Source organism: Balaenoptera ricei, chromosome 18 (assembly GCF_028023285.1).
Source record: "Balaenoptera ricei isolate mBalRic1 chromosome 18, mBalRic1.hap2, whole genome shotgun sequence".
In the NCBI taxonomy this organism is placed as follows: domain Eukaryota; kingdom Metazoa; phylum Chordata; class Mammalia; order Artiodactyla; family Balaenopteridae; genus Balaenoptera; species Balaenoptera ricei.
This window is the reverse complement of record NC_082656.1, coordinates 59,379,821-59,523,999: the sequence shown is the minus strand read 5'-3', so window position 1 is coordinate 59,523,999 and position 144,179 is coordinate 59,379,821. Positions and strand designations below refer to the sequence as shown.

At 34.0% G+C, this 144,179-nt stretch overlaps 1 pseudogene; it reads right to left on the bottom strand.

The window, feature by feature from the left end:
• Window positions 1-42,689: 42,689 nt before the first annotated feature.
• Window positions 42,690-130,225, bottom strand: LOC132352440 (protein enabled homolog; annotated as a pseudogene).
• Between the last annotated feature and the right edge of the window lie 13,954 nt (window positions 130,226-144,179).

The window sequence follows — 144,179 nt, the reverse complement described above, 5'->3', positions numbered from 1 at the left end:
CTGGTAAATTTAAGAAAATTGAAATTGTATCAAGTATCTTTTCCGACCACAATGCTATGATATGAGACTAGATATGAATTTCAGGAAAAAAATATGTAAAAAATACAAACACGTTGAGGCTAAACAATACACTACTTAATAACCAAGAGATCACTGAAAAAATCGAAGAGGAAAACAAAAAATACCTAGAAACATATGACAATGAAAACATGACGACCCAAAACCTATGGGATGCAGCAAAAGCAGTTCCAAGAGGGAAGTTTATAGCAACACAATCCTACCTCAAGAAGCAAGAAACATCTCAAATAAACAAACTAACCTTACACCTAAAGCAATTAGAGAAAGAAAAAAAAAAACATCCCAAAGTTAGCAGAAGGAAAGATATCATAAAGATCAGATGAGAAATAAATGAAAAAGAAATGAAGGAGATCAGCTCTGTGCTTTGCGACCACCTAGAGGGGTGGGATAGGGAGGGTGGGAGGGAGGGAGATGCAAGAGGGAAGAGATATGGGAACATATGTATATGTATAACTGATTCACTTTGTTATAAAGCAGAAACTAACACACCATTGTAAAGCAATTATACTCCAATAAAGATGTTAAAAATATATATATATATATTTCCTCATTTAAATATTTAATAAATATAATTAATTGGACTAAATAGAATTTGGTGTTAAATGTATTAAAGTCATGGCATACTTAAAATATTCTATCTTTAAAAAGATAATTTAATAAATCAGTCTGTATTTCTCTTAAAAAAAAAAAGAAATGAAGGAAAGAATAGCAAAGATCAATAAAATTAAAAGCTGGTTCTTTGAGAAGAAAAACAAAATTGATAAACCAGTAGCCAGACTCATCAAGAAAAAAAGTGAGAAGACTCAAATCAATAGAATTAGAAATGAAAAAGGAAAAGTAACAACTGACACTGCAGAAATACAAAGGATCATGACAGATTACTACAAGCAACTATATGCCAATAAAATGGACAACCTGGAAGAAACGGACAATTCTTAGAAAAGCACAACCTTCCGAGACTGAATCAGGAAGAAATAGAAAATATAAACAGACCAATCACAAGCACTGAAATTGAAACTGTGATTAAAAATCTTCCAACAGAAGCCCAGGACCAGATGGCTTCACAGGGGAATTCTATCAAACATTTAGAGAACAGCTAACACCTATCCTTCTCCAACTCTTCCAAAATATAGCACAGGGAGGAACACTCCCAAACTCATTCTATGAGGACACCATCACTCCGATACCAAAACCAGACAAAGATGTCACAAAGAAAGAAAACTATAGGCCAATATCACTGATGAACATAGATGCAAAAATCCTCAACAAAATACTAGCAAACAGAATCCAACTGCACATTAAAAGGATCATACATCATGATCAAGTGCGGTTTATCCCAGGAATGCAAGGATTCTTCAATATACGCAAATCAATCAATGTGATAAACCATATTAACTAGTTGAAGGATAAAACCCATATGATCATCTCAGTAGATGCAGAAAAAGCTTTCAACAAAATTCAACACCCATTTATGATAAAAACCCTCCAGAAAGTAGGCATAGAGGGAACTTGCCTCAACATAATAAAGGCCATATATGACAAACCCACAGCCAACATCATTCTCAATGGTGAAAACCTGAAACCATTTCCACTAAGATCAGGAACAAGACAAGGTTGCCCACTCTCACCACTATTATTCAACATAGTTTTGGAAGTTTTAGCCACAGCAGTCAGAGAAGAAAAAGAAATAAAAGCAATCCAAATCGGAAAAGAAGTAAAACTGTCACTGTTTGCAGATGACATGATACTATACATAAGAGAATTCTAAAGATGCCACCAGTAAACTACTAGAGCTAATCAATGAATTTGGTAAAGTTTCAGAATACAAAATTAATGCACAGAAATCTCTAGCATTCCTATACACTCATGATGAAAAATCTGAAAGAGAAATTAAGGAAACACTCCCATTTACCATGGCAACAAAAATAATAAAATACCAAGGAATAAACCTACCTAAGGAGACAAAAGACCTGTATGCAGAAAACTATAAGACATTATGAAAGAAATTAAAGATGATGCAAACAGATGGAGAGATATACCATGTTCTTGGACTGGAAGAATCAACATTGTGAAAATGAGTATACTATTCAAAGCAATCTACAGATTCAATGCAATCCCTATCAAACTACCAATGGCATTTTTCACAGAACTAGAACAAAAAATTTCACAATTTTTATGGAAACACAAAAGACCCCGAATAGCCAAAGAAATCTTGAGAAAGAAAAACGGAGCTGGAGGAATCAGGCTCCTGGACGACAGACTATACTACAAAGCTACTGTAATCAAGACAGTACTGTAGTGGCATAAAAAAAGAGATATAGATCAATGGAACAAGACAGCAAACCCAGAGATAAATCCACGTACATATGGTCACCTTATGTTTGATAAAGGAGGCAAGAATCTACAGTGGAGAAACGATAGCCTTTTAAATAAGTGGTGCTGGGAAAATTGGAGAGTTACATGTAAAAGAATGAAATTAGAACACTCTCTAACACCATACACAAAAATAAACTCAAAATGCATTAAAGACTTAAATGTAAGGCCCGACACTATAAAACTCTTAGCGGAAAACATAGGCAGAACACTCTATGACATAAATCACAGCAAGATCCTTTTTGGCTCACCTCCTAGAGAAATGGAAATAAAACCAAAAATAAACAAATGGGACCTAATGAAACTTAAAAGCTTTTGCACAGCAAAGGAAACCATAAACAAGATGAAAAGACAACCCTCAGAATGGGAGAAAATGTTTGCAGATGAAGCAACTGACAAAGGATTAATCTCCAAAATTTACAAGCAGCTCATGTGACTCAATATAAAAAAAACAAAGAACCTAATCCAAAAATGGGCAGAAGACCTAAACAGACACTTCTCCAAAGAAGACATACAGATTGCCAACAAACACATGAAAGGATGCTCAACATCACTAATCATTAGAGAAATGCAAATCAAAACTACAATGAGGTATCTCCTCACACCAGTCAGAATGGCCATCATCAAAAAACCTACAAACAATAAATGCTGGAGAGGGTGTGGAGAAAAGGGAACCCTCTTGCACTGTTGGTGGGAATGTAAATTGATACAGCCACAATGGAGAATAGTATGGAGGTTCCTTAAAAAACTAAAAACAGAACTACCATATGACCCAGCAATCCCACCAATTGGCATATAACCCGAGAAAACCATAATTCAAAAAGAGTCATGTACCACAATGTTCACTGCAGCTCTATTTGCAATAGCCAGGGCATGGAAGCAACCTAAGTGTCCATCGACAGATGAATGGATAAAAAAGATGTGGCACATATATACAATGGAATATTACTCAGCCATAAAAAGAAACGAAATTAAGTTATTTTGTAGTGAGCTTGATGGACCTAGAGACTGTCATACAGTGTGAAGTAAGTCAGAAAGAGAAAAATAAATACTTCATTCTAACACATATATATGGATACTTAAAAAAAAAAAAAAAAGGTTCTGAAGAACCTAAGGGCAGGACAGGAAAAAAGATGCAGACGTAGAGAATGGACTTGAGGACACAGGGATGGGGAGGGATAAGCTGGGATGAAGTGAGAGAATGGCATGGACTTATATATACTACCAAATATAAAATAGATAGCTACTGGGAAGCAGCTGCATAGCACAGGGAGATCAGCTTGGTGCTTTGTGACCTCCTAGAGGGGTGGGATAGGGAGGGTGGGAGGGAGATGCAAGAGGGAGGAGATATGGGGATCAATGTATATGTACAGCTGATTCACTTTGTTATAAAGCAGAAACTAACACATCATTGTAAAGCAGTTCTACTCCAATAAAGATGTTAAAAAATAAAATAAAATAAATGAAAAGAAAAAAAATAAGAGACACAACAAAGTATGACTATTATGATGGAGATCTGAATAAACAAGTAAGGCATTTGATACCCCATCTAACAGGTCTATAGTGCATTTCCAAGGAAGTCATTCACTTGTAATGGAAACTACAGAAGAGGAATAAGTTGATGAACCAAGTGTGGAGAAAGTGCAGTGGAAACACTGCCCAAAGTTTACAGAAGCTTTTAGTGGTTTAAATTATCTCCAGGGACACTGGAAATTGACAAGGGAGTAAGAATTCTTTCAGCACCACTAATAAATGGAAGAGTTCTTTATATAGTTAGATTTTGTGTTCACAGGGAGACAGGAGAGCATGATTTCTAGTACCTGAAAATTTGTTGTTAGATAAAACAGTCAGACATGTCATAAAATATTGACAAATATTAGCCTATTTACATGTGAATATCACAGAATTTCTCATAGAACACAGATATCATATTATAGCACATGTAATTATTTTCTAGTTAGGAATGTTAAAAATATCATATCCCATAAAATGTACACATAATTATCTAGGATTTAGCAGTGCATTCTCTAAAAAAGTGTGTGTTCACGCCTTCTATATGTATATGGCTTTAACTGTTCATCTTCAGGGCTTACTACTTCCCTGATGTCCATAATTACATCTATATTTATATATCTGCATCTATATATAAATTTATCTTTAGAAGTTTACTCAAAACTATCTATTGATGGCCTAAAAAATTTTCAAACTTCATGTAAATAAATATTTGTTGATTACTTCCCCCCCATCTCTTGTCCAAATGGTACCCTCCTCAGTAAACGTCACTTAAATCCACATTGCACCAATAAAATTGTGTTGTGATTTTTGACCTTGATATTTATCCGTCTTTTACACACCACATGTGGTACATAAGCAAAACTTCTTGTCTTCTTTTTTTTTTTTATTAATTAATTTATTTATTTATGGCTGTGTTGGGTCTTCGTTTCTGTGCAAGGGCTTTCTCTAGTTGTGGCAAGCGGGGGCCACTCTTCATTGCAGTGCGCGGGTCTCTCACTATCGCGGCCTCTCTTGTTGCGGAGCACAGGCTCCAGATGCGCAGGCTCAGTAGCTGTGCCTCACGGGCCCAGTTGCTCCACGGCATGTGGGATCCTCCCAGACCAGGGCTCGAACCCGCGTCCCCTGCATTGGCAGGCAGCTTCCCAAGCACTGCGCCACCAGGGAAGCCCCCTTGTCTTCTTAATGTATCCGAAATGATCTCACCTGGACTATGATAATAATATCCAGAATGGTTGTCAGCATTCTCTATCTCTGTCTGTTTTCCACATATCTTTGGTAGTATTAGAGTCATACTTCTATGACCATAAATCAAAACCCATCATTACCATGCAAACTTTTTGATCACATCAAAACAAAATCCAAATTCTTGCTCTCATTTAAAAAAACAAAACAAAGAAATAACTATAAGTCTATATATATTAACTTGCCGAAGGCTATTCCGTTAAGTCATTTGCAACCGTATTTTTTACTCTCAGCTCACTACACTTCAGGAAGACATATCTTTGCTCTTTGTTATTAATAACAAATTAATTACTATAGCAGTAAATTTGTTATTGCTGTTCTCTATGCCAGAAATAAGCTGCTGCCTAACTTGCTTCCCACTTAATTCACTGTCTGCTCAAATGCCACTGTCTCCCTGGATTACTCATAAAAATAGCCACATCATCTATCATTCTTTATCTTCTTATCCTGTCATATCATTCTTTGAAATATTATGGGTTTTTTTTTTGTTGTTGTTAGTTTATTGACTATCTCTGCCAACTAGAATGTTAGCTCCACTTCAGCAAAGGTTTTTATCAACGTTCCTATCTGCTATATTCCCAAAAAACTGTGCTTGGGACCCAGAAGATTTTTTTTTTAATTTTGTTAAATGAATGAATGCAGAGTTAAGTGTATTCTTCTCTGGAGGGTTTATGATCAGTTTTATCCAAAAGCTTACAGGGGATATTGGCGTACTAATGATTGAAAAGAAAGTTTGAGTTGAAATAAATAATAATTGTAACATTTAAAATTTGGAAAGAAAAAAGTTCACTTTTAATTGTCCTACCATCTTCATATTTTTCTCTCAGTAGGCAGCTTTAGGACAATCATAGTGCTTAATATTTATAATTAGTTTTTTGTTGTTTTACAAATAAATGTTTTAATGTAATCTAAAAGGTGGAGTGAACCAAAACCTATCCATCCCATCAGTTTACCAAAACTATTTTTCTGGTATTAGCAAATTCTGATTTGCTGTTGGTCCTGTATATAGACAGAAAGAAAAAAAGTAGAACTGTCTGCCTTGTAATGGGATACTGAATAATACTTTGTGCTTTGTAAAATACATGGTAAAAGGAAGTTTTATTAAAAGTATTATGAAATACATAGGCCAGGAGTTTAGACTACCAAAAAGCTGATAAAACAGGAAAGACATATAATTAGAAATATCCAGAGAATAAAGATATGTTCAGGAAACTTATGAAGGAAACAGTGCATTTCCTGTAATTAAGATAATTTTCTCATAATTTCATTCATAGTAGTCCATTTTGAATGACACTCATGATGCACTGTTTGTTGAAAGAAGCAGGCAACAGAACAGCATGGACATTTTGATTTTAACCTTGTTACATTAAACATGGCACACTGTCCTTTTCAACCTTATCAATTACTCTATTTAAATTGATTTATTACATTAGTTTGCAACTGTACCTTGGGAATGTGTGCTGACAACTTTTCATTCAATTCATCAGTTCTTTCTTTCGAAAGATCAATTACCTTATTATATTTTCTAGACCATTACCTGGGATTGAAGTAAGTCTCACAAGATAATTACTTAGGTTGTCCTTCTAGTATGTTAAAGTCTGAGTTTATTAACCTTTCTTAAGCCAAGAGAGAATTTATAAGATATCTAGAGAATTATTGATAACTATTAGTCTAAATGACTTTAGTAAGACTTTTATATCTTATCAACTATCTCATTATACATATTTTTAGCATGCATTACTATTTTATCTGAAACTTAGCAAATTAAATACATTTTAACATACTTAATCTATAAACATAAAAGTTTTGTTAAAGAAAGATGGAATAGCTCTATAAGTATAGTCTGGAAGCAGAGTACAAATTAGTCCATCATGCTCAACACTCTCTAATAATAGTAAACGTGATGAGAAGTTATTCTGATGACAAGGATATTCTCTCCCTTCTTTCTTTGCAAGATTCCTGTTTATACTGTTTGTAGTACACCAATCCGGTGTTATCTTAAAATGCTAGCCTGTTGACCATACTATATACTAGTATCCAATTTTTCTTTAATGACTTCTGACTAAAGAGTTCTGAAACTCAGATGAGAATTTGATTGCTTTGAGGCCAAAAACATGAATAATTTATGTCCTAATATATAAGAAAAGAAACAAATGCAAAAAGTAAGCCTTTTCTTGTAAGATTAATTAAAGTGTTAGAGTTTATTTTATAAGAAGGACTATAGAGATAATAAATAGAAGTTTGGTATTTAACACATTATTCTCAGAGAGCTAGGCAGTGCAAATAAGCTGAATCAAATGCATATACATACTGAAAAAGAAGGAAGAAAAGACAAAATTATGATTGCCTGAAAATAAAATTTTATATCTGAAGGCCATGGTCAAAAATTAAAATATTTTTTAAATAATGAAAATGCCATACAAAGGCAAATGACATAATTAATACAAAATATGTTTTCTACAACAAAAATAACACAAATAGGAAATATATTTTAAAAACTGACAACAAAATATAAATTATATTAGAGCAAATAAAACAAGAGATATCCAAAATCTATGATAGAATAAAAAATTTACTAAAGGACAAAATTAAAGCTTTATGTAAAATGAGATGTTTTGCTTTTGGAAATGAAATCCATAGCCAGCAGAATCTCATTACTGTTGTTAGAGCACAGTTTTATGCAATTTTTTGGATGTTAGTTTCAATTATTATCAAATATAAAATATTTCTTATCTTTGATCAAGCAATTCTACTTTTAAGGATTTGCTGTACACATATAGCTGCAATGTGAAAAAATATTTATGTGAAAATAATTTCTCCGAATTTTTTATTATAATAGTAAAAATTTGAAGACATCTTATATAGCCAAAAAGAGAGGACTAGTTACGTAAATATATACAAACCATTACCTCAGTTAATAAATAACATGATTAGATAATCTTTAAAATGATTATTTATGCATATATAATACAAATATACACATATATACAGAAAACATTTATATTATCTCAGTGAAAATATCTGTAAAAGTGTATTATGTAAATATATGCATTTAGTGATATCTGGAATAAAGGTCATCAAAATATAAAACGTGATTTCTGAAGGTTGAATGTCACAGAATGATTATGTTCTTCCATGTCTTTTACTGTATGATTTAAATAGTGGATACTAAGCATCTCTCATTCTAAAAAATATCATTTCTTAATTAAAAGGTGAAAATTAAAGTAGAGCTAAGAAAGCATTTTTGTTTATATAACTATTATTTTTCAGTACAGAAATAATTATCAGAACAATATTGTGCTATATGGTTTTAACACTAATAATTAAAGTTATTATTAACTTTAAAAGTTTCTCTCCTGAAATTACATTGCATTAGATGCTATTTAGTGATTTATTACTATTTTATAGAATGTATACTTCTTTAAAAGATACACGCAAATGATATAGCTGTATGGGGAACTATCTCCAAATATATGGAAAAAATAAACACTATTGTGAAAAATACCTGAAAAGAGTTGGATGTTAACTCTATTTGTTTTATTAAAATATAGTTGATTTACAATATTGTGTTAAATATTACACACCAGTTTCTGCTCTACAGCAAAGTGATTCATTTATGTGTGTGTGTGTGAATATATATATATATATCCTTTTTCATATTCTTCTCCATTATAGTTTATTATAGAATATTGAATATAGTTCCCTGTGCTATACAGTAGGACTTTGTTTAATCTATTTTATGTATAGTAGTTTGTATCTGCTGACCCCAAACTCCTAATTTGTCCCTCCCCTACCCCTTTCCCTTTCGGTAACCATGTTTGTTTTCTATGTCTGACTCTATTTCTGTTTTACAAGTAAGTTCATTTGTATCATATTTTACATTCCACATATAAATGATATCATCTGGTATTTGTCTATATAACTCTATTTTCTTTACCTTTAACAAAAAGACTTGATTTGGAAGTGAGCATTATTAGACATGTTTAATTCTTAAAAAAATATAAAAACCTGTTTAATATGAAATTCTGTAGTAAGATGACATAACACATTTTTCTATTATTTCTGTACATGTTCTTTCCTGTAATTATAAACTAAGTTTTGTAGTTTTTATTTTAATGAGGGACTAATCATATTGATAACAGAAACAGAAGACTTCAATTACTCCTCTGGTTCCTTTGTTTGTTTTAGTTTTAGTTAAATCTGTGCTCTATAAAAATGACTTTCTCCCTCGCTTTAATATATAATAATTTTACTCTCTTAATTGATCAAATATTCATTCATTCAAACATTCAGTGAACATGTATTTTGTACCATCCATATGCCCAACACTAAACTAGGCACAGTGGCCTATTAAAAAAAAACATAAAAGAACTAAAAATTCTTAACTCTGAGACAAAACCATAATCCAATAGTTATAATAAAATCTAATAGATATATTAATACCATGAGTACCAAGTATTATTACAGTGTAAAGCTCATGATAGGGAGTTTCAAAAATATCTTGCCACGGTAGGAAATATAAATCTTCCTACAGAAAATATCTAAATATTGGTGCTACGATTTAAAGATACAGTATTTTCCCCTAATCACAGAAAGTATAAGGCGTAGTTATTATACTAATTTAGGTGGAATTAGTGATTAAGCATTTTGTGATTTAAGTGTTTTGGAAGGTAACTTATTTTGAGTTACAAACAGAAGCTTAGTGAAAAAGTTTTGTCTCTTTAAAGTTGTAGCTCTAAACCTGTGACAAAGACTTGAAAACCGCCCTCTGGTGACGTCTGAGGACTTCCTCTGCACCATCTGTGCTTTTGAAATGTCAGCACTATAAGTATCTGATACTGAGAACAAGCTGCAAGGAGCTCACAGAAATAGGACTACTAACTTTTATCAGATTCAGCCCACTACTTGCCATAGATGGCAACAGAAACAATCTGATGTCCTTTACTTGATGGAAATGGTCTTCAGCAGAAACTGTTAAAAATGTAGGGATTCCTAGGAATTTGCTGACACAATATTACAAATTTGGATAAAAATTCAATTTTATATGGTAAATTAAAATTTTATTATTACTTTTTTTGGCTGAGATGCTATAAGGAACTTAAGAAATCTGCATATATTCAATGCCCGTTAACCTTTGAAATGTTTGTTATTGACCAGAGAAAAGATGGTAATTTGCCTATATTCGAATCAAATAATATTTACAAATGGTTTAATCAACAAAATGATGTAATTATGTTCTGTATATTACTAAATAGCTAGTTGATAAGAAAGAAAATCCAACGAATATGCAATCATCTCATCTCAACATTAATTTTACCTGCAATAAAAATTTGAAAGAAACATAAATTTCTGTCTACCATCTTGTGGGATTTAAAAAAAATGATATTTATTCATATAAATATAAATGGGTTTTAAAATCTATCTTACAAATATCTTGAATTAAATTAATATAAGCTAATGTAAGAAGATCAGTGTGGTGGTATTTTATAACGAACCATGTAGAAGTAATTCAATTGTCAACTTAAAATGTTAAGGACTTAAAAACATACTTTTTTTCAGAGTAAAAAACTTTTCATATAACATACACAATGTTTTTCGTTAGATACATTATTATATCAAAAAGGAGAAGTTGCAGTTTTGTTTTTGTGTAGAGTTAATATGATGCCAACTATCAACTTGAAGAGTAGCTGTATAACATAACAATGGGTGCATAATCAAACCATGAGTTACACACCAGTTACAGTATAAAGAACAGCAGTGATTTCTGAAATAATAAGTTTAAGTGTTCTTTTTCCCTTTTAAAATTGTCAACCATGACTAATGTGCCTTTTTTGGTACATCATCCAATTTGAGAGTTTGTTGGTATATATATATATATTTTTAATTGGAGTGTAATTGCTTTACAATGTTGTGTTAGTTTCTGCTGCACAATAAAGTGAATCAGCTATATGTATAGGCATATCCCCTCCCTCTTGGACCTCCCTCCCCCCGTCCATCCCACACGTCTAGGTCACCACAGAGCACTGAGCTGAGCTCCCTGTGCTATACAGCAGGTTCCCACTAGCTATCTATTTTACACATGATAGTGTATTTATGTCAAACCTAATCTCCCAATTCATCCCACCCTCCCCTTCCTCCCTTGTGTCCACACGTCCGCTCTCTATGTCTGCGTCTCTATTCCTGCTCTGCAAATAGGTTCATCTGTACCATTTTTCTAGATTCCACATATATGTGTTATTTGTAGAGATGTGGATGGATCTAGAGTCTGTCATACAGAGTGAAGTAAGCCAGAAAGAGAAAAACAAATACTGTATATTAACGCATATTTGCTGGTATATTCTTGAACAGCTTTTGCTATTTGTATAGCCTTGGGATATGAATTAAAGTTGTATAGTGCATATGAATCCCCCACTGATGAGAATATTCTTTACTTGTTTCTACTCATGAGGACAATAATTATTTATTTTAAAATCAGGAAAATAAATAAAATATATAAATATAAATCTTTGTACTATAAAAATGAATCTAAAGCAAGGAAGAACCAATACTGATCATACATAAATGTAATATTATATTTATATTAACAAAATTTAATTTAGTTAAATGATAATTTTTTCATGTAGCCAACAATTTATTTCTCTAATTATATAGAAATGAAATGTCAATAAGTATTATTTCCTAGAGGACATGACACTGATTCATTGCAGATAACTTCTGTACAAGCAGTTATAAAACGTTCAGTAATTGTGACTTTAACTAATTTATATTGTTTATTAGTCAAAGTATGAAAAGCTTCATATTCCTAATATTTTGGTGCAAAGAAGAGTTGACCCCTGTGAATTGTTAGATTTAAGCATAAAGTCACATAAAATTAAGTAGGTACAGAATTACTTAATGAACTCAGACTGATCATAATTCAAAATCTGAAAGAAATTTAATTTTACATTGACTGTCTTCTAACTCTGTTTTATTTGTATTGCAGGAAGAGATATTTCTTATAATACCTTTAAGAATAGTATCAACTTTTTCTTTCAAAAGTAGGCTATAAATATAGATTTCTTACAGCTCTTATTGAAGTAATTTAAGCCACCACTTTTCAGATGCAGACTTATTTTTTCCTCCTGATTAGGTGACACCAAGCTAATCTACTCTTTTGTATTATAATCACTTTGCTGGCTTTTTTTTGCATACTGTTTGTCACAGGACAATGCAAAAAGAAATACATCAATTTTTACTATTGTACAATAGTATCTCAATGAAGAAGACAGTATATGGTATGGCAATGATGACAACAGTGTACAAATGTAACTGACATTTATCAATAAATGTAAAGACACTGAATTTTAACTATAAAACTATTTCCAAGTAGGCATGGACATTTTTTTGTAAATACCAGATTTTCAGTAAAAGGGGTTTCACTTCTTTCAACTGAGGTGCTAAGACAAGAATCTATCAGATTTCAGGGCAAAAACACAATGACAACTCATCAAGAAAATGAAGTAATAAATCTTGCACTGTCAATGACAATCATATTCAATATGATGGGGTATCACATTCAGTATGATGGACAAACCTCTTTTAGAAGAACAATGGTACACTCTTGACAAAATACTTAATACAAAATAAAATAAGAAATGAACTGCACAAAGGCAAGGCCACATTAAACAGGAGTTGAAACTTGGAAGAAGGCAAAGATTAATTTCTGAATTTGGGGGCTTTGGCCTGAGGGAATGGTGTAAGGCAGAGAGGTGCTTGGAGGCTGAAGATACAATAAAGACTCCACCATCATTCTGGCTTGAAAACTCAGATGACAGAGCAAGGGTTAACCCCTGCAGCAGAAATCTGAGAAACGAATTCCAGAAAGAGAGAGCTCTATTTTTTCTGTTTAAATTTTGCCAATTCACTGGCTAAACCCTGAACCTCATATTTATAGCATTCATGCTGCCAAGCTAAAGCTCAAAGAATTGAACTGAGATTTGAACTGCCATCCACCACAAATGAGAAAGAGTTTGCAGTTTTTACCTTTCCAATTTAATTTCCTACACAACAAAATTATTACCACTCTCTGGGAGAACACAACAAAATCCACAGTCTACACTATCTAACATCACAAAGTCCACGACACAATGTAAAACGATTTGACCCATGCAGAGCCAGGGGAAACACAACAGAGATAATCCAGGTGTTGGCAACATTAGGCAAGGACTTGAAAGCAGCTATTATATCTATGCACAATGAAGTAAAGAAAAATACCCTTAGAATGAATGAAAAGATAAGAATATTAGCAGAGAAAAAGAACCTATTTTTAAAAAGAGGTAAATATAGAATTTATAGTTGTAAAATATGATATTTATAATAAAACCTTCACTGAGGGCTGCTGGTTTCAGCTACAACACCAAAAGGGCTTGGAAGTCATACCCCCTGTCCTCACAAGAAGAAGCTGGACAAATTAAAAATCAACAATCTTTCTCAGACCCATTAGAGAAATGAAGTCACAGGACAAACTGCCATGCTGAAATCTGAAGAGAAAGGAGCACCCACAGTGTTAAAGCAGGCAACATCTGTTTACCTGGAATAGAGGCTCCTGGTGCCATAAACTAGCATGAACACTGAAATGTTTGATAAATTTCTGATACTGATAAATTCCTGGAGACTGAGTATGAACTGGTATGAAAGTGAAAAACTCCTGAAGGCTGCTTCTGTTGGAGGTCTCGCTCTTTTATGGGTATTCTTTCTAAGAATTTTACCACATTCTTATTATGAGAATCTGTGAAACATTTCCTCATGAATCTGGCAGAGGAAGGGGAGAAGTAACGATTGTAAAACATGCCCAGATCCTTCTCCATAACTAAGACCTACTTTCTTTGCAAGAATGGAATTCTGGAACAATGTATTGGGTGTGCATTAGTCAGTGTTCTCCAGAGACACAAAACCAACAGGAGAAGAATACATACTGTCTTCAATACCCCAAAAGTCCAAAACACTGTTAGATCTAATTTTGATTTTATGAGGCTGAAAACAGTTTTCCTATGCCAGTGGGATTGAATCTTGTGAATAGGCTCAAGAAACTTTATTTCATAAATACAACCCGGAATTTTGTTAGAATTTATCATCCACCCTCCTGGAAGAAATGTGGTAATGTCTCAGTCGGGGACTTTGAAACAGAGGATTTTGTTTGAAACAAAACAACCACCAAAGCTTTGAACATCAGAGGGTAAGAAGAGCAAGAGGATGGAGACAGTAGCTCCTAGCACAAGGCCTCACATATATTAAACAGTCCCTGTTCAACAACTATTATTATTGTTATGGTTTAGTCAGGATACAAAATGCTATGCTGTGTAATAAATAAAACGTTGCATTTTCAGTGATTTAATAAAATAAATGTATTTTCTCACCCATATAAGGTTGGTTGTCCTCCTTTGTTGAGCTACCAGCTGTTGGGAACTTGTAGATTTCAAAGCCACTGTGTCTGGGGAGGGAAAACGTAAGGTGACTGAAGGGCCAGGAAGGAAAGATGCTTACATTCTTCTGCCCAACTGGCACTGGCAGAGACCCAGTCACATGGCAAATCTAATTTTAAGGGAGGCTGGGAAATATAGATGAGCACAGGATCTTTTAAAATAACTTTTGGTTGCTCCTTTATTTTCATTATCACATTTATGAATAACCCTGTAAATTTAGTGAACCTTTCTAGATGTCTAAAGGTCTACTCCTTTTTCTAAATATTTATCAAGTACAGCAATAGGGAAAATAATATTTGCCTTATGAACTTGTTTTGAAGACAACATAGTGTATTATAAAGAAAATAACACACTTTTATGCATAGTAGCTACATGGTATCATTATTATTGTTGTTACTTAAAAAATAATTTAAAGATATGCACAGCTACGGTGTAAATATAAATACTTACCTGGCAAAGTATTGCAAAACTTCAGTGATTTTCATGAGTATAACAGATAACCCATATATTTTTATTCTTTTGTTTAGAATGTCTCAATATTGTCACCTAATGCAAATATCTGGATTTCACACTACAAGGTTATGATAGTTTTACCATATAATGGTTCACTTCTATGAAAAAAGTGGTATGGAGAAAGCTTAATATGAAAAGTAAAATGTCAGCATTTTCTTTCCAAACATGTCTCTCATAATAAAAAAAATATTCTTTTCTGAATCTTCACTCATAAGGGATGAAAACAATTCACTTTTATAAGCAATTAAAAAACAACACATTAGAAATGAAAATTAAAAGATTTTTTTAAGGAAAAAATTTTACTCTAAATAATGTAATGGTGTTTTTCCTTTTTAACAAGCAATTAAATTAAATGATATTAAATTACAATACATGAATTTTTTTTTGACCACACCATGTGGCATGCGGAATCTTAGTTCCCTGACCAGGTATTGAACCCATGCCCCATGCATTGGGAGTGCAGAGTCTTAACCACTGGACCGCCAGGGAAGTCCCATGCAATACATGAATTTATTAAACATTTAGCATTATTACATAATTATATTTTATATATTAACAAACACAACCATATGCTATGTACAATTAAATTATAATCTGTGTGTAATACAGATACATATTTCTGTAAATCACATTTGTATATTTTATTATATGTTATTAAATTTCACAAATATCATTAAGGAGAAAATCAAAATTTTGATCTTTAAAATAAAAAGACTTTCTTGTGGGGGGTAATTTAACTTCTAAAAAATCCCTAAATTCAGATATGTAAAGACATGAAGAAATATTAATGATATGGGATCTTCTAAAGAAGTACCCAGTAAGGTAAAGCAGCCTAAAGTCCTATTAATTTTTGAATAGGATTGGTTTGTGAAAGTGTTTTATAATATTTAAAGATTCTTTTGATGGTGGGAGACAAGACTATTACACTCACAGAGATGAAAGGGTTCTCTTTGTTGCTTACAGCTCTGAACAAGTGAAGGTTGCCGGAGCTGGCACCCAGGGGAGAAGGTAATAGCAAGCTGGAGCTGTATAGAGTAGCTTATGTATAGTAGTAGGTGGGGTTAACTAGGTCTTGTGGGTCTCCTATGGATTGGCTAATTTGAATAATCTAATGGGCTCCAGGACATAGGGCTTATCCTTTGTTCTGGCCCAGGGGGAATAAAACTGGTTCATAATGGCCCCATGTATGGGAACTCAATATGTGGATGGGTCAGGTGTGATCTTAATCAGCTAGCTACTCAAGATGCTGACTAGCTTTTAGCCAGGGCCTCAAAACTGAGTGAAGACAGCATTGCAAACAACAACAGCAAAACAAGACAAAACAAAAACAGTGTCACACAGAGTGAATATCAGGTTTACATAATACATGAAGAAGTTCAGTTTTGATTTCACTGTTCTTGGTGAAATGTCATCATGATCACTCTATAATCAGTAGAATTTGGCAATTCTTTGCTCCTATTTTTTTTTATGAAAAAGGTCACCAGATTTTAGTTATATATTCTTCACTAAGCTCTTGCTGGTCACTCACATGTCCGTGTTCCAAAGCAGAAATGATATGAATTCATTTCAGGGGTATTTTCATGAATTGCTGTTATAGTCCATCACTTCCTGTGTACACCATCTATTCCCTCTCCATTCCCAAATTTAATCTCTCCCGCTCCCTTGTTTTAGCATCTACCTTGTTACACATTTTCTAATTGATTGAAAAATATCATGAAAAATATATTAACTCTTACCACTTCAACTTTTCGATAATACTTTTAATTAAAATTTTTTTCTCAGGATTACAAATCTTTCCTTGAATATATTTCCCCTAGCTTGACAAATTCAATTGTTTTTTTTAATGATTATTCTTATATAGAATGAGTCATGTGTTTCAGTGAAAAATATAGCTCATGCATTTCAAAAAAAATTGTAACTATACAACAAGAAGTATGTCTCCAATCCATCTCAGATCCCAGGTTCCAGGGCATAGGGCTTCTCTACTCCAGGACAATGGAAAACCACTGTGGATAGTTTCTTGTTTCAACTTTTTAAAATGTAACTACATATATAAATGCATATATTCTTTTTAACCTATACTTTCTACAGAGATCGAAATGCTTCTTGCTTTTTATTTGTAATATAACATATTACCAAATGTAGATCAATTTTCTAAAAATTTCTAACTATTTAGAATTTCTCATCTCAGATGTGCCATAACGTAGAGATAGAACCAGATTTATTACCTATTGAAGAGAATTTAGATAGTTTCCAATCTTTTAAATATATCTATTTGGGGCTTCCCTGGTGGTGCAGTGGTTGAGAATCCACCTGCCAATGCAGGGGACACGGGTTCGAGCCCTGGTCTGGGAAGATCCCACATGCCGCGGAGCAACTAGGCCCGTGAGCCACAACTACTGAGCCTGCGCGTCTGGAGCCTGTGCTCCGCAACAAGAGAGGCCGCGATAGTGAGAGGCCCGCGCACCGCGATGAAGAGTGGCCCCCGCTCGCCGCAACTAGAGAAAGCCCTCGCACAGAAACGAAGACCCAACACAGCCAAAAATAAAATTATTTAATTAATTAATTTAAAAAATATATATATATTTATTTGCTTCTTTGTTTATATTGACTAATTTAATATATATAGAGAGAGAGAAAGAAAAAAACAGATAGAGGGGAAGACTTTGTAGTTATCTGGGTCATCCAACCCTGCCAATATATTAACTTTATTTTTCTTCTAGACCAAATGCCAAATGATATTCAGTTTCAAATTCAGTGTATCTCTTTCCTGTATTCAGTGTAAGCAGCCCTCCTCTTAGAAATCAGTACCTCTACCCAGCAAAGTTTAAGGACTGGAAATATAAATTCTGTGAGAAAAAGGAGACAATTTCCTTCCATCACTTGGGTCTTAGATCATATATGGTGCATCCTTAATAGGACCATAACACCTTACATCAATGATTCATTCAATATATATACTACTGCTGGAGGAAAGAGCTCTGACCACCATACAAGACATTATTCACTTGTTGATATCTGACTGATGCAGTATATGGTAGAAATATTTCTGTATTGATCCTATCATTCTGCTTTCTCTGTCACTTCTCCTCTGCTCTTTAATAGGCCTTTTTGTCTAATTTGATGATGGGAAGGACCATATTCCACAAAATAATGTAACCTATGAACCTTCAGCTGATGATTTTGTTGGAAGTTGAGTGAACAAGGAAGGCCTATCCATATTCAGAGAAGGTGTGAATTCCAGTAATGATAAATTACTGTCCTCTCACTGGTGGAAGGCGTTAGATGTAGACAATCTGCTACCAAGTAACTGGCTAGTATCCTTAAGGCATACCATACTGAGGGCTAAATATCACTTTCTGTTAAATGTCAGCCTCTGTTGCTAGAATGTAAGTCCTTCAGCAGCAGTAGCAGATGGAGCAGCCTTGGAAAATGGAGTTCTCTTCTTTCAAACAAATGTACAGGCTCTATCACTGTCACCATAACCGTTGTATGCATGAATTTATTGCAGCAGCCCAGAGTGGTCGAACTAAGACACTAGCTGGCAAACATAAAAGAAATATTCTTCCATTTGATTGTTTAGTGTCCCCACAGCACAAATTTTTTTGCTGTACCTTACCATTAGATCTACACATCTGTACCCTTTGTGTCTACTCCCATATGTTCATCTACATGCTTTGTCCCCAAACATTTGAATGTAAAATTATGATTTAGTTTCTTTTAGACCAATGACCAACAAACTCAACCATCTTCTATGTCCTAGAATCAAGATATATATAAAGCTTTGGCCACTTCTCCCTCCATACAGAACAAATGTCTAAGTTCACACTTTTATTTTTTTTTAACATTTTTATTGGAGCATAATTGCTTTACAATGGTGTGTTAGTTTCTGCTTTATAACAAAGTGAATCAGTTATACAAATACATATATCCCCGTATCTCTTCCCTCTTGCGTCTCTCTCGCTCCCACCCTCCCTATCCCACCCTTCTAGCTGGTCACAATGCACCGAGCTTATCTCCCTGGGCTATGCAACTGCTTCCCACTAGCTATCTATTTTACATTTGGTAGTGTATATATGTCCATATATACACTACCACTCTCTCACTTTGTCCCAGCTTACCCTTCCCCCTCTCCATGTCCTCAAGTCCATTCTCTAGTAGGTCTCCGTCTTTATTCCTGTCTTGCCCCTAGGTTCTTCATGACCTTTTTTTTTTTTTTGACAGTCCATATATAGGTGTTAGCATATGGTATTTGTTTTTCTCTTTCTGACTTACTTCACTCTGTATGACAGACTCTAGGTCCATCCACCTCACTACAAATAACTCAATTTCGTTTCTTTTTATGGCTCAGTAAGATTCCATTGTATATATGTGTCACATCTTCTTTATCCATTTATCTGTCGATGGACACTTAGGTTGCTTCCGTGTCCTGGCTATTGTAAATAGAGCTGCAATGAACATGGTGGTACATGGCTCTTTTTGAATTATGGTTTTCTCAGGGTATATGCCCAGTAGTGGGATTGCTCGGTCTTATGGTAGTTCTATTTTTAGTTTTTTAAGGAATCTCCATACTGTTCTCCATAGTGGCTGTATCAATTTACGTTCCCACCAACAGTGTATAAGGGTTCCCTTTTCTCCACACCCTCTCCAGCATTTATTGTTTGTAGATTTCTGGATGATGGCCATTCTGACCGGGGTGAGATGATATCGCATTGTAGTTTTGATTTGCATTTCTCTAATGATTAATGATGTTGAACATTCTTTCATGTGTTTGTTGGCAACCTGTGTATCTTCTTTGGAGAAATGTCTATGTAGGTCTTCTGCCCATTTTTGGATTGGGTTGTTTGTTTTTTTGATATTGAGCTGCATGAGTTTCTTGTAAATTTTGGAGATTAATCCTTTGTCAGTTGTTTCATTTGCAAATATTTTCTCCCATTCTGAGGGTTGTCTTTTCATCTTGTTTATGGTTTCCTTTGCTGTGCAAAAGCTTTTAAGTTTCATTAGGTCCCATTTGTTTATTTTTGGTTTTATTTCCATTTCTCTAGGAGGTGGGTCAAAAAGGATCTTGCTGTGATTTATGTCATAGAGTGTTCTGCCTATATTTTCCTCTAAGACTCTCAGAGTGTCTGGCCTTACATTTAGCTCTTTAATCCATTTTCAGTTTATTTTTGTGTATGGTGTTATGGAGTGTTCTAATTTCATTCTTTTACATGTAGCTGCCCAGTTTTCCCAGCACCACTTATTGAAGAGGCTGTCTTTTCTCCATTGTATATTCTTGCCTCCTTTATCAAAGATAAGGTGACCATATGTGCGTGGGTTTATCTCTGGGCTTTCTATCCTGTTCCATTAATCTATATTTCTGTTTTTGTGCCAGTACCAATACTGTCTTGATTAGTGTAGCTTTGTAGTATAGTCTGAAGTCCGGGAGCCTGATTCCTCCAGATCTGTTTTTCTTTCTCAAGATTTCTTTGGCTATTCGGGGTCTTTTGTGTTTCCATAAAAATTGTGAAATTTTTTGTTCTAGTTCTGTGAAAAATGCCAGTGGTAGTTTGATAGGGATTGCACTGAATCTGTAGATTGCTTTGGATAGTACAGTCATTTTCACAATGTTGATTCTTCCAATCCAAGAACATGGTATATCTCTCCACCTATTCGTATCATCTTTAATTTCTTTCATCAGTGTCTTATAATTTTCTGCATACAGATTTTTTGTCTCCTTAGGCAGGTTTATTCCTAGGTAGTTTACTCTTTTTGTTGCAGTGGTAAATGGGAGTGTTTTCTTAATTTCACTTTCAGATTTTTCATCATTAGGAATGCAAGAGATTTCTGTGCATTAATTTTGTATCCTACTACTTTACCAAGTTCATTGATTAGCTCTAGTAGTTTTCTGATAGCATCTTTAGGATTCTCTATGTATAGTATCATGTCATCTGCAAACAGTGACAGTTTTACTTCTTCTTTTCTGATTTGGATTCCTTTTATTTCTTTTTCTTCTCTGACTCCTGTGGCTAAAACTTCCAAAATTATGTTGAATAATTGTGGTCAGAGTGGGCCACCTTGTCTTGTTCCTGATGGTAGTGGAAATGGTTTCAGTTTTTCACCATTGAGAATGATGTTGGCTATGGGTTTGTCATATATGGCCTTTATTATGTTGAGGTAAGTTCCCTCTATACCTACCTTCTGGAGGGTTTTTATCATAAATGGGTGTTGACTTTTTTCAAAAGCTTTTTCTGCATGTATGGAGATGATCATATGGTTTTTGTCCTTCAACTTGTTAATATGGTGTATCATATTGACTGTTTTGCGTATATTACAGAATCCTTGCATCCCTGGAATAAACCCCACTTGATCATGATGTATGATCCTTTTAATGTGCTGCTGGATTCTGTTTGCTAGTATTTGTTTGTTTGTTTGTTTGCTAGTATTTTATTGAGGAGTTTTGCATCTATGTTCATCAGTGATATTGGTCTCTAATTTTTTTTTTTTTTGTATTCAAACAGAAAGTCACAAAAATTATAATCATCCTCATCAGTTCACTCAGTCCCATGTAATTATTTTTTTTTCATCTTGATCTTTTGTTAGCACTTTTATGAATTCATCAGTTTTCCATTAGAGTTCTGAAAATGCTTATTCATTCAGTTCAGCAGTATAGTCAGTTACCAGAAACCTGTACTTGTCAGAGTCTTTTCCATGAATTCCTTGAAGATGAAACCCTTTTATAGGAATATTTTTGCAAAAGCATCAGAGTACACCCAGAACTGTCTGTAAATGACAAAAGACTTAAAAATGACCACGGTTAAAGATTTGATGAAAGTTCATAATAATGCAATTGACAAGGAAATTTAGTTATTTCTGAGATATACATTTTAAAGTAATAAATAGAATTATGACTTATAACATTAAAGAAGAATATATAAGATTTTTAGAAATTTCATGTAATGTCTGAAACATTTATATTAACATATTTCCATACAAATAACCAAAAACAAAGCTTAGTATTAGTTGGGTCTTTTTGTTTGTTTGTTTGTTTGTTTCTTTATACTGCAGGTCCTTATTAGTCATCAATTTTATACACATCAGTGTATACATGTCAATCCCAATCGCCCAATTTAGCATACCACCATCCCCACCCCACCGCAGTTTTCCCCCCTTGGTGTCCATACATTTGTTCTCCACATCGGTGTCTCAACTTCTGCCCTGCAAACCCATTCATCTGTACCATTTTTCTAGGTTCCACATACATGAATTAATATACGATATTTGTTTTTCTACTTCTGACTTACTTCACTCTTTATGACAGTCTCTAGATCCATACACGTCTCAACAAATGACTCAATTTCTTTCTTTTTTATGGCTGAGTAATATCCCATTGTATATACGTACCACAACTTCTATATCCATTCGTCTGTCGATGGGCATTTAGGTTGCTTCCATGACCTGGCTATTGTAAATAGTGCTGCAATGAACATTGGGGTGCATGTGTCTTTTTGAATTATGGTTTTCTCTGGGTATATGCCCAGTAGTGGGATTCCTGGATCATATGGTAATTCTACTTTTAGTTTTTTAAGGAACCTCCATACTGTTCTCCATACTGGCTGCATCAATTTACATTCTCACCAACAGTGCAAGAGGGTTCCCTTTTCTCCACACCCTCTCCAGCATTTGTTGTTTGTAGATTTTCTGATGATGCCCATTCTAACTGGTGGGAGGTGAGACCTCACTGTAGTTTTGATTTGCATTTCTCTGATGATTAGTGATGTTGAGCAGCTTTTCATATGCTTCTTGGCCATCTGTATGTCTTCTTTGGAGAAATGTCTATTTAGGTCTTCTGCCCATTTTTTGATTGGGTTGTTTGTTTTTTTTAATATTGACCTGCATGAGCTGTTTATATATTTTGAAGATTAATCCTTTATCCAATGATTCATTTGTAAATATTTTCTCCCATTCTGAGGGTTGTCTCTTCATCTTGTTTATGGTTTCCCTTGCTGTGCAAAAGCTTTGAAGTATCATTAGGTCCCATTTGTTTATTTTTGTTTTTATTTCCATTACTCTAGGAGGTGGATCAAAAAAGATCTTGCTGTGACTTGTGTCAAAGAGTGTTCTTCCTGTGTTTTCCTCTAAGAGTTTTATAGTGTCCAGTCTTACATTTAGGTCTCTAATCCATTTTGAGTTTATTTTTGTATGGTGTTAGGGAGTGTTCTAATTTCATTCTTTTACATGTAGCTTTCCAGTTGTCCCAGCACCACTTATTGAAGAGGCTGTCTTTCCTCCATTGTATATTCTTGCCTCCTTTATCAAAAATAAGGTGACCATATGTGTGTGGGTTTATCTCTGGGCTTTCTATCTTGTTCCATTAATCTATATTTCTGTTTTTGTGCCAGTACCAATACTGTCTTGATTACTGTAGCTTTGTAGTATAGTCTGAAGTCAGGGACTCTGATTCCTCTAGCTCCGTTTTTTTCCCTCAAGACTGCTTTGGCTATTCAGGGTCTTTTGCGTCTCCATGCAAATTTTAAGATGATTTGTCTAGTTCCATAAAAAATGCCATTGGTAATTTGATAGGGCTTGCATTGAATCTGTAGATTTCTTTGGGTAGTATAGTCATTTTCACAATATTGATTCTTCCAATCCAAGAACATGGTATAATCTCTCCATCTGTTGGTATCATCTTTAATTTCTTTCATCAGCATCTTATACTTTTCTGCATACAGGTCTTTTGTTTCCCTAGGTAGGTTTATTCCTAGGTATTTTATTCTTTTTGTTGCAATGGTAAATTGGAGTGTTTCCATAATTTCTCTTTCAGATTTTTCATCATTAGTGTATAGGAATGCAAGAGATTTCTGTGCATTTTGTATCCTGCAACTTTACCAAATTCATTGATTAACTCTAGTAGTTTTCTGGTGGGATTTTTAGGATTCTCTATGTATAGTATCATGTCATCTGCAAACAGTGACAGTTTTACTTCTTCTTTTCCAATTTGTATTCCTTTTATTTCTTTTTCTTCTCTGATTGCCGTGGCTAGGACTTCCAAAACTATGTTGAATAATAGTGGTGAGAGTGGACATCCTTGTCTCGTTCCTGATCTTAGAGGAAATTCTTTCAGTTTTTCACCACCATTGAGAATGATGTTTGCTGTGAGTTTGTCGTATATGGCCTTTATTATTTTGAGGTAGGTTCCCTCTATGCCCACTTTCTGGAGAGTTTTTATCATAAATGGGTGTTGAATTTTTTCAAAAGCTTTTTCTGCATGTATTTAGATGATCATATGGTTTTTATTCTTCAATTTGTTAGTATGGTGTATCACATTGATTGATTTGTGTATATTGAAGAATCCTTGTATCTCTGGGATAAATCCCACTTGATCATAATGTATGATACGTTTAATGTGTTGTGGGATTCTGTTTGCTAGTATTTTGTTGAGTATTTTTTATCTATATTCATCAATGATATTGGTCTGTAATTTTCTTTTTTCGTAGTATCTTTGTCTGGTTTTGCTATCAGGGTGATGGTGGCCTCATGGAATGAGTTTGGGAGTGTTCCTTCCTCTGCAATTTTTTGGAAGAGTTTGAGAAGGATAGGTGTTAGCTCTTCTCTAAATGTTTGATAGAATTCACCTGTGAAGCCATCTGGTCCTAGACTTTTGTTTTTTGGAAGATTTTTAATGACAGTTTCAATTCATTACTTGTGATTGGTTTGTTCATATTTTCTGTTTCTTCCTGGTCCAGTCTTGGAAGGTTATACCTTTCTAAGAATGTGTCCATTTCTTCCAGGTTGTCCATTTTATTGGTATAGAGTTGCTTGTAGTAGTCTCTTAGGATGCTTTGTATTTCTGCGGTGTCTGTTGTAACTTCTCCTTTTTCATTTCTAATTTTATTGATTTGAGTCCTCTCCCTCTTTTCTTGATGAGTCTGGCTAATCGCTTATCAATTCTGCTTATGTTCTCAAAGAACCAGCTTTTAGTTTTATTGATCTTTGCTATTGTTTTCTTTGTTTCTATTTCATTTATTTCTGCTCTGATCTTTATGATTTCTTTCCTTCTGCTAACTTGGGGTTTTGTTTGTTCTTCTTTCTCTAGTTCTTTTAGGTGTAAGGTTAGATTGTTTGAGATTTTTCTTGTTTCTTGAGGTAGGCTTGTATAGCTATAAACTTCCCTCTTAGAACTGCTTTTGCTGCATCCCATAGGTTTTGGATCATCGTGTTTTCATTGTCATTTGTCTCTAGGTATTTTTTGATTTGCTCTTTGATTTCTTCAGTGATCGCTTGGTTATTTAGTAACGTATTGTTTAGCCTCCATGTGTTTGTGTTTTTTACGTTTTTTTCCCTGTAATTGATTTCTAATCTCATAGCACTGTGGTGAGAAAAGATGCTTGATATGATTTCAATTTTCTTAAATTTACTGAGGCTTGATTTGTGACCCAAGATGTGATCTATCCTGGAGAATGTTCTGTGCACACTTGAGAAGAAAGTGTCATCTGATGTTTTTGGATGGAATGTCCTATAAATATCAATTAAATCTTTCTGGTCTATTGTGTCATTTAAAGCTTCTCTTTCCTTATTTATTTTCATTTTGGATGATCTGTCCATTGGTGTAAGTGAGGTGCTAAAGTCCCCCACTATTAGCGTGTTACTGTCGATTTCCTCTTTTATAGCTGTTAGCCGTTGACTTATGTATTGAGGTGCTCCTATGTTGGGTGAATATATATTTATAATTGTTACATCTTCTTCTCGGATTGATCCCTTGATCATTAGGTAGTGTCCTTCCTTGTCTCTTGTAACATTCTTTATTTTAAAGTCTATTTTATCTGATATGAGTATTGCTACTGCAGCTTTCTTTTGATTTCCATTTGCATGGAATATCATTTTCCATCTCCTCACTTTCGGTCTGTATGTGTCCCTAGGTCTGAAGTGGGTCTCTTGTAGAAAGCACATAGATGGGTCTTGTTTTTGTATCCATTCAGCAAGCCTGTGTCTTTTGGTTGGAGCATTTAATCCATTCACGTTTAAGGTAATTATCGATATGTATGTTCTTATGACCATTTTCTTAATTGTTTTGGGTTTGTTTTTTAGGTCCTTTTCTTCTCTTGTGTTTCCCACTTAGAGAAGTTCCTTTAGCATTTGTTGTAGAGCTGGTTTGGTGGTGCTGAATTCTCTTAGCTTTTGCTTGTCTGTAAAGCTTTTGATTTCTCCATCGAATCTGAATGAGATCCTTGCTGGGTAATCTTGGTTGTAGGTTCTTCCCTTTCATCACTTTATCATGCCACTCCCTTCTGGCTTGTAGAGTTTCTGCTGAGAAAGCAGCTTTTAACCTTATGGGAGTTCCCTTGTATGTTATTTGTCATTTTTCCCTTGCTGCTTTCAATAATTTTTCTTTGTCTTTAATGTTTGCCAATTTGATTACTATGTGTCTCGGCGTGTTTCTCCTTGGGTTTATCCTGTATGGGATTCGCTGCACTTCCTGGACTTGGGTGGCTATTTCCTTTCCCATGTTAAGGAATTTTTCGACTATAATCTCTTCAAATATTTTCTCTGGTCCTTTCTCTCTCTCTTCTCCTTCTGGGATCTGTATAAAGCGAATGTTGTTGTGTTTAATGTTGTCTCAGAGGTCTCTTAGGTTGTCTTCATTTCTTTTCATTCTTTTTCTCTTTATTCTGTTCCGCAGCAGTGAATTCCACCATTCTGCCTTCCAGGTCACTTATCCGTTCTTCTCCCTTAGTTATTCTGCTACTGATTCCTTCTAGTGTAGTTTTCATTTCAGTTATTGTATTGTTCATCTCTGTTTGTTCTTTAATTCTTCTAGGTCTTTATTAAACATTTCTTGCATCTTCTCGATCTTTGCCTCCATTCTTTTTTTTTTTTTTTTAAACATGTTTTTCTTTTTTTTTTTTAAACATGTTTTTCTTTTTTTTTTTTTTCTTTAATTAATTAATTAATTTATGGCTGTGTCGGGTCTTTGTTTCTGTGTGAGGGCTTTCTCTAGTTGCGGCGAGCGGGGGCCACTCTTCATCGCGGTGCGCGGGCCTCTCATGATCGCAGCCTCTCTTGTTGCGGAGCACAGGCTCCAGACGCGCAGGCTCAGTAGTTGTGGCTCACGGGCTCAGTTGCTCCGCGGCATGTGGGATATTCCCAGACCAGGGCTCGAACCCGTGTCCCCTGCATTGGCAGGCAGATTCTCAACCACTGCACCACCAGGGAAGCCCCTGCCTCCATTCTTATTCCGAGGTCCTGGATCATCTTCACTATCATTATTCTGAATTCTTTTTCTGGAAGGTTGCCTATCTCCACTTCATTTAGTTGTTTTTCTGGGGTTTTATCTTGTTCCTTCATCTGGTACATAGCCCTCTGCCTTTTCATCTTGTCTATCTTTCTGTGAATGTGGTTTTTGTTCCACAGGATGCAGGATTGTAGTTCTTTTTGCTTCTCTGTAGTTTTCTTTTTCTGTGACATCTTTGTCTGGTTTTGGTATCAGGGTGATGGTGGCCTCGTAGAATGACTTTGGGAGTGTTCCTCCCTCTGTTATATTTTGGAAGAGTTTGAGAAGGATAGGTGTTAGCTCTTCTCTAAATGTTTGATAGAATTCGCCTGTGAAGCCATCTGGTCCTGGGCTTTTGTTTGTTGGAAGATTTTTAATCAGTTTCAATTTCAGTGCTTGTGATTGGTCTGTTCATATTTTCTATTTTTTCCTGGTTCAGTAAGTTCACTCTTGATATTGGAGAGATTTCCGTTCAGTATTCTCCTTCAAGGCATCCTTGAGTGGGATTGTTGCTAATGCCAAAATATTTTGCTAATGCAGTTGTGTAGCAGGCCTTAGTTTAGGTTTGCTCTTTTCTGCCAGTTGACTGTGGAAAATCCAGCATGAGTACATGTACATACAAGATAAGAGGCATGAGTTCAACAGAAGTAGGGGTTGGGGATTCTGGGCTACCTGTCCATGCAGTAGACGTCTTCTGGATCTGTGTTGGCTGATCTTGAATGTTACATTTTAGTTATGTGCTGGACTGCTGCTCAGCACACATGACCATTCAATTCATTGCTCTGTAACACTCATATCATGATGCTGTAGTTCTAGTCACAAAGTCCTCTGATGCTCTGTAGTCAACAGGCTTTCAGTTCCTTCTAGGTGTAATAGAACACCAAAAGATGCCTTTCAAACTATGAATAGTTCTCCATTGTGGAGGCATGACCTTCTATGCTATGATAACCTTATTGGACCTTGTCAGGCACTTTACCCAGCATGCTCGCGTTGTTCTGTCATTTCATCAGCTGTATCAGATGGCTCCAGTGGCCGGTAGCTTTAATCACAGTCTGGAGATTTTGAGGAGTCCTCTTGCTTTAGGACCCACTCAAAATTTGCAGACTTTTGAGTCACTCAACTGTTTTGAGTAATATATTCCATCCAATGTCCTTGGTGTTTCTTCCATCATTTCAAAAAAGTCTCAGAAAACTGTTTTTTTCTTTATGGTATGGGCTACAACATGCTCAAATGTATTAAGAAGATATCTTGTTCTGCCTCATATGATTAGATACTTTAAAAATTCATAAATGTGATAGGTCCCTCATTCTTCATGCCTTTTATCTCTTACCATGAGGCATACTTCTGTTTTACTTTTTCATTTAGAATACCTGCAACTCCCTGCTCACCAGATCCAATTAGCATCATCGATTATGTGAACTTATGTGTGCTTTTCTATGAATGGCAAGATGATCAATTTCCTTGGGCCACGTTATTACAGAAATCAGGACGGCTTATACAACCATAAGATAGTCAATGTGGACAGCTCTCCTTACCACATGAAAGTCAATTGTTTTTGGTCATACTTATTGTTGGAGACTGAAAAAAAAAAAAACCAAACCAAACCAAGCCAAACCAAAACAAGGAACACCTAATTTGGCAGATAATGGACTGAAATGCCAAGTGCCAGAGGCTCTGTTGAGTTCTGACAATCAAGATACCTCAAACATCACAGCATCTTGTGTCCTGGCTATCACTTGACTAAGTTTAAGATAGTCCACAGACAAATGCCATGATTCATTTTCCCCCCCAAGGATCAAGCAGGTAACTGAGTTAGAGAATAATAGGATCTACTGCCTGCCTTTAAATTTATTTATTTTCCGCAATCCCATTATTTTTTAAACTTTAAAAAAAATTCTATTGAAACATAGTTGATTTACAATGTTGCATTAGTTTCAGGTGTACAGCGAAGTGATCCAGATATATATATCTATCTTTCTATATATATACCAAGATATATACACACACACACACACAATACACAGATGGCCAACAGGCACATGAAAAGATGCTCAACATCACTAATTATTAGATAAACGCAAATGAAAACTACAATGAGGTATCACCTCCTGCCTTTTTAAAATTTTGAATATGGCATCAATCTTTGCAACTTCTACTTGTGATTCACTCTCTTGGCTGGGGCCTGGAACTTCAGGGAATTTCATTTGGCTCTTCCTCCTACTATGACTTTTAACCCCCAAACCACGTAACTCATGTGAGGGCTTTCTTAGATGTTAAATGTTTGTGTCCTAGTTACATACTGGAAGATTGGGAACATATTAAGTTGGGTCTCTGAATGCACTATAGGTAAACCCATTATATATATGGCTCCTCATCCTCCACCTATTGAATCAAATATGCTCTCTCTAGCACAACTAAATACTCTTAGTGAGTGCATTCTAAATCTGCATTACTAAAGATAAAGCTTTTCCTAAGCAGCAATATAATCGGCATGGCTTTGCCTGTTATAGATTATTGTGCAAAATGTGTTGTTTCCCCTTATTTTTCTCACTCAGGGCACTAGTTTAGAATAATCTATTTGATAATGCCCACCACTTGGCTATATAAAGATCTAACAGATGTTTGCTTTTTTAAATTGTATTTTTATCTATTCCCTAGTAATATCTGTATTATATTAATAATAGCTTAATAACAATAATGTATGATCATTAAGATCACTTAGAAAACATTAAAAATAATAAGAAGAATTCATAATTTTATCCCACAGAGATAGTTTGTTTAGCGTACTTCCTTCTAATTCTTTTTCAATGACTATGTTTAATGTGTTTCTATTTATGTATGCATGCGTGTGTGTGTGCGTGAGTATGGCCTCTTCCACCACAAATCTGTGTGTATAAATAGAAATAAAATTTTTATTTTAGAATAGTTTAGATTGACAGAAGAGTTGCAAAGATAGTACAGAGTTTCCATATTCCCTGCACCTAGTTCCTGCTATTGTTAATATCATATATTACTATGGTAATTTATCAGAACTACTGAATCAATATTGATACACTATTATTAACTTGCCTATTGTTAATATTTCCTAATTTTTTACATACTGAATTGTTTACTGTTCCAGTATCCCATCTAGGAATACTACACTACAGTTACTCATGTCTCTATAGGCTCTTCATCTCAGACCTTTCTCATTTTTAATTAGCTTGATCCTTTTCAAAAGTACTAGTCAGGTGTTTTGTAAACTGTTCCCAAATTTGAGTTTGATGGCAAGCAAAAAGGGGTGGTATTTTTGAAATAATTTTTATTTTATTTTTGTTATTTTAATTATAAATAATTTATACTTTTTTTTAACTCGAATTCTGCCATGATATTTTCTGTTCATGAACTTCATCTCGTTTTCTTTATATTGTGGTTTTTTCCTGTGAATTTTCTGTATATATTCTTTATCATTTTTAAATTTTCTTTTTAAAAATAAACTTAAAAGAATTTTAGAATAATTTAAGGTTTATTGAAAACTTACAAAAATAATACAGAGATTTTTGGTATCCTCTAAATCACTTCCCCATGCTGCTGACATCTACGTAACAGTGTACATTAATCAAAAGTAAGGAATGAGCATTAGAATATTCCTATTACCTAACTCTGGACTTTATTCAGATTCCACTGGATTTTCCATTAATGTTCTGTTTTGCTTCAAAGATCCACACTAGAATACCACATTGCATTTAGTCATCATATCTCCTTAGCCTTCTCTGGTCTATTACAGTTTCTTAGTTTTTCTCTTGTTTTTTACTTAATGTTATTTCCCGAGTTCTTTGGATCCAATAAATAATTAGGTAGGTTCCTTATACATGGTGTTTTACCTGAATCTCTATGAGGAAGTATGACATGATGAAACCATTTTTCTTATGTTTAATTAACTTCATATTGCATGTTTTTGCCTGTTTTAGCAGTTTCAACTAAATAAATTATGCATAGTAAAGTTTTTATTTATCTTTTATCACTGTTTCTATACATGTTATGCCGAATCTCCCTGTCCAGACCCCTACTAGTACCTTAATCAGATTTTGTATCTTGCCAGCCACTTTGTCTTTTTCAAGCTAAGTCCAGCCTAAATAAAGTTCAATTCCCATCTTCATTTGAAGCTCATATCCTTCTTTCATTCCGCTATGAAGACTTGACCTGGGATTCTTAATGTTGGAGTTGGGAACCACAGTGGTATTGTCTGGTTCCAAGTTACCTCCTTTTTACTCCTTCTCTAAAACTTAGATGTCTGAATGTAAAGAGCAAAATAATACGTGGGTCTTCACTAATCGGCCATTTAATGGTGTTCTTTCTTTTGCGTGTTGCTGATTCTCAGGCGAAGAGTGACTGATCCTCAAGGCACTTGGTGTGATTGATGCTCAAATCTTGATCCTTCATGGGGAAACCATGTGTTTTGTAGACAGCTCATTGGAGTTACTCTCTCTAGTTTCCTATACTTTCTGCTTGTCCTTTTACCCCCTTACTCACCTCCTTGATCTGAGGCTCTGACCCAAACACACTTCTTCTTTTGATCCCTTCAAATAGCAGGCAGCTCTTTCGAGTGAATCTGGGTAGGTTAACTCAAGTCCAGAAAATACTGATGGCATCTTCTTAGACATAACGAAACATGGGGATACGGACTGCTTATTTCTGACTCCTGTTTCAGTCTTGTCATTTCTCCCTATATTTTTGTAGGTGATGGTGGTGGTTGTTTATGATGTTAATGCAGGCACAGATAAATCTTGCCTAAGAAGATGTCCAACTGGGGAATAAGAGGGTATTGCTCCTGTCCTCCTCCTTGTGCCTTTCCTTCTCCTGCCACTCATCCTCTTTTGTTCTTCTCTTTCTGACGTACACTCTGATACCCACAAAAAAACAGCCCTGAGATAAATGTTAGGCTTTTCTAGGTTGGGCTGAATGCCATGCTGAAAAACATCAGTGTTCTCTTTGTAAAGAAAGAGATCACGATCACGGAACAAACAAATAGCAGTGTCTATCACAGACGTGAATCTGGCACATATTCATATCTGACTCTCTAGTCCATGATTAGGGGAAATTCAAGGTCACACAATACAGTAAATACAGCTAGAGGAAATTTGTGATGCTTAGTGAGATAATCTATAGTTAATAATTAGAATGCATTTAGAATTTACATAGTACAAAATGGTAAAACAAAATCATAGAGATCAGAAGCAGAAAAACTATGTTCTGGTCTAAGCCTTATGAATAATAAGCTGTTTCTTCTTAAGTCTACTTAAATTTTTCTTCTTCAAAAATCCCATTTCTTACCTGAAACTGCAATGAAGTAACAGTAATGGTAATAATCATTGACATCAATATCATTTATTGAACACTTACATTTGAGAAAGCTCCCATTAAAACAAGTAAATACTACATGTAAATAAATAACATACATAGTGTGCATATATGTATACATTATGAATATTTAGTCATATACTCACTTGTTTTCTAATAATAGCCTTTCTTCTATTTTCCCACTTGCTATAATATTTTGAAAAACATTGGTTTCTTTTGAATATTGGTATTGCAGAAAATTTAGATTATATTGGCATTATTACAACTCACATTGTAAGATAAGCACTTTAGACCTTCAGGCAGGAAGAAATAAACCAAGCATAATGGTCCTTGAGGCAGGCTCTAGATATTTATTACCACTCCCTTACAAAACCACAGTCCAAGATGACAAATAGGCCCCATGTAAAGAAAACAAATATTTAAAATAAACTTTTTAATTGAACTAGTTCATGGTTCCAAATAAACCATTGTATTTGAAATACGATCACAATTACCCTAGCACTTAGTTCCTAATATATCAGCAAAGAGTCAAGTAAGAGAGTAAGTAGCATGACACTGAAAGTATTTAATTATTTTCATTTAATGATACTTCTATAATGGGACTCTGTGGAATCTAACCCTGTTATCTCTGCCAATTTTTATATCGGTTCAATATGAATACACTGAGAGTGAGAGTATTTGATTTAATTTGCCAGAGGTAGTAGTGAGTCCAACAGCTAAAATTATGGAGATACCCTTTGACATATGTGATCTGAGGACAAGTTGGCTGTGACATCTATTACACAGCTTCAAATGATCTGGCTGGCTGAGTGCCTCTTCTGCAGTCATAACTCTATTTGCTTCTTTCATAAAATGAAGTATTTAATTTGACATGATCACTTCAGCTAGAAGAGGACCTATTTCTTCAGTTAGAATCTCCAAACAAAAGTACCCTTTCTGACCTCAGAGAATCTTTACTATGACCTTTAGGACATTCCTCAAGTCAAATTTGAAATGGAATTATCAGAGACGGCCATTTAATAATACGTAATTGGCACTCATTTCATTTTACTCTTCTTTGTGTAGTCAGGTGCCAAAGAAGCTTATATATTTCAAGCATAATGATGATGATAATAATAATATTGTTATTTTTAAATGCCTCCATTAGTATTTCTGTCCTCAGATACTATTTTGTGCTTTTCCACTTTAGCATAATTACGGATATATCCATTAGCCTTCAAAGCAAATGTGAGGAAACGTGTCTCTGTCTGGATTGAACGTTAAATTTGGTAAACTTATTGCTGCCATCAAAGTGCCAGAATTAAGCTGCATGCAGTTCAAAGGGCACTGCCTGTGTACCTGGAGTTCCCTATTTATGCTAGTCCCCTCTCACCCCAAGACATCCTTAACCTTAGTGTTTCTGATGCTATTAACAGAATCATATGAGCAGGAGTTTTCTTCAAAGCTCTTTGGTACAAGCTCTGACACAAGGCAGAGATAATTAGACCCTCAGGAATAATGGGCATAAGGTCTCTGCCTATTTCTAATTATTGGAAATTCCTCATCACTTGCAAGAAAAATGTTTCTCCTTTTAACTCTGTGTACTAGTTTAATTCCTCCTTTTAGAGTGTATGTGAACAAGCAGACTTAACATTCATTTTTTCACAAAATTCCTCAAATATTTGAGTGGAGCAAACTGTCAACATGTATTTTTTTTAAAAATTTGTCTACAAAATCACAGAAGCATTTATCTCTCATAGTTCCTCCTCTGTTGTTTCAAAATAGCACAGTGGAGACAAGTTACAATTCGACTTTCAAATACAGGAGTTATTTATCCAGAGACATGGAAATGTTTCCTCACTTCAAAACACATAAAGCCTAATTTAAAAAAAAATGGAATGAGATAATCTCAAGGTCTAAATTTATAGGACCTTTTATTTATAGGTTCCACAGGTTATTGTAAAAGCACACAGAGAAAAATATTTTTTCTATCATAATTACAATGTATTCAGTTTAAAAATATGAAATATTTGATTCTAGATAGTTCTATTTGTATCAATCACCTATCAAAAGAAATTACATTTGGGTATTTATTCATACATAAAATGTTAATTTGTGTTTAATTTGATGAAATGACTGAAGTAAATAGGTCATACTTATTTTAAAAGATATTGTCACTGATCACAAGTGATGATTGAGTTTTAGTAAGTGTAGACTAACTTATCACCAATGCAATTTTGTATAAAAAATTTATTAAACAAGATAAAATACAGAATTATTTATGTTCCACATCATATGTAGTTAGATAGATAAAAACTGATTAATAATCACTATGAAGATTTTCTAGAAGAAAGATGTAATAAAGGATAATATCTTCATTGTACTGATAGAAAATTATAAACTGATTTTACTCTTCAATTTTAAATGTGAATATTCTGAAATGTTACTGAAAAATGTAATTTTTTTGTAGTTAAGAAGTTACTGGTACTTCTACTAGTACTACCAGAAAGAGAAATTAAGAAAACAATCCCATTTACAATCACATTCAAAAAGAATAAAATACCTAGGAATAAATCTAACTAAAGAGGTAAAAGACCTGTACTCAGAAAACTGTAAGACACTGATGAAAGAAATTGGTAACCACACAAATAGATGGAAAGATATACCATGCTTTGGATTGAAAGAATTAATATTGTTAAAAGATCCATGCTACCCAAGATAATCTACAGATTCAACACAATCCCTATCAAAATACCAAAGGCATTTTTCACAGAACTAGAACAAATAATTCTAAATTTTATATGAAAATACAAAATACCCTGAATAAGTAAAACAATCTTGAGAAAGAAGAATGAAGCTGAATGTATCACGTGCCCTGATTTCAATCTATACTACAAAGCTACAGTAATCAAAACAGTATGTTACTGGCACAAAAACAGACACATCAATGGGTAAATGGATAAGAGAGATGTGAGATATATATATATATATATATATATATATATATATATATATACATACACATATATATGTATATATATAAAATATATAATGGAATATTACTCAGCCATAAAAAGAATGAAATATTCTCATTTGCAACAACATGGATGGACCTAAAGGGTATTATGCTAAGTGAAATAAATCAGACAGAGAAAGACAAAAACTGTGTGATTTCACTTACATGTGGAATCTAAAAACCAAAACAAATGAAAAAACATAACAAAACAGAAACAGAGTCATTTATACAGGGAAGAAACAGGTGGCTGCCAGAGGGGAGGAGTTAGAGGAAGGAGAGAAATAAGTAAGGGAAATTAAGAGGTACAAATTTCTAGTTGCAAAATAAACGAGTCAGGGATATGTACATTGTGGGGAATATGGTCAATAATTATGTAACATCTTTGTACGGTGACAGGTCAATTATACTTCAAAAACAAACAAACCAGCAAACTCATAGAAAAAGAAATCAGATTGGTGATTGCCAGAAGCAGGGAGTAGAGGGAGGGGGAATTCAATGAATGCAGTCAGAAAGTACAAACTTCCAGTTATAAGATAAATAAGTACTAGCAATGTAATGTACAACATGATAAACATAATTAACACTGCTGTATGCAATATATGAAAGTTGTTGAGAGTAAATCCTAGGAGTTCTCATCAGAAGGAAAAAAGTTTTGTATCTATATGAGATGACAGATATTCATTAAACTTATTGTGCTAATCATTTCATGATGTATGTAAGTAAAAATATTATGTTGTACACGTTAAACTTATACAGTGATGTATACCAATTAATTACATCTCAATAAAACTAGAAGAAAAAAGTTACTAGTAGACAATAACACAAAAATGTTCTCTTTATTTACAGTATACTGATATGAGAAGGTAAATTACTGAACTCAAAGGAAGAGACTGTCTTCTTTTGAGTATGGAGGTTCCTTTAAAAACTAAAAATAGAGCTATGATATGATCCAGCAATCCCACTCCTGAACATATATTCAGAAAAGATGAAAACTCTAATTTGAAAAGACACATGTACCCCAATGTTCATAGCAGCACTAATTATTTTTTTTAATTTACTTTATTCAGGTATAGTTGATTTACAATGTTGTGTTAACTACTGCTGTACAGCAAAGTGATTCAGTTATACATATATATACATTCTTTTTCATATCCTTTTCCATTATGGTTTATTACAGGACACAGAACAGCAAACCTTGTTGTTTACCCATTCTATATATAATAGTTTGCATCTGCTAATCCCAAACTCCCAATCCATCCCTCCCCCACCCTCTTCCCCCTTGGCAACCACAAGTCTGTTGTCTATGTCATAGCAGCACTATTTATAATAGACAAGACATGGAAACAATCCAAGTGTCCATCAATAGATGATTGGTCTAAGAAGATGTGGTGTGTGTGTATATATATATATATACACACACACACACACACAATGAAATATACTCAGCCCTAAAAAAGAATGAAATATTGCCATTTGCAGCAACATGGATGGATCTAGAGAATGTCATACTAAGTCAGTCAGACAGAGAAAGACAAATACTATATGATATCTCTTATATGTAGAATCTTAATGAATCTATATACAACAGAAACAGATCCACAGATATAGAAAACAAACTTATGGTTACCAAAGAGGAAAGGGAGGGGGGAGGGACAAATTAGGAGTATGGGACTAACAGAGATAAACTACTATACATAAAATAGATAAGCATTGAGGATTTACTGTATAACACAGGGAGCTATATTCAATATCTTGTAATAACCTATGACAGAAAACAATCTGAACAAATATATATATGTAATTGAAATACTTTATCAATTTGCTAAACCTGTGAAAATGTACAGCAACTAGAGTCTGTACATTTTCACAGGTTTAACAAGTTGATAAAATTACAGTCTCTGCCTTTTTAAAATATAGTTGATTTACTGTATCATGTTAGTTTCAGGTATACAACAGACTAGTTTCTGATCACATTTCTTGTATTTCTAGTAATATGTGTCAATTTGGAAAGTATGCTGTGTTGTCTCAATAACTTTTTGATTAAGTCAATTTAAAAGAAAGGCAATTGCAAAAGCATGATGTATATGTGTATATATATGTGCATGTATGTGTGTGTGCATATAGACAGCAAAATACGTATATACGTGTGTGTTTATGTATGTGCGTTTGTGTGTGTCGATATAGGCACAGAGATATAGAAGTCTAGTTGACCTTTGAATAACTCCATGGTCAGGGGTGCTGACCCTCCCAGCAGTCAAAAATGCGGGCTTAACTTCACAGTTGGCCCTCTGTATCTATGGTTCAGCATCTGCAAGTTCAACACGTAGTACTGTAGCATGTATTTAGTGAAAAAAATCCACCTATAAGTGGACCTGTGCAGGTCAAACTTGTGCTGTTCAAAGGTCAATTGTAAATACAGATATAAGTATGCTCATTCAAGTTTCCTAAACATTAGCATAATCCTAGTCTAAATACTAAATAACTAAATGAATAATGCTCATCATATGAAATGTACCAACAGGTTTCCTTGGTAGAATAATCACACTTAGATATTTCATTTTTGTAATAAAACTTGCATATCTACCTTTTTAGAAAATTTTCTAACATGTGTAATATTACAATTGTAATTATTCTCCAGTGTAAATGAATATTAATTAATCAAATACATTAAAATGTATCTGAAGACATAATATGCTTCTCCAGAGTGTAATTATTGAATTGGTGATCTTCAAACATTGGTAGTGTCTTAATTTCTGTAATATATTTGGAGAAAATAAATTAAAAGTATCCATAACCTTCATTTTGTTGGGTGACTTTAGTTATATTTTACCCCTTAAATTATTTTTAAAGGCATATGGCTTTATTCTCTTTTTTCTTTTTCATTTTATGGGTATCAAGAGAACAGTTATTTTTGCTGCCATAATGAGAATAAAATTTTTTCCAAAATTTGACCACATGCTTGGCATATAAAAAGAAAATAAGCCTTAGTGGAAATATACTATAATTATACATATAAATACAGAAAAAATAGTATGTCCAACTATACCCATTTATGAAAATAATATGTATAATGATACAAATATCAATCTAAATTGTTGAATATGAGGAAACTATTCCTGATATGAAACATGAAAGTCACCAAGTTACACATTAAAATAAATGTGAACTTACTGACTAACAGGCTACATAATACTTTATGTTGCAAGCGAGGTTGTAAGTGCTAACTTTTGAAATTTCACAATATGAAAAATAGTATTTGATCTGTTTTGAGAACAGGAAACTGAGGCTCAGAAATGTTATTTAACTTGTCCAATAACTCACAATTAGCAAATGATGGAGGCAAGATTTGCACCTGGGTTCTTTGCTGATGAAGTGTACACAAAGCATTTTCCAAGATGAAGAGTGTTGTGAAGGTCTTTTGAGAAGCCAATAAGTTTTTGAGGTACTACTGAGACTACTCAAGGCTATCAGAGAATATAAACAAGAGGCAGGGTATGGTGTGAAAGGACTGTTATTTTTATTTTTGAATTTTTTTACAATTCATAATTTTTTTAATATACTGCAATTGTATTTCAGTCGCACAAAGTTAGCGTGTAGGAAATGTAAATGAAACAGTATGGTAAAAATAGCAGAGAACCAAAAAAATCTAAAAAGGACAGGAATAAAGACAAAGACACAGATGTAGAGAATGGACTTGAGGACATGGGGAGTGGGAAGGGTAAGCTGGGACGAAGTAAGAGAGTGGCATGGACATATATACACTACCAAATGTAAAACAGCTAGTGGGAAGCAGCCGCATAGCACAGGGAGATCAGCTCAGTGCTTTGTGACCACCTAGAGGGGTGGGATAGGGAGGGTGGAAGGGAGACACAAGAGGGAGGAGATATGGGGATATATGTATACGTATAGCTGATTCACTTTGTTATACAGCAGCAACTAACACAACAATGTAAAGCAATTATATTCCAATAAAGATGTTAAAACAAATTAAAAAATAAAAAGCTAAATATGTAAAAAAGAAAATAAAATAAAAAAAGAAGGAAATACAATTAAAGCCTGAGAATTCAACATTCATTAGTATTTCATCTTCAGTTTTTTCAGACTGACACTTGATACTTGCAAATTTTGAAACAACCTTGAGATCATGATGACTATCCTGAAGAGATTTCAGCACCAGAACTAAGATTTGTACATTCAGTTGTTTTGCAATTGACTTGTTAGCCATTTGCATAGCGTATAGTACAGATTTGTCAATGGTCAGATCACAGTGTTGAAGGAAAGAAGTACCTTCCTGTAATTAGAAAGGATCCCCTAACCTGCACTCACCTTAAGACATCCAATGTGCAAGAGCACAAAAACCATCACAATAATGTGTCTCCAAGGAACACAGTTTTGATAAGGAAAATAACTTAAGCTTCTGTTTCCAATTTTAATTACTGAAATCTCTAACAATGACAAAACTGTCACATAGGACAGTAAATGTATACAGTAATTCAATCAAACTTCTTGGAAAGAACACATTTAGCAATCTGGGATAATGCAGAATGAGAGGAAATATAACGTGTTTCAACACTGGTTCTTATAGTCTTTTTACACAGACATCATGTTAATATTAGACCAAGGCACAAAACATTTAGTGCATAAACCAGTTTCTTTTTTAAGATCTATCATTTTTATCTTGGTCTTTTATCTTACTTTGGACCACCTGTACCCAGTACTCTATCCTACTGCTTAACTTAATCAACAAAATCAAAAGTGATTTCTGACCAGATTTATGGGGGACATATACATTTATATCATCAAAGTGTTTCCATGACCGAAAGTACAATAATAAAGATGAAAATGCCTCCTATTTCTTTTAGAAAATAGTACTTTATAAGCTTGCTGCATCTTTAATGTCTTTACTATTGGATGACAATGAATAGATGATAGAAAAGAAACTGTATACTTAATTATGATAGCTCATCCATCACAGATTAATCTAAAAATGAAGTTTCTACAGAAACAGGAACTATTTTAACAAGGAAAAAAAATTCCCTCATTCAAACCTCTTTGAAGTGGTAATGGCTGCAAACCTGCAGCATTTAGAAAAGAATGCTATCAACAAGCTCTGTCTTATGAACTTAGATTAAGAAATCTAGAAAGCAGATGGTGGATTATTCCTTCACAATTTTAGTAAAATTACTGATAATCAAAGACTTCAAAGCAAATGTGGCACATAACAACCCAAGCATAAATCAAGATGGAGAGCCTGGAGAATTTTTGATTTCTTAAATTTTCAAAAAATTCTATCATTGCAACATACAGGATTTCTCCCCTATTTTAATCTTAGAAGTTTCAAAGGAAAGGGAGTGGATTACATACTCACACATGAGTGCCCGCACACACGCACGCTCACACACACACACTTGGTGGTAAGTAGAGTATCTAGCTCCTTCTTCCCACCACCTAAGTCTCACTTTATTTATTAAAAGAAAATTATGCAGGACCCCTCATTGTTTTCCTTTTGTCTAATGATTTCTATGACCTTAATTTCTGCCATCATGGTTACTTTTCTAGTATTTCAACATAAGATTCAAAAGCAGCTTTATAGTCAGGAATGTGTACCTGAACAACTGTATAACTGCAGGGCACCTAGGTAATAATAACTGCCAAATTCAGGGATCAAACTTTTGAGTTCCACAGTAAGATATAATTCATGTGAATTACAAATGGTCTGAATCATGTTTCAGACCATTGAACTTACTGAAGTTAAAATACAAATAGCCAAAGACATGATGTAAAAGATTAAATACTTGGTTCTGTTAACATATTTACCAAGTAAAGTCACAAAATATTCCTCATTATTATTCATGCAGATAATTGAGAAAAAGATCGTGCAGAAATTAAGTTTAAATTAAACATTATTCCTTCCCTTCCTCCCACTTCCCTATACTCTACAAAATGTTTTCCCTGGGACTAGGCCTTGAAAAGGCCACTACATATTAGTTTGACATGCATTACTGTCTGCAATTAAAAAAGCTAATTTTGTGGTGGTTGTAATTATATTATAAAAATGTCCACATTCATCAATCTAAAAAAGGTTGAAAACCTACAGTGAATCTACAATATATTGTTTTACATTTGACCACTGGTTTGTGTTATGTAGGAATCATAGACGTGGTAAATCACTAATAATCTAGGAAGGCATCTAAACCTTTAAATTCTGGATGAATTTATGTTCAAATCTACAAAATTGCTTGAAGGCTATACTCGAGAGACTTCCTATCATTCTAAAATTCCTCACTCTGGGCAAATCATTTTTTAGGACACTTTCTTATAAATATCACCCTTTGAAAGCACATACAATTCCATCTGTTCCACATTTTATGATCTTAACCTACATAGGGCTGATCTCAATTATTCATGGGATATCAAATGTGATAGGAAGACAAACCTGAGAGAAACATTTACAATACAATAGCATAAGTTGCTAAATTCTTCATCAGCATTCTCTGAAAAACACTTCTCAAAGCCTTTCTCCTCTTTATTTTAGCAATGGATTGTGGAAAATGTGTGATTTTCTCTTGACATGAAAATATTTCAAGGCACGGTGTTCTTGCCTGACTGGTTTAGTATTTTCTGTATAACTGATACAGGAACTCCTATACAACTCTCTTCCATCCTGTTGTAAAGGTCAGAAAAAAGCATCAAACTGGGAGGGTACTAGCTTATTGCCAGAGTAGTAATGTCTGAAGGCTTTCAAAGTATGTTGTCTTTTCCCTCCTTCTGACTGTTTGTCTCCATTTTCTTTTTACAGCTCACAGAATGTAGGGGTTTTGTTGTTGTTAACAGTTGTTCTTTGCAGGGTTTTTTTTTTTTTTTTTTTCTTTCTCCAGATTAAAGTCCTATCTCTTCTTAGTTTGTTTCTCTATGTGGCATTTCACTTGCTCAGTTCCTGCCTGATTGCATCGATGAGCTCTTCTTTTAGCTTAGTTAATTCTTTTCTCATTTCATCTAAAATGTTTGGCTTCAGCCTGTCAGAGTCCAGTCCTTCTGTCTGCACTCCTCTGGTACTAGGCTGTGATGAGGGCACAGATTTTGGTCTGTAAATAACAGGTGACTTGCTGCCATTCATTGTATTTGTTCTTTCCCAAGGTTTTCTTGTTGGTTCAGGTGTACTTGTTGAAGAGGCCTTAGAAGTTACAGGCTCTGAATCTTCATTTTTGTCTTCTTTTTGTTCTGTTCCTATTGTTGATCCCTTTTCAGCAATTCTCTTCCTCCTGGCCAGCAGGGTGCTCATTTCTTCCATTAACCCACCACCCCTAATGGAAGGGGTCCTTTTCCACTACCCGTAGTTTTAGATGAGGCCAAATTCACACCAGTGATCTTCCCTCCGCTTGGGAAACAGGGATCCTCCATCCGTGACACTTTCCTACGTTTTGATCCAGAAATTGCAGCTGCAAGTCCAGTTAAAGGGTGACTGTCTTCAGACATGGATCCCAAAACAATCCAGATGCAGGGAGGGGAGAAGCAGGAGGTGGTGGAGGAGGAGGGGGTACTTGATTAGGAAGAGGTGGTAGAGGAGGTGGAGGCCCTGAGGATGGAAGTGGATGGGATGGAGGGAGTCCTGGGGGAGGAGGGAGTGTGACTGATGCCTGGGCAGGACCTGGTGGGAGTGGAGGAGGGGGTGGAGGTGCAGGTGGTCCCAAGACAATGTAAGCCTGGCTCAGCAGCAGAGGAGACTCCCAGCACAGAGCTTAGAGGAGTCTCCGAAGAGGCAGGGGCAGCACAGTTGACATTCTTCGCTCTCGCTCCCATTCCAGCGGCTCCCTTTCTAGCTGCTCTTGCCGCTCTCTTTCTTGCCTTTCTCGGTCCAGTCTCTCCAGTCTCTCCCGTTCTTGTCTCTCCCGCTCCAGGCAATCCTGACTTTCTTGTCTCTCTCTCTCCAGCTGCTCCTGTTCCAGTCACTCCCTCTCCAGCCTTTCCCTTTCTAACCTCTCCCCCTCCAATCTCTCCCTTTTCATTCTTTCGCCCTCCAGCCTTTCCCGCTCCAGCTCCTGTTGTCTTTGCTGTTCTTGTAGTTGCCTTTGAATTTCCGATTCTTCTTGTGATGGGCCATTCTGAACTTGGGCAGGTAGCTGTGAATTTTGTCTAGGCAATGTTGGCCCTGTTTCCTGTGAATTCAACACGTGGAAGGCATGCATCACAGCACTTGCGAAGACACTGGCATCTTCTTTACTGCCAAAGTTGAAACCATACACCTGTCTAGCGTTCCACCTTGGTGGAAGGTCTGTGTAGCTTGATTGTACTTCAACCCTTTATTTTTTTAATGAAGTACGATTGACATACAATGTTACATTAGTTTCAGGTGAATAACATAGTGATCTGACTTTTATATACATTACATACATTATAAGATGATCACCATGATAAATCCAGCTACCATCTGTCACAGTTTAATATTACTACAATATTATTGACTACATTCCCTATTTTATATATTACAGCACCATAACATTTATATTTGTAAGTTTGTGCTCTTTAATCTGCTTTGCTGATAAAATACATCCCTCCACCCTCTTACCTCCTATCTGACAATCATCAATTTGTTCTAGGTATCTATAAATCAATTTCTGCTTTTTTTGTTGTTGTTCACTTCGTTTTTTAGATTCCACATATAAGTGAAATCGTATTATATTTGTCTTTCTCTGACTTATTTCATTTAGCATAATACCCTCTAGGTCCATCCATGTTGTTGCAACATCTTCACTATCCATTTAACTATCTTCCCTATCCATTTACTCATCGAAGACATTTAGGTTGCTTCCATCTCTTGGCTATTATAAATAATGCTACTATGAAAATAGGGGTGCATATACCTTCTCAAATTCTATTATTTTACTTTTCAGGTTAACACTTGAAATACCCAAAGTACTATCAGAGATAACCTGAAGAAGCAAGCAGCATGGATTTCATCTGTATAAAATGTTAAGGAAAGATTTGAAAAAAAAAATATTTCACTATAGTAAAGAACATCTCAACAGATGGAAAAGCTAATCTTGCATTTGTGATGAACATCAGAAATTCCTTTCAGAAATATTATTAGCAAAATTTAGCTCACCGGATATCTGGTAAAAGTCATATTTTGCTAAAAGCTATGCAATCAAGGAATTACTTGACTTTGGTTCAACATTCCAAAATTATAAATAAATTAACAGACGAAACTGCCAAAAATCTTTCCAGCCAGTAGGAGTTCAGGTTAAGGTGGTAATATCTTTTGGGCAAAGAGATCTATTTGATTAGAATACAGAGGTAGGGCAAGAATAGATGTCCAAAATTATGTGTTCTCCTAACTTAGCCCTGGATTTTCTTCAAAGGACAAATCCAGTGAAGTTCTGACCATAATGTCCAAATCCTTATTTCTAAGTTTAAAAAATCTATGTTGCATAGAGACCAATTTATGTTTTGTTTCATTCAAAATTTCTCTTCATTTTTTATACATTTAGTTATACAGAAATTCTGAGATTTTTTTTATGCTATATTTAAGTAAGTTATTTCCTTATATCTAAGGTTAAATTTATTTTGTTATTTCTTTTTACATGATTTCTCAGTGTCCTCCTTATGTACATTCTTTTCTACTGGTGTTTTGGGAGAACTGTCTAACCAAATGTTATTTTTAGGATACATCAGATAAGTTTCTGGGTACTATAGCATTTAAGAACATAGGCCTGAACGTAGACTCTGGGATTGTAAGTCTGTCCTGGCCCTTACTAAATGAGTTACCTTGGTACCCACAGAAAACCATAATTCAAAAAGACACATGCACCCCAATGTTCACTGCAGCACTATTTACAATAGGCAGGTCATGGAAGCAACCTAAATGCCCATTGACAGATGAATGGATAATGAAGATGTGGTACATATATAGAATGGAATATTACTCAGACATGAAAAGGAATGAAATTGGGTCATTTGTAGAGACGTGGATGGACCTAGAGACTGTCATGCAGAGTGAAGTAAGTCAGAAAGAGAAAAACAAATATGGTATATATGGTATATTAACGCATGTATGTGGAATCTAGAAAAATGGTACAGATGAACTGGTTTGCAAGGCAGAAATAGAGGCACAAATGTAGAGAACAAACGTATGGACAACAAAGGGGGAAGTGGGGGTGGGAGGGGTGGTGGTAGGATGAATTGGGAGATTGGGATTGACATATATACACTAATATGTATAAAATAGATAACTAATAAGAACCTGCTGTATAAAAAATAAAATAAAATAAAATTCAAAAAAAAAAAGATAAATAAATGAGTTACCTTGGGTAAAGTACTGATTGAACCTCTCTGCTTAGAGACTCCATCTGTAAATGGGGCTGTAGGATAATGATTAAATAAACCAACCCATGAAAATACTAAGATGAGCAGAGAGCATGTGTCAATAAATTATCAATAAATAATAGGTATTATTTTTATATTTGTACATTCTTATGTCTGTCTTTAAGTACAGTTGGTTGCCTGTCTAACCTATATTTTACAGTCTGTCACTGTGCCAGGCCTCCTGCTTATTTCTCATAAAATGAGAATAACCCTCAAAAAATCTTCCTGGATTATTGCAGTAACCTCCCAATTATTGCCTGGTGTCTGATCAATCAGTTGTCCAGTGATGTCAGATTACCGTGTAAAAGAATATTTTCCAAAACATATTCCATTAAATCTTCGTCTTTTTTGGTGTATCATGTGAGAAAAGTAATATGTAGTTTATGTTCAGAAAGCCCACTGTTTTACATGGTCATTTTGGAGCTCCATAGGAATTTTAGCAAAATACAGCTCCTGGGGAGTACTGCAGTTAAATTTTGTTTAACTCATAAATTTGACAAGTTTATTTCAGCAACTTTGTTCCAACTAAGAAATAGTATTACTATTATTAACTACTGTTCTGAGGAGCATGTTATAAAAACACTACAGTTGTTCTATCTTGAATTAATAATTTTTTCTCAGAGTGTAAGGCAAGGAATTCTAAGATATTCATGTGATTTTGGGGCAATGGAGTTACTGCAGATGAGCATCAAATATTGTCTGTGTGATGGAACAGATAATAGCTGGAATATATGAACTAATTTTCAAATATATATACCTGCTTTTATTACTAATAATATACTCATAATAACATGCTATTTAATATATAGCAATTTAGTATTACATAAATGTTAAAATACAATTAAAATCATGTAAGACTACCTATTACACTTCATTGTTATAAAAAGGGTAAGAACTATATATGAGGAGAAAAGACCTAATTTTAAAAATCAGCTAAACATGGACTGAATGTCTGTTCCCTCATTAAACCACAACAGAATCCACTATTTATATGAAACCTCACTTATAAGGCTATTATGAGCAAAGTCTGTCAACATTGGTAAAAATTTCTTCAGAGTCCATAGCATCAAGTACATAATAAAATGTTACTTCTTTCATTCTTTCCTTTTGCTTCTCAAGTGTAATGTTATCAGGGTATAGACTTGTCTTTTTCATTTCTATATTCATAGCATATATAGCTCACTATATACATTATAATATATATAGTAGCTCTCCAAACAATATTTGCTAAAGTGATTGATTGTAAAATGGGGGTGGCAGAGAGTTAAAAAAATTATTAATATAGAAATAAAATATGGAGCCAATAATCACATTACTAAAATGCATGTTTATGGAATTTTAATTTTTATTCATTAAATAAAGATGAATATTTGTTCTGTTTGTTTTATACAAGTTATAACTATTTTTCTACTTCATTTGCATACTCACTTATAAATCTACAGTTGCTTATGGAGTCCCAGCTGGCAAGAAATGCAATTTTCACAGCGTTTGTCATAGATATTAGGAACAGATGCAAACCTCACCTGAGCACTCACACTATTTAAAACCCCAGATTGACTCAGAGCATTAACATTACTTCTTCATACTCTTAGCAGGAATCTGTCTTTATGTTTAGCCTAAGTCTAAGACAAATGAATTTGTCTGTCTGAGAAAGTCAACTACATATAGTCAACCCTCTTTGCCTGAGCTGCTAGCAATTTGTTTAATGTAAATTATGTACCCAAAGCAAATCTATGAGTCATGAGAGAACCATACAGTAAACCCCAAAAAGAGCAAATCGTCCCAGGTAAGCTCATTTTCCTATTGCAGCATATGGGCTAAAAATTGAAGATTTTTGTAAAAGTTTATTATCATTACCATCAAAAATAACTGTTCTAAGAACAAACATACTGTAACATCAGAGTGGTTATTGTTCAGGATTCCTGGCTGCAAACAATGCAATGAGTCACTTAAGCAGAAACAGAATTCATTAATGGATATTTGCCAGTTTACAGAATCTCTGGTAAGGCCAAAACAAGCAAGAAAAAGGTAGCAACAACGTTCCACACACTGCAGTGATTTCTCTACCTAAACATCACTGCCACTATCAGTGGCTCCTATGACATTCAAGGATTGGTATCAGAAACTCTACTACTGCCACCCTTGAGGAGCAGGACACCCTGTCTCATAGGTTGCCAGAAGACTGATTTCCTTTTAGGTGTTGACCACTTCTATATCTAAATCTTGCTTGGTTGCATTAAATAACTGGATTAAATAACTGTAACTGGATTAAATAACTGTTCTCTACTTGAAAGGGATCCTGTGGATGCAGGCTTTCTAATTCTGTTTGAGAAGGTAGGACTCATAGTGTCAAAAATTATCAAAATACAGAGATGGAGTGCAAAACATATTGGGTAGCTATAGGTAACAGATAGTCTCAGAGTAGAAAACAATATTGTATAAGGATGGATATGATTTCTAGGAATACATGCTCTTTTACCAAAACAATGTTTATTTAGAACACTGAAAGACTTGCTTTAATCATATATGTAGCTATTAAGTGATCAATTATTTATCAATTGTGACACTGTAATGAGTGTTGGTGGCACAAAGCTATACAGATACCATTCTGAACTATTGTCAATATAGCATAGAGAGCAGATATATGGTTGTAAGTTCACAGAAATAAGACAAGTCTGTAATGACGGTATACAGATGGAAAATCAGAGGGGACATTTTGTTTGTCTTCATGGGAATGTCATAATTATCTTCAAAAATAAAATTCTGGGGACAGAAGATGTGAGAATGAAAAAAGTAAACATTCTAAAGGTGGACAAAGGAACAAAAGGTATGTTTTTCTCAGGAGAAATATACAGTTGAAGTTAGAAACCATCACATTGTGTTGAGAATTTCTTTGCTCGAAAGTGTATTTTATTAGATATTAATACAGCCACTCTTGCTTTCTTATTTTTTATTAATGTTTGCATGGTATATCTGTTTCCATTATTTTATTTCAACCTATCTATGCTATTGAATTTGAATAGAAATTCTTGTAAGTAACATACAGGTGAGTCATGATTTTTTGTTCTGTTTTGACAATCTATATCTTTAGATTGGCTCCAAACAACAAATGCAGATATTTACAGAATCATGATAGAAACAGACACTGGCATGCTTTAACCTCAGAACTCCACCACAACACAGTAAGTATTTCTAATTTTGCTTCATGGCTTGAGAATGGCAGGAAATGACACAAAACAGGAATAAATTATACATCCATCAAATCATTGTCAACTGCCTACCATGTGCCAGACTGTGATATCTGTTGGAGGTATAGTGATAATCAAGACCTGTACTTGTTGTCAGAAGGCTTACAATCTAGTAGACTATAGTACCAGAGCAAGTTCTGTAGTGTGACTCATTAAACTGTTTTAAATACACATGTCTATTGTCAAGACTGGTCCTAACGATGAGAGATGGAATTGGGATGGGGTTATTAATGGTCTCAATTGAAGAGAGAAAAGGAATTCAGAAGTTAGACATTAGGAAGATAAAACATAAACTATTCCAGGATATATTTTCATTTTCTCTCATATTTTGGTTGTTAGTCAAGAGTCAAGATATTTTTCTACTTCTTAAATACTCTGTAACATTCCAGTTGAAAACGTTCCCCTGATTTAAGCCATATGAGGTTTTACATTAAATGACTTAAAATTTCAAAATTAAACTCTAATTAAAACAATATCAAATGTGTCAGTTTTAATTTAATATATATACACAAGTCAGCCTACGTATGAAAAAGTGTGTCCATTTTTAATGTTTGTATATGAGTTCAGATTATTAATATCCTGTAAATATCATAGGATTAATTCTGATGATATTTACAACAATTAAAATATAATTAAAAAAATTTTCCCCTACTACTTTAGTACTTAGGAAGGTTTGAATATTTGTTTAAAGAATTAATTACGGTAAAGCATAGGAAATATAATTTTATGATTTCAATCTTCTGCTTCATTGATCGATAAGAAGCTCAAGTTCTTTTGCTAATACTTTATTCTGACTATCCTCCATCTAACTCGCTCTATTTTAATTCCTTGTCCTTGGGGCTATGGGTATAAGTCAAAAGTTTGTGCTGAAGATGGAATATATTTTTATTCATTTAGAGTAAAAAAAAAAAATCCCCTTTGTTCTATTTCTGGATATATCCTCAGCACTGGAAGACTGCCTTGTACAGAGTAGGCAACTGATTAATATTCTTTGAATTAAATACTTTAGACTTCCAGACCTAAACCTCATGCTACAGGAACAGTTATCAGAAAAGTCTTATATTAGCAGTCACAGGGTATTTTAGCATGGGTAACTAAACTATAGGTTAATTTCCAAAAGATAAACAACCTACTTTACTTGCATTTATAGCAAAAGGAAGTGATATGATTTAGATAACAAAGCTTACCTAACCTCTAACACTGAGTATTAGTTTGGATCCACCTATTGAAGACACCACAGGGATAATCAATATCCAACTGAGATCCATTAATGCATTTTGTATTTTGCTGATCACCCCAAAATATATTTATTTTTGTAGAACAATCTTTGGAAAATATTGCAACTAGTCATCCTTATTCATCAACTTCTGAATATTTATATATAACACTTTATCTGAAAAAATCATTACCCTTTATATGTTCTTTTTTAACCCTAGGCACACTCTATAATCTTGGAAGATGTCAAAGATCAACATAATAAAGAATTGTAGTATAAACCAACTATTCTTATAATGGTACTTATCTCTCTAATAGACTTGCTATTTGTTATAGTTTAGTTTTGAACAACATATAAATTTTGGTAAAAAAATTTAAAACAAAATTTATATGGAAGCTATTTTTTGTTAAAACATACTTTGACTATATTAAAGATAAAGCCACTTTCAGAATAAAAACAAAAACAAAAAAACAAGTACTAAAGAAGGAGAACATGCTCCCCAGCTGAGCTAATAGCAATGAAGAACATTTTTTGGATTTAGTCATGGCACTGGGAGGTTGAATGACAGTTTGATGGCCTTGGAGACTAGCAGCCTTGACAGAGCCTCTGAGATCTGTCGATCAGGGATGAGTGGGCAGGGTTTAGACCTAAGGGCCATGAGAATAAAGGTAATATAATAGAGAGAGCCTTGTCTCAGGAGAAGGACAAAAGCTTCTGCAACACACACATCCCTAAAAGAAGCAGCAATAGATGAGTACAGCAGCTGCCTCATAATGATGCCAAGAATAACCAACTAGGTTATTAAATGCTCCCAATTTGTAGGAAGTCCATTTGCCTCCACAGGAAAAAGTGTTTAAAATTCAGCAAAATGAATTCCTAGGGAGAGAGATGTTTTTATCTCTGTATTTAAAAGTTTTGGGGCCTTTGCATCCATTTTCAAAACAACTGTTATTTTCCATTTTGCCACTTCATATCACTGAAAACAGTGGCTTCAAATGTAATTAAATTACAAAAGAAAAAAATTATCTCCACAGCTCAAAGCTAAAAGAGTTAATCTTTGAAACATGGTCAGTGTTGAAATGAATATTTCCCAAATGCTCCATTACAGCTAAATACTTGAATTCACCCTTTATTTGAAAGAATGTTTTCTGTTTAAAGTTTTATTAAAACTTCTGGATACATTAGAAATTTAATTTAAGTGCTTATCAAATTATATCAAGTAAAATTGGCCTCAGACATAATAGAGTTTAAAACTTGACACAAGCTAGAAGCATTGCCTCTTGGTAAAACTCTTTCACGGAAAAATGTCACACAAATGTGTTCTTAGAAAAATAAAATGTATGGAGAAAAAATTAATTTGTTTTTATTTATTATACTTATAAGCTCTGAATACAGATGGAGAACTCGAATCTTTTATTAATTAAACCAGTTATGTTTGGATTTATCATTAATTGTTGTTAAAACTTAAAATTAATAAATATATATTTGAAATATTCTAAACTTATAGTCTGAAATAAATTTGAAATATCTATATTGACACAAGCTCGTAAAACTTTAATAAGTACAGTGCTTCATAGGTGACTCAGAAAGTAATGAACATATTAGTATTTTAGCAACTTTAGTTATTTAAAAAATTAATCCACTCACATATAAAAAGAGTAAAAATAGCACTGAAATATCATTTTTTTCTATTAATCATTTACATTAATCGAACTAATATTTTTAAAATGCTGACATGACCCTTTGTCTTAGAATTGACAATTTTTAGCCTTGCTTCCTAACATTCTTGGAAGCCTTATAATGACTGATTTTGTAGTGAATACAAAAAATAAATGATGCAGGCTCTTTATGCTTTACAAACAAACCAACCTAGTACTTAAAATTAAGCAGCAATTACAACAATAAAATCTATTCAAAGGTTACTCATCAGTTGAAATTACTTTAAAAATTTAATGTTTCTTTTTCCAGTGACCAGAGATTTCTTGCTGTTCTTGAGCATGTACTACCCTTATTCACTGTACTGACTGCTGTTTCTCTGTTTCTTATTCCTGCTCTTTTAATCTTGGTTCCCCATCACTATGGATGATTTCAGGTATCTGTTTTCTTCCATCTTCTCTTCATTTTTTTCTCTCTCTATTCCTAGAGGCATTATGAAACTCCATCTTAATCAACTACACACATACAAGTGTGGTATTTTAATCCAATTCTGACCCTACCTACACCCAGGCTGATCAACAAGGCTGCGAAAACACACAGAATTATTTAAACTGTTCTCACTTTAAATTAATGATCACAAGCTTCCAGTGGAATGGAGTGATCACAAAACTCCTCCCCAGTCCACACACTTGTGCTGTCCTAAAACATCCTATACTTTCTCCCCAAACTTCACTCTCACCTTACGATATTGATCTCTACCTCACTGGGAAAAATCAATCAAAAGAGAACTTTCGAAATCTCAAACCACCACCCAGGTCTCCCAAGGTCACCAATATTCATTTTTATTAAATTGTATCATCCTCATTCATGGTACTTTTCATAGCCTTACCCTGCCTTTTTTTTTTTTTATAGCATTTTCATGACTTTCTATCATAATGAATAATTTACTTATTTGTGTTGTTTATAGCTTGTCCCCATTTGCTCTATCCCCCAGTGCCTCGAATAGTGCCTAGCTCATACTGACCCTCAATAAATATTTGTTGAAGTACTTATCCATATAAATAACTTCTATAGCTGCACTTTAAGACCTTGCTTATGTTCTAATTCTGAAGCCCTGTTATTAATCATCCACCTGCTGGAAATGTAAACTTAGTTAAATACTCATCAACTTATTATTTATATATTATTCATTGAAAGTATTAATTATTTATGATTGTCAATAGCTAGTTATGACAAGTAATTACTGGTTAATAATTGGTATTGATGGTCTTTATTCATCATTTATTTAAATTATTCATAAATCATTTGATGTAGAGCCAAGACTATTTTAAATATGATTTCATTAATTGGAGTCTTATATGAACTTCCTAACCATGTCTAAGATGCGTTATCTATGAGTTTCTCTTTCAGGTTCCTTAAAGAAGAGTTAGACCTATTTCTCAGTTGCATCATTGGCAGTGTTTTCTGCCACCTATGAAATCATGGTTTTTCAATATTTTCTGAGCCACCTTCTCCAACTGCCTATTCCATTCTTTTAGTTACACAATTTTTTTCAACAGTTTTATACTAAGGTATTTTTTTAAAACATCTGAAACCAGGACTCTTCTAGGTTATTATGAGTTTTGCCTAGTTTTATAGTTGCCCTGCTAATTCCTAACTAAGACAATAGATTTTCCTTCCCTTACACTTATCAAGGCCATCAAAAGCATAAAAACTGCAACTCTCTTTGCATACACATTTTATTGGTTTATGCAGTGCTTAGTGAAATAATATAATTAAAGCTATAAAATAAATGACATTAAAAAGTTTAAAAACCAAGAAAACTGACTGAATTATTTTCCTATTGCTGCTGTTTCAAATTACAAGGTCAGCAGGGCAGCATCTTCTCTAATCTCTGAACTTTTTCTTCTTATCCTTTATCTCTCTCACTCTGGCCCTCTGAATTACATTTTATAAAGGTCCTGGTGATTAGACTGCACCCATTTGGATAATCCAGGATAAATCCTTTTATCTCAAAATCCTTAAATCTGTGAAGTCCTTTTGCCATGTAATACAATATATTCAAAGGTTCTGGGGAATAGAATATGGACATCTTTGGAGGCATTATTCTGTCTACCATACTGACATACATTTCATCTCTTAGGAACAAAAGTACACCCAGGTATTGTTCAGTAGAGAGTAACCTGCAAGTGTCCAGTGGTAACCATGCTTTAAGCATCAGTAGAAAAGTTTTAAAGAGGGAAAGGAGAGTGTTATTGATCTGCAAAATCTGCTAAATAGAGATCTATTAAAATAATTCTCCTCTGAATGTCTGTTACACTTTATCTTTCATGTTTGTCTAATTAACATCATACTATGAATTTTCCATGTTAATAAACAGAGCTGCCATCATATTTTCAATACTAAAAGTGAAACAAAATTTATTTAATCATTTCTGTATTGATAAGATTTTATATTTTCCAGTTTTTTTTTTCTTTTTGCAATCAAGGGTACAATAAATATCCTTATACATCTTTCCTTAGTCAAACATGTATATATACTTTTCTGAGACACAGTCTATAGAATTCTACTTTAAGTGCAATCAACTGATGAAAAATTAAGCTAATGTTATCACTGGATCCAGACAAATAGTTCTCCCACATGACTATGGCAGTATACATTTCCACCTCTACCTTAACATGCCTTTGCTACACACTTACTAAAATTGAATGATTCTAAATTTTATTTTTTCTCAATTTAATTACTGAAAAATATTTCATTGTTTTAATTCACTTTTCTCTATTAACTAGTGAGGAAGGAAAATTTACATAATTAAATGCATTTAAATAAGAATTTCTAAGACTTTGAAGTCAAAGTAACTCAAAATAGCAGTTTATAGCATTGTTGTAGTGCTGCCAGAATCTGTCCTGTAGCACCTGCATCTGATGTTCACCAGTAGTAGTAGCCAAGAATGAAAAGTGGATTTCAGTCCAATAACCATGATAGGGCAATGCCATGAGCAGCGATCAGCAGGAGAAGAATGCGTTCAGCAGACTCTGTGGCATCATTTTGGCACAGTTTCCCACAATCTGAATTCCTGTGATTCCTTACCATTTTCTTAGAAAGATTCTCCAGGTAACTTTACAGTTAATTCCAAATTATTCAACTGATTCTATGAGATATCCAATATATAAATAAATAAATAAATAAATAAATAAATACACACACACACACACACACACACACACACACACACACACACACAATTAAAGTAACCTAAAGTCAGTTTCAGTTGCTTAGAGGTAAGAAACCTATGCAAATTATTTATTTTCCTCACATTTAATACAGGGCTCATATACTACTAACCTTAAGGGTTCTAGTGAGGATTAAGATAAAATATACGCAAATCCCTTAACACAGTGTTTTTCAGTAAAAATTATTAACATATTTTAATATCATTTTCATTGTTTTAATTCTAACTCAAACAATTTACACAGGTCATGAGAGGAATAACGTGTCTAGCGACATAGCATAGAACCTAGTATCCATTAAGTTTTTAATAAATAGAAGGCTCTTTACTGTTTCATTCCTTCAACACCTATTTATTGAGGGCTTACTATGTGCCAGAGTCTTTGAGGTACATGGGATGGATTAGGGTGCATGTGAGATAAGAGTCCTGCAGGAGACATATAATTAACAATTAATAACAGAAATAAGTCAATCATACAGTACTGTAGAAGGTTAATGTGCAATTCTACTAGGTTAATGTGTATAGCTTAGCGCAGGTTAAGGAAGACACGGAGTGTAAGAGGGGAAAACAGGGGCTGGCGGCATTTTCAATTTTAAATAATCTTGTTAGGATAGGCCTCAAAGGCAGATGATATTTGAGATTACTGGAAAAAAGTGAGGAATTTTGTCATGGGGATGTCGGAGAGAAAAAAATATTCTAAAAAGGATAAAATTAATGCAAAATTGCTAAAATTTGCCTGGTATGTTACGGAATTGTTGCAGACTTTTTCAAGTGCAGTTCAATTTGTGGAAAAACATACCTTAAAAAAATTTTATTCATTTATTTATTTATTTTTTGGCTGCAATGGGTCTTCATTGCTGCATGTGGGCTTTCTCTAGTTGCAGTGCTCGGGCTTCTCATTGCGGTGGCTTCTCTTGTTGTGGAGCACGGGCTCTAGGTGCACGGGCTTCAGTAGCTGTGGCTCACAGGCTCTAGAGCACAGGCTCAGTAGTTGTGGCGCATGGGCTTAGCTGCTCCGCGGCATGTGGAATCTTCCCACACCAGGGATTGAACCTGTGTCCCCTGCACTGACAGGTGGATTCTTAACCACTGCACCACCAGGGAAGTCCTTGGAAAAATATTTTTATGGCAGCGCAGGTATGACAACTACATCTAACTTATTTCATATTAAATATAATCAAAATGGTTTTCCTAAAGAATAGCCATGAATCATTTAATTTAGATCAGTAAGTAAAATTGCTTACAAGCGAGTTTTGCTTCTCATTTACCTAATGTTGGTATGCAAGTCTTATAGATATTGGACATCTTTTGAGACATAAATCAGGACATTGAAGCTTTTTTTTTTTTTGCTTATTAGGTAATTTGGAATCTGTTAACATCTAAAATCCCCAATAATATATAATTAAAAGAAAGATTAGGCTGATTTTTATTCTCTTCTTTCCTTTCCTTTGTTTTCTTTCCTTTCTATTTCTCATATTTCGTGGAACCTTGATTAAATGATGTATCTTAAATTAGTACGTCAATACTGAAATAGTACAGTGTTTTTAATTCAGAGATGTAAATTAATTACTTTATTGACAATAATCATAATAATTGGGAATCAAAAACATTTCTTCATATATTATTACATATAGTAATATTTATATTACATAAAATATGTTGATTCTTTTACTTATAACAGCCAAAACCACTGCTTCTCAAACTTTAATGTACCCAAAAACTAATAAAAATATATTATCAAAAAATACAGATTCTGATTCAGTAGTTCTGAGATAGGACTTGAGATTCTGAATTTTTAGCTCCTTCATAAAGCCAGTGGTCCATAGATCATACCATGATAGTAATGGCCTCTTATGCATTAAGAGATATTTTGATATATTAGAAATTTATGAATAATTTAGTATACATATACTAATAAAGAATATAATGTTCCATGACAGTTCACATTGATTAAAAAGCGAGTATTTTCAACTCTGAATATATAAAAATGAGATATTCCAATAAACATCATTTAGTTTCACTGCAGAGACAGAGATTTAAAAAAGATGTCTGGAATAAACATGGTAACTGCTGTAAAAATCTAACATCACAATACAGTAAAATGTATGTACATTTTTATTTTTAGTTGATAATCAATTAATAGAAACCTTGTTAAACTACTATTAACATTGCTATTTTCTAAGGTATGTAAGAAACATGGAAAGGTAATGTCAATAGCGTCTATTTTTGCATCTTAGAAATTCCTTTGTTAAGCCTCAAATTAATTAATTAATTAATTAATGCAATCTACAAAATAACTTCTGATCTCATTGATGTTTTAACCTAGGCCAAGAAATGATTTTCAGAAGGGAAAAAAATTACAAATCATCTATGTAAATGTACATACAGGGTATTCAGTCAAGATAAGGAAAATAAGACAGCTATATCATATATCTTCATTCTGTTTAAAATTGAGCTGTAAATGTCCATTTTATACCAAATAGTAGCATTTTATTTTAGCATTTACATTAAAAAGATGCAATAATGCAATTAGTTGTTAATTATTTTGAGTAGTGGCTGTGCTTTCCATTCATGGCTTGATATATTTATTGGCAAATTGTTTTATCAGCATATGTCTGGTTTTAATTATATTTAACTAACTTATGGGGATGAATTGTTATTTAGAAACGCATAAGACCGAGTTCACAGAGTAGTTCATTAGTCCATAAATAACCACAGTTATTTTATTTTGCCTTGACTTTACAATATGACTTTTTATATCTGTTTTTATTTTTTTAATCCTATGACACTAGACTATAAACTACCTAATAGGTTATGATCTTTTTTGCATGGACTTTCCACATGTATTTTAATATTACCAGGAAAAGTATAGTTCTAGAAAACTGAAGTACCTCAATAATAGTCTTCAACTGAATACATCAAATGATGTTAACTTTCACTTTTTTCCCCCTTTATTATACAGTGTTTGATGTCTGTATCTGCCTCCTTTTGGAGAATGCTCTATTTTTCCAAGCCATTTCCCAAGTTGCTTAATATCTTAATTTCTCAACTACCATGGCATCCCAGACAGTGTGCTATGCAAACTTTCCCTCAGGGCAATGGCATTTCTTCAGCAGAATAAAATGTGTTGTATATCTATCCTTTAAAATATAAAGCCTGCCAAAAAGTAAATTTTCTTATGAAAAATAATTAATAAAATGATGCTAATGATGAATTCTTGGAACCTCTGGTATAGCATAAGGAATTGTTATCTATCTTATTTTTGTCTCCTAGTCCCTGCTTACTCAATCAAAAAAATATGCAAGACAATGGAGTGAATTCCTATGACATTAAGAAGTGAGGGATAAAATGCATTATAACAGATTTCTTTCCAAGTTCACAAGAAATTCTGACTCTATTCTTTGGTCAAGATAAGCGTCCAGGCACTCATTACATTAAAATTATAATATTTACTGCCAAGAATGTACTAAGCATCTAATTTTCACCTATATTTTACAAATACATTAACTAAGACAGACTGTGGAAGCGATTTAGTGAATAGTGCATTAGCAGTTTTAAAAACGAAACTAAAATTATATTAAATTTTCCCGACCTCTACTTATGCACTTTTCCCATTACACTTTAGAAGATGGCAGTACAAAATTAAAAGAACACAGATTTTTTTACCCTAGATTTTATTAGCTATTTGTACACTTGGTTAAATGGTTTTCAAACTGTGTCATTTAAAAAAAAATACAGGCCTCTTATCTAAAATATTTGGGAATCCATTCTGATGTAATTCTTGATAAGAGCACATTTTCTATACTTTGACCATAAAGGTTTGACAGTAAATGCTTTTTTCTTTTAATAAGAACGCTTCGTTGTCCAAAAACTGTAGAGAATTAACAAATTTGAATGAAAATATATGTTGTGTTTGTCCTTTACTGTCAATGGTACACTATTCTTACTTAATCACCACTATAAAAGAGACTGAGGTTTAAATGAAGTCAGAAAATCAGTTAATTTTATAGTTTAGCTCAACCAGGAGAATAGTTAGTCTTTGCCTTGTATTAATGTTAGATACAATGTATCAATACATTTATCAAAACCTTGAAATAATTATCCAGTACCATCCTAACTCATTTCAACATTAAAAAAAATATTAATGACTTTGTGTTTGAAAACTCATAAATTACAAAAAGGTTTAACCTTTATGAGAGAGAAGGTAGGCATTCTCCTATACGTAATCTTCCAAAATTTCACTTTAGAAAAACAAAATAATTTATTTGCCCTTGACTGAACCTAAATTTTAATTATGGAATATATATAAGGGGAAAATACTGCTTTAACAGAAGGCATGTTTATGCACTTAGAAATAAAACAGGATACAATATAAGTGTTATTTTCAGATCTTAGAGAAAATGAACAGAAAATCAAATCACAAATGCAGGTGAAAGATAAAATTCCTGTATAAAAAGAATTCTCAAAGGATTCAACAGCATACAGAATTCCAACTTGTAATGTATTTTAAGTTTTTTCTTAGTCATATTTTTTTGTGGTCCATATCTTGCAATTTTCTTTTATTTTAAAGAAATTGCCTAATGAACTGCTTTATCATTTCCTTCCTTCCTGCCTCTTTATTTCTTTCTTATCCTTTGCACATTGTTATTCATTTTAGTTTATTTTTGTTGTAATTCTTGATTTTTGTTTTTCTAAAACAGAAAGTATCTACGTTCAAGTTTAGATCATATGTTAATATAGTAATACCTAAAATATCTAAAAACATTTGATTTGAACATATTCATTTTACATGCAAATTTGGAATAAACATTTCTTTAAAAAGTTGATGAAAGAGAAGCTGAGGCTGCTTCAACTAATCCAGTATTTGAAACTGGGTCATCATTTTATATCAGCCATAGGTCTTAACCCTGTTATTGGTTTCAGTAACACTGAAGAAAAGAAACTGTTTCATCAATACAAGTAGGCAGAAATAATAACAATTTATACTTGCTTTTTTCTGTATCCTTTATAATATTTACTATTATATCTTAAGAACAAAATAAATTGCCATAGTTTATATTTCCTGTTTGGTAGCAAGCAGTCTCTAGCTAAGTTTTTTATAAAGATTTCATTTCTTTAGAGAAGTTTTAAGTTCACAGCAAAACTGAAAGGAGGGTACAGAAAACTTTCATATACCCCCCACACATCCATACCCCTCCCACACCATTATCAACATCCATCAGAGTGATACATTTGTTACAACGATACTGTAATCTACAATGACACATCATCATCAGCCAAAGTCCAAAGTGTATATTATGGTTCACTCTTGGTGCTGTACATTTTATGGGTCTGATCAAATGTATAATGACATGTATCCATAATTATAGTATCATAAAGTATTTTCACTACCCTAAAAATCCTATGTGTTCCATTTATCCATTCCTCCCTCCTGCCAAACTCATGGCAATCACTGATTTTTTTTTTTTTACTGCTCCATAGTTTTGCCTATTCCAGAACATCACATAGTTAGAATCATGCAGTATGTAGCCTTTTTCAGATTGGTGTCTTTCACTTAACATGCATTTAAGTTTCCTCCATGTCTTTTCATGGCTAGATAGCCCATTTTTGCAAAAGATATATCTGATAAAAGACTGTTATCCAAGATATAAAAGAACATTTAAAACTTAACAATAAGAAAACGAACACCCCAATTTAAAGATGGGCCAAAGACCTTAGACACCTCACTGAAGAAGATACACAGAGGGCAAATGAACATATGAAAAGATGCTCCACTATACATGCCACCAGGGAAATGGAAATTAAAACAACAATGAGATATCACTACACATCTATTAAAACGGCCAAAATACAGAACACTGACCACACCAAATGCTGACGAAGATATTGAGCAATAGGAACTTTCTTTCATTGTTAGTGGGAATGCAAAATACTACAGGCATTCTGGAAGACGCTTTGGCAGTTTCTCACAAAACATAACATACTCTTACCATAAGACACAGTTGTGTTCCTTGGTATTTACTCAAATGAGCTGAAATCTTATGTCCGCACAAAAACCTGCACACAAATGTTTTTGGCAGCTTTACCCATAATGGCCAAAATGTGTAGGTAATAACCAAGATGTCTTTCAGAAGGTGAATGGATAAACTGTGGTACATCCAGACAATGGAATATTATTCAGCACTAAAAAGAAATGCGCTATTATGCTTGCTTTTTATTTGAGTAAATTCATTTAAACACTTGAAAACAAAGGAGTAGAAAATTCATTTTCAAAGTTAAATCCACATAAATACCTTGGCATATATATATCCTTTAGTAAATTTAGTCTGAAGGCATAGAAAAATAGATTTCTTACTTTTTAAATATCTACTGTTTAGCAAAAAATCATTTTTTCACAATAAGTTTTTTCACATATTTTTGTTAAAGTCTGACACAGAAAAATGTGACTATAAAGCACAATCTTAGATACCACTGCACTTCTACCTGTGAAATAAGTTTTTTTTTAAACTGAATTTTGTAGGTGTTGAGTAAACCATTTTCTATGTCATTCAAGTTATTTGCCTTTTCAAGCAGGTTAAAAATGTGAAATATAGAATTGTCAAATGGGGCTCATTTTGTTTATGAAAATATCAGGAAAATGTGAGTTACCACATGATATTTTAGAAAATATTTATAAATTGGGACTTCTACAAAGATCTGAAAATAAAAGAAAATATGACTCTGACATAACTGGAATATTTTTCTGGACTCAGATTACGTGTGTCAACATGAGTCAGTTTGTTCCCTATGCTCTTCGCTCAGGAAGATAAAACTGTAAATCTATACTGAACTTTACTTTTTGCTTCAGGAATCTCTGGCAGAGAAATTTATCTGAAACGGTAGCCTGCTCAGCTAGACAAAGCATTCACTTATCACACAATATCAAGACCTGCTTCAAGACCATCACCACATGTCATATCTATGGCTAATTACAAATTGGAAGATCTAAATTGGATTTTTTAAACCTAGATCCCAAAATCCTATTATAAAAGCCTCTTCTGACTTCCGCTTTATGAGACACTGCTAAGTCTCTGTCAAGGTAATGTTCTCCCTCAGTCCCTCACTGCAATGAGTTCTAGAGAAAGCAACCTCCATGTTGGTAAATGTTTCTATCACATGTTTTTTCTGCTCCAAGGCTAAAGAAGACTGTTCCGGGTGAGTAAAATTCAAAGCACTATTGCAGTTGAGACTGAAGACTCAGCCATGTGGCATAAATGTACCTAGCTCTGGGCAGTGAGACTTTTTGAATGCTGGAACCCATAACTTGCTCAGAAAACTGAATAAGCAAATCCTTGCAAAACTGCCCTTGCTAGAGAGAAGGTGTGGCTATGCCTTCTTCTCTTTGGTTCATTTGTCTCTTACCCCATCTCATCCACGTTGAGTCTGTAGACTGCTTTCATTTAAGAAATGGTACTAGACCTGCTCTTTTCTGACTGGGTCAAGTTCTCTGTTACTAGTTGATGTGCTAGTTTGTTAGTTTCTCATTAGTCTTTCCACATCAATTGAAAGGCAAGATGGAAGTCTTGAAAAGAATGTGGAAGAGAATAGATGTAAGAAGCTACCTACATTTAAGCCTGGGTCAAGGCTAGCCTTTGTCTTTGAGCAAATTAGAGAAAGGTGGCAGGTCTGGGATGGTAAATTAGAAATTGCCCCTCCCCTGGGTGTTATGGCTCAGTTGGAACAAAATATTAACCACGAGGCATTTTTGTTTAGAAAAATGGTCCCTTGTCCTTGCAGAGGAGGACACGAGACTTGATGAATGGAATCCCGGCTGCATTTTAGTTCACCCCTCAGCAGGGCATCTATGTGCCCTGCACAAACTCACCAACCATATGAGAAAACCTTGAATCCAGTTTGCTATATTTAAACCAAAACCACAATTATAGATACACAACCCCACACTGACATTTATCCAAAGCTGGAGTTTGCATTCCCTACTTGATACATTTAAGGTACAAGTTCAGTTTTAGTGTATACATTTTAACAAGGTCACAAATAACTTTGAACTTTGTTTCATTTAGAACTTGAAACCCAGATTGCATTTTATTTTCCCATTAAATATATTGTTAATTAGTCTCAAAGTCAATAGCATTTTTTTTCTCTTATCAGTTCAGAATTACTCCCTTCAGAATGTGGTAAAAGACTGATGTAAATTTAGGGTTATGATCTAATTTTTCTTATAAGAAATCAATACGAAAATTTGTATGAAGGTCTTGCTTTTAGTAGTTTTTTTTTTTTTTAATTGAAGATTGAGGAGGACTAAAGGTACATCTAAAAGAATTCTGTTGCAATTGAGAAAAAAAATATCAGTTAGATATGTCCCTTATAGTTTACCATATGAATGAGGCTCCACAATTAGTCCCTGGAGGAGAGTATCTGTGTCATATCCTCAGTCCCCCCAGTGAATCTTAAGCCCCACAACTCAACTCCAGTATGCATGCCTTAGGTTCTTCCCAAAGTATTCTAGCTCAGTCTCTTTTCATACTTTACTGCATTTGCTCTTTTATTTTCCAAAAGGAAACTCCTCAAGGGTAATGAGTAAAACACATGAATTTAAGCTCTGCAGAGTCAAATGATCACTACCCACTTTTTCAATGACTCTATGAAGGATATATAATTTGTGATAAACATAAACTGAGAAAAGAAGAATTTAAACCATTCACTTTTATCACTAACAGGCCAGAATAGATTAAGTCTGCATCACCTCTATATGGTTAATTGTTTTGTAGGGAATATTTTTTGGTTCCATCATGCAACAGGAACAGCAATGCAGTGTGGCTAATTCTGTTTGAGGGAAGTCATTTAACTATATGATAATAATTTACCCTATCTTAAAATAGTTTATTTTATTCTCGTCATTGTCCTTCCTCTTCTGTATAAAATTCAACCTATGTTAGTATGTGCATAAATCAATATGGAAACATTAAAAATAATTACTTCATGTTAATTTCACTTACTAAACATTTGCCACATCTTGAGCACTATGTGAATCATACTTCTCCTATGTGACACTTCTGAAAAAGCCAAAATTATCCACCACCTATAGAAAAACCAGAGAAAGCATTTTGAGTGTTAAGTTCTTTGCTGAGTTTAGCTAATTTTACACCTTTATTTTCCTTTTACCCTCATTTACTGACCTAAGAAATTTTTTTTTGCCATAACATGTATTTTTGTATGTCATTTTAAATCCAGTAAAAATATAATCATGTAAAAATAAATAATGCTATGATTTTTTTTATTACTGGCAAACACATTTGTACAGAAATTCCTAAATCACAGAACCTTGAAATGAATTGAGGCAACAACATCTGCAGGAGAAAAATAACTATTACTATAAAACCTTAATAGCTAGAACCTGTAATTAACCAGCATTCATTAAAGATTTGAATTCACAGAAACAATGTATACATAAGTAGCCATGCACGTTTAGTTTAGGAGACTGTTTCTGCAAGACTATTTACTATAAAAAGAAAAATGCACATGGATATAAGCAATTGTAATGGTATTTATATATAATTCAGCACATGGTAAATGTACATAAACAGCCCAAGCAGTTAAATCATTAGTTATAATGGAATGACATCTGTGTTATATAAAACACCATATTCTGCCAAAATATTTTTTGTTTGTCCTTTTTTCAGTTTTCCTGTCTGTTATTCTGTGACAAAATTATAGGACAGCTATAATGGCGTGGCAACCAAAAGCTTAAAGGCTTTCTCAAGAAGAGAAGAGATACTAGTTTGTGATAACAAATGCTTACTCTATTTGTGATTTATCAAGTGAGACTGATGTGAAATTTTTTTCTCAAAGTGACAAATATCTCTAAATTCTCTAAAACTATTCAAAATATGTCAAATACTTATTAAATATTTAGTAACATGTTAAGTAAATTCTGACCATTTTTCAACAGAAATTTAGTGATAGTTTACTCAACATGTCTAGAAACATTGACTTAACTCTAATTGGAAGGGGAACAATTGCAGAGTCCATTAATTTCACAACTGAGTGTTATTTGTATGGATTTTGGAGTCATAAAAACTTAAGAAAATTATCCTTTGTGAGACTCTGTTTGTTGCTTTATCTATTATCTGATGATATTTAATCCATCCTTATAAGGTTTTCACAAATATGGGCACCCTGTGTTTTTTAATGACACTATAATAAATGCTTGAGACTGTATAAGATGCTATAAAACTACTTTCTGTTTTTATATTTAGGTAACTTGCAGATTCATCCTGAGTGAAATGAACAGATTTCTTTGTAATTCTCTAGTGGTAGTGTATCTGCTCCAAATTACTTGTATAATCATGTGCAGGCCCCAGAGTCATCTATTCATTGATTTGAATTACATTTTCTTGCCTCTATGGGTTGTGGTAGGGAGTTACCTTGTGGAAGTGGAACAAAGAATTTACCTGTGGTATGTCTGACCTGGTCTATACTTTCTGTTCTTAATTGTACACTGTGCTAACCAACTGAGATGATTAACTTTACATCAACTTAGCTAGGCCACAGTACATTGATATTTGGTCAAAAATGTCTGGATGTTGCTGTGTAGGTATTTATTTAGATGAAACTAAAACCTGAATCAGTAGACTTCGAGTAAAGCAGATTGACCTTCATAATGTGGGTGGGCCTCATCCAAACTGTTGAAGGCATTAAGAAAAAGACTGACCTTCTCCAAGGAGGAAGGAAATCTTCCAGAAGTTTGCATTTAGACTTAAACTGCAAGATCACCTCTTCCTTAGGTCTCTAGCCTGCCAACTTACCTTGCAGATTTAGGACTTGCCAGTTTCCATAATCTTATAAACCAATTTCTTAAAATAATCTGCACCCCCCCCCCACACACACACAGTCCTATTGGTTCTGTTTCTCTGGGAAATCCTGACTAAAACACCAACTAAGCTTTGTGCATTTATTTAGAAAATATTTTGGGAGTGAAACATTTGTCATTCTAGTCAACTTCATCCATGTACTACATGCCAGGTACTGTGTTAGGTGTGCATGAAAAAAAAAAGATAAATACAACATGAGTTATACTTTAAGATGACTTGAAAATTTTGTAATGAGAAATATTTATAAAAAATATCATTGAAATAGATAGTAGTATATTTAAATACAGAGATAACAGGGTTCAAAATATGGAGAAGAAGAGTCAATAACAAAGAAAATTCATTAAAGAATGAACTATGAGGCAGAAATTGCCAATGAGAATGGAAAGAAAAAGCATAGAGGACTATGAATGTCATGAAATTACACTGAATTTTATCCTATAAATTAACTCATTCATTGAAAGTTTTTAAGCTTAGGAATCAAATGTATAGATTTAGATTTTTGTTTTGATCACTCTGATGATATTATACATGATAAATTTGTACAAGGTGGGAATAGAAGGCAAAATTATTGAGGGTATTATTGTATTAAGTTAGGAAATAAATGATAAAGACCCAATCTACAGATGGAGTTAAGGGGACATATTTACAAATATGAATGAGACTGATTTGGGTAGTTTCATTAATGGGGTCATTAAAATGACTTCTATTGAGATTTCTAGCTTGGGTTATTGGGTGATAAGGCTACCTAAATAAGACATACCAGACAAAAAGAACAGATTCAAAGAACAATATAATGAACTACGTGTTGGAAGTGTTGCATTTGAGACACTAGTTAAGTAACTATATGCTGTAAGCTTGTTTACTTTCTCCAATGTAGTCTGATTAGACCTACAATCAGCTGCCACTAGGTAGGTGCCTGGTTTTTGAAGTTCAACCAGTGAGACAGAGATCTTTTCTAGCCATAGACAAATGAGACGATTTCCACTTTATTCCTTGGATAAGGAATAACATCCACGTTAGTTTCTTTCTAGTGGTGTTGGAATTAAAATCCTTTTAATTGAAAGAAGAACAACAAAATCCTAGGAAAGAAGTGAAGGAAGAAGCTTCCTAACCTTGCAATACAAATCCCTAATAACCATATGCACAAGAAAGGAGAAGGTTATAGAAAAAAGTATCTATAAGTTTGTGGATATTTCCTTGGCTTTCTTGGATACTGGGATATTTCTAAGCTATTCCTCGTAAAACAAGTTAACTTTCTGATTCATTTATTTCCTGATACTGAATAACTAATTTCTGCATATGGTTGTTTTGGGAATTATATTACAAAGTTAGGAAGCTTCTTCCCTCACTTCTTCCTAGGATTTTGTTGTTCTAATTTTGCTTTTCCCCTTTGATGAAGAAATATGTATAATATTTTTAAAATATAAAATGACCATTGAACTAGATATCAACAGATTATGTTCAAATTCTGGCTCTATACAGCTCTAAAGTATATGATACCAGACAGATTACTTAAAAGTGAGGAACAGTTAAATAAATATTTATAGCCTATTTCACACAGTTGTAGGAATAAAGTTTGATATATATGAACACTTCTAGAAGATGGACTTGTACACTGTAAATTCATTCATTAAAATTTAGTAATTATAGATCTTTAGCTGCAAATAATTTTAAAGCTATTACCCCAAGTTTCTGATTGTAGAATTCTTGTCCCTATTCTGTGACTTTAAATTCCTAAGTTTTCATTCTGTAAGTAAATTCAAATCCTTCTGTTTGTAAGAAGAAACATATACAGATTACCATAGATTGGGGGGGTTATTTTAAGGGCATATAGGCAAGTTGTTACTGTAGAATATTTATTTAGATTTATCCTATAGATGCCACTGCCCTTCTGATACAGGTTTTTTTTTGTCATCACTTCTACTCCACCGCTTTTATCAACCTAGACTCTGTCTCTATCCTTGTTTCTCAATTACAGACATCCCAGGAAGCACGGTTTTTCTGGCTGGATAATCACTATATACAGGCATATATAATCACATATATAGGCAAACTCTTCAAGCTAAGTGTTCTTCCTCATAAGTGACACTAAGCAGGCTAAGGATGGATGACATTGGAAGGATTCCATCTCTAATTCAACATTGGAAGGGTATCGTCTCTAATTCAATCAACTTGGACCAAGTTAGCAGAATCATATGTAATGAAGCTAGAGATCTATCTGAGCAGGACCACCTTTGACTGCTTGCTGAGAAGGTATCTTTGCATATTGAAGACTGCCATTCCCACTAGCAGAAAAGTAGTTCAGACAATACATATTTTACAATTTTATGAACTAGTAAAATTGCATTGCAACTTTTCATGGATTAATGACGATATAGATCTACTTAAATAAATATTTCTATGGAAATAATTTGACAAGAACAAGAAATGATGCCAGAGGGAATAAAGCAGGGATAATACACACAAACTCACAGTAGAGGTAGAAAAGATATTTTGTAAAATTTATTATATGAATCTAAATTTTATCTAAATAGTATTACCATGATGCATAAGCACATTTGCAAAAGGTTTCCCTCAGGATAACCATATTCTGAACCATAATATGAATCGTGTTCATATGTCAAGAATAGTGCAGAAAGATTCATGCATCAGGAAAAAAATCATACAGAAAAAGTTAAAAGATCATTTTTTTCCTTAAAATTCAGAAAACTACTGTGCTTTACAACTACTTATAGGTTTCATGTTTTGGTAACAACAATGTGGTAGGCAGAACAATGCCCCCCCCCCCAAATTAAATAAAAAAATAACAGTCTTATTCCTCAAAGTGAATATGCTGGGTAAAATAAGAAGAATTACAGTTGCAGATGGAATTAACGCTGCTAATCAGCTGACCTTAACATGGAGAAATGATCCTGGATATTCCAGGTGAGCCCAATATAAGCACAAAGTTCCTTAAAAATATTGAATACAAGAGGGAGGCAGAAGAAGAGAATCAGAGAAAGAGATGTAAAGATGAAAGGAAGTTGAGTAAGAGTGAAGGGGTATGAGAAGAACTTGACCAACCATTTCTGGCTTTGAACATAGAGGAAAGAGGCCCCAAACCAAAGAATGCAGGCAGTCTCTAGATGCTGAAGAAGGCAAGAAAAGAGATTCTAGTTAGAGGAGATTAAGGTTACAGATGGAATTACGGTTGCTAATAAACTGACCTTAAAATAGGGCCAGTAGCCTGGATTATCTAGGTGGGCAATTGCTAAATAAATATTTTATGTGAAATGAATGAACACAATGTAGGGAAGAGACATTTAAAATTGACTATTGATAAGTTAATACAAAAATGTGGGTGATGTAATTCTGAACGAAATCATTTTCATATTTCATAGACTTCTCAATTAAAAAAAATTACAAAATACCAAGATGTAATTGAATAGATATTAACTGAGTATTAAAATCAAGATTCTAGTGCTTAGAAAGCTCAAAGCCAGATTAGTATAAATGCATAAGTTAATATTTAAAGTTTATGTGTGTATTTGTATAGAATAACTGAGATTTATGGCATGCAAGTCTGAAAAAAAACTCATAAGCCTTATTTTAAAAGGTCAAAACTGTGCTATTCTCCCCTTCAAAGTCAAATTAGGGGAGTACTTTCTTTTTAATCATTTTATGAAATTGCTGTATATTTCATTTCAGGCCTTAAAACATATGGCAGTCCCACTAATTGAAACAATTTTCTTCTTCATCCTGACTAATTAAATCCCTCCTTTCTTTAATATGCACTGGAAATTTATGTCATAGAGGAGTCACCAATAGTTTATTCCTTGGATTACCTTAAGGTCCACTCAGCAGTACTCTAATACTCAATTTAAACATACATTAAAAATGTTTTCTTTATAATTTAATTGGAAGGAATTTTAGCTCAGTTAATGAATTAAAACTCATTCATGGCACAGACATGATTGTTCTGCCTCCCTGTAGTTTGTAGACTTTATTGCACATACCACCTGCTTAATACTCACTTTAAGATGTCTAGGAGTTTGGATTGTCAACTGGATTTCAGAAATTAATAACTGTTGACTTGTAATGTTTTTTCAGCTTTATTAAGGTATAAATGACAAATAAAATTTTAAGATATTTAAAATGTCCTGGAATTTTGTTTGTTGGGAGCTTATTGATTACTGATTTAATCTCCTTACTAGTAATCCGTCTGTTCGGATTTTCTGTTTCTTTATGATTCGGTGTTGGTAGGTTATATGTTTCTAGCAATTTATCTATTGCTTCTAGGTTGTCCAGTTTGTTGGTACATAGTTGTTCATCCTCATATCTTATGTTCCTTTGTATTTGTGTGTGTGGTAGCAGTTATAATGTCTCATTTTTCGTTTATAAATTTATTTATTTGAGTCCTTTCTCTCATTTTCTTGATGAATCTAGCTAAAGGTTTGTCTATTTTTTTTTTCAAATTGTGATATTATTAATATATATTTATGATTTCTGAAATAAAGCTTGTTTATTTACATTTGGAATGAGCTGAAATAAAGGATTTATGTCTTATCTTTTAAATCTTGTCTCAGATCAAGCTCTTCCAAGGGCTAATGAACACATAGGAACCATCAAGATTAATACATTCTGATCTCACAAGTAAACACAGATGAAGGTCCCACAAGTCACTCAATAAGTAAGAACACATAGCAAAAATGATGAAACATTCTGTGCTTTGTTTCTGGTTATTTTTCAAGTGAACTATACGATTTTAAGTCTCTGCAATTCAGTTTGTATTTGTGTGTAATAGGAGAATTGAATATTATGCAAATTATTATTATACCTCTAAAAGTTCTTATACCAACGGCAATAACAGGCATAATCCATACCATTTAATATTTAGATTAATTTCATGTAATTGATTCTTGGTACTTTTTTTTTAATATAAATGTATTTATTTATTTTTGTCTGCGTTGGGTCTTCATTGCTGTGTGCAGGCTTTCTCTAGTTGTGGCGAGCAGGGGCTACTCTTCAGTGCGGTGTGAGGGCTTCTCATTGAGGTGGCTTCTCTTGTTGTTGAGCAGGGGCTCTAGGAGCATGGGCTCAGTAGTTGTGGCACACGGGCTAGGTTGCTCTGTGGCACGTGGGATCTTCCCGGACCAGGGCTCAAACCTGTGTCCCCTACACTGGCAGGTGGGTTCTTAACCACTGCGCCACCAGGGAAGTCCCTTGGTTCATGATTATGTTAACCGACTTGCCTTTTGTAAATCCTGTTGAGATTATCTCATTCATGGCACAAGAATTTTATTATTCACTTTGTTTTACCAGAAACTGTCTTCTGTCTGTCATCTATCTAGATAGCTAGCTTGCTAAAACTGGCAAACTTTCTGTTTACTACAGGAATATTTCTAGTTTTATGCATATCTATCATTTTCCTTACAATGCCTTAATAAACTCTTCATAGGAACTCCTCAGTGCCACACATTCCTGAAGTTTATGCTAACTTCCTTCCACCCCTGGGATTCACCATCCCACACAAGACAATGCTTGATTCATTGGTAGTGGTTCAACCTGCTTAAAACCCTCATATTATTTGCTCAGGTTGAAGAAAAACATTTTTTTTTTCCCCAGAGAGTCACAGATCACTCTGTGCAGATCTTTTATTAATTGTTATTTTGCCAGAGAGTCATTTGGGGGCCAATATTCATCTTCTTTTTCCACTTGTGTCTCAGTAGGTATCCTGCTGTCTCTTTGCCTTGAGTTCAGCAACTCTTGCTTCTTTCTATATCAGATTCGTTCCCTCTATTTATTGAATATATTACAAAGGAAAGTACATAGCAGTATACAGTTGACCCTTGAACAACATGGGAGTTAGGGGTGCAGACCCTCCAGGCAATAGAAACTTCACGTATAACTTCATAGCTGGCCCTCTGTATAAATGGTTCTGCATCCACAGATCCAACCAACTGGGGATCCTGTAGTATGGTAGTGTTTATTTAGTGAAAAAAGTTCACATATACATGGACCCATGCAGTTCAAACTGATGTTGTTAAAGGGTCCACTGTATTTAATAAGCATATTTGTGCATTTTGTGAAAAATAACAAGTTAACAGTAGTAAGGCCATATTCCTCTTACTAAAATATCCCTTTCTAATATTCATTTTATTATGTTAGTATAACTCATTTTTTAATCTCCTGGTTAGAAATACAACCCAGGCTGTAAGCAAAAGTACTAAATTGGTGGAATATGATCTAATCTGGCAACAGGAAATCAGAATGAACTGCAGGTTCTTAAAAGCATAGCAGCATTTATTCCTTAGGATGGAGAGGAAGTGATTATCTTCTTACCAGGGGTCTAAAATCCATAAATAGCCAGGCCACTGTACCACTCTGACTGATTAGCTTTAGTTAATCTTTCACCCAGACATGACTCCTGATCCTAATTACCAAATAACCAGAAGCTAAGTGACATATTACCTGAAATTTTAAAAATTGTTCCTGTATTATAATTTATAACATCATACTAATGTATTATTTATTTTTATTTTTAATTTTTTAAACTTTTTTTAATGAATGAAAGATTCTTTAAGTTTTATACTGCTTTAAAATTTCCAAAAGTTTCACACACATGACTTCATATAATCCCATAACCCTTTTTTTTTTTAATCCCCATATTGCCCCTCTTCTTTTTCCTCTATCCACTGGTAATCACTAATCTGTTCTCTTTATCTGTTAGTCTGCTTCCTTTTTGTTTTATTGACTAGTTTGTTATATTTTTTAGATTCCATATAGAAGTGGTATCATATAATATTTGTCTTTCTCTTTCTGACTTATTTCACTTAGCATAATGCCCTCCAATTCCATCCATATTGCTGCAAATGGCAAAATTTCATTTTTTTCTATGGCTGAGTAGTATTCCATTGTATATATGTACTATATCTTCTTTACCCATTCATTTGCTGATGGACAATTAGTTTGCTTCCATACCTTGGCAATTGTAAATAATGCTGCTATGAACACTCGGGTGAATGTATCTTTTCACATTAGTGTTTTTGGGTTTTTTTGGATATGTACCCAGGAGTGGAATTTCTGGATCATATGGTAGTTCTAGCTTTAGTTTTTTGAGAAATCTCCATACTGTTTTCCAGAGTGGCTGTACCAATTTACATTCCCACCAACAGTGTAGTAGGGCTCCCTTTTCTCCACATCCTCACCAACATTTGTTATTTGTGCTCTTTTTGATGATAGCCATTCTGACAGGTGTGAGGTGATACCTCACTGTGGTTTGGATTTACATTTCCCTGACAATTAACAATGTTAAGCATCTTTTTATGTGTCTGTTAGCCATCTGCATTTCCTCTTTGGAAAAATGTCTATTCAGTTCTGCCCTTTTTCAACCGGGTTGTTTGTTTTGTTTTTTTGATGTTGAGTTGCATGAACTGTTATATATGTTGGATATTAACCTCTCATTGGTTATATCATTTGCAAATACCTTCTCCCATTCCATAGGTTGTCTTTTTGTTTTCTTTAGAGTTTTCTTTGCTGTTCAAAAGCTTTTAAGTTTAATTAGGTCACATTTGCCTATTTTTGCTTTTGTTTCCTTTGCTAAAGGAGATGGATCCAAAAACAATATTGCTGCGATTTATGTCAAAGAGTGTTCTGCCTATGCTTTCCTCTAGGAGTTTTATAGTATCTGGTCTTACATTTAGGTCTTTAATCCATTTTGAGTTTATTTTTGTATATGGTGTTAGAGAATGTTCTAATTTCATTCTTTTACATGTAGCTGTTCAGTTTTCCCAGCACCACTTATTGAAGAGACTGTCTTTCCTCCATTGTATATTCTTGCCTCGTTTGTTGTAGATTAACTGACCATATGTGTGTGTGTTTATTTCTGGGCTTTCTATCCTGTTCCATTGACCTATATGTCTGTTTTGTGTCAGTACCATACTGTTTTGATGACTGTAGCTTTGCAGTACAGTCTGAAGGCAGGGAGCCTGATTCCTCCAGCTCCGTTCTTCTTTCTCAATGTTGCTTTGGCTATTTGGGGTCTTTTGTGTTTCCATACAAATTTTAAAATTTTTTGTCCTAGTTCTGTAAAAAATGTCATTGGTAATTTGATAGAGATTGCATTGAATCTGTAGATTGCTTTGGGTATATGATCATGCTAACAATACCGATTCTTTCAAATCAAGAACATGGTATATCTTTCCATCCATTTGTGTCATCTTTTGGTACTATTACTCAATATATACATTTTCTACTCTCAAATAAAACTTAAACTATGGATTAGTCTCAATTTAATGTTTTCTTTAAAGCAAATATAACAAGTCTTTGAAAATATAAAACAAAATTATTGTTAGACAACAATTTTATTTTATATTTTTGGAAAGCAAAAATAAATAAAACAACTGACAATGTACAGTGAGCCCCATCACAATGAAATCTCAGTCATAGACAATGCTATCCATCTATTAATATCTCCTCTCTTTCGCGTGGGTTTGTGTGTATGAAATAAAATTCAGATGTGTAAATAAATAACCATATATATTCAAAATACATTCATATGAAACTAAGTGTCTACACATATGTAAAGGGAAAGAATAATTATATCATCTACTGTGTCAGATGTTGTGAGTTTTATATGATCCAGTCATTTTGTTACCCATTTTTTCATCACACTTCATATTTCCAGAATATTTTATAGTGTTATCCATCTAAGAGATGATATGACTGAATGGTGAATTGGTTGTGAATGACTGAATGGTTATTAAGATCGGTGAAGTTAAGCCATTCTCTTTTCAAGAATTTTGTAGACTATGGTTTATGAAAATCTCTCAGAAAAATACAATGTGATGATAAATAAATATATTCAATAAAAAAAATAAAATCAGAAGAATTTTAGAAAAATACCCATGATTCAATATTGAAAACATAACTGAAAACCAGAAATGCACATATTTGCCTTATATTTGCCAATACTTGTAAACCAAAACCTGTTACTTAACAAGCATATGTAGAAAGATGCAAAATTATATCATCCATGAAAGTGAGAATTACAAAAATACATTTACTTTCAATCAGGGAAACAGGAAAGCTTATTTTGGTTTGAAAAAAAAAAACCACACAATTTTACATGAGAATTAATATGCCCTGTTCTGACTTTAGGTGGTATTGAGATTTGAATTTTAAAACATGTATGATTCAAGTAACCAGAAGCAACAAAATACACATTAATGTCAATCCTTGTTGATAACACTAGATAGTGCCAACCGAATTTGAGAGTAAAATATCTTTCAAGGAACACACCCTCATCTCAGGCAACAATGATGTCCATAGGTAAAGCTCCACCAAAAATGAATTGCTAATTCTAAATTATAATGCACAAAAGGAAATAATTTATCATGAGAATAAGCTAAAACAGTAAGTGGCAAGGGTAGATTTACAGGAAACTTAATTATGAATAATACAGTATAAAATAATATAAGCATGCTTACTATGATTAAATGAACAATATACTTTCAAAGTAGTCTAGACATATTTGAGAAAGATCTAACTAGAAATCCTTGCAATTAGAAGAATAACAATACAACTAAAATATAAGCTCAGTGATGGATATAAAACAAGTTAGCACAGCCACTTAGAGAATTTGTGTACCCGAGTATATATTTTAAGTTACGTGTATGTACATATATATTTGTATGGATTTATAGATATAGATACAGATAAGAGAACAGGTCAGAGAAAGAAAGATATGGAAAATATGAAGGAGAGAAAGAGACATGGGGAATACACTAAAACAACTGAGCATGAGTTATGGAAGATGCAAACAGAAAAGAATGAGGAAAATAATGAAGTAAAAATGACCAAGATTTTTTCAGAACTGATGAAAACATGAATTCAGATTTAGGAATTCCAACAAAACCCAAGAGAAGTATGGAAACATAACCCTAATGACAAATAGAGTATCTTAAAAGAAGTTGGAGGGGCTTCCCTGGTGGCACAGTGGTTACGAATCCGCCTGCCAATGCAGGGGACATGGGTTTGAGCCCTGGTCCAGGAAGATCCCACATGCTGCGGAGCAACTAAGCCCACACGCCAAAACTGCTGAGCCTGCGCTCTAGAGCCCATGAGCCACAACTACTGAGCACACATGCCACAACTACTGAAGCCCATGCGCCTAGAGCCAGTGCTCTGCAACAAGAGAAGGCACTGCAATGAGAAGCCCACGCACCGCAATGAAGAGTAGCCCCCGCTTGACGCAACTAGAGAAAGCCCACACACAGCAACGAAGACCCAACGCAGCCAAAAATAAAATAAAATAAATAAGTAAATAAATTTATTAAAAAAAAAAGAAGTTGAAAAGAAAAGTAATAAATAGTGGACTGAAAGATGACGCTTCAACTGTAACAATAAATGCAGAATAATAGCTTCAAAATGTGGGGAGAAAAATTTGCAACAGAAACTATTTTAGTCACCTAATCTATGACTCCACACTGAAAAAAGAAATACATTTTTAAGTAAAAATAAATAAATAAATAGATAGATAACTTATAACAAACATGTCCTCAATATGAGACTATAAAGTCTGTACTTACAGAAGAAAGAATTTGAACCTAGAAGACTGAGCTGCAAATAGGAATAGTTAAAAAAGATAATGGCAATTATGTAAAAAATCTGAATGCTTAAAACAATGAAAGTAGCAATAATGAAACTGTAAATAAAAATAGAACTGAAATACTGGATAACAGTAATGGAAAGACACAAAGGTGTGACCAGAATTAAGGCTTTCACAGAATCTTGGCATACTTGGAAGGAGGAAAGAGACAATGATAACTGTGTATGCTAAAGGGTATGTGATATAATGATAGAAACAGAATGTTTAACTACCAAATCATAAAACTAACTTTCTATATTATGAGGTTAAATAAAAATATTTTAATATAGCTATACTATTTTGATGAACACTTAATGAAGCATTTATAATGCTAAGATGTACCATATGTAGTATCTAAGGAACGAGCACTCTCAGACGTCCAGTGTTAAGGACAACAAGGGCTGAATTTTCTAATGTATGAAAATTGTACCATAATTATAGATGAAATAAATCCCCTGAATCTATGCTAATTATTCTCACATAAGTTAAATGTAGAAATTGAATCTGTTTTACTTGCTATGTAGAAGCTATGCAATGCATTTTTGATGACTAGAATATTTTCTATTTCCCCACTTGGTAAGAAATATGGTTTGCTTTTCATTTGATTAACCTAATGTTTTTTCTATATTTAATTTTTTTATAGAATATGAAGATTATGCAATCTTATACAGTTTGCTTAACAAAGATAAAAGGAGCTATTTTAAGTGTCAGAAAATGGCAAAGTCAACAGTTTTCACAGTACTGAATTGCTAACTAGTGAGTTTTTCTCCTGCATATATAACAATATCATTTTTAACAAAAGACCTAGGTAAGAAATATTGCCTATAGTAGGAAAGTTCCAAAAGTTTGGTGTCAAATAGCCCTAAGTTTTCCAGTCCCTCCAAATGTTTAGCTTATAAACAAGTGTAATTAGATCTGATACTTGGTTTCCTCAAAAGAGGTATAAAACATGTACAATATTTATCTCATTTTGGAAAAATATATAAAAATTGTATGTTAAGTCTGTAGCACTGTATCTGACACAAAGTCCTCATTAAATGACGGCTACTAGAATAAGTTTTCCAACAATTATTTTATAATTTCATAGCTGATTTTTATCACAAGACTCACTTTGACATTTTTCCTTTTTTCTGGAAAGTTCTAATTTTTGAGAAAAATATCAATATACCTAAATATTATTAAGGTTGGGAAAAATCATGCTTTGTATACAAACAATTTAAACTTATATTCCTCTGTGTGTGTGTGTGTGTGTGTCTGTGTGTGATTAAATTGTCTGTATATTCTCCTAGCTTTTCTCAGATTTCTCCATGCTAATTTTCTCTTTATTCACTTGTTTCTAAATCAGATTCCAGTTTCATTTGGTTGTTTGTATGAGTTTAGAAACATTTTTTTCTGTGTCAAATTTGTTTAGGGATTTTTTTTTGCAATAAAAGCCCTAAGCTTGCTATAAAGGATTATATAAGATTTATTTTCTAGTAAATAATTTAATAAGTTGACTATGTATGAATCATTATAATAGAAAAAAGAGCAGGGAAATTTTTTGATATGACTCATAAAGGTAGAATAAATACTTTTGAATACCTAAAAAGAAATGGTTATTTGTCAAATCATAACACTTGAAAAAAAATCAGAAGAGTGTAAGTGAATCCAGTTAGAATTTTTGCCAAGACATTCTTAACATACATTTAGAAAAAATGAAAAAAACTGACTTAATAATTTGGACAAAGTATATTCATAGAGAAAGTAAAGGAAAAAAAACCAAAAAAAAAATTACTATCACCAAAAAGTCCCAAATATTTAGGAACATACCAGAATTATTAAGAAAATATTTGTCTAAAGTAACAAATATTTTGATAGTTTTTAAAGGTCATCAGAATTATTACCTTGGACTTTTAATAATCACTGAATATAATTACATGTATATGTTATAATTTAGAAAATATTTAAATATTTTTGAAAGCAAAATGTTTGGGAGTGTGACCGTAAGTAGCATAATAATATTATGGCATTCATAGTTTGTAATCTCATATTCATTAGTCAGTATCATGCCCATGACACACAGGAAAATGAAGTTTATCATATAAAAGTTGAGAATAAATTCAGTGATCAATAGCAAATGATCTTCATGATATACAATTCAAGGTTTAAAGCCAGTAGAGCCACAGTTGTACTCTGAATCACACTGTGTGCACAGTAACAGTATTGCTAAAGATAATGGAGATTGGCTAGTACCTTTCACATACTGGAAAAAATGGAGAATACTGAGAATCTGGCCCTAACCCAATGTCTTCCCTTTCTTCTATCCAGAGATAGAAGAAGCCACATGAAGGCTCCTATCTTCCCAGGCCACAAATTCACTAAGGATTCATTAAAAAGAAAACTGCAACACTAGACCTAAGCTTGAAAGCTTGCAAGAGCTCCAAGATGGCCCTGCTGACAATGTTATGCTTGGTCTTGTGGCTTCAAGACTCCTTCTGCCAATGGGAGGACAATACATTCTATCTGATGTTTGATGATCAACAAACTTTCTGTGAAAGGCCAGACAGTAAATATTTTAGGATTTGTGGGCCATATGATCTCTTTCACAGCAATTCAAACCTACAGTTGTAGCATAAAGGCAGTCATAAAATATATATAGATGAATGTGATCCCATTCTAATAAAATTTTATTGATGGACTTTAAATATTTAATTTAATTTTTGCATTTTATGCCATTGATTAAAAAATGTTTAGGAATATAAAAACTATTTTTTTGTGAACCAAAAAAATAAGAGGCAGGCTAGATTTGGCCAGCTGGCAATAGTTTGCCAACCCTTGATTTAGGTCACCATGACAATCAGATATAGACAGAAAAGGCCTGACAAAAATAAGTAACAATGCATCTAAGCTGTGCTATGAACTCAGGAGGAAGGTAATGAGAAGGAAAAGGTCCAACATGATTTATCAGCTACAGAAGAAAGATTACTAAAATTCTAAAAAAAAACAATTACTTATACATGATTAAGAATAACACAGGTGTTTTCAATGCAAAATCAAAAAAGTATCTAGAAGTAAAATGTAATTTTTAAAATGAAATGACTCAGTGGAACACCAAAGTTTCTTGAACTAAAAGGTTTGCTTTCTAGTTAAAAAATCAATAAGTCAATTAAAGGAAAGAACAGCTGCCCCTGAGTCCTAAATTATGGACAAAGTAAAGGAAATATCCTAAAACATAAACAGAATAAAAGGAAAGAGATTAAAAATATGAAAATTATGAGGAAAGAGACAAAAAACCTGGAGTTCAGATACTGAGAATTAATAGCTAAATATTAAAAACACAGGTAAAAAAGAATTGATAGTAAAAATTAAAAAAATAATGACAACAAATAATAGACACTCATTCCTGGGCCAAAGAGAAACCGAAGTCTACTTTCTTGAATGCACTGATTTCTAGCAGACTAATCATGAAAGACATGCACATAGACATTTCCTGACAAAAGCCACACATTCCCACCCATTTTTAGGAACTAGAGCAATAATTAAAAATAAAAATGTGAAATATAATGAAATAAAACATACTTTTTAAAATATAAAATTAATGAAAGAAAACAAAAATTAGCAACTTCTCCAAAATTAATTGTCTGTAGAAAATGATGCCATACATGGAGACTGAAATTTTGAGAAGATACAGGTTTGAAGAAAGATTGGTCATTTTCAAAATGTTGAGTTTCAGATATAGAGAACTAGAAAACAATGTCATGGAATTAGTGATTAAGAAACTATGGGGTAGGGCTTCCCTGGTGGCGCAGTGGTTGAGAATCTGCCTGCCAATGCAAGGGACACGGGTTCAAGCCCTGGTCTGGGAGGATCCCACAGGCCGCAGAGCAACTGGGCCCGTGAGCCACAATTACTGAGCCTGCGCGTCTAGAGCCTGTGCTCCACAACAGGAGAGGCCACGATAGTGAGAGGCCTGTGCACCACAATGAAGGGTGGCCCCCGCTTGCCACAACAAGAGAAAGCCCTCGCACAGAAATGAAGACCCAACACAGCCATAAATTAATTAATTAATTTAAAAAAAAAAAGAGTGTCAATGAAATGGCCCTGAAAAACATAGTGCGGTAAAAGAAGAGACAATACATGAAGATAAAATTTTGGTAACACCACCATTTATGAGTGAGTAAGGAAAAGAAATCAGAAATGAAACTCAAGAAGGACAGGTAGCACAACATGCTAGAGTAGAAATACAGAGATACCACTCTTCTTGAAACAAAAGCATACAAAATTCTGAGGAAAAAACTTTGGGAACAAAAATGGTAAATTTTTCCAAAAAGTTCAATTAAGAGAAGTGTTGGGAGAAAAATCAGCTTTCAAAATATGGAGGGTTTCAATGTAATTAACAAAAGTAATTTCAACGGAGTGCTTTGACAGAAGCTATGTCACTGTCATTTGGAGTGAATAGGTGAAAAGAAAGCAGAAAATATGTAATGTGTATATTTAAATATTGTGTACTTTAAGATATTAGTATTCTTGGTTTTATGAATAAAGAAACAGTATCAGAAATATTAAGCAACTTTTCACTCATGGCCAAATAACAGATAGGATTACTGTATTCGGGAATGATTCCATATATTTTAACCTTATATTTATTTATTTTCATTTGTTTTTATTTTATTTTATATTTATATATTTATTTTAACCATATGTCTAACATTGTAGTGTGTGTGTGTGTGTGTGTGCATATACCTTTAATCCTAGAAAGGTGCTCCATTATTAAAAATATTAGAAGGTCAATTCAGAAAAATCACAGGAATTCATATTTTTATACTCCAATAACTTCATCTTGTATATTGTATAAAGATATAAATACTATTTTATCTTTCAACATGTTGGGACTGAAGATGTTTATTATTTATTCAACAGTACATTTTAGTTCCTTTTCTCTCCACTAAAAATGGTAGAAATTATATCAATATTATTTATTCATTTTTTATTAAGCATAAGTATTTGGAGAACATACAAATATGTTCAGATCATTTTAAGGGCATTCCTTCATTAGCAAATGTTTGGAAAGCCAAACAACATGCTTAATAAAATTATGAAAACTTATTTTTACTTTTTCCTCAAATAAAATTTCATCCTTTAAAAAATTTAATGCCTTAAAAAGGAGGCAAGAATATAAAATGGAGAAAAGACAGTCTCTTCAATAAGTGGTGCTGGGAAAACTGGACAGCTACATATAAAAGAATGAAATTAGAACACACTCTAACACTATACACAAAAATAAACTCAAAATGGATTAAAGACCTAAATGTAAGACCAGATAGTATAAAACTGTTAGAGGAAAACATGGGCAGAACACTCTCTGACATAAATCATATAGCAAGATTTTTTTTGATCCACTTCCTAGAGTAATGAAAATAAAAACAAAAATAAACAAATGGGACCTAATTAAACTTAAAAGCTTTTGCACAGCAAAGGAAGCCATAAACAAAATGAAAAGACAACCCTCAGAATGGGAGAAAATATTTGCAAATGAAGCAATCAATGAGGGATTAATCTCCAAAACATACAAACAGCTCATGCAACTCAATATCAAAAAAAAAACAAACAACCCAATCAAAAAATGGGTGGAAGATCTAAATAAACATTGCTCCAAAGAAGATATACAGATGCTTTAAAAGCACATGAAAAGATGCTCAACATCACTAATTATTAGAGAAATTCAAATCAAAACTACAATGAGGTATCACCTCACACCGGTCAGAATGGCCATCATCAAAAAATCTACAAACAATAAATGCTGGAGAGGGTGTGGAGAAAAGGGAACCCTCTTGCATTGTTGGTGGGAATGTAAATTGGTTCAGCCACTATGGAGAACAGTATGGAAGTTCCTTAAAAAACTAAAAATAGAGCTACTATAGGATCTAGCAATCTCACTCCTGGGCATATATCCATGTACACACACACACAATGGAATATTACCCATAAATTTGCAGCAACATGAATGAACCTAGAAAATATCATACCCAGTGAAGTAAGTTAGACAGAGAAAGACAAATATTATGTGATATCACTTTATCATGCAAATGAATCTACATACAAAACAGAAACAGACTCACAGACATAGAAAAAGAATTTATGGTTACTAAAGGGGAGAGGGAAGTGGGGAAGCGACAGATTAGGAGTATGGGATTAACAGATACAAATTACTATACATAAAATAGAAAAGCAACAAGGATTTACTTTATAGCACAGGGAATTAACACCCAATATTTTGTAATAACCTATAATGGAATATAATCTGCAAAAAAATCCCTCAAATCACTATGCTGTACACACGTGAAACTAACAAAACACTGTATATCAACTGTACTTCAATTAAAAAAAACAAATAAGCAAACAAAAACAACCAGAAAAAGATAACCAGAGTATTTACCCTTTGTTTTCCTAACTTTTAATTGTATCTGCACTTTATTGTTCAAATAAAAAAATCACATACAAATATGAGACTTGATCTTCCTGATCTTCTTCATGCAAGTAGAAATAATACCTCCTTCCTTTGAATTCCTGTAGTATTTTATTTAAGAATGTCTCACAACAGTTATTACTCACTATTTTATTTTGCAGTCATTTATTTTATCATCTCGAACAAAGACTATAAAACACAATACCTGTTTGAGATTCAAATGCTATTTGTCTCAGAGATTTGAATAATATGAAAAAACACAATAAATATTTATGGAATTAAAGAGCTAATGAATAAATAAACACTATCCATGTGGTTTCCCCCACTTTGTTACCTGATTTTCAACAAAGAATTCAGTACTCAACATTAGTTTTCTCAGTGTAGTTTCCTCCACTACATGAGTATGTCAACCTACTTATATTCACATATTTATATGTTTAGCATTTAGAAGTTACAGAATATTATATATGAAAAATAATACAGTTTTAAATCCCTTACCCATACACATATTGAAAAATAAAATACCAGGAAAATAACCTATACTTCTGAGGGCAAGAATATATCAAACAGAGGAAAAATTATGCTCAGAGCCTTTTGGGTTTTAGGGATAGAAGAATTAAAACATGTAATTTCCAAGGAATGCTGCAGAAGTGTAAAAGAGATAATCAAGGTTTATTAAGTCAGTAGGACTAAGTCCCATGTGGACACGTGCTTAAGAGTTATAGAGAGAAAAAAAAATCTGAATACACAGCTTTTAGTTTGTGTGTGTGTGTAATAATGCAATCAGAGTTTAGTGTCAGAGTATATAATTATAATGTGAAGTACAGATAAGAAATTCCAGCATGAATCCTGTCCTTCATAAAGTATTTTCATTACATTCATGTATGCATCTAATTAATCTACACTAATTGAAGCTAAATGTGAAACTCTTTAGGTTACAGTAAATTTTTATATGTTTTGAAAACTCTAATTCAGGATATATATGATATTACAATATGCCCTTCAGATGCTAAACTTATATGGCAATATTCATATATCTAGTACATTTCATTTTTTTTCTTTAGGTTCTATACTGAGGTGCTGCTAATATATAGTTTATAGAAATACCCCCCAAAGTGCTGCCTTTATATGGTCTGCAAATATTTTATCAACAAATGTTGCACTGGGTTTTAGTCTGCAGAAACATTAAATATTTGGGTTTAGGCAAATTATATGAATAAAAACAAAGCAGACAATAATAGATAATTAGAGGAAAGAGAAGAAATTGAAAGAAAAAAAGGAAGGAGGAAGAAAAGATTATGGCCTTGGAGTCAGAAGAAAAATGAGGAAAATTTAAGACAGAGTAGGAAAAAGAATTGGAATGGGCAGTTGGAAGGGTACCAAGATAAAAGCAAAGACTAGGCATAGAAAGGGAATGAGGTTGGAATGAGAAGGTGCTTTTGGTGCCAGAAGGAGAGTAGATATTGGGTTGTAAGCCAGATCGGGCTGTGAGGGTGCTGGTGTCCCTTACAGGATTGAGTTATGGCTGGAAGGGAGAACAGGATGTGCCTGGCCAGGAGCAGAGATACTGGAACAAAACTGCAGCATATGAAGTGAGAGGAATATGTTCAGAGCTGTTGGAGGTTGTGGTTATTTAATCATAACTTTGTTCCTTCTGGTGCCAGAAGTCTGATGGAACTCCCTCCCACAGAGGTCAAACAAATGATTTTCTCAACTCAGTCAATTACCCACCCTGTGAATAGAAGGTCAGAATGCTGACTAACCACAGTTTAAGACAAATGAGATGCATTAGATGTGCACTTGCTTCCAAGGTTCCTGTGACCTAATCATTTTAGAGATTTAGATACTGCTTTGCTAAGGTCAGACTAACTAAATGATCAGTATGTTAAAATACTTGTTTTGATATTCTTATAATATATCCTTACTAAGGGTATTATATAAACCATTAAGAATTACATGAAGTACTAAACAATAACACTTTAAGGAGATAGAATAGTTCATTACTAACATACCTTACTAGAAATAGTTACTAGCTTTTGATTCATAAAAATGTGAAATTGAACCCCAAGTCTGTTATTTAACTATTTGAATTGGTAATTTAATGTCTTAGAGCCTCAGTGTTCTACCATTATTATTTAAATAGTAATATGAAACCCACGTGGTTTGTGTAATGATAAACTGGGACTAAATCTGGTTTAGCACAATAGCTGGTACACATAATAAATGTTGCTTACAGAAGATACTTGATAAGATCTCCCTATATGAACCCTTCCTAAAGGCTCTCAAACTTTCCCACTTTTACCAAACACATTTCCTTAAGCCACTCCTAGAACTATTACACTGTCTTAAAAACAATCCCCTTCTCCTGAATATAGGATATCTTTATTCCGCTGTTCAATCAGTCAAGTGCTGCTGTTTGTTGGTGAATAAATAACGATTTCCTTCACAAGAGTTTTCAACTTTGGTTATGGCATTTTGGTTATGGCATTTTCTTACACTGTTCCTCTCTTCTGAACTCATTTGTTCCTATATTCTATAATCTTCTATTTTGAAAGAGCTTTCAAGTGTAAAAACAAATCATTCTTTCTTACCATAATTGATGTCTTTTTATATTTTAATAGCCCTTTATATTTAACAATACACTGATATGAATTACACAGTGTATCATATCTCATTTTGCCTTGTCTCCCCCAAATATCATATAAAAATCTTAATAGAATGTGCCAAGCCTTATACCTCTTTTAATTCTCCATTGAGAAGAACAGTGCCTTGTCACGGTACAGGGGGCAAAACTTTCACCTCTATACTCTTAAGGTTTTCCTCTGGCCCTGAGAATTAAACTGACATAAAACAGATTAACAGGAGAAAAGCATACAGATATATAAGTTTTATGTGACATGGAAACCTTCATGAGGAATGAACACCCAAATAAGTGATGAAGTCTATTAGGTTGAACGAAGAGAGGCAATAGTGGAAAAATAACTGAATTATGTGTTAAAGCTAAAAGAAAATAAGAATTATTTTAACAAGATCTGTTTGTACAGAATTCTTTTGGTTTCAGCTTCTTGTCCTTGATGATAAGAATGTTACTTTCCTTCTGGTACAGGAGTTACCAAACCAAACTTGGGTCTGCTCGCCTGTGCACAGTAAAGCCAATCTACTGGCATCAGGTTGTGGTGAAGGAAAGTGTAGCCTTTATTGCAGGGCACCAAGCAAGGAGTCCAGGCAGCTAGTGCTCAAAAGACCCAAACTCCCCAGTGGCTTTCAGGGAAAGGTTTTTAAACCTTTCCCCGGTTTAAGGGTGAGGGAGAAGGGTTGTAGGGTGTATGATCAGCTCATGGACACTCTTCTGATTGGTTGGTGGTGAGGTAATTGGGAGTCAACATCATCAACCTTCTGGTTCCAAGAAGTCTGGGGTCTATATGCTTGTGGGCAGCATACAGTTAACTTCTTCCACCTGGCAGGGGTTTTAGTATCTGAAAAACAGCTCAAAGGATATGGCTCAGAATATTATCTGTAGCCCTTGAGAAGGAACTAAAGGTCCTTGACTTTGTTTAATGGCTACACTATTATTATTCTGTCTTGCTTGGCTGTTTTCCTTTCTTTCTGCATTTTCTCACTTCTCTGACTAAATTTATTCTTTGGAACCTGGGGAAAACCTAGGAGGCTAAAGATTTTCTACAGATAAAAACAGGTGGAGGACATGGTGGGGGTTGGGGGTTCTGTTTCCGGATGGCCCCATAGGGTCCTGCTCACATAGGAAGGACATCTTTCGCATGGGCAATTCATCTTCTGCTCTTAAGAAAAAGAAGGAAGGTCACAGTGTTTTTCTTGCATTTTCTGTTTTGCAAGTGCCTTTAACTCAAAATAGTCAACGTGCCAGAGCAGCGAATTTGGGGGTGGTATATTCTGCCAGCCTTCACTGGTAAAGTAAGTCCAATAAAAACTGAACGGTCGCTTAATTTGAGAAATATATATCAGGGGATCGCAGCACCACAAATTCCTTTTGCATTTTGAAGTCCTCTGCTGAGTGAAGACAACACACAATTAATATTAGTCATTTTTATTAGTTGAAGTTTTATCTGTGATATTAGTGCAAGGTTCCTGGGCCAAAGCTAGATTTTAGCAACTCTGCATTCTGAATCTAGATATTGTCAAAAATATATCTACAGAGGTTGACAGGAAGGAAAAAATTCTATGAAAACATATTAACTCTACTTACACTATTACTGACAAATGTCTCAGACCAGGAAACCCAAATCTTTTTGTTTCTTATCTCTTTTTCCTTGAATCTCAGAGAATATTTACATAAATTATTGCAAGAACAAGTAGCTGGAATAAGGAGAAAATGGCAGACAAATAGAATCAGATGAACAGCAAGAAGCAACATGATAGCTTCCGAGTTTAGCACTGAGGTGGCCAAGGCTACATAGCCTCTATGTGTCCCAGGCCTGTTGCTAGACAGGGTGCCATTTGCACAAGAGAGAGATGGGGGTCGGGTGGAGGAGATGGCCGACTATAATGTAAATATCTACCAGAAAGTGGAAAAATAAATAACAAGGAATGTCAACTTGATTTTTAAGATAGTGTTATTATTTTTAAAAATTAATAAACAGAAATTTCGGTCAAGTAGATTTGGGTTACCAGAAGTTAGAGCTCTCACACCCTGCAAAGATAGCAGAGCCCAACAGGCAGAAGAGATTCCTCTTCTTTCCTGTCAAGGACTCAGCCAACAAAAAGCCATGGCCTGTTTGTTTCCGATTCCCTCCAATTTCCTTTTCCCTTCTATAAAAGTGTTCTTCTTGGGACTTCCCTGGTGGTCCAGTGGTTAAGAATCTGCCTTCCAATGCAGGGGAGGCAGGTTCGATCCCTGGTTGGGGAACTGAGATTCCACATACCTTGGGGCAACTAAGCCTGAGCACCACAAATACAGAGCCCACGCGCTCTGGAGCCCGAGCGCCACAACTAGAGAAAACCCGCATGCCACAACTAGAGAGAAGCCCGAGTGCCACAACTGGAGACAAGCCTGTGCGCCGCAACAAAAGATCCTGCATGCTGCAACCAAGACCCGACTCAACCAAAAAAATAAATAAATAAAATAAATATTTAAAAATAAATAAATAAATAAAAGTGTTCTTCTTCCCTTACCATGTGGTGGCTTGCACATGGCTCGCCATGGCTGCAGACCCCAAACTGCAATTTTCTGCTTATCCCGAATAAACCCATTTTTCTGGAGAACTCAGTGGCTCCAGGGTTGGTGAGAAAACAGGTGAGATATCCATGATTGAGCCCATTGTACTCACTGCTTATCTCACAAAACCTTGGAGTTTGAAGGTATTTCTTTTTCTTGGATCTGAGCTTACATGCTCTTTGTGTTTGAAGCTCTCCCGTCTTTACTTAGGATCTTTTTAAAGGTTTCATCTTTCTGGTTAAGGCCTTGTTTTGTATATGCATACTCCTTTGGCACTTTGGTCTAACTGGAGATCAGACTGTTTCACTGAAGTTGGCTAGTCTTCAAACCATTCCTTCCGGTACAGCGGTTGTTTCTCTGAAACAATGCCAATTTTTTCAGCCTTTGGCCAATTCCTTTGGATGGGCTATCTTCTGGAGAGTGCCTAAAAGAAAAGCATTTGGCCTGACTCCTCTGGGACCAAACTGTCTTCAGACTGGCTAAGATGGCTTGTAAGCTGTTCAAATTAAACCATTTGTGCTGTAAACTTATTTAAGCTATTTGAAAATTGTTCTTTACTCTAGAAGAAAAACCTCTAGGAAATGGCATCCCAGTATCTAAGTGTCTTGAGGGAGTCTCACTCCCTCCCCCCAGGGAATCTGGCCAATTTTATGTTTAAAAACATGGTCCTTCCTCAGGTACATTTCTAACTGAATGGACCAACCTGACCAAAGGCAATTTAGAATATCAATTGCCATTATGGGGAACTTTTGAAATACCCAAACTTAATTTACTTAAAACTGTACTGGACTACAATAGCTTGAAAGTTTCCAGAACTGAGTGGAATGCTTATTTCAATTAACATTTTGAAGCTTCCTAGCATTATCAGGAATCTAAAATTGCCTCTGTATAATAAAGTTTTAAAGATTAACTGAGGCAAACAAATGACTAAAGAAAGATAAAATGGCTCCCGTAGCCTCAGGATCTTCTTCCTTGGCTTCCTCTCAGACTCTGTCACTGGCACTATCTTGTCTCTCTCAGCACCTCCTGGCCAGACTCAGCCTCCAGAGCTATCTTCCTTCTTCCCTTCTACACCACCTACACCTCCGCCATACTCCCAAATTTCCCATACTAATTCTCTTGCCAAACTTCCCGTTTTCTCTGAAACTCTCCCCACTCCCTTTTTCTCTGACTTGTCAGAACCTGTCTCTTTAAAATTAAGCCTTCTGAGGGTCCAGAGGCTAAATTTTTAATTTTTTATACTTTCTGGATTAAAGCTGAACTGTGAGCCATAGTCAAAGATTTTCCTAAAGTAATCAAAGATCCTCATAGATTTGCTGAGGAATTTAATATAGTCATCCACACTTATCAACCTGGTTTCTCTGACTTACATCACCTAGTTCTTATGCTTGCTGGTAAAGGCCAGGGCCAGCACTGGATGAAAACTGCTAATTGGGAGAGTCTTGAAAGGTCTCTAGAATTACAAATGGGAGACCAGCCTGCTAACTTACGATCACATTCAGGCAGTTGCTAGGCAATTTCATTGAGCAATTCTTAGGGCTATTCGAAAGCCTGTTGATTAGAACAAAACTCAAGTGTGCACACAAAAATCTGAAGAACCTATTCATAATTTTTACAGTCAACTTCAGAATGTTTTAAAAGAAAATTCTAGTCTTCCTTCAGATGTTGATTCCACCTGAGTAGCTTTTAACTCTATGCTTATTAATGGGGCTGAACCAGGACCTTTCCCTTCTAGTAAAAAGGACCAGGATGGAATGGGAAACTATGTCCACTCCACATTTAATTAATCTGGCAACCAGCTGTCTTGCACTCCAGATGAGTCACCGCTAAGGAAGACCACCAAACTTCGTAATCTTAAACTCCAGCAAATGAAGGCTCCTAAATGAAACCAAACCCCACCTAGTTTCTGCTACTATTGCAAAGAGGAAAAACATTGGAAAGGAGATCTTTACAAATTTAAGCACTTTAGATACCTTCAGCTCTCTAGCCAGCCTTTCGAAAGTCCTCCCTAATGATGGGGCTACAAGGAACTACAGGGGTTCCTCCCAATCCTCCCTCTTGACTGGCTTGGAGGAACTTTTCTCCATATTAGGGATCAATCTCTTCCAGTCCTAACTGACACTGGAGCCACACTCTCAGTGCTCTACCTGCTACTATGAAACAGCTCCTGCTACTAAAACAGTTCAACTAGTGGGCATCTCTAATGAACCTCAAGAGGTTCCTGTCCCCGAACCTATTCCTTTTTGTTTAGGCCCTTTGAGAGATACTCACCCTTTTCTCCTTAGTTCCTCTACCCCTATACGTTTATTAGGCTGAGACTTCTTAGAGAAGCATCATGCTTCTAATTCTAGAAATTGATAGTAGTCATCAAAGTAACCAACCAGGTGAATTAAATGACCCTTTGACATTTTTCATTTGTTCCATTTCTGATGGTACTAGAGCAGATTCTGGCAACACTGATCATTTGTCCCTTTTGAATCAGCTACCACTTTCCTTATGGGCAAAATCTCCAACTGATGTTGGCAAAATTCACAGCCACCTCCCAGCAAAATTTAAATAGACCCCTCAAAACCTCTTCCCAAAATTAATCAATATCCTGTAGGTCAAGAAGCCCTGTGAGGCATAACGCCCATAATAGAAGTCCCAAGGTTTCATTATCCCCTGTACTAGCCCTGTGACACCTCCATTAAACCAGTGAAAAAAATCTAAGGGCCCAGGGTGGAGATTTGTCCAGTACCTCACAGCAATAAACAACACTGTTATCCCTCGATACCCTGTTGTTCCTAACCTTCACAGGTTACTGACATCCATCTTCACTGAAAGCAAATTCTCTACTATAACTGATTTATGCAGTATATCCTTAAGTATTCCAGTTGATGAAGATAGCCAATACCTTTCTTGCCTTCACTTGGGAAGACGAACAATTCACCTGAACAGTAATTCCTCAGTGTTACACTGTGAGTCCCTATTTCCTGAAAATCCTGAAGGCTGATCTGGATGCTTTGTTGCAGTATGTGGATGATTTGCTTCTTTGCTCTCCTTCTCAAGCTTCCTCACAGGAGGACAGCGTCCAGTTGCTAAAGCTTTTAGCCTTAAAGGGACATAAGGATGCCAAGAAAACTGCAGTTTGCCCAAACTCAGGTTCAATATTTAGGGCATTGGATATCAGAACAAGTGCTACACCTACATCCAAATAGATTTCATGGTGTCTTAAAACCCAAAACTAAGTGCCAACTGTGGGGTTTTCTCAGGCCAGTTGGTTATTGCTGAAATTGGATTCCAAATTTCTCTCTTATGGGCAAACCTCTATATGTTTCACTCAACAATAACAATCCCAACCCAACTTTATGGGAAAAACCAGATAACACAGCTTCAAGACCTTAAAGGAGAGTCTGATGAACTCACCTGCCCTCTGGCATCCCAATGATCAGATTCCCTTTTTCCTTCTAGTACATGAAAAGGAAGGGAATGACCTTGGGGCACTCACCCAAAAACACAGGGACCACTATCAACCGATAGGGTATTATAGGCAGCAACTGGACCCTATGGCATGCGGATATACCCTTGCCTTAGAGCCATTACAGCCATTGCCCTTTTGGTTAAAGCCACAGAGAAAATCATGGGATCTCTTCTAACCATTTTTGTACCTCATACAGTAGAAGCTCTCCTGATTTCTCATCACAGTCAGCATTTCTCAGCCAGCTGCCTCATCTCTTACAAAGGTCTTTTACTAACTGTTCCTCACATAACTCTTTTACTTCGTAATAACCTTAATCTGGCTACTTCCCTCCACATCACTGATGAAGTCCCTTACGACTCATTAACACTAACAAACTACCTCCTGACTCCTTGTGATTATCTACAGGAAATTCCACTGGGTGATGTTGACTTCTCATGGCCCACTGATGGTTCTTACTTAAAAGTGACAATGGTAAATATTGTCCTGGAAATGCTATTACAACTCCTTTGGATGTTGTTAAGGAATCATCTCTACATATTGCTACTTCAGTACAACAGGCTGAATTATACAGTCTTTTATGAGCTTATATTTTAGTCAAGAACAAAACTGCCAATATTTATAGTAATAGTATATATGCTTTTGGAGTAGTTCATGATTTTGGAATATTGTAGAAGCAATGTGTCTTCCTTACTTCCAGTGGAAATACAATTAAAAATGGTCCCTATGTTCAGGAATTATTGGATGCAATACTTTAAATCACTGCTTTAGCTATCATTAAGATTCCAGGGCATTCTAAACCTGATTCTATGGAAGCTAAGGGTAATCACACCTTGCTGATATTTCTGCAAGGAATGCTACCCTTTAAGGGATCAACAGCAGCCAAACCTCTGTCATGGTCCAAAGGGCTATTTCCCCAAATAATAATTTAGAAAAACTGGCTAAAGAAGCCCAATAATTGGCCTCAGAAAAGGAAAAACAAGATTGGGAATTCAACAATTGTTGGTCTGATAGAAAGAGGAAGCTCTGGTTTGGACCAAATAACAACCCAGTCTTATCAGAGACTAAAATTCCCACTCTTCACTACTGTCCATGCATTAAACAATTAGTCTACTGACAAAATGGTAGCCTTCATGAATCAATATGGTGGGGAAACATTAACAAAGCTGCAAAAAGTGCCTACCTCACTTGTCCCACTTGTCCGAAGTACAACCCAGGGAGAACTGCTTCCAGTCATTTTAAACTGCCTAATGGACCACTGAAGGTCTGGCAAATGCATTCACACAACTTCCTCTGTTTCATGGATATAAATATGCTTTAGTCATGGTCTGTATGTTTCCACACTGGACTGAAGCCTTCCCTTGCAGATAGGCTACTGCCTCTTCTGTGGCTAAGGTCCTATTGGTAAAGATTATTCCTACCTGGGTAACTCCTCTCAAACTCCATAGATCAAGGAACCCATTTTACTGGCCAGGTGCTCTGACAAGTCTGCACTGTTTGGCTAGTTTTACAACACTTTCATTGTGCCAACCATTCTCAATCCTTTGCTTTAACCTAATGCAATAATGGCATTATTAAGACTCATTTGGCATACTTTGTAGAGGCCCTCCAAATACTTTGGCCAAAATCATTGCTGTTGGTCCTTCTAAATCTCAGGTCTACCCTTTTGGAACTCATAAACTCTCACCCTTTGAGATAGAGGATACCCACTGTACTTGGCACCTGCTTCTTTTGACCCACACGAATAAAAGGAGAGAGACTCCAATACTGCAAAGACCTAATGGCTTCTATTAAAAATAACCATGTTTTGGTACAGCAGTCTTTTCACAGTGTGCCCTCAGGAGATGAAGGCCTTAAGCTTCATACCTTGCAAGCTGGAGATTTTATCTATTGGAAAAACCCCTTCAACCTTGTTGGTTGAAGTACTGCTAACAAACCCTTGTGCCACCCAATTCTAAGAAACAGACTCTTGGATTCATGTGACACACCAAAAGAAAACACCAAACCTTGACTAGACCTGCACATTATCTGGTAACCTAAAAGTAAAGATTTCCCAAACTGAAGCAAATGACATCTGATGAGACAGCTTTCCCAATACTAGCTGGATGTTTGTCACCAAATCTTTGATGATGACATAATTCAGATGATTTCAAATGTCTTTGATCCTGAGAACATATGAACTTCAGATAAAAAGTGCCAGAGAGTTCTCTCTCCTGCCCCTCATTGTTACCTGAATGTGACCTTAATAGGTTTCCAATCTGTGAACTTTCTCTCTGAAGTGAGACACTACACCCAGGGAAGATCCTTCCCTTTTGAGGGACAGAAAGCAGCTGAAACTAGAAAACCTGACACCTAATCAGCAAGGTTTCCAAGAAAGAACTTGATCAAAAGAAGAAAATGTAAAAAATTAAGAGACCTCAATTAATTAGAGTTGGGAGACCAGAAGGGGGAGCTCTCATGCCCTAGGATGACAGCAGAGCCCAAAAGGGAAAAGAAAGACCTCTCTTTCCTGGCAGAGACTCAGCCAATGAAAAGCCATGAACTCTTTGTTTACTAGAGCTCTCCCAACTTTCTCTTCCTCCCAATAAAAGTGTTCTCTTTTTGTTGCCTTCTGGGGACTTGCACATGGCTCATCATGGTTGTTGGCCCCAAACTGTCATTCTCTGCTGATCCTGAATAAACCCATCTTTGCTGGAAAAATATCTGGCAGTCTGTTTCAGGTCAAAAATAGTTACCCGTGAAGTAACAGACTGTTCAATGCCCAATCAATTAGAAGGCAACTTCTATTCCAAGATCAAAATCAGATATGAAAATAGAATTTGGGGTGAGAATATTCTGCTTCATAGGAGAAGGCCAAAGTATTGATAGCTCTGCTTAAAATCCTGTAAATGTTCAGATAATTTCTCTTAGCTGTTTGCACTGAAACTTCACAGTCTTACAGAGTTTTCCCAATCGGAACTCATTACCTACAATGCTCTGAAATGTGCATTCAAAATACCTCGTTTCATGGTTAGTAGTTTTTATTTTCTTCCTTCCACAAGAACACATTTTCTAAAATTTTCTGCAACAAAAATGTATACTACTGTCTTTTGAAAATAGACTTATCAGTAATTTGAATTGACTCTAGTCCTAAAAATTACACATCAAACAGACACATTTGCTTCCTCATGAAGGTCCACACATCAAAGTTAGAAATTATCATCTCTCTCCTGGGAGCATTCCAGTGGCTACATGGTGATAACTGACACAAGAACATTTCTGAACATAAGTGCTGAACACATGTAGGAAATCCATTTTAGGAGCAGTAAATAGAGAACAAATCACAGATTCTGGTGACCTCTGTATCTTCCATCATTTTATATTCCTAAACCTTATTCCATCTTACATTCCTAATTCCATGCTCCCTTTTAAACTATAAATTAATATATCCTCAAAAGTAGTTGGTCTGATCATAGTGTAAAAGTGATTTAGGTAAATTTTTCTTAGCTCTTCATTTTTAAATGTAATTTTAGCCACTCAAAGGAAACTCAGATATAAATGTAGATTATGTTTCTATGATATAATCAAATGTGAATTTATTTATTGGCTATAACTTGTTATTCAGGTCATTCTAGATAGATAGGTAGGTAGATAGGGCCCCTGGCTCAAGGAACTTAACACTGTAAGCAGGTCGCACAAAATACTGAGTAAATCAGGAGGAAAGAGTGAGTAATCAGGTATGGAAGAGAGCAAGAGCAGACAACTGTGTACTCTGCTCTTTCTACCCTCTAGTTATTTCATTAGTATTTCAACAGTAGAGAGTTACTTCTCTCTACTATTTCATTAAAAAAAAATATTCAGATGGTGATCTATTTATGTTTAATATCAAATAGCATCTAGCACATAGTCACTGGTTTAGCTTCTACCTGCCTGCCAGTAAAGTAACTGTGATGATTATCATACATTCATTTACCATAATAATTATTAAATCAGCCCCTATTACATTCCAAACGTTGTAAATTTTGTGATTCAGCAGGGAGCAATGCAGAGTATAACACACATTAAAACAGTAAGCATATCATACATAATATTTCATATACTGCTGTACTATGAAGAAAATAATCAGGGTCAAAAAAATAGGAGTAAATGGAATGGGATGAGATTGTTTTGGAAGGGGATTTAGAGAAACTTCTCAAGAAAGAGACCTCTGAACAGAGACCAGCTGAATGAGAAGGAGTGCCCCCTATGAAGATACAGGGAGGGAATTCCAGGAGGAAAACAACCAGCAAGCTTAGAGATACTGAGCCAGGAACGGATCAGAATAGTTGAAGGAAAGAAAGAAGAATGTGGCTGAACTGTAGCTGACAAGGAGGAGAATGGTACTGAATGATACTGTAGAAGTAGATAGCAGGTAGACCGCCAAAAATAAATAGGTTGATAAATAAACAAACAAACATAGGACTTTGGCTTTTTCTGTAGATGTGATTTAAAGCTACTGAGGGATTTTTAAAATGGAAGATACTGCTTTGAATTGCCCTGGGGGAAGGGTAAGGAACAAACACACTGCTTGACTGGCAATAGTGTTTGCAGGCTGACCAGTTAGGATGTTACATTAGTAACACAGATGAAGGATTATGATTCCTTGAAATCAGTGTTTGTTGTGGAGATAACAAGAAGTGTCCGGCTTCTGGATATGTTGTGTTCATAGATAACTGGTATACAGATAAGGGAGATAATGAGGAAAAGAGAACCTTGGATTACTCTGAAATTGTATCCTTAGATAGTATGTAATTGGTGATTGTATGGGTAGTAACTCATCTGGATGCCACATGGATATTTGGGCAAGCCCATTTGCTTTTGTCCTTGGTCACAAGCCATTCTCAATGCTTCTTTTCTCTGCACTGAGCCAAGGGGGGCTGACCCAGGAGGGAAGCTGACATTTGAGGACAGCCTCCTTTGGGCTCACTTGCCAGTAGAATTCTCATTGGGTTCAGTCAATTGGAGGAGGATTTAAATGATCTCCTAAATGCTATTGATTTATAAACATATATTTTTCTAGGGAAAAAAGTTATTCTCCTTTTCGTGTCTATATATGAAATGTGCCTATACAATAAATATCTAAACTCAAAATGTTCCATACTGAACATTCTCTGGAAACATGCTTGCCTTCTTGTTTCTCTCTTGAATCACACTACAATTCTGTAAATTCCTGAATCTCAAACCTATGAATACATCTGATTTTCTAACTACCAGCATATACTAGTTATTAAAGTCATATTAATAAAATCCAAAAATATTTTTACTAAAATTTTCTTTAATTTTTCTCCTTTACTGTCTTTCATAGACACATATCATCTCTTCCTTTGAACTGTTCCTCTAGCCTTCTGTGCCTAAATTTGTTCTCCAACTTACTAACTGAATGGCCCTACTAAAAGTTAACTATTTTGATGTATGTCATCTATAAAATCTTCAGTTGCTTCTCAATAGTCTGGGATAAAGTCTAACTGTCTTTTATTTACACATATAACTCATCATTTTTTGGTTTTGCTAACACTTCATGCTCAACCGTCATCATACACACATCCCCATCCTTAGTGTACACACGCACACACAGGCCACACTGGGATCCAGTGGAAATAGTTATATTCAATTTTAGGCATACACAGCATAGTTTGCATCTAACCCTTGCTTTGATCACCCTCTCTCTCTTGCATAGAATACCCTTTGAACCCACTTTTTCTTTTTTTTTTTTTGGCAGCACAGTGTGGCACGCGGGATCTTAGTCCCCAGACCAGGGATGGAACCCGTGCCCCACTGCATTAGGAGCACAGAGTCTTAACCACTGGACTGCCAGGGAAGTCCCAAACCCACTTCTTCTAAACATCTATAAATGTAATTGGCTCGACTTGCTTCATATGAAACATTCTTTGTCCCAGTTAGAATTATCTCACTTATTCTTGATGCCTCAAAAGAATTCACACTTCTATATTTATACCTCTAGCACTTTCTTACAAATACTAGTTTTATTTCTATCTCTTCCAATTAAGCAGAAAATAATAGTATCTTTCCCAATACCCTGGTTGTTAAATCTTGGGCTCATTACCTCAGCCAATCAGATGTTCCATTCTGAAACTGTGAAATTTGATGGAGTTAAAAAAAAAAGGATAGTTAAAATAAATTATTCAGGGCTTTTGTTGTTACAAGTTCCCCAGAGATGGTAGTACTGACACTGCAGCAGCACGGGCTTATAGAGCACTAGCCTCAGCAGCTGGTCACAGTGATAACCTCAGGTGCAATGCATTTCATCCACACTCCCCAAACCTAAACAGTTTTTTCAGTTACCTCCTAGAACAGCTGCTATATCATGCACCTTCAAATACTTACACATCTACTTTATATACATTCATGTATATTTGTAGTTAGTTTAGCTAAATTTTACTAGGACAAAAAAAAAGAACCTTGACTGAACTGCCCTTATACTCTCAATACCAAATAATATGCTTACATCATTGAAGCTTAATTTATATTTGCAGACTGTATAAATGAATGAATATGTTTCATCCTTAAAGATGAACAATGTAACAAATGTTAACATTCATCAAGTGCTTATTTTGGGTGTAGCTCTTTGCAACATGCTTTGCAGAAATGAATTTATTTACTCCTAAACCCATCCCTTGAGGTAGATGTTATTCTTTGCTTTACTGTGTAGGATACTGAGGCATAAGAGTTAGTTATATGGCTCAAAGTCATATCTCGTAAAATAGTGAAGCTGGGATTTGTACTTGAACATCTGTCTCTGAAACCCACACCCATTCCATTGCCTTTTATTGCCTCTTAAAGCAGGATAAGAAGTATGTTTTCTTTTTTGTTTGTATTTGTTTGTGTATTGAGATCATTACTACTTTAAGCAAAAATAAATGAGTACTCTTTGAATTTTTAATATTAGATTACATTTTTTCTACTGTCCTTTGCCCAAAATAAAAGAAATGTGAAAAATAATACAGGTTTATCCAAATTCAGGAGAGAAGTGAAAACGATTTTAATGATCATCTTCTCAGCTGTTTGGTTTGCTTATTAATCAGCATGGTCCATATGAATCAGTTGACACTAATAAGAACATCTAAGAGAAGAATATATGCCTTCAATTTAAAAGTCTAGAATCTATCAATCCCAGTTAAATGAGCATCATGTTTTGTAAATTTGAATGTGTTATACTAGAAATGTATAAATATTTAAACATATCTTCTTTATTATATATAAATATATACATATGATATGTACATATTTATGTGTGTGTATATATATATATCATTGTAAATGGATATATGTTTTACTTCCACATAAATTCAGTTTTTAGATCCTGTGTCTTTATATAGACAAAGTCTAAGCCAAAATAAGAATTAGCTTGGCTTAGTAGATGCAGAATACTGATGAAGAGCTATCTTTTGAATTTCTTCCTAAATGCTCTTATATTAAGCCTTAGAACTGCAGGAACAGAGAGTTCCACAGCCTTGGAAACATGACAAAGACTTCCTCCCCTGAATTTTACATCATTTATTTCAGTTAACTACAAAATGTCAGAAATGAAAAGGACACCACCAGAAATTTTCTCAGTAATTTTTCACCACAATTATGGCCATAAGCATATAGCACAAAAAAATTTAAATAGCACAAAACTAGAAGTAAAAAGAAGCTGGCCAATTTCCGACAGACTTGCTTTCAATTGTACTTATTAGAGAAAGCATTATCTTCTAAAAATCAATATTCTATAATCATAACTTTTTTCTTGACCTATAAAAAGTTGAGGCTACTGAGTTTGTAATTCTGAGAAATAAAGCCCCAATACTTATCCTAGATATTGTTGAGTATGCCCCAAGTATGAGCATGCAATGTTTATTCACATATTCACATCTGTTAATTCATTACAAAAATTTTTTTGAGGCAATATTGTATCTTGAAGTCTGTGGCCTGCAAAAACTTCAATAATTATGCATATGAATATGTACATATATTACATAAAAAATACATAGTATAGAGTGTCAATGATCTACATTGAAGTTACTGGTGATCACAGACATAAATCATTTCCTAAATGAACCATTAAGATATTTATTAATTCATGTGTATTAGACACTAATAATTTTGAAATAATTTTTACTGTCATGTAAAAGAGAAGGAATTTTGTTGGCTCAAAGGGAGAGGCAGGACTCAACTTGGCAGGTTTCCTGTTGTTTTTTTTTAAACCTACCGGGGGGAACTGAAAGCTGGGAAGGGAAGTGTTACTGCATGGGGAAAAACGTAGAGTAAGAACAGTAATAAAATTAATGTCTGAAATAATCTAACCTAAGTTCTTTATCATACTAGTAGTTATATAGAATGCAGTTGCTTTTTGAACACACTATTCTCCTAATTCTCTGGATTCCTGTTCTGATTCGTTCTTTTGCTTTCCAGGCCTACTTCTTAGCTTTTACTCTCAGACTTCATTTCCTTGTTCTCCTGGATTTGGCATCTGTTTTCTGGAAGCCAGATTTTCCACTACTTCAATTTAAAAAAAACAAAAAAAAACCCAAACCTGAAGCCTTAAAGAATTCTCCAAGAGGCATCAGAGTATCATACTCATGTAAATCTCTTCAAATCTCTAGATATTTATGTCATCCTCATACTTGATAGATATTCTGGCAGAAATATTTGAAGAAATGAAAACTCAGAGTCGCCCAAATTTAATTTTAAAAATATACAAAACATCAGCTTGAAAAGGCACCTATAGTGTCAAACAGAATAAAGAAGAAAAAAGTCCAAACAGAAACTTGGTAGAGTCAGTTTCTAAAGCATCAAGAAACAGTTCTGAAGACTTATAGAAATGAAAAGCAATTATTAAAAATTAAGAAATGGCCTTCTTCAGAGTAACACTGGATACATAAAATTAATGAATTAATATTTATCATGTTTTGAAGGTAAAAACTTATTATTTTTGATATGGAATACTCACAATAAAATGAACACAAGCTGGGCCACAAAAATCCTCAAATTATTAAACAATGAACATCACTTATCTATATTACCTGTCTAGAATAAATTGCAAGTCACAAATAAGTGGAGATATCAAAAAATATCTTATTTCTAAAAACAGTTATAAATATTCCACAGACAAAAGAAAAAAAAGCTTAAAAGAGATTATGGATAACTGAGAACTAAATTACTGTAATAAAACATAGGAAATAGCTAGAGACAAATATTTAACTTGGAAGTCATTTTTTCAGAAATAAGTAAATTTGAAAACTACGATCTCAGTCTCTAACTCCAAAAGATAAAATCCCAAAAGATTTAATTCCAAAATATTAATAGAATTCACCTTTCAAAATATGAAATAATAAAAAAGATAATGAAAGAAATAAAAAAATGGGGTAAATCCTAAAATTTTAAATGGTTTATCAAATATATATGTATTACTTCTGAAATAGATTTTTATTGTTTAATGAAAATTATCATATTGTTCCATTAAAAAATTTCTTTTGGAAAAATTCCTGAGCTAAAACAAAATTTCTCATATAGCATGACTGAATACACTGTAAATTTTACTCAGGAGCAAAATATTTTGGAATTTGTTTAGCTAACAAAATTTATAGTAATCTGAAAAACACTGACCCTTGTCTTATTTCAATAATTTAGCTATTACAATAAAATTTCTCTCTCTCTCCCTCTCTCTCTCTTCTACCCAGTTCGGGAAAACTCTGTTAAATCCTTAAAATGCAAACATAAAGCAAACACCAGACAAATGAGACTTGGTAAGCACTCTGTTTGAAACTAGGTTCTCCACTAGGCTCAAATCTAAATAATAATTTTCCTTGTAATTTTTACATTTTATAAATCAAATACTTCAGTGTCCAGTTTACTGTATAGAGTTCTTTTATATCTCAAATCACTTTGTATGGATATTCTCCTCACTAAGTTCTCCCCTTAAGAGAAACAAACACTAATGTGTTAGCAGAGTCTTCACCACATAAGTTAGTAAATACTAGAACAATTTTTTTGTCTCAAACTATTTCATCCACTAATCAGAATGTTGTCCAGATTATTTTGTTCTTAAATCCAAGACAAGCTATTTGCTATATTGTTGAGGAATAATAAAGAGGAGAAAATTCAACTTAACTTCAAAATAAATTTCCAGGAGAATAAGAGAAAATAAATATTAATTTAAAATAAAATACATATGTGAGAAGTGAATTTGTTATACTGTAATATGAGCATATTTAGACATTTTTATGATTTACATATTGTTTTTATTTTCATATAGACATTTAAACCATTAGTTTTCATATCTGACTGTAAAATTTCTAGGAAAGATATAGTTATGTTTGAATATACATTATATATAGAATATATAAAGTATATATAGATTCAAATATATTTATTCAAGCACAGACATATAGCATATATGTGATATGCATGTGATATATATGTGAATATATATCTGTGCATATATATAATGCTTCCAGGATGAACCCAACAAAACTTAAAATACGGACTAAAGATACTGTACTAGTACTTATTATTTACTGCATCACTAGCACTTCATCAATCATTTTGAGCAAAATCTGATTCACTTGTCATTCTTACTTGGCAATCAAAAATCTATCTCAGAAACAATGTTTATCCATCACAGCTCCATTTCCACCAATATTAAAATGTATATTTTTTCCAACATAGTCACAAAAAAGTCCCCAAGTTTCGATCTATAATGAAGATAAGGTTTTTGAGTTTAAGGATGACTTTGTCTTAGTTTAATTTAAACAATTTTTCGGAAATAACCAGCCAACTAATGATTTTGAAATTCTTCATTTGCTTTAACTTGGTGTCAAGCCTCAGTTATTCAGGTCCCCTGAACTTCACCATCATGGCTCATATGGGGGTAGTGCAAGGTTGCTCAAAATTTTATAGATTAGAACTATTTCTGTCTACCTCAAATATGTTTTATGGTATATTTTCTTTGCGAGGCCTCTAGTTGGCCTAGGGAACTAAATTCTATTTTGTTTTTTTTTTGATAGACATTATTTTCAAGTCTTCCAACAAGAAATATCTACACTTAAAACCTATACTTCAGTTTACTGAGCCTATGCTTTCCTTCCTCCACTAGTTGAGAATAATCTTAACTCCAGCAAGAAGGCTTTAGGAGGCCAAATTTTTTTCTTTTGATCTACAATTTTCTAAAATGGCAATACCAATAGTTTTGTCATCAGTTACCACATGCTGCCACGAGTCATTACAATCTAGGGATCAGTATAGAATTCAGAGGATAAAAATCTGGGTCTTAAACTTGGTTACACAACAAGGTAGGCAAGTTGTATAATGTCTTTGTCTCCTTTTCTCCATTTGTTAGAAAAACTAATACAATCCTATTTGAGATTGTTTTGAGCATTTTGTAGTACCTAACATTATTTAAAATAGTATTTATTAAGTTATTATATATAAGTTCACTCACTGATATTAGTACTTGCAAAGATCTACTCTACCTATAAAAGTTTAACACCAAGTCAATGGTGTATTGTGACTCTAAAATATGCATAACAAAGCCAGTAAAACACAATTTTTATATGCACGCCTATTAAAATATTAAGTTCAACAGACCTTGGGAATATTCTGCTATAGAAAGATTAATTTAGTTATAAGAATATTCTGCTATAGAAAGATCAATTTAGAAAAGTGATTTGTTTAGCACAATATAATTTAAAAAATAATCACCACAGCTTTTAAAAAGATAATAAAGCTATTTTTCAACTGCATACTATTATTGAAACTATTTGAGGGTACATTGAGAAAAACAAATTCCAAAAATCACCAAGTTTCATAGAATGAATTAAGATGTACTTTCTCATTCCACTCAACACAGCTATGACATGAAATTTTCAAAGTTTTGGATATGAGTCACTGTCTACTAACATTCACTTGGAATTCTTTTATTGATTTTTTTTTTTTTTTTTTTTGCTATGGCATGGTGCCCTGTGTCTGCTGGTGCTAACGTTTATCTAAGATCAGCATTTTTTCTATAGCATTCTGCTGTGTTTATTTGTTTTTTATTTCCTTACTGCTGTAACACAATGGTCTATAATTTAATTTATTCATATTGTCTTCTTTAAACCACTATAGATTTAACTCTTCATTGTGCAAATAATATCATAGATTTCTTTTAAAAGTGTTTAGATTTTATTACTTTTAATAGAAAATCATTTATGTTATCATCAACTTATTTGAAGACACATGAAGCTGAAGAATCCTGGATCTTGTTTTTCCATATAGTTTACTTTTTACTGGATTTTTATGATGCACTTCTGTATATATCTATAATAATAGTGTCAAATAAAAATTACAAAAAATGCAATATATTAAACCATATTAATACTATAAAGAAATTATGGATAATAATCTGATAATAATCTTCTGATATATTTAGTAAAATATCTTTTTTTATAGCATACTAATACCAACATTGGACATACTTATATTAATTAAGTATATATTATAAATATAAGTATTAATAATATATTTATATTAATATAAATATATTATTCATATATTATAAATATATATAATATATTTATATACATATATATTTTTATATATAATATATATTTATTTATATAAATAAAATTATTAATATTTATTTACTTATAATTAATATAAGTATATAATATATATATAATATAATATCTTAAATATTAATATTTAATATAACATATAGTATGCCTGTAAATGCTAAAAAAAACAGTTGGCTACTTCTGTTTCTGCTATCTCTTTTTGCACTTTCCACTGTCACATATAAATATTTTTAAAATATGGAAAGAGGTCCAATAAAGGTTCCAAAAGAATTGTCACAAGATTAAGATTAATCATTAGAAACACTCATAACATATGTGATGGAACTATGCTTCTACACAGTATTGCAAAGATTAAAAGTGTCTTTCAGTTCTTATACTGCCTCTCCCCAAACATAACCCTCAACAGAAATGTAAATGCGTGGGGGGGGCATTCTTTGTTACCAAAAGAAACAGATATTAAAATTTCATTAAATCAGTGCATGCAGTTTATAAGTAATTCTAAGTCAATAGAATTTTGTAATAGTTTACATGATATCTTCCCTCTAGATTAAATAATATAGTTGTGAGGTCCATTTTTCATACTCTACTCTGCCAAGACTGACAGAAACCTGACAAAGGGATTAGCGTAATACTACCTATCTTTTTATTTTAGAAGTTATTATTGAATTAATACTGTGATAAACAAGTGTTTAAAATGTGCCTTTAAGGATCTGTACTGATGAAAGTGAATTCACTGTGATTATTGACAAAATCTGTTGAATTAATCTCAATTTCTCTTTGCATTCATCATCCCTTTACTCAGCTAGCAGATATTTATTACATACATTTAAGTGCACAGTGATACTACAGGCACTTAACAATTATTTGCTTATATGCAAATATTTTAAGAATAATATCCTGATTATTCTTTAAGTTTGCATCCACATTTTCCATATTCTGAAAGAAAAATGATCAGTTTAAAACTTTTCATCTTAAATATCTATATACCTACCAGCACTGCAGATCTCATCTGCATGTGAAAATAATCTATTTACCAATGTAAGACAAAATTTCCTTACAAATTTTTGAATATATGAATTTAAATCTCTTGTAATAATACTGAAAGTATAGTAAAGGCTTGATAAAAGAAAAAAAATACAACCACATATGTCTGCATAAGATGATATTCTATTCTGGTCCTCTCGCCTACAAATTTCAATATTCATTTTAGCCAATCCCAAAGCTATCATCAAGAATTAGTACAGAAACCTCCATCTTAGTTTTTCTCTTCAGAATGGCAAGTCTTAAATTTGAACCTCAATGCATTTCAAATAATTAAATATATATAATTCAATCTTCCTTAATCTTTTGCTTCCCAGTAATTTCCCCAAAACTGAATTCTACAGTTCTTCAGTAAGATAAACACCATATATTCTTACATGAACTTTCTAGCAGCATTAGACAGCAGAAGGTGAAAAGCCTAACATTTATAATCAGATTCCAGGCTTCATCAAGCCAAACAGTTTATTAGATTTGAAATACAATTTAATGATCACATCTGCCATTATTTATTCTTCAGGATGGCCCTTGACTCTGTTCATCTTCATCTTTGCTGAATTTTACAGACAGTAAAACAATATCTATCATCAATTTTCTACACATCATATCTTGCCTGAAATAATTCTTAAAAACTTGTATATTTTTTGTCATCATTTAGGAATGTCTTCCAATGGAGGTGATCTATGATTTATATTGTCATAATAATTAATAACATTGAGTTAGGCACCAAATTAATGCTTAATAAATGGCTGAATGAATTTTTTTTTAGAGTAAATCAATTGATTTGACAAAGAGAACCCTTTAAGAATCATGTTGCGATTATAATAAAAAATAAAATAACCTATTAATTGGAGTGTATCACAGCCTAAAGTGAAGACAGTAAAATATAAAGTTTACTGTTATGGACTGAATTGTGCCCCCCCCTCAAATTCAAATGCTAAAGTTCTAATCCTTAGTACCTCAAATGTGAATGTACTTGGAGATGAGGCCTTTAAAGAGGAAATTAGGTTAAATGAAATCTTAAGGATGGGGCCCTAACCAATAAGACTGCTTTTCTTAGAAGTGGAAGAGTCAATAGGGACACATATACACAGGGAAAAGGCTGTGTATGAACACAGCAAGAAAACCGCCACCTACTAGCCAAGAAAAGACGCCTCGGGAGGAACCAAACCTGCCAACACTTTAATCTTAGACTTTCAGATTCCACAACTGTGAGAAAATAAATTTCTGTTGTTTAAGTCATCCAGTCTGTGGTATTTCATTATGGGAATGCTAGCAAACAAATACAGCTGTCAAAACACAGTATCTTCTATGCAATTTGGCTTCTGTTAACACGAATAATTATTATTTCTTAACGAAAAAATATAACAAAAGTCTGTGTTATCTAATTACTATCACTTCATGTCATTTTAAAATGATATGACAAACATTTGCTAATTCCATACTAGAACTACTACAGTGCTTTCCTAATTAATGAAAAATCTCTTATTATTCAATATTATGTTGTGTTATGGAGAAATTAATATAACATTTCTTTTATGAAATTGCTAAATGGAGAAATAAACTCATTTGAATTTAGGTTTTAAGAAATTACAAAATAAGGGAACTTTTAAATAAAAACTGAAGCATGTACCATTTTAAATTTGAGAAGATAAGATCTCAAAATATTAGCAAGAAAAAAACACATTAGCAGTTGTAACTACAATTTTTAAACTCAAATCTCAAAGGGCTTTCACAGTTCTAACTAATGCATATCTTAATAAAATTCATATCTCCTTAAGTGATCATATACCTTTTTTCTTCCTTACTAAATAGTTAAATTGCCAGTTACTTGCAGGCCAGATAATGTCCATTTTAATTTCATATTGTAAGTTTCAGTTCTATTTTCTGAGTATCTGAAAATATTGATGGCCTCTTAAAATATGTATTTGTTATTTGCAGGATTTTTTTTCTATTTCAAATTTTCATGTTTAAAGAAATTGTGCTAATAAACATTGTCATCTGCAATCTTGTGAACAGGATATTGGACTAAGAGTCATTAGAGTTGATATCCAGGCCCACCACTTACACTTACTAGCTTTGTAGCTTGGTACAAGTCATTTAACATCTTTGAGATCATTTATTCATCTGTAAATTACCAGTATTCAACTGTAAACTATCTCCCAAAAGATACTTGATTGCATTAGATATACTAGACAGGGGTTGGTAAACTCTATTATCCAAACAGAAATCATTTTAGAGTGATTAAAATATTTTGAATTATTTAAAATAAAAGTAGCTACAATAAGCATATTATGATTCTATCGATTTGATATTGATTTTTTCATCACTTATTTATTATATTGCTGTTATATGTTCCAGGAAAAGAAATTCTTTCTTTGCCTAATGTACCCCAAATTAAAACAATTTAGCTGTTCAAAACAGTCACCATTTAAAAATGATAACAGCATGTCATCATGTGCACTATGGCTAGTCCTATACCAATAGGTCCTTTATTATAACTTGAGTGGTAGTAGCACAAACTCTTCATGAGGCTCTTTCTCCAAAAAGTGAGCTTCTTATTCTATTTCATGTGAGATATTAAAAGTTGCAAAGGAAAAAAAAAAAAACAACAACACACCTTTAGTTCCAAACTGACCTGCCAGATGACTAATTGATTGACTTACAAAGAGAAATGTGGAAAACCGGTTCCATGACCCTTATTGAAGGTATAGAAGGGTGAAAACTGAGTAAATTGAACAAGATCATTTTTTTCTTTCCATAGCATTTTTTAAAAAATCCTGTGAGGCTCCCTCGACCGAGTTTTATTGAGATATAATAGACTTATTAGTTTAAGGTGTACAATGCAATGATTTGATACATGTATATATTGTGAAATGATCACAATAAGTCCAGTTAACACCCAACACATTTTTTTTTTAGATTCCACATATAAATGAGATCATACAGTATTTGTCTTTCTCTGTCTGACTGATTTCACTGAGTATAATGCCCTCAGTGTTCATTCATGTTGTCACAAATGGTAGGATTTCCTTCTTTTTTATAGATGAATAACATTCCAGTGTGTGTGTGTGTGTGTGTGTGTGTGTGTGTGTATGTGCCACATATTCTTTATCCATTCATCCATTGATGGACATTTAGGTTGTTTCCGTGTCTTTTATTGCAAATAATGCTGCAATGAACATGGAAGTGCAGAAATCTCTTTGATACAGTGATTTCATTTTCTTTGGATATCTACGCTGAAGTGGAATTGCTGGATCATATGGAAGTTCTGTATTTAACTTTTTGAGGAATCTCCATACTGTTTTCCATTGTGGCTGCACCAATTTACATTCCTACCAACAGTGCACACCACGTCCTCACCAACACTTATTATCTCTTGTCTTTTTGAAGACAGTCATTCTAACAGGTGTGAGAAGATACCTCATTGTGGTTTTGATTTGCATATTCTTTTTTTTTTTTATAATTTTTCATCACTTCTGCAGTTTTAATTTCTTTTTTTTAAACAGCTTAAATTTTATTTATTTATTTATTTATTTTTGGCTGTGTCGGGTCTTCGTTTCTGTGCGAGGGCTTTCTCTAGTTGCGGCAAGCGGGGGCCACTCTTCACCACGGTGCGCGGGCCTCTCACTATCGCCGCCTCTCTTGTTGCGGAGCACGGGCTCCAGGCGCGCAGGCTCAGTGGTTGTGGCTCACGGGCCCAGTCGCTCCGCGGCATGTGGGATCTTCCCAGACCAGGGCTCGAACCCGTGTCCCCTGCATTGGCAGGCAGATTCTCAACCACTGCGCCACCAGGGAAGCCCCTGATTTGCATATTCTTGATGATTAGTAATATGGATCACCTTTTCGTGTACCTGTATGTATTTTCGTGTACCATTTGTATGTATTATTTGTAAAAATTTCTACTCACTTCCTCTGCCAATTTTTTAATCAAATATTTTTGTTGTTATTGAATTGTATGAGTTCTTTATACATTTTGGATATTAATATCTTAGATACATGAATTGCAAATATTTTCTCCCATTCCAGAGGTTGCCTTTTCATTCTGTTTATAGTTTTCTTTCCTGTGAAAAAACTTTTTAGTTTGATGTAGTCCCACTTGTTTATTTTTGCTTTTGTTGCCTTTACTTTTGGTTTCAAATCTAAAAAGAAAAAAAAAAAAACAAAAAAACACTGCCAAGACCAATGTCAAAGAGCTTACCCACTATGTTTTCTTCTAGGGGTTTTATGTTTTCAAATCTTATTTCCAAGTCTTTAATCATTTTTTTTAACATCTTTATTGGAGTATAATTGCTTTACAATGGTGTGTTAGTTTCTGCTGTATAACAAAGTGAATCAGCTATACATATACATATATCCCCATATCTCCTCCCTCTTGTGTCTCCCTCCCACCCTCCCTATCCCACCCCTCTAGGTGGTCACAAAGCACCAAGCTAATCTCCCTGTGTGATGCAACTGCTTCCCACTAGCTATCTATTTTACATTTGGTAGTATATATAAGTCCATGCCACTCTCACTTTGTCCCAGATTACCTTTCCCCCTCCTCATGTCTTCAAGTCCATTCTCTACGTCTGCGTCTTTATTCCTGTCCTGTCCCTAGGTTCTTCAGAACCATTTTTCTTTTTTTTTTTTAGATTCCATATATATGTGTTAGCATATGGTATTTGTTTTTCTCTTTCTGACTTACTTCACTCTGTATGACAGACTCTAGGTCCATCTACCTCACAACAAATAACTCAGTTTCGTTTCTTTTTATGGCTGAGTAATATTCCATTGTATATATGTGACACATCTTCTTTATCCATTCATCTGTCAATGGACACTTAGGTTGCTTCCATGTCCTGGCTAGTGAAAATAGAGCTGCAATGAACATTGTGGCACATGACTATTTTTGAATTATGGTTTTCTCAGGGTATATGCCCAGTAGTGGGATTGCTGGGTCGTATATTAGTTCTATTTTTAGTTTTTTAAGGAACCTCCATACAGTTCTCCATAGTGGCTGTATCAGTTTACATTCCCACCAACAGTGCAAGAGGGTTCCCTTTTCTCCACACCCTCTCCAGCATTTACTGTTTGTAGATTTTGTGATGATGGCCATTCTTACTGGTGTGAGGCGATACCTTGTTGTAGTTTTGAGTTGCATTTCTCTAATGATTAGTGATGTTGAGCATCCTTTCATGTATTTGTTGGCAATCTGTATACTTCTTTGGGGAAGTGTCTATTTAGGTCTTCTGCCTTGGATTGGGTTGTTTGTTTTTTTGATATTGAGCTGCATGAGCTACTTGTAAAGTTTGGAGATTAATCCTCTGTCAGTTGCTTCTTTTGCAAATATTTTCTCCCATTCTGAGGGTTGTCTTTTCATCTTGTTTATGGTTTCCTTTGCTGTGCAAAAGCTTTGAAGTTTCATTAGGTCCCATTTGTTTATTTTTGCTTTTATTTCCATTTCTCTAGGAGGTGGGTCAAAAAGGATCTTGCTGTGATTTATGTCATAGAGTGTTCTAAGTTTTCCTCTAAGAGTTTTATAGTGTCTGGTCTTACATTTAGGTCTTTAATCCACTTTGAGTTTATTTTTGTATGGTGTTAAGGAGTGTTCTAATTTCATTCTTTTACATGTAGCTTTCCAGTTGTCCCAGCACCACTTACTGAAGAGGCTGTCTTTCCTCCATTGTATATTCTTGCCTCCTTTATCAAAAATAAGGTGACCATATGTGTGTGGATTTATCTCTGGGCTTTCTATCCTGTTCCATTGATCTATATTTCTGTTTTTGTGCCAGTACCATACTGTCTTGATTACTGTAGCTTTGTAGTATAGTCTGAAGTCCAGGAGTCTGATTCCTCCAGCTCTGTTTTTCTTTCTCAAGATTGCTTTGGCTATTCACGGTCTTTTGTGTTTCCCTACAAATCGTGAAATTTTTTGTTCTAGTTCTGTGAAAAATGCCATTGGTAGTTTGATAGGGATTGCATTGAATCTGCAGATTGCTTTGGGTAGAACAGTCATTTTCACAATGTTGATTCTTCTCATCCAAGAACATGGTATATCTCTCCATCTGTTTGCAACATCTTTAATTTCTTTCATAGTGTCTTATAGTTTTCTGCATACAGGTCTTTTGTCTCCTTAGGTAGGTTTATTCCTAGGTATTTTATTCTTTTTGTTGCAATGGTAAATGGGAGTGATTCCTTAATTTCTCCTTCAGATTTTTCATCATTGGTGTATAGGAATGCAAGAGATTTCTGTGCATTAATTTTGTATCCTGCTACTTTACCAAATTCATTGATTAGCTCTAGTAGTTTTCTGGTAGTGTCTTTAGGATTCTCTATGTATAGTATCATGTCATCTGCAAACAGTGACAGTTTTACTTCTTTTCGGATTTGGATTTCTTTTATTTTTTTCTTCTCTGACTGCTGTGGCTAAAACTTCCAAAACTATGTTGAATAATAGTGGTGAGAGTGGGTAACCTTGCTTTGCTCCTGATCTTAGTGGAAATGGTTTCAGTTTTTTACCATTGAGAACGATGTTGGCTGTGGGTTTGTTTTAATCCATTTTGATTGTTGTGTATGGTGTAAGATAGGGATGCAGTTTCGTTCATTTGCATGTGGTTGTCAAGTTTTATCAGCATCATTTATTGAAAAGACTATCCTTCCCCATGGTATACTCTTAGCTCCTCTGTCATAAATTAATTGCCTGTGTATGTGTGCATTTATTTGGGGGTTCATTCTTTTTAAGTAACATTGTCACTGTCCTCTAGATCTCTTCTTACCCCACTTAGATGGGGAAGGTGTAGGGATGTTCTGATTGTTAATTTTATGTATCAACTTGACTGGAGTTAAGGGATATCCAGACAGCAGATAAAAAATTATTGCTGGAGTGTCTGTGAGGGTGTTTCTGGAAGGGATTAGCATTTGGACAGATAGAATGAAGAAGACTGCCCTCACCAGTGCAGGTGTGCCGCAGCCAATTCTCTGAGGGCCTTAACAGAACAAAAAGGCAGAAGAAGGGAAAATTTGCTCTCTGCTTGAGCTGGGACATCCATTTTCTGCTGCCCTCAGACTTCAGCGCTCCTGGGCCTTTGAACACAGGACAGGACTGACGTCATTGGCTTTGCTGGTTCTCAGGCCTTTGAGATTTGACTGGATTTATACTACCAGTTTTCCTGGCCATCCAGCTTCCAGATAGCATATCATGGGACTTCTCAGCCTCCAAATTGTGAAACCTCATAATAAATCTCCTTCTATAGATCCATATTTATTTTATTGGTTCTGCTTCTCTGGACAACCCTAATACAGGTGCTTTCTTTTTACTGTCAACCAAATGAGAGGACTTTCAGGGGATCATTGGAAAACTTATGTGAGCCCTGCAATTTTAGTGGGTATTGCCATGAAATTCTACAGGCAAGAAGCTGACTTAAGTGACCCATGAAAGCTCAGAAGGTAAGACTGGAAATGTACCCTCACCTCTGTCTGGGCAAAACGAGGTATACATAAAAGAATATAATTGAAGTTTCCTTAGACCTTATTAAAACATCAGACAAGAGAGGGTTTTGTAACCCTAGCAGAAGGTGGTCCACTGGATGTCCAGAGTTGAATGGGAAATCATTAGCTCCCAGCTGGATGAGAGGTACTGCCCCTATCAAATTGGAGTTGGGAGATCTTAAAGAGACACACTTGAGAAAACCACACAAGTGTTCTAAGGGATTAAGAATAACTGAAATGCAATTCAGAAGGAATCATCACATATGTCCTTGTACAAAGATATTTGCTACACTTACATCTCTGTTCTCCTTCTTGTACTATAGCTGTAGAGAACAGAAGCAGCCTCATGAAGGGAGGGGAGAAATACATAAAGTTAGAGAAAACAGTGAAACCCTCTATCCAAGCCCAGTTTCTTTCCTCCTATGTCACTCTCCAGTGCAGTCTTTGCAGTTTGAGCCTCAAGGAAAAAAGCTTTTGATTGGTTATGATTATGACAATGGAGTAGTTATTGTAATTGCTTAAATGAGCATGTGATTGGAGCTCAAATGCCTGGAAGTGGAGATTATGGAACTCCATCTAGTGGCAAGAAAAACCTGGTTCAGAGAGTAACTTTAGAGCAAAATTATATTCTTATGTATCAACTTGAGAGTCCCTTTAACAAATGTGTTATACTAGGCCATGGTACTGTGAATTTTCTTTTTCTCTTACATGTTTTTATTTTGCTTTATTTGCTTTTTAGTTTGTTTGTCTTCTGGCTCCTGCAGAGAATAAGGAAGCTGAACTAAAGAGAGATAAGGATATCACTTATATGTGGAATCTAAAAAAAGAAAATGATACAAATGAACTTATTTACAAAACAGAAACAGACTCACAGACTTTGAAGACAAACTTATGGTTACTAAAGGTGAAAGGTTGGGGGGGCAGGATAAATTAAGAGTTTGAGATTAACATACACACACTACATATATAAAATAGATAATCAACAAGGATCTACTGTATAGCACAGGGAACTCTATATTCTGTAATAAACTATATGGGAAAAGAATCTGAAAAAGAATTTTGTATGTATATATGTATATATGATATATATGTATATATATATGTATATATGTATATATATATATAATATATATGTATATATCTATATGTATATAGATATATGTATATATATAACTGAATCACTTTGTTGTACACCTGAAACGAACACAACATTGTAAATCAACTATACTCCAATATAAAATAAAACTTAAATTAAATTAAAAAGAAAGATAAGAAAGAAAAGTAAGTCAGCATGCAGTACATTTTGCCTCTCTGGGTGCAAACTTAAAATGGAAACTTTCAAATGTGGTAAAGTCTATCCTTTACATACTTTAAGAAGACCCTAGAGATTATTTGGAGAAACCTCTGCTGGTGGAGCTCGGAAAAAAAGTAGACAAATACTTCTTGAGTTTTCCTTCTCATTTTTATAACTGCCTTTTATTGAAATAAATATTACTATGAATTGCAACACAATTAAATGCATCCATTTTAAGAATACACATCAATGAATTTTAACACACATATATACACTCAAGTAACTATCACCACAATCAAGATACAGAATACAGCCATCTATTACTGTTGGTGGTTCTCTCTCCATCCATGGCACAATGAGCTTTGTGTCCCTATAAATGAGATTTGTCTCTTTTAAGTGTTCTATATAAATGGAAAGATACAGTAAATAGCCTTTTGTATTTGTGTTTTGTCACTTAGAACAATGATTTTGAGAATCTTTCTTGTAATTTCATGCATCAATAGATCAGTCTTTGTATTGGTATTATTACATTATATGGATAGATCGAAAGTTGATCATTCACCTGTTGACATTTTCATTGTTTATGATTTTCAGCTATTATGAGAAAAACGACAATAAAATGTTTGTACAGATATTTGTAAGAACATATACTTTCATTTATCTTAGGTAAATATTCAAGACTCCAATTACTAGGCTTATGGTAAGTATATGTTTAATTGTATAAGGAATTGCCAAAATACTTTTCAAAGTGGTCACACTGTTTTAGATTTCCATCAGCAATGTATGAGTTTGAGTTAATTTATATGCTTACCAACACTTGGTTTTCTGCCTTTTTAAATTTCTCTATTCTAGCAGTGTGTGGTGGTATCTATTGATAACTGTGATTTTAACTTGCATTTCCCTAATGACCAATTATGGTAGGCAGCATTCCAGTGCTTACTTGCCATTAGCACATGTTCTCTGATGTACAAATTCTTTGCCCATTTTTAATTGGGTAGTTTGCCTTCTTATTATAGAGTTATGAGTCCTTATATATTTCAGATCCAAGTCATTTATCAGGTATCAGTATTACAAATATTGTCTTCCAGTCTGCACTTTCCTTTTCCTTTTTAATGGCATTTATGAAAATCAGAAATTTTTAGTTTATTTGAAGTCCAATTTATCATTTTTTTTCCAATTGGCCATGTGTTTTGCCTGTCTCAGGATCACAAAGATTTTCTTCTATCTTTCAATCTAGAAATATCATAGATTTAGCTTTCACTTTTCAGGTTCCATAAATTATTTAAATTTAATTTTCATTCATATTGTGAGGTAGCAAAGTTGTTTTTTTTTTTTCTCCCGTGTGGATATCAAGTTGCTTCATCAGCAAGATTGAAAAAACTAGGCACTCCTTCCACTGAATTACCATGGCAAAAGTGTTGAATATCACTGATACATGATGAGTCCACCTGTGGACTCTAATTTATCCTATTGATCTAGATGTATATCCTCAAACCATATCACAGCATCTTAACTACTGTAGATTTATTATGTTTTAATCACATAGTGTACATCCTCCAACTGTGTTCATTTTCCAAATTGTTTTAGCTATTCCACGTCCTTTGCAACTGCGCATTTATTTTAGAATCAGCTTGTATATTTCTACAAAATAAAAGTCTGATGGGGTTTTAACTAGAATTATGTTGAATTCATTCAGCAATGTGGTGTGAATTAACATCTTAATAGTATCAAATCAGCCAACCCATGAATAACATTTTCCCATATATTAATTTAGGACTTTTAAATGTCTCAAAGCCATGTTTTGCAGTTACCAGGGCAGAGGTCATGCATGTATTTTGTTAAAACTTTTCCCTAAATATTTCATATTTTGGGATGATAATTTGAATGGTATATTTTATTTTGATTCCATTTCCCAATTGTTTCCAATTGTTATTTTCTAGTATATGATAATACAAATAATTTATAAATGACTTCTCTAATCTGTTATTATTTTTATTATTTTTTATATATTATTCAGGATTTTCTTCATATACAATAATGCCACATGCAAATAAAGAGATGTTTACTTCTTAGTTTTTTGTTCAGTGTATGTTTTACATCTTTGATTGCCTTGTTGCTCTAGGGAGAATCTCTAATACCATGTTAAATAAAAGAGGTGAGAGTGCATCCTTGCCTTATACACAGTTTTTTCCATTTTCCCTCCCTCTCTCCTTCCTTCCTTTCCCCCACCTCCTTTCTTTTTTTCTTTCATCCTCCCTTTATGTGTTCCTTCCTCCCTTCTTTTCTCTAACCCTCTCCCCCTTTCTGTCTTTCTCTTCCTCTCTTTTTTTTGGGATATTCATTGTTGGATTGAGAAAGCTTCCTTTATTGCTCACTGTTTGAGCATTTTCATCATGAATAAGATAAATTTATTTAAATGCTTCTCTGGTAACCTGTTTAGTAGTGAATTATATTGACAGAGTTTTGAATGCTAAAACAGTGATCCATTATTGGAATAAATCTCACATGATCATGATGTCTTAAAATATACTTTAATATGTTTCATTTAAATTGTCTTTTAAATATGCACATGCATTTGGATTCCCTTTGCTAATGTGTGGGTATGTATATACATGTACATATATATATATATATATATTTTTTTTTTTTTTTTTTTTTTCATTTTTGAGTCTAGGTTCTCATGGCATAGAGTGGTATATAGTTCTTTTTTTTCCACAATGCTCTTGTCTGATTTGGTTATCGGGATAATGCTGACCTTATAAAATAAGTGGTAATGCCTTCTTCTATCTTTTATTTCTAGAAGAGTTTGTGTAGGATTGATATTACTTTTCCCTAAATTTTTGAAAGGGCTTATCAGAGAAGCCACTTGAGTCAGGAGTTTTCTTGTTGGGAAGGGTTTCAAATATAAATTTATTTTCCTTAGTACATATAGTCTACTGAGATATCTTATTTTTTTTAAGTCAGTTTTAGCATATTTCAAATAAACTATATTTCATCTCTGAGTTGAATGTATGGCATAAAATTGTTCATAATTTCTTCTTCTCCTAAAATATCTGTGGATCCCTAATAATGTATCCATCTTTATTCTTGACACTGGATATCTGCATATTCACTCTTTTATTGCATAATCAATCTAGGTAGATGTTCATCAGTTTTATAGAATTTTTCATAAAACAGATTATTGATTCATTGATTTCATCTTTTGCTTATTTTCTACTTTATTGCTTGCTCTTTTTATCTTATTATATCCTTCTCCTACATGTTTTGGATTTAATTTGTACTTCTTTACTAGCATCTTTAGATAGAAACTTAGATCATACATTTTAGACCTTACTATTTTCCAATATAAGCCTTTAAAACTATACATTTCACTCCAAGCATTGTTTTAGCTCTATCTTCCAAATTTTGGTAAGATATGTTTTTAATTTTTAAAATTTCCCATTTTATTATCTTTTTTAAATCTGAGGGGTATTTAACAGTGTATTTTTTTAAATCCAATTCTATTGTGGTCAAAGAACATGATTTATAGGATTTCATCCCTCAAATCTATTCAGACATATTTGAATGTTCCAAATGAACTTGAGAAAACTGATTTTCTACTGTTTTGGAGTGGTTACATTATTTCAATTACCTTACTTTAAGTCTTTTATATTTTCAAAGATGTTCTGTCTTCTTATACTAACAATTACTGAGAGATTCCTGTTGAAATTCATTTCCACTTCATTTTCTGTCAGTTCTTGCTTCACATATTTTGAAGCTGTATTAATAGATGCATATACATTTACGACTTTTAAAATCTTCTTGAAGAACTGACCCTTTTGTAATTATGAAATATCCCTTTATCTCTGGTAACAGTTTTGTTTTTTGTTTTTTTTGGCTGCGTTGGGTCTTCATTGCTGCGCACAGGCTTTCTCTAGTTGCAGCGAGTGGGGGCTACTCTTCGTTGCGGTGCGTGGGCTTCTCATTGTGGTGGCTTCTCTTGTTGTGGAGCACGGGCTCTAGGCACGTGGGCTCAGTAGTTGCAGCATGCAGGCTCAGTAGTTGTGGCTCGCGGGCTCTAGAGCGCAGGCTCAGTAGTTGTGGCACACAGGTTTAGTTGCTCCACGGCATGTGGGATCTTTCCAGACCAGGGATCGAACCTGTGTCCCCTGCATTGACAGGCGGATTCTTAACCACTGTGCCACCAGGGAAGCCCTCTGGTAACAGTTCTTTTCCTAAAGTTTAGTTTTATTTTTGTAATACTGCCAATTGGGAATTTATCTGATAAGTGTTTGCATGAATTACTTTTCCATCCTTTTCTTTTAAGCTGTATATATATATATATATATATATATATATATATATATATATATATATCTTTGTACTTAAGATGTACTTCTTGTATGCAGCATATCGTTGACAATATATGCCTTTTAAATGGTGCATTTGGACAATGTGCTTATAATTGAATTATCTATGTATTTGGGTTTAAACATGCCATCTTGGTAATTGTTTTCTATTTATCAATTTGTTCTTTGTACTTTTTGTATTTCTTCTCTGCTTTGTATTGGGTTAAATATCTTTACTGGCTAAACCTGCTTGTGTTTGTGCATGTGGGTCTGTGTGCGTGCATGGGCAGGTATGCATGTGTGTGTGAGTGATTGCTTAAGATTTACAATATGCATCTTTACCTTAACATAGTCTGTCTTTAAATAATATTATACCTTCTAATATTGAATATAAAACTCATATCATTGCACACCAGCATTTCTCCCCTTTCAACAACTGTGATATATCAATATAGGTAATCAATATAGATAAATGTTTTACAGGGGTTTAACATATTGATTATATTTTCCCAACCATTGAAAACTATAGTTTTGTCCTATTTTGTATTGTTTGCTTTTTGCTGCTGTTGTTGTTAGTAAAAGTTGGAACTTTTTTTCACAGCTCAAATGTAAATTTATCAGTCTTTGTTAGGAACTGGTAAATGCAGTTATTCAAAAATTAATTTACATCAACTAAAAAAGAAGTCAAAAGCATCAAGTAAAAGTCATTAAAGAAGTCAAATATATATGTATATATATACACACACACACACACATATTTGTCTTTTTTATTTCTCCTGATTTTGGGGCCTTATATAGCATTACTTTCCCCTTAAATTTTTAGAAGGTAATGAACATGTACCATTTAACAGAAGTGTATTTGAGTTCTCTTCTCCAGGTCCTTACCTTTAATACTAAATGGTAAATTAATAAATAAATTTGAATAATGTCGACAAGTAGTCATGAACTGTTTTTAAAATCTATTCATTAACTTATTTCATCAGTCACACCTAGATAAAAATAATTTTCTCACCCTCAAGGCTTTTGACTCAATCTGCTTGTGGACATTGGTTTGTTCAACATTCCAATATGCTTTAAATTTCCATATAATATGCATTTCAGAGGACACAAATTTATTTTAGATGTATTTACTGTATTATAGATGAACATTTTTTCTAAGATATTTTTATGAGATAGTGCTAAATTACTAAACATTTATTTAAACAAAAACAGTAAAATATCACAACAGAATAGAAGTGATATGCCAGTGTTGCTATTAATTTAAAATAAAAAGTAAAATTATTTATGAAATACAAAATATATCATTTTTCCAATAATGCAAACTAAAGGTTCTACACGAAACATATTATACACCAATTAAGATTATAAAAGTCTTGGTCATTTAGTGTACTTATAGAGTGATTATGTTAATAAAATGTTATAATAAATTGAACAAACATAAATTAGATAAATGAGTAGTTGATATCATTGTGAGAACACTAAGTAACAGAGCTATATGAAAAACAAATATTGTAAAAATGGTATAATTAATTTTTGAATCCTTGACAATGAATACTTAGAAAATTCTAATTGGGAAAGAAAATTAACCAGGCTATGTTTTGGTAAAATTGGGTTCCCTGGTAAAGTAAAATTTATACTATATAACACTTGAACTGTATAATCAAAAAATTAAAACATTACTTTTAAAATAAGTCCTCTGATGAATTAGTCAAACCCATAGTCTTAGAAAATTTCATTTAAATTTCAAATATGAAGTTAGCAAATTTACAGATTGTTATTTTTTACTAATCTGAAATTCAACACCTTATCTTATATACTATATAATATTTTTTACATGTATATAATTATAGGAGAAGAACATTAAGAAGAAATTAGATACTGTAAAATCCTTAAGTGGATTTTGTTTAATTCTACCTCATCTTCTAAAAGAAGTCTAATATTTTCTTCTAACTTGATTTTGGCATTCATCAAAAGAAGTTATTTAATGCTAGAATAAGAAGATACAATTCTATTTCATGAGTGCTTTTGTGTAACAGTCAATGTATACCTCAGTGCCATCCAAAAATGACAATGCATTTTTTTTTTCTACCTAGTCTTTTTTTTTGGAGCATGGACCACTGGCTTTATGGAATTGGGTATTTATTTCTAACTATGTAGTAAAAAGAAATGACAATTTAAATTAATATTTCTTTGATAACTAATTTTAAAATAACTTCCTTGATACAGACATGCAATACTCTTCAAATTTTATATTTCTAAATGAACAGTTGGCTTTATTGCAATGAAATGATTTAAATTTCATCATAAAATTTGGTATCTTTTGGTTCAAACTATATTGGTGGCTTGAGGATAGTAGGCATTCAACATACATTTACTACTGTTATTTATTAATCCTCTGTGACAGTATGTCAGGTCAAAGTCAAAATTATATTGCAGAATTAAATGAAAAGACACAGTTTATATAGATGTTAAAAAAAAGACACAGTTTAATGTTTATAAATGATAAACCACTTATAGTGATTACAGTTTTCACGTGGTGAAAAAGAAGCCATCTGGATTAAAAACTATTTAGATCATGTAACACAACCTTTCCTCTAATAGGCCAAAAAGGTTATATTTCTAGAGCAATGTAATGCCATCTTAAAATAATGTGACTACTTATTGAGAAAATTAGCACTTTTAAATTAGACCTCAGATTTTGAAACCAGACCTCTGAGTTCAAATTCTAGTTCTACCAGCTGCTAATTCTGTGACCACAGGTGTGTAATTTAATTTCACCATACTACAGGCTCCTCATTTGTAAAATAAAAGTAAACTAACATACAAGATTGCTGTAAAAATTAAATGCATTAATGTTAAACTATTGTGACAATACTTGAAACATAGTAATTGCTAACTTGTTTTTAATTTTTCTTCAAATTAACATATATGCATAAAGTATTTTTAAATGATATACTGAACAAAATAATCATTTTTATTGATTAATCAATGTTCTACTCATATGTGAACAATACTAGATTAGCCTTTTATATGAAAAATGTTTATATATTTGATATTCAAATATATAAAATTCATGAAGATATGAAAAGTAATGTATTAAAAGTCTTTATATAAAATGATAAAATATGTATTTTCAAAGCTGAGATTCAGAATTTTGAATTTTAGATATATAGGTTTAAGTATAAAAATGTAAGGCAGAAGAAAAAGAAAGAAAAAAGAGAGAAAGAAGGAAGGAAGGGAGGGAGGGAGGGAAGGAGGGAGGGAGGGGAAGGGAAGGGAAGGGGAAGGGGAAGGGAAGGGAAAGGGGAAGGGGAAGGGAAAGGAAAGGGAAGTGGGGAGGGGGGAGGGGGAGGGAGGGGGAGAGAGAGAAAGAAAGAAAAAAAGTAAAAGAAGGAAGAAAGAAAAAAGTAAAGGAAGGAAGGAAGAAAACTAAATGATGACTTACAGTAAACCAGAGAAAAAAACACTCCATGTATCTAATGTTTGGGGTTTAAATTATCCCTACAATGAGACTTTTGCTACAGTATTCTTTCTGATGCAATATACTCTTTCAAACTTAATTTTTAAAAAAGCTTTGCACAAAGATGAAATGTTTATTTTAAAGTCTATATTATCTGATACTAGTATAGCCATTCCAGCTTTCTTATGGTTTCTGCTTGCAATGACATCTTTTTATATCCTTTTACTTTCAACCTAATTGTATATTTGGATTTAAAGTGTGTCTCCTATAGAGAGACACACTTTAGGAGGATCTCCTATACATGGATCCTGTTAGTTTTCTATTCAGCCTGAAAATCTGCCTTTAATTAGATTGTTTAATCCATTCAAAATTTAATGATATTAACTGATATAGCTGGATTTGTCTGCCATACATTATGGCAGTTATTATTTTATATAATTGTATATCACTGACAGAAGTTTATATAGAAAATCGAGAGTAAGTACATATTTATAGAGGTTGTTGTATTAACCTGCTCATATATCATTTTGGTTCTTTTCATTTGTATCTATGGTTTGACTTATCATATGGTATCATTTCCTTACTCCAGTACAGCTTTGCTTCTACCTCCTCCTTTATGTTCTTATTGTAAAATATATTATATTTGTATGTACTATGGATCCATATAATTATATACAAATTGTTGCACACGATTCTTTTTAAAAATCAGCTAAGAGAAGAAAGGAGAAACATTATACATTTGTCTTTTGTGTTACATAATTACCTTCACTGGTGTTCACTATTTGCTGTGGATTTGAATTTCCCTCTTTGGGTTTATTGCTTTCAGCCTGATAAGTTTCCTTTAATATTTTTACGGTGCCTCTGGGACTTGCTAATTTTGCTGTTGTTTACCTGTTCATTTGTTTAGTGAACTGGCTGATCTCTTTTTGTGGCACCTGTTTCCTCTGCCTTGTAAATCAGGGGTCCCCAACCCCTGGGCCGTGGACCAGTACCAGCCCGGGGCCTGTTAGGAACCCAGCCACACAGCAGGAGGTAAGCGGTGGGTGAGAGAGCAAAACTGATAGCTGATTGTTATATTGTTTCTATCAATTCCCTGGAGCATAAAATTAATACACAGCGATCCAACTTCACTTGGGTTCCTTTGCAGAGGTAGTTTTTGAGGCTATCTTGAAAGTTTTTTTGTTTTTCCTGGTTCCAGGAGGCTGTCTTTTTACCTTGTTGTCTGTGGTAAACTAGCTGATCTAAAGCTTAGCTCATTCTCATGAAGATATTAACCTTTTCCTTGGTTGTTTACCATTAAAATCTCTCTTGTTTTTGAAGGGGCCCTAGGCTAAATATTGCCCACATGCTGTTCAAAATAAAGCCAGTTCCTTTTGGGAGAACTCTGTTGACCTCTGTTCTTATGGCCTAAATCTTTCACTGGGAAAAAATTCTGAGCTCTGAAGATGGGGTTGGGAACACTTGCTTGCTTCTCTTAAAATGACATGCCTAGGATATAAATGGATGCTAGAAAGTGGCTATAGCCTCTGGTCTTCTCAGCTTGACTCTCTCTGTGTGGTACCTCCAACCTGTAAGCCCAAGTGAGGGTAGCTGAAGAATCTGAGTCTTCCTCACCTGAATGAGGTACAGTGGCAGGTTTTTGCACTGGGGCAAGGTTTTGTCTGGGGTTTGCTTAAGCAACAAGAAGCTAGGGTTGTGAGAAAATGCTGGTGATAGCACACTTCTGGAGAGATTCTATAGCTCTTAACTAGGATCTGGGTGGAAAGAGAGACCTCCCATTTTGGCCACAGCTGCCCAGAATGGAACAGGGGTTCAGCCTGGAGGCTGGGAACAGATCATGGCTCAAGTTATACAGTCTTTCTTTTTTTCTTCCTGATATTTAGTAGATTTTCTTTTTTTTTTTTTAAATCAAAATTATTTATTTATTTACTTACTTACTTATTGCCACCTCGAGCAGCTTGCGGGATCTTAGTTCCCTGACTAGGGATTGAACCCGTGCCCATGGCAGTGAAAGCATTGAGTCCTAACCACAGGACCACCAGGGAATTCCCTAGTAGATTTTCTTGAATAAATATTTATTCATTTGCTTTATATCTTTAGGATAATTTCCAGTGATTTTAATTTCTTTAATATAACTTTCCTCAGTTATATTTGTTCTACTGGGAATTGGTTTCACAGATCTCCTCCTATCACTATTCAGGAAATGGAATCTGTGTGTGTATGTATTTAATGCCAGTCATCACACAAAATTGTAACATGAAACATAAAGGTCAAAAAGAAGTACAGATAATTATAAACAAATTGGAGGGGTTGGGAGGGGGCAAAATAGGTGAAAGGGGTCAACTGTATGGTAATAGATGGAAACTAGACTTGGTGGTGGTGATTACTTTGTAGTGTATACAGATGCTGAATTATAATCCTGTAAACTGGAAACTTATATAGTAAAAAATAAAAACTAAAGTTAAAACTAAAACAAAACTTCTTTGTGATGTACAAGATACATCACCTGCGTAAGTGACAGCACAATTCTGAAAATTATTTTTGTGATTCACAATGGCAGTAAAAGGACTGATATGTTCTTTTAAGGTTTTATTCTCTCCATTTTTCCCTTTACTTATACTACATACAGCATTTAAAATCTTGTTGCCATAGTTACTGATATTAAAGCACATACAAGAGAATCAAACCTGAAACTCTAAGAAAATATACTTGAAATAAAAGAAAAATCACTACAGTGAAACATACTTATATATAATAATTTCCCACCTGACATTGTATTATTTTTCTTCCCTTAGAAGATATAATGATTGAACTATATAGTGCCCCCCAAAAGGTTGCAGGATTTAAAGAACTTTAAAATGTTTCCTTAAAAGAGTCATTTTTAGAAACCAAAAATGGCATGATATTTACAAATACATTGTGTACAAATAAGTGATAACGACATGAGAAATACACTGCATGGTAATGAAAAGTTTATCCCAGACACAAATTATAACATATCCTTTTCTCATTAACATATTAATTTCTCATTAATATGAATATTTTTGTTAGCAATCATTTTTTATCAATTCAATGGCATACAAGTGACATTTAATTCAAGGAGAGTGAAATACAATATATAAACAGCATTTTAAAAGCTAAATTACTGTATGTGACTCTGCACAGTATGGTAGCCCATTCCATAAGGTCATTTTGAACTGAATGAAAAGGTAATAGCTGACCTGATATGGGATTTGATGCTATTCTTAACAATATGATGCCTCTTATTATATTGCAATAGATGAATCATTTAAAAGGTTTTAAATCACTTTCTTTCTCTTTTTTTGTCAAAAGAGCATACAGGGTAAAAATAGCTTTTTCAAAACAACTTGAGCACTTTTTTTTTCCAAAACCAATTCCACACCGATAAATCACAGAAAACATAAAGGCTTTGCAGTTGAAATCAGCCCACTCAAGTTCCTTCATCTGAATTCTACACATTAAATGTGAAAAGCTTGAATTTATCATATTTTCTATACACTGGGATTCACCAATATCTTTATAGATAGAAATATATAGATTGCATACTTAGATATACAGATATAGATATATAGATATACACATAGATATAGATATCACACACCAACACACAAACACACACACACACACACACACACATAAACACATATATATAAATTTAGGAGGCCAGACAGAATAACTTCTTTATCTTTGAATCTTACTCCTCTTTTGTTCCTGTTATACATATTTATTAGGTAGCTTAAATAAGTATTAACTGATTGATTTGTCAAAGGAATTTGGAAATTTGAGCAATTTAACATGCTTAATGTTAGGATAAAAAATTAATAATTGAAGAAAAAAGAAAAGTACTTTAAATTTTCAAATTATCTGGAACATGCATTGACTTATTTTTTGACAATGCTCAATTTTAAATCTCCTATCCTGCCTGCTCTTCTAAATTCCTTTCTCATATATTCAGTTATTCACTTACTATGAGCTTCTTTGTTCCCAATAGAAATACAAAGGCAGAATCCTTAAATCAATTCATGGACACCGCTGATTTTCTCCTGCCCATTCCCTCCCCCCCACACACACACATACCTGAAAAACCATCCAAATCTCAGCCAAGAGTACTCTCCACTTAGATATTTGTATCTACAATCTGAGAGTGACTTTCTGTGTGTGTCTGTCTGTCTCTCTCCCTCCTCAAAATCAATCACCAACTGTTTGACTCCACTCCTGAAATATTGATCAAATCTCTGTTATTCATCTACAGCGCCATGACATTAGTGAGAGTCACCATTCTCTTCAGCTTAAACCTCGGCAACTATGGAAAACAATATGAAGATTCCTCAAAAAATTAAAAATAGAGCTACCGTATGATCCAGCAATTTTACTTCTAGGTATATACCCAAAGGAAATAAAAACAGGGTATTGAAGAAATATATGCATTCACATGTTTACTGCAATATTATTATTACTCACAATATGGGAAAACCTAAGTGTCCATCAGCAGATACATGGATAAAAAAGATGTTGTATATATACATACAGTGAAATAGTATTCATGAGAAAAAAGGACAACTTGCCATTTGTGACAGCATGGATGGGACTTGAGGACAGATACTATGCTAAGTGAGATAAGCCAGAGATAGACAAATACTGTATGATATGACTTATGTGTGAATTAAAAAAAAAAAAACTGAACTCTAAAAACAGAATAAAATGGTGGTTACCAGGTGGGGAAATAAGAGAGATGTTGTTTAAGGGTACAAACTTGCAACTAGTAGATATATAAGTCCTGGCGATCTAATGCACAGTATACTGATTATAGATAACAATATTATATTATAAAAATTAAACTTGATAAGAAACTAGATCTTAATCATTCCCACCACAAAAAAGAGATGATAATTATGTGACCTGATAGAGGTGCTATTTAACACACTACAATGACAATCATACTGCAGTATATAAATGTATCAAATCAACATGTTGTACAACTTAAACTTACACAATGTTATATATCAAATATATTTCAATAAAAGACAACAAAAAAATCCCTGCAGTACCCTGTTAACTCATCTGCTCTTTCCTCTCCTGCAGCCCTTCATTTGGTTCATCACTAAGTATCAGAGAAGTATTTTAAAATATGATTTGGATAAGGGAGCTTTCCTGCTTGAAACTTTACAATGCCTTCTCCTTTAGACTACAAAACCTTGCATCAACTGGCTATGACTTCATCTCTAAATTTACTTCACTCTTTTCACAGTCAGCTACTATCTTTTCCTAACAAATACTACATAGGCTTATTCACATTCTCAGGATTTCAAGTCCTCCTCTGTCAGGCATGCTTTCTCTTCTTTTTTTTATGGGTTAATTTCTCCTCAACTTAGCTCCTTAAATTTGCTTTCCTAGGAAGTCTTCCATAAACCTCACACTAGGTAAGTCTCTTTGTTATAGCTATAATCTAATGGCACAAATTTTAAAGTATATCTCTTTTATGAGATCCCCAGCTTCTTGAAGCCAAAGACTGTTAATCACTTAATTCCCAGCACCCAAGCTGACTAGCTAGTAATGAGTAAATACTCAATAGTGTTTGTGGAATAAATGAGTAAATCAACCAATCAACAGTAGATTGGTGGGGAGCACAAGTGAGATTATAAATGAAATAAAAATTTTACAAAATGGGAACATATACAGAGTTCTTCCAGGAACCTCCATTATAATTACCATTATTTAAAAACTGGATCTTCACTCTGTACTATTTTGCTGAGAGCACTAATGCTGAATACTGGCAACAGGGAATACAAAGCTCTTTTGTTTGATTTAATGAGACACAGATGAACAGATATTAGAACAAACATCTTAAAGCAAGGTGTATAACTTCCTTTCCAACCAGAATCAGTTTCATTGCTATCTGATTCTGAGGAACCTCTGGAGGTTCTGAGATAAAGAAATATAAGTGGTGCTGACAACTTAATTGGAATTTCAAACAGAGCAAGTCAATTCAGTGAGCATTTTATTGAACACCTAGATAGGCAAAGCCCTGTCATAGTATGTGTGGAGGCACAAAGGTGAATAAAGCACACATGCTGCTGATTGTCTAGGTGGCTACAGCAGGGTCCTCTGAGTCCATGAACACTTCTCATTATGGCTCTTTTTGGCTATACATTGATTCTCTCAGAACTTCCTCCATCACTGGTATACTGGACCATGTCATTTTAAGTATTCTGATGAGGGGTGATTATGGAATAATAGAAGGACTGCAGCATGGACGCAGAGTCTTTTTAGATCTAGGGTTCACACATGCAATGGTTGTGATTTCTGAATTGAATTTTCTCAATGTGTAAAGTGATTATTAATATTACTTATCTTTAAGATCACACATTGACATATCGAAAGCTTTTCTGATGTTGATAATGAGTATTAAGTCACATAAGATCTCTAACTATTTAATCCTTTAACAATATTGTTGCTAAAACTGTGCCTAAAATTTAGACAGCTGAGGGAAGGAAAGCAGAGTACTTTGCAGTGGGCTCTTCTAATCCAAATCCTATGGATTTGCAACAAACTTGAAATGGTGTGGACACTGAAACTGGGTGAAGATCAGATATGGCCTCATAAATAACAGTAAAGGAGACTATATTTTTATTGGGAGACATAACCCTCATCTTCTTACTTTTCATATTTCATTTCTTTAGGATCCTAAGCCAGACATGTTTCAAAAACTTTGTCATCCTGAAAAACGAATTTCCAGTTCCCTGTTATATATACTTTCTTGTGGATGCCTTTTGATGCAACTGATTTCAATTAGGTAACTGAAACAATATCTTATCATTTTTATTCTCAGAAATTTTACTACCTTACCTCCAAATTTATGGAATTATCTATACAGTATATATTTCATCCTTCCAGGTTTCTCTCTAGTTTCTGTAAGTATTATTTTTACTTTATAATATTTATTTGTTCTATTTTTCTCAGAGGTAGTTAACCCAGCGTTACTCCTCTGCTCTTTAAAATAATAATAATGCTAATTATGGAAGTACTGCTTATTTATTAAGAGAATAGAATTATAGAATCATTCCAGTATAACACCGTGTTCTTTGCATGCATAAACTTGTTAAATATTCACAACGAATTTTTTCATTAAGTACAAATTCCTGTTTTACAAAGGAACAAAATGAGACTCAGAAAAATTAGGCTACTTGTCTAAGTTATAGAGCTAGTAAGTGGTAATGGGTTAAAGCCAAGAATATCTAATTCCAGAGACTGATGTCTGAATAATTATGCCATAAATACATTATCACTGTTGCTTGGAGAAATTGTTCTTTTGATTTTTAGTGAGAATAGTCTTCTTAGATGACGTAATCAATTACATATGTGAAGTTACAGTAATGTAATTTCAACCAAAAGGCAATTAAAGTGATTTGTTAGCCTAGCCTTTCTTAAGAAAGCAACCAGCTTAAGTGATGAGGGCAAACCACAGGACAATTCAAATTAAGAGGCTTGAATGGAACATTTTCCTACCTTCATTCCAATGTTCTTCTGAGTTCATACAACACTTTCTCTCAGGTGTAATACTTTTTTGACTGCTCACTACTCCTTGGAGACACTTGGACTCTGAGAAGTCACCTCTGTCAGAATCTCTCCTTTCATTATCCCCATTTTTAAAACTTGTTCTCAGCTTAGAACCACATTAGAAGATAAAATGACAACTAAAACACGTGTGTTAACAGCAGGCACCAGTTCGCTTAATTTTGTTAATTTTTAACAAAATATGCTTTCTTTAAAGTAAGAAATTATAATTTAAGGCAATTTTACATAGTGTGTGGTCAGTAAATGTTTAATAACTGATTAGTTTATGACAGAAATTCAAAGACTGGCAGTTGAAAATACAGATACATTTTTGGCCAAGCCCTACCTCTATCCCCATCTCTCACCATGCATTCACACGACACAGTCAACTGCCTTTTTCGCTGTTCCTTCCTGTTCATGGTGTCTCTCATACTTCATCAAAACCTGCATGTAGAGACACTGCAAAGTAGAGACACTGACAACCTTTTAATTTTTCTTCCTGGATTACTTTTAAGGGTGTTGCAGAGTGAACAGCTTTGGAAGATAGAGATAATGAGGGCAGAAGTGTTTGCTATTCAGTTTAATAAAGATAAGCTCTCCCTCTGGGTAACAGATTGGGTAGGTTTGCTTGCAGTTCATTATAAAAGACAGGTTTTATAATCTTGGGGTTTCCATCTGCGACACAAGCCCACTGCTGCGTGGGCTCTACCCACCTGCGTTATGTGCTCAGGAAGTGGATTGGGGACAGGGAGAGGAACTGATATAATTATGGAGTTTATGCTTCTTGCTGTATCTGAGTAACAAAGTCCTTTTTCTCTGTTATGGGTGTCTCATGTTTTCTGTCAGCAAACATAAAACCATGGCAGGCTTATTTGCTAGTTTGCAAATCAGGTAAATCTCAGGCCCTTTACCATTCTTGACACCATCCAGTTTAGAAATCAATCCCATGGTTATCACAAAATAAGGCTAGGAAGATGGCTACACCTGCAGCTTCCATCTGTGTGTTTCCTCTACTTTAGCTTTCCGAATATGTTAAACTCCAACCAGCATGAAAAGTTGGCTATTTTCTTCCTGATTGTTACATTTTAAAAGGAATTTAATTAGCAATGGTGGAAAATTAATGCGAGTTGATAATTCATAAATTTAAAGACAACATTGCCAAATTTAAACTTGTAAGTTGATATCATACAATTTGTGTATTTCTTTTCATATTTTGAATGCAAAGATTTTTCAAATAAATTAGTATAATCTATATTAATGATTTTAAAATGATCTTCTATATTTGTCAGGGTACGTATCTTGGTGATATGTAAAGGTATAGTAGACAAAATGTAAATCTAAGCAGAGTAGAGGTGACAAATTAATATCCACCTATATATCATTCACCCTATTTCCATTAAAATAGAAGATAATTTGGTGGTAAAAATATTTTGCTCTTACTCACATTCCAAAAGCCCTCAAAATTTCTTCTCGTTGGATTTATACAAAAAGATACTGAAGAGAAGCATAAAGATCTATCTCCATGGCTCTTTTTGACTGTGCAATGTATCATAAAGGTAGATGGAGAATGTGGCAGAACCTCACTCCACTCCAGACTTTGGCATAATGGTGCAGGAAAGCTAATCCAGTGAGTGAGTTATTGATTTTTTTTCCCCTCTGCCAAGCAATAGCATTTGCAAACATTAGTGGAGTGTTGAGATCTCAGGATTTTCTCTTAGCAGTGGTGGCCACATGATGTTCAACTCATTAAGTAAGCTGATACACACAGTTACCTGGAGAGACTGTCATATATTAGAATACAGTTTGACCTGTGGCCAGTTGCCTGAAGCATATGGTCAGATATTGACTCATCCTCAATGTTAACGTATGTTAAACGTTCTTACTGTGTACTCTCTTGTTTTAACTCCCTTCTTGTTGTTTTTTCATTTTTGTGTCTCTCCACCCCCATGCATTCATGTGTCTTACTAATGAATCTGGAATGCTTATTCCTCTAGCTCACCAGGTTCAATTACAGTGAAATATCAGTGTAGTGAACCAGTGTGATTATCTATAGAATATTTTTCTGAATGTCAAAGACATGAGATTAACAGCAAAGTTGGGACTAAAATTCACACATTTCTGTCCTTACAAGTCAATGTGTTTAACAGAGTAGAGTGTTTCTTAACATAATCCTAATATTAAGAAGGCTATAATGTGCAATACTATGTTTAATCATTCATTTGTTCATTCTTTCATGAATTTATTGAAAAGAAACAGAATTATGCCTGAGGATAAAGAAATAAATAATATAGAAAACTGTGGCAGTTTCAATGAGCTTATGTCTAAAACAAACAATAAATTGATACATTAGAGTTAAAAAGGACATTTTTATCAGATCCTTTAAATCCAAATTAAAGGTCTGACTTTTACCTGAAAGAAATGAGAGGTTTTTTAAGTGTTAGGAAACAAATTGTGAGCAGATGTTTATTTTTAAAATATAATTTTCATTGCCATACCAAAAATGGATACTCCTCATACAACTTGTATAGCAATTCATTTTCAAATTGACAATATTTTAAACTCAGGTATAAACAGCAGTTATAAAAAGGACTCCAGAAGCATTTTAAAGTAGAATAAAATAAACTTAATATATTTTTTAAAATCATATGGTAGATTCATGAGAGGGTGGGAGAGGTCTAAGAATGACTTCTAAATCTGAAACACTATAATGGGAAACTGGTTTGATTAAGGTATCATTTCATGAACTGAGGTTTAAGAGAGAAAATAAATTTTGTGAAAAAAGGATGAGTTCAATTTTGTTTAGATTGGTATTATGGCTCCTAAGAGGTATCAAATGTAGACATAAAATGAGAATTTTGAAATATGGGTGTGAATTTCAACAGACATCAGAGTCGTGTAACTTGAATTTTAGTTTATAAATATACTGATGAGAAATTAATCCTTGGGAATAAATAAATGAGCCCATGCCTATATATTAGTTGTTGATTGCTACAATAACAAATTATCCCAAAGCTTAGTGGCTTACAACATTTATTATTTCACAATGTTTGTAAGTTAGGAATCTGAAGTGGTATAGTTGATACATTTGGCTCTAGGTCTCTCACAAATGTACATTCACTTCAAGTCTCCCCTGGGAAGGATTCACTTCCTAACTCACTCATGTGGTTGTTGGCAGCCTTCAGTCACTCACAGGCTGTTAAACTGAGACCTCAGTTCTTCATGAGGTTTGACTATAACTGTCTCTCAGTTTCTTGACTCATTTTCGTCTACATACACTACCTTACAACATGGCTTGCTTCATCAAGTGATCAAGCAAGAGAGCAAAAGAGAATACCAGCAAGAGAAAATGAGTGCAAGCAAGTTGAAAGTCACAGTTAAGCTCATACCAGAAATGATAACCCATTAATTTCCATACTCTATTCATTAGAACCAAATCACTAGGCCCAGCTCACAAATAATGGACTAAGCTTAAAGAAGAACATGAGTTCGAAGAGGTGGGGTCATTGGAAGTGATGTCAAAAGCTACCAGCCACAGCCCCAAGGAGTGAGAAGTAGTAAGAGGAGTAGACTCATGGCAAACTTGAGAAACATCTTTAATGTTATAATTTTAAAATTATCTGGTACAGAGTTAAACAAATATTTGAGGAACATCTCAGGCATTGTTTAACTTCATATTCTATTTAAACTATCCACATATATGGAAATTGTTAACATTTCTAACTATAACCTAAATTGAAGATTCCATGTCTTCTATTCACGCCTTATTTAAGTGCTCAATGTTCAACAGAGGTCTTTGTTTATTAACCTATTATAAACAATGCTACAATTTATATCCATTCAATTGATGTCCAAGATGGAAAATAGCACTCTACAATTAATAACAAAAACATATCATATTCTGATGATTACTATAAATACACTCCTTTCTTATGTCTTCTCTAGTTCAATGGTTTGAATATAATTTGATATTTTAATTATATTTGATATTTTAATTATTAATATATAGAAATGTAATTGCTATATTATGAAAGTTCTCTATATTTTATGTTTCATTTCCAATCTGAACATCTACAGCTAATACTCATGAGTCAAATCCAATGAAATATAAATCACAAGCAATTTCCGAATGATCAGAACTATGTTTAAGAAGTCTATGACGGAACCATAGGCTAAGAAAACAGACTGAACTGAAAAACTGACACTTAACCACAAGAAGCATGTTTAATTATGTAAGATTATTTGTGTGATTCACTCAGTTGTATGGTTCATTCCTTGATTATGACTTTCTGAAGGCAAGAGCATTTTGCTATAATATAATCATAGCAAAAATTGCCCAGCATAATATTAATTAACGAATATATTCTTAAGTATATTTTTTAAAATTCAGTTTACAGTTTAATAGCTTACTGACTTCTCAGTATTAGTATGATCATATTTTGAACTGACCTCTTAAATTTCTTTACAGATAGTTCACTGTTACAGTATTTGAAATGCAAAGCATTTTTCTATGTTGATATTTTTTCCTGAAACTTTACTGAATTCATCTGTTAGTTCTAGCAGTTTGTGTGTGTGTGTGTGTGTGTGTGTGTGTGGAGTCTTCAGGGTTTTCTATATATAAGATCATGCTATATGCAAACAGACAAAATTCTACTTTTTCCTTTCCAATTTGCATGCCTTTTTTTTCTTACTCTACCTAGGACATCCAGTACTATGTTGATTAGAAGCTGTAGAGTATGCATCCATGAGTTGCTCCAGATCTTAGAGGAAAAGATTTCAAATTTTCAAAGATATTTCATGGCTGAATATTCTGTTAGCTGTGGACCTGTTATACATGACTCAATTATGTTGAGGTAAATTCCTTCTACACCTAATTTATTGAGAGTTTTTATCATGAATTGATACTGAATTTTGTCAAATGCTTTTTCTGCATCTATTGAGATGACTGTGTAATTTTTATCCTTCGGTCTGTTAATGTGGTTATCATATTGAATCTATAGGTTCAATGCTATAGCCATCAAAATCCCAATGACATTTTTTATAGAAACAGAAAAACAATTCTAAAATTCACACAGAACCACAAAAGACCTCAAATAGCCAAAGAAATCTTGAGAAAGAAGAACAAAGCTAGAGGCATCACATTTCCTGATTTCAAAATATATTACAGTGCTACAGTAATTTTAAAAGTATGGTACTGGCATAAAGACAGACATAGAGGCCAACGGAATAGAATACAGACCCCAGAAATAAAACCATATGTACAGTCAACTGATCCTCAAAAAGCGTGCCAGGAATACACAATGGGAAAAGGATAGTCTCTTCAACAAATAGTGTTGGGAAAACTGGGTATCCACATGCAAAAAAAAGAAAAAAATTGGAACCTTATTTTACACCATACACAAAAATCAGTTCAATTTGCATTACAGACTTGCATGTAAGACCTGAAACTGTAAAACTCCTAGAAGGAAACATAGGGGAAAAGCTTTTGGACACTGGTCTTGGCAATACTTTCTTGGATAAGACGCCAACAGCACAGGAAACAAAAGCAAAAATTAATAAGTGGGACGGCATCAACTAAAAAGCTTCTGCAGCATCAAGGAAACAATCAACAGAATGAAAAAGCAACCTATGGAATGGAAGACAGTATTTGCTAACCATGTTATCTGATAAGCGATTTATATCAAAAAATGTATAAAACTTAGACAACTCAATAGCAAACAAAAAAAACCAAATAAACTGATTGAAAAATGGGTAAAGGACAAGAACAGATATTTCACCAAAGAAGACACACAAATGGCCAACAGGTATATGAAAAGGTATTCAACATCAGTAATCATCAGGGAAATGCAAATTAAAACCAAAATGAGCTATCAACTCACACCTATCGGGATGGCTATTATCAAAAAGACAAAAGATAAGAAGTATTGACAAGGATATGGAGAAACTGGAACTCTTGGAGGGAATGTAAATTGGTGCAGTTGCTGTGGTGCATAGAGGTCCCTCAAAAAAAAAAAAAAATAGAATCACCATTTGATCCACAAATCACATTTCCGACTACATATCCAAAATAATTGAAATTAGGATTTGAGGGGATATCTGCACTCCATGTTCACTGGAGCATTAGTCACAAGAGCCAAATTTAGGAAACAACCTAAATGTCCATTGATGGGTGAACGGATAAAGTACACGTGGCATATATGTACAATGGAGTGTTACTCATCCTTAAGAGAAGGAAACCCTGCCATTTGAGACAACATGGATGAACTTGGCATTATGTTAAGTAAAATAAGCCAGTAACAGAAGGAAGGACAAACGCCGCATGATTCCATGTATATGAGGAATCTAAAGTAACCAAACTCATAGAAGCATAGAGTAGAATGCTGGTTGCCAGAGGCTGGGGTAGGGGGAACAAGGAGTTGCTGTTAAATGGGTATAAAGTTTCAATTATGTAAATGAATGATTCTGGGGATCTACTGTACAATGTAGTGCCTACAGTTAATGGTAATCTATTGTGGGCCTGAAACATTTGTCAGTAGGGTAGATCTCATAGTAGGTATTCTTAATACACATACACACACACACACACACACACACACACACACATACAGGGCAAGAGGAAACAGTTGGAGGTGATGGATATGCTTATTACCTTGATTGTAATGATTGTCACAAGGGTGTATGCATGTGTCCAAACTCATCAAATTGCATGCATTAAATATGTACATTTTTTGGTATATCAATTAGACCTCAATAAAAAAAATTTTTTTACAGTAATGATCCCTTACCAAAATTTTGGTGGTACACAGGAAAATTTATAAACCTAAAATAATACTCTTTTTCTGTATAATATAGTTCTAAAGATTCCAAATACAAATAATTTAAAGACAATCTTGGTACCTAAATAAATATAAAATTTTTGATTATCATCTTAATAAATGTTTTACAGAATCTACTGTATATTAGGTAAAATAATAAACATAAAAATTACTCCATATTTTAGGAGATGGAGCTTTTTCAAGGCTATGTTCAAATGTATACTTTTTAAATATAAACATACCTTAAAGGGTATAAAACATAAACGATTAGTTCCATATTGATTGTAGATGAAAAACTGGTTTTTAGGAAATTGCTGTTAAAGATTTGTTTCCACACTTTCCCAATAATTTTTATATTTCCTGTACAAAATGAGGTTGATCTAATAAGATATAACAACATAAACAAAAACCATGTGGCAAGATGCTTTTAGGAAACAAACTAAATGTAATAAATATAATAGAAATTTATGCTAAAAATAGAACCGATAAATGAACACAGCAGCAGAAAGCAAATATAAAATATACAGGCACTGTATGAGATCCCTTTTATATAATCAACTGAAAATACACTGCGCACCGCAGCGAAGAGTAGTGCCCACTCACCACAACTAGAGAAAGCCCACGCACAGCAATGAAGACCCAAGGCAGCCAAAAAAATTAAATAAAATAAATAAATTAAAGAATTTTTAAAAATACATTCAATAACTATATTTGTGATTAGTCAAATTCATAGAAGATTTGAGAAGGGTAGAAAATTAGGCTAATAGGCACACTCGGAATAAAACAACTATGGAAACAGCAAATTTATTCTAAATTTTACTTCATTTTAGTAATTCTAAAGTAGTCAAAACAATTCAAGTATAAGGGAATTTATATGTTGGTTATTGCTGTAAAATGTGTAAAATGTGTTTCCTTAGAATAATTAACCTAAGATGTATAAAATGTGTTTCTTTAGAATAATTAACCTAAGATGTGCTATTATTTCACTAATATTTCAACTAAATTTTAAAGGGTAATATGCATTCTGGAGAGTGTTTTGGTTATATAATACACAGTCACTCTTGCACGCTTGAAGACATAAGAAAAGCAAAAAATTGGCCTTAATAATTACTGAATCTAAAATTAATTTTGAAAATATTCAACCAATTATATACAAAATATTTGTGACAGGCTAGTAGGATGGTTCTACTTATGAATTACAAAATACTGAAAGACTTAAACTATCTGTAGCTCCTCAGTGACCAGTCCAGACAGTTTAGGTCTTGCCACTTGCTTGTGTTGTGCTGACATCAGCATCTCTTTGCCTAGAGGCATTCTCTACTCTTAGGTCCTCTGCCCATGTGCACTGCAGACTGGTGGTAGTTAAGAAATTAACACCTCCAGGATCATCTCTCAACTAATGTCTGATGGGAGTTTTCATGTACATACAACATCTCTCTTAAGATGGTATAATTTTGAGGAATGTGTTTTACACCATTTTCCAGAATTTCCCCCTTGAAATTAAGTTTCAGACAGGCATAATGGTAACAGGATGGACAGTGCACCCATTATTAACTGTAGCTCCTCTCCTTACTAACTTCTTCACTCCCATACTGATGTCACCTGCACCCCCCCCCCCCAAATAAACTACTTTCACACATTTTCTTTTCTCTGGATCTGGTTCTGGGAAAAGCCAAATCAAGACACAAATAATACAAGGATGCCCGTCCTTAGTCACATAATTTTCAATAATAAGAAGTCTACATTAAACACCTGGGTTTATATGAATGTGCTTTATATGAATGTGTTATGACAGAAGGAAAATTTTAAGTGAGACTAGTGCATATCACATAACTATATAGAATAGTGCCAATATTAAAAAAAATAGAAGGCATAAGATAAAAATATCTTCAGTTCCCATGAATAATGAGACATTCCTCACTCTATGATAAAATCAATCTTCACTCATACTGTGGAGCCTATTTCCCTCCCCATCTCCAGAGTCTCCACGTCCACTTTATTCCATTCATTCTCTCTGATATATCTCATTCATTTCTATGGCACCGATGATCACTTCCGGGCTTTCAAATGTGTGATCACTTCCGGGCTTTCAAACGTCTATCTCCAGCTCCAAGGTCTTGCACAATCTTCGGCTTCATATAGCAAATTTCTTACTGGACGAGTCCAGTTAGATATTCCACAGGCACCTCAAACTCATAAGGTCCACTATTCTAATCACTACTCACAATCCACACCTCTTGCTCTGTTTCTTCTCCTCTTTATAACATCATTTTGCACACAAGAAATTTAAGTTTTATTCTTGATCTGGTTCTCTTCCTTACCTCCAAATCAAATTAATTTCAAAGTATGTAATTCTATTTCCTAAACATTGTTATATGTGCAATTTCCACCTTACCATACCTCCCTGAGTGTCAACTCCCATCATCTGCCATGCAGATTACTGCCACATCTCCCAACTGGCCTATCTGCCTCAGTCTTTTCCCTTCCAATCCCTTCTGCCCAAACTAATACCGATGATTACTTCAGCCTTGCCTCTTGCCTGTTGCCTCCATCCTTAGCTTTACATTCAGTACTCCAGTTACTCAATATTGTTCAGTTGCTTCAAAGTACAGTTTCTAGAATGTCTGGCTATGGGCTCAAGTTTTTTGTCTGCCTGAAATTCACTCCACCCTTTTCTCCACCTCAGGTTAATTTATACTCATATTCCAAATTTTAAATTATATATATTGATTCATCTGTTCAACGAACTTGTTTTGAGTGCCAAGCCTGTGTCAAGATTTATTGCAGAAACTAAGAATAAATACATCAATAAATAATACAGATAGGGTTCATGCTCTATTGGGTCTTACACAAAAGCATACAAAGGAGTAAGTGACATCATGTGTAATGAAGAAAAATAAATTAGGGTAAGGTGAGTAAAGAATCATGAAGAGATAGGGTGGCCGGCAAAAGCACTCTGATGAGATGAATATCTCAGCAGAAGCCTGCATGAACTAAAGGAGTGAATTATGCAATTATTTAGGGGAAGCAGTTTCCAAGGTGATAGAACAACCAGAGTAAGGATGCCCTTAGGTAAAAGTAGGTTGTAGGGATCTAGGAAAAGCAGAGATCAATGCGTTATATCCTGACATCTTTGGTCTGTTCTATATGGCTGTCCACTGAGCTTTCAGAGCATACTATTCCCCCAGCCTACAAACTGATACACTTTATGTAATCACCTGCTTGCTGACTGTTTTTACAACTCTCACGCAAGCATTCAAAAGCCAGAGTCCTGGCCTGACGTTTTCACTTGGTACACGGTGCCCATGACAAAAAGGCTCAATATATATTTTATCAAAAATAAAAGTATAAGCAGACATTCATACATAAACACATACATATGTATGTGCATGTATATATATATTTTTTTCTTCGCCCCCAATTTTTTTTTTTTTTATTCTTGCATTACATTTGTGTTTCCAACTGTGCGGAAAAGAATGCTTAGAGAGTTGTTACCACACAGCGTGAAGTGGACACGAGGCGCGCGTGGCCCCCAGGCCCATCACTTCCCATCGCGCCCCTCTCCCAGTTAGACCGGCCTGGCGCCGGGTCGGCTCGGCCTACCTGGGCTCCGAGGGCTTCGCACTCTCTGGATCTGGCGGGCCTCGGCTAGGGCCCTCAGCTCCTGCCCCGGGAGTGGCCACGGCAGGCACAGGGCTGGTGCTGGGGCCAGACGCACTATCCCGCCTGTGGCTGAGGCGCGTTCACAGCCGTCTCCTCGCGCGCCCGGAGCCGGGATCCGGGCCCGACTGCGTGACGTGGCTTGCGTAGCGTAGCGTCTGCGTCTCCGCCGCTCGTGAAGCCTCAGCTGCCGTCGCGCGCGCCTCACGGTCGGTCCACCAGCCCGTGCAAGTCGTCTGTAAAGGTGCGGCTTTTAACGGTTATATATATGTTTATACTATATATTTTATACACTTTATAACATTTAATATATGTAACATGTATATACTGCTTGAATATGTAAAAGGTAAACATTTAAAGATACATAATTGAATATATAAATAGGTATCAAACACGTGCACACACAGAGACATACCCTTCTGTTTCTCGCTCGAGAACCCTGGTGACACATATTTTGATACTGAGAGTGGTTCTGGAGAACAGAATCTTAAGGATGAGTGTTCTAAATTGGTTCCAAGGTTTCCGGAATTGGTTCTCTACTCTGATGAGATTTAAAGGCATTCATGATTCTATTTCCAGTGGTAAAGAAGGCACTGAGAGTCCATAATGTGAAGCAGCAACAGAGATAAGCAAAATATCATCACTGAATTCTCTCTCTCTCTTTTTTTTTTTTTTTTTTTCCAAAAATACGATTTGAATGAGGTATTCTTCAAAATCTTCCCTTTTTTCTATTGGATAAATACATGCAAATGTAATCTTGATTGTTTTCACTGAACTATCTTTTAAAGCGTTAAGGACCTATTTCTTTTCCATGGTTAGCATGAGTATTTTCATTTAACTTTTTAAGTTGAAGTACAAGACACATCCAGAAAAAGATAAAAGGCACGCATGTATATAGCTCATTGAATTATCAAAAAGTGAGCACGCTTATGTAAATATTACCTAGGCCAAGCATATTACAGTATGTCAACGCTTATGTAAATATTACCTAGGCCAAGCATATTACAGTATGTCAAACACGTCCTTTTGTGCCCTTCCTCATCACTACTGCCTCCCCCATCCCCCAAAGTAATCATTGTCATCACTGCTAATGCATGTTTTGAATTATATACAAAAGGAATCCTGCAGGATGTACTTTTTACACCTGGCTTCTTGGGTTAACATTATGCTTGTGAAAGGTATTCATGTTGTTATGTATAGGTATAATTGATTTATTTTCATTGCTTTACAACATTTCATTATATAAATATATCCCAATTTGTTTACCCATTCTACAAATGGACATGAGAGATGTCTTCTGGGAGTCTTCTGAATAATATTTCAAAAACATTTACGTGCATGTCTTTTGTAGAGAGTGACGGCTTTTCTGATGGACACATTCTCAGGGTGAATATGCTGGCTCATAAAATAAATGCATGTGTATCTTTAGTAGAATATGTGAAAGACTTTTTATGGAGATTGTACTAATTTATACTCTCAAGAGCAGTGTATGAAAATTCCATCCTTTACAATATTTCGTATTGTCAGTTTTCTTTCGTTTTAGCTTTTTACTGCTTCTCTCAATTTTAGGCATTCTGGTTGTGCAGAACTCTCTCACTGTGGTTTTAATTTGCAGTACCCCTATGACCATTTAGGTTGAGCACCACTTCATAGATTTGTTAGTCATTTAGATATTTCTTTTTGTCCCTATTTTTCTTACTGCTTTGTAGTTCTCTATATATTTTGAATACTAATGTACTGAAAAATAGATTCTTCCTATTTCTGTGGTTTCTGTTCCCAGCATTTTAACAGTGTCTATAAATGAACAGTTCTTAGAATTAATGTAGTCTGGTTTATCCGTCTTTCCTCTTATGGGTAGTTCCTTTGTGTCATTGGGAGACTGCACCACAGTCCTGAAGATATTTAGCTATGCTGTCTTCTAATAGCTTTATTATTTTGCCTTTCACATCTAGGTCTACAGTCTTACTGGAATTCGTTTATACATATGATTTAAGGCAGTGATCAAACACTCATCTCAGATTTTTTCTCTTATCTTTTTTGTCCAGTGTGGATATTCAGTTGACCCAGCATTGTGTATTTAAAAGAGAGTTTTTGTGGTGTGTGTGTGTTTTCTGTTTTGTGTTGTATCATCACTGAATACTCTTAATCAAATATCAGTACTTATGAAAATGATATTCTGGTTGACCATATATCTGATATCTTAGAACAATTTTGTCAAACTAACTAGTATAATGAGATTGGCTGGTTGCTCATAATTGTACGGGGATAAGTTGGAAAAGAAAAGAATGAACTCAAGGCTTAAAATTCCCAGTTCAAGCTCAACATATATGACCTGAAAGGTTTTATATCTGTCCCGAAAGAAACCTTTATCTCCCATAGCCACAGAGCTGAAGTTTCTCAAAACCAAATCTAGAGTCTCATCATACAAGTGACTGAATTACAATCTAATTTGAATCTCCCAACCATACAGGGTATCTTCTGTTAAGTTGAGGGCATTGATTGGGAAGAAATGGGATCCTGAAAGTCAGAATAGAGACATGGGCAGATTCTGATGAAGCTGGGGCCATTGGACCCCTAAATTCTGCTGCGTCTCCTTGGCCAGTAGAAACAGCTCTTTCAACCCTGTTTGTTGACTCACTTTTGCCTGAATAATCTGTAATGACCTTCCCTGAGGTAGCTGCCTAACAAGACACTGCAGGTTTTCTTCAGGACCAACCCTCACCACCCTTCTGTGCTTCTACCTGTAAGGAGACTCAAGCCCAAGTAGGTCTCGAAAAGTGAACTACAAACATTGACTTATGAAGAGGTGCCCATAATCCAAAACAACTGCATGATTTTTCTAATTTATGCAGACATTTAGCTGTGGAATATGTGTGAGAATGGATATTAAGAGAGAGATAATGGCAGAAGTACATAAAGTTTTATCAGGCTGAATTTATTCATATGGCCCAGTAAACTGTCTTTTTATAATACAAATTGAGTAATATCACCCACTTCCTTAAGCCCTCAGAAAGGTTCCTGTTGCAGTTAGAAGAAAATTTGACCATTTTTTCATTGCTTAGATGACTTTGTTCAGCCTTGTTTTTTACTGCCACCTGGTCTCTGCATTCCTTACTCATGTGGCCCATGTTCAGTTTCTTGTACATATCAAGCTTTCCTCTGCCTCATGGCTTTAAATTTGCATAATATCAAAGTTTCTGTGTAACTACTTTCTGTTGTCCCTGTCTCAGCATCACATTTAGAATAAATACACATTCCCTCCACTCTTTATTACTTCTTACTGATTTATTTTCTTTTAACTAGTTATGATGATCGTAAATGGAAATGCATTCATAAATTCATTATCTGTATTTCTCCCACAAAACCCCAATATCCAAATCTAATGCCCACAAGACAAATAAAATAGTGCTTCACACAAGTACCTGCTCAATAAATATATGTTTAAAGAATGAATATAAATTACACATGTAAGAATAACACTGATATACTCTACAAATATTTTATAATAGTTTCTAAAAATTCTATACATTTAAATGTTTTAAAACTCTACATATTTACAACATTCTAAACAAAATACTGTGAAAACGTTCACATTCACAAATGGCATATCTATGTTATGTAATCAATACATACAAATTCCTTGTGATGTAGAGGGTAATATATATTCGAATGGGATTAAAATGATTTCTTCAAGTCACAACATTGGTAACTGTTTCACAAACCCAACATTGGCAACTATAACACATACACACAAACTTGCAAAGCTCAGCTATTTAAAAATACTTTCCTTAGAAGAAAATATTGATTTTTCTATGTCAATAAGTAGATTTAATAGTCCCTTTTTTGATCTTCCATATAATTTTAACCACCTCGTAGCATAGACTCAGATGTCTGTCTTCCC